This window comes from Anomaloglossus baeobatrachus, chromosome 2 (genome assembly GCF_048569485.1).
Source record: "Anomaloglossus baeobatrachus isolate aAnoBae1 chromosome 2, aAnoBae1.hap1, whole genome shotgun sequence".
Lineage (NCBI taxonomy): Eukaryota > Metazoa > Chordata > Amphibia > Anura > Aromobatidae > Anomaloglossus > Anomaloglossus baeobatrachus.
This window is the reverse complement of record NC_134354.1, coordinates 482,501,688-482,645,866: the sequence shown is the minus strand read 5'-3', so window position 1 is coordinate 482,645,866 and position 144,179 is coordinate 482,501,688. Positions and strand designations below refer to the sequence as shown.

Sequence of the window (144,179 nt, the reverse complement as noted above, 5' to 3'; positions counted from 1 at the left end):
CTATGCAGTTCGAGTTCGGTTCGTCGAACGTTCGACGAACCGAACTCGAACGGGAGCTCCGTTAGGCGAACCGACCTCGAGCCGAACCGCGACCGGTTCGCTCATCTCTACCGCAGACCCTTCCTGCGACCTTTCCTCTTCCCAAAACATTGTTGCAAAATAAGGGTCCTCTTCAAAAGACTTTGCTGCAGAACACAGGTCCTCTTCAAAAGACTGCTGCAGTATTACTCTGGTAGTGTGCACAACTGGTGCAACTATTTAGAATGGAAAGTTTTTACTACTACCATTCCAGTAGTTTTGGTCCATTTTTGCATCAACATTATATCAACATTAACAACTTCATGGCATTAATACACATAGTCACATTTCATAACCATTCCTATTACTCTATGGTTACACTACTATTTACATAAGGACACCATTTTACACATTTTTTTCTTTTGGCACCTATTCTCTGTACCAGAGTGGGATATGACCAAAATTGCTACGACTGGATCTACGTAACACTAGTGTCTCAGCTGGTCCTTGTTGTGCTCTGATGTCTGGTGCAAATGTCCCACTAATGTTTGTAGGTAGACTGGGTAATTGTCTGCGACTTCTTAGGCGGGATTTGCACGTTGCGACATAGCAAGCCGATGCTGCAATGTCGCACGTGATAGTCCCCGCACCCGTCGCAGGTACGATATCTTGTGATAGCTGGCGTAGCAAAAGTTATCGCTACGCCAGCTTCACATGCACTCACCTGCCCTGCGACCGTCACTCTGGCCGGCCTCCTTCCTAAGGGGGCGGGTTGTGCGGCGTCATAGCGACGTCACACGGCAGGCGGCCAATAGCGTCGGAGGGGCGGAGATGAGCAGGATGTAAACATCCCGCCCACCTCCTTCCTTCCGCATAGCCGACGGTGGCAGGTAAGCTAATGTTCCTCACTCCTGCGGCGTTATACACAGCGATGTGTGCAGCCACAGGAGCGAGGAACTACATCGTACCTGTCGCTGCAGCATAATTATGAAAAAGTCGGAGCCTGCAATGATGATACGATAACGACGCTTTTGCGCTCGTTAATCGTATCATCTAGCATTTACACACTACGATCTCGAAAGTGACGCATGTGCGATGTTGCAACGTGCAAAGCCGCCCTTAGTCTTCTTGTTAAACTGACGGATTCACTGTTTGTAGACTCTTCTAGTTCTGCGACAACAGGTGGTTCTTCTGGAGCTTGAACTGTTTCTTCCACTGATTGTTGGAAAGTAATTATTGGCACTATTATGGCTCCATTGTACTGAGGCCAGCTCTCAGGAAAGTCTCCAAGTATTGTATGTATCAACATCTCTTTCTTCTCTGGTACTTGAGGTGTACAGGGAACTTTTTCTTTGGGTTTCTATTGTTCTGGGCATTTCTTCAAACGATCCCTTAAGACTGTTGACTAGAGATGAGCGAACCGGTCGCGGTTCGGCTCGAGCTTGGTTTGCCGAACGGAGATCGGTTCAAGTTCGGTTCGGCGAACCACTCGAACTCCATAGGAAACATATGGAAGCAATCACAAACACATAAAAACACATTATAAATGTACACATACAGTTAATAAACATTGCCATAACATTTACCAGTGCCCACGATGCGTCCTGCACTCTGTCTCCCGACGCTTTTCCATCGGTAATCGCTGCGTCCTCTCGGTAACCAGCAGTGATGCAGGACCTATCGTGACGTCAAAATATCCATGTGACCAGTCACATGTCTATTATCTCATTGGCTACAGACTGGTCACATGGCTTTGACGTCATGTCCTGTCCTAGGTCCTGTCATTGCACTCTCCGGTACACGGTGCAAGTTTGTGTATTGCTGTGTATCGGCTAGATGCTCTGGCACACGGTCGACTCCCCGTTCTGCTTCCCCATTCCGTTAGGGACCGGCTGACACAGCCGGTCAATAATGGAGATCACCGTTGCCATAGCAACGCACATGTTAGCGGTGACGTCACCGCTAACAGCGGCACCGGGAATCACATGATCGGAGCACCGTTGCTATGGCAACCCGTCTGTCAGCGGTAACGTTACCGCTAACAGCCAGCAGCACTGATCACTCACGGAGTGAAGACTGCACGGGGAGCAGCAGCGTCTTTCTCCCATGCTGTGCTGCTCATGTAGTAGAGCTGCATGGGCTGAAGGAGAAAGACAGAAGAGCATGGATCGTGGAGGGGTGAGAGGGAGTAATAAACATGGAGTCTCTAAGTGTGTCTGTGTATTTATTTCTATTAAAATATTTTTTCTCTGTGTGGTGTCTTTTTTTAACCCTTTATTGGAGATTCTTAATGGCTGGGTCAAACTTGCCTGACATTAAGAATCTCTGGCTTAATACTAGCTAGTAAAACAAAGCTAGTATTAACTCATGATTACCCAGCAAGCCACCCGGTTTCAGGGCTGCTGGAAGAGTTGGATACAGCGCATGATAATACCGCTTCTATGAGAGCGCCATTTTCTGGGGCGGCTGTGGACTGCAATTCGCAGCAGAGGCGCCCAGAAACCTCGGGCTAACCTGTGCTGCGCATCCAATCCCCAGCTGCCTAGTTGTACCCAGCTGGACACATAAATGGGGTGAAGCCCACGTCATTTTTTTTTTTTAATTATTTCATGAAATTCATGAAATAATTAAAAAAAGGGCTTCCCTATATTTTTAGTTCTCAGCTGGGTACAAATAGGCAGCTGGCGGTTGGGGGCAGCCTGTACCTGCCTGCTGTACCTGGCTAGCATACAAAAATATGGCGAAGCTCACGTAATTTTTTTTGTAGGTTTTTGGCAAAAAAAAATAAAAAATGCTTCCCTGGATTTTCCATTGCCAGTGAAGGTAGCACCAAGCAGTGGGGGTTAACAGCCAGTAGCTGCTTGGATTACCCTTATCTAGCAATACAAAAAATGCAGCGGGAGCCCATATATTTTTTTTTTAATTATTTATTTAAATAACTAAAAACAAAAAGGGCTTCCCTGTATTTTGATTGCTGGACATCACAGTGCTGTAAAAATAAATCTTTAAAAAAAATGACGTATCGCTCCGCGGTATTTTTGATTCTCAGCGCAGATAAAGCAGACAGCTATGGGTTGCCACCCCCATCTGCCTGGCGTTACCTTGGCTAGCAATCAAAATACAGGGCAGCCCATTAATTTTTTTTATTTAAAAAAATAGTTAAAAAAAAAATGACGTTGGGTCCCCCCATTTTTGATAGCCAGCTAGGGTAAAGCAGAAGGCTGTAGCCTGAAAACCACAGCTGGCAGCTTTACCGTGGTTGGGGATCCAATGTGGAGGTCACCCCAGGCTCTTTTTTTATAATTATTTTATAAATATTAATGATAAAAAAAAAGTAGGGTCACCCCAAATTGGATCACCAGCCAAGGTAAAGCGGACAGCTGTGGTCTGGTATTCTCAGGGTGGGAAGGTCCATAGTTATTGGCCCTTCACAGCCTAAAAATAGCAGGCCGCAGGTGCACCACTAGATGCGCCAATCCTGGCGCTTCACCCCAGCTCATCCCGTGCCCTGGTGCAGTGGCAAACGGGGTAATAAATGGGGTTGATACTAGCTGTAAGGTCACCTGACATCAAGCCCAGCAGTTTGTGATGTCATGGCATCTATCAGATACCCTACATCACAAACTGTCAGTACTTACAAAAAAAATAGACAAAACAAATTTATTTGAAAAAACACTCCCCAAAACATTCCCTCTTTCACCAATTTATTGTAAGGAAAAGAAATAAGGTTGTCCCATGATGACTCTGGACCATCTAGAATATGGGGGGACACGCTCAAGGAACGTATCCCCCATTTTCTAGGAGTGCAGACCCTCCATTTGAGGAGTGTGGGTGCAATGAATCTGCACCCACTCTCCCCGGGTCCACAGCAGCAGAGTCCATGTCGTAATGGTTGCTACCGAAGCTGCAATGCCCTGCTCATGAGGTAAGGGCATGCCTAATCAGGAGAACTCTACATTTCCAAATATTGGTATTTGCTGATAATATTGCTATTCCACCTACTATATATTGGGGATAGGATCTTGGAGATGGAATACCCCTTTAAGTCCAGTTAACCAGCTGAATGAAAACTAAACAACAGAGCTCGCTATTTAGACATGTTTTTTTGTGGCGTATAATGGACTCTCATGTTTGGTAGTCCTTCACCATAAAACGAATTAGATATCAAGGTAAATATATTAATCCATAAACCAAAAAGACTAAATTACCTAAAAAAACATTTTATTCACATATATGCCACAAACAAGGTACACATATTAAAAATAGTGATGAGAAGAAAGGTGGGAATCAATATCCTCTAATCCTCACTCTTCCTGTCATACAGGGGTCGGCGTCCTAAAGTTTGCTGACGCCCCCGTTCCTCGTCGGCTTGAGTCCTATAATAGCCCTCCACTCACACTAGGAGAATACCGTGTGTCCTAAATTAGAAGTGGGTAAGGTGAAACACCCAAGGTCAGACCCACAGAGACAGTGTGTGACATTAGTTAATAAAGACATTACATTTCTGTCAGTAGATGTCATAGGATATCTATGGGGGAGGTTCTGACTCAGTCGACTGTCAATCAAGAGAAAATAATCATAAAAAACTGTTGCTGCATTTGTCCAGGATGTACCCTACGCGTTTCGCCCTCTTATCAAGTCAAAAGGGCTCATCAGGGGTATGGCAGCATAGATCCTTGACATTTATGTCACAGCTACAACCTAGAACATAAACATAATATAGAATAGAGACCACTGTTACCAATTCTGGAGGTCCATAGTTACATCATAATATGGATAAAAAAGAAGAAAGGACTGTACTGACCAGTAATAATGGATAGATACCAAGGAATTTATACTGTTAACAATTCCTCCTCCAGGGATTAGACCAGGACAATGCATCTAATAATTCAAACAATAGAGAGTATATATATATATATATATACGAGGTATATGTAGTTTTATCCCTCAAAGACATAGAATAAGCCCGCACGTTTATATACATATATATACCTGATAAGGAAGATCAGGGGTACATATATATCTCTCAACACGTCTGAGAACTATCCCAAGGTCCAAGCACAACCATATGTGCGACTGAAGGTCTAAAAAAATCAGAGTATACATATCAGAACTCCGTACCTGCTTTAGAAATGAAAAAGTGTATATAAATACACACACACATATACACGTAAATCCATATACCTGATGTAGATGCTTATGGACATATGTCAAGGCATCTATGAATTAGTCCAAAAGATCCATTCAGTTGTACCTGACAGTTTAAACAATCAAGATAAATATACGTAAACAATATACATGCATATATGTCTCCTTAAATAAAAAAAGACAGTACATACATAAACAGGTACCTGGTATGAGTAAAGATAAATGTCAGCACATCTGAGGACTCATCCCGTAGTGCAGGCTCATTCACATGTGTGACAGTAAATCTGTCCATAGGAAATAGTACCCCCTTAAAAAATATATGTATATATGGTATAAGAGTGTTGAATACCAACACCCCAAGGCAGGGGCAAACAATACAGTAAAGAGGACAGCCTTTCAAAGTGTCAAAGGTACCACACATACCTCAAGTAAATCCTGATCCTGGAAGGCCAGTTGATTAAGAAGCACAACACCTCTAAAATGCCAAAGAAAAGAGAGGTATATCCAGGCTCAGTCCCCTCATATCATCTATCAACGTGTATAACTAACAAAACGGCAAGTAAGCACTTTGGTATAAATATAGTAAACAAAAATACCTGATCGGTCAGTATCACCTGGGTAGCGGTGTGTATCCAGTGCGGGTGTCTGCTTAAACAATAGCAGCCCGAGCCAGCTTATAAACGTCACATTACGCGCCAAGAAGCAGCTATCCAGCCACTCCCCCACCATCATTTCCGGGAATCGCAGCAAGGAAAAAGGGTCCCACAAGGCACATGACTGAGAAGTATGGTTCCGTGTGGCAGAACGTTCCTAACCACTGCGCATGCGCGTCTCACAAAGTCCGCGCATGCGTCTAGTCCCAATCACATCTCTTAGAAAGATAAGGAAGGAAAAAAGCTTATAGCAATGCGCACGCGCGATCAAGTCACTATGCGCGTGTGCTAGAATCCCATTCCTACATAGATGATGTCGCATATTAAGTTTGGGCACCTGCCGTGTCAAACTGATATACAAGAGGCATACATGCACGTGCGTACGGTCCCGAGGCGGGAGGAGGCACAAAATACTTGACGCATATAAGACAGGCATAATTGCCCATAAAGCCATATGTGAACCCACCATATTGGTTAGGTGCTAATACATACTTTTATAGAGAGGGTACTGATAGTGCAGCCATGATTTTAGGGGCATTACAGGGAGAAAGTGTTATAAATTAATTAAGCTGTCCATTCAAGGCAATCACAGAGAACCAAAAAGGCAACAGTGTTCAGATCCCAGAAGCAACATATAGGCAGTCACAGTTAAACAACTGGCTACCTGATTGTGTCACATATTTATAAACATAGATAGTAATGTCCAATCCCCAGGATTATATTGGTGGACATTGAGTTCATTCAAGGCCTACTACGGGCCAAATGTATTTAAAGGTATAGTTGAATTTACTTATATCAAATTAAATGAAGCTAGTGTAGCTAATATGTTCATTCAGGCCATCCGGATACACGGACTCCATCCAAAAAATCCACCTAGCCTCCCTCTGTAACAAAATCTTGTCCCAATCCCCTTTCCTCTCCGGTTCTGGGACAGAATCAATGGACTTAAACCTCACATCATCATACCGGCCATTATGTTCCTCATTCATATGCCTGGCTATTGGCGTATCCCTTTTGTTACGGATATCCCCCAAATGCTCTCCTATTCTGACTCGCAGTTGTCGTTTCATTTTCCCAATATAATTTTTAGGGCAGCTGCAGGTAAAGAGGTAAATGACCCCTTGGGTACGGCAGTTCGCAAAAGTACGATTTTGTCACACTTTTGAAATCCTTCGATGGATCAATATAGTTACAGAATTTACAAGAACGGCACTTAAAGGTACTGTATTCTCTTTGTGTCAGCCAGCTAATCCCACTAATTTCTGGAGGAACATAATGGCTTTTTACCAGACGGTCCTGAATATTGCAGCCCCTCCTAAATGTTACCGAGGGAAATGGGTGAATTGTATCCTCTATATCTTTATCTTGTCTGAGGATACCCCAATGATTCCTCAAGATCTTCATCACTTGAGAGTGCTGGTCATCATACGTTGCAATGAGGCGAGTCTTACTCTCTACCTCCTTACTTTTAGTCATATTTAGTAGACTATGTCTCTCAGTCTGGGCTGCTTGGAAAAAAGCTATGTCAATAGTTTTTTTAGGGTACCCCCGGTCGGAAAATCACTTGCCAAGTTGCACTGCTTGTCTGTTGAATTCCTCCTCATTTGAACAATTTCTACGTATACGTAAAAATTGTCCCTTCGGGATCCCTTTTCTCAGATTTAGGGGATGATGGCTCTCCCATTTCAAAAAACTATTTGTGGCACTCGGTTTCCTAAAAAGTGTGATATCCAACAGGCCGTTCTCCCCTTTCTTGATGAAAATGTCCAGAAAGGATATTTTATCAATACCGACTTCACATGTAAATTTTAATCCCAGATCGTTTATATTAAGTTGTCTCACAAAATCTTCGAAGGATTGAGTACTTCCACACCAGATGATGAATACATCGTCGATGTATCTCCCCCGGAAAATTATCCGGGGGGACCAATCGGCTACCTCATCTCCAAAAACTACCGTACTCTCCCACCAGCCCAGGAGCAAGTTAGCGTAAGTGGGGGCACAGGGGTTCCCCATCGCTGTGCCCCTGAGCTGGTGGTAGAATTTGGAGTTGAAAAGGAAGATGTTCCTGGTGAGGCTGAATTCCATAAGTTCCAATATGAACTTATTATGGGCTTCAAACTGGTTCCCTTGTGTTTTCAGGAAGTACTCAATTGCATGTAATCCGGCATAGTGAGGAATGCTGGTGTATAAGGATTCAACGTCAATAGACGTAAGAATCATATCATCATCGAGTACAATCCCTTCCAGTTTAGTTAAGAGATCCAATGTATCCCTTATATACGAGGGGAGTGAGGTTACGAACGATCTTAGAACGCGGTCCACATATGTGCTGCAGTTCTGGGTAAGAGAGTCGATGCCCGATACAATTGGTCTACCCTTAATAGGGTTCGTCCCCTTGTGGACTTTAGGTAGGGCATAAAAGGTTGCTATCCTTGGGAATTTGGGATAGAGGAATTCAAATTCAGTTAAGGAAATTATTTTATTATCCTTGGCCCTAGACAAGATTTCTTTCAATTGTTTTTGATAACACACAGTTGGATTGTCCCTCAAACGTTCATAACTAGATCTATCCTTAATCAGGATCTCACACATTCCTGTGTACATGTCGTGGTCCATGAGCACCACATTCCCTCCTTTATCGGAGGGTTTAATTACCACCGATTTGTTTGATGCAAGGGACTGTAAGGCTTTTCTTTCTTGCTCAGTTAAATTTGGTAAGGAAGCATTTTTCTTGGGGTAGATGTTCCTAAATTTTTCCGTCACCATTTTACAAAAAATATCAATAGCTGTGTAACTCCAATAGGGGGAGTTTTTTTACTTCTACTCCTTAGGTCCGTGAAAGGACCTTCACCCTGGGTTCTTTTCCCCTCATTTTCAAGCTCCACTAATATGTCCAGATCTTCCAACATGTCCGGTGTAACCCCGAGTTCAGAACATCTCTTCTTATCAGATATAGCAAAATACTTCCTCCATTTTAACTTCCTTACAAATAAATTGATATCCTTAATCCAACTGAAAGCATCAAATTTTGTCGTAGGGACAAAGGACAGGCCTGTTCTTAATACCCTTTCCTCAATCTGAGATAGCTGATATTTTGATAAATTAATGATTTGCATATCATAGTCTAGTTTGTTGTTGACCTCTCTTTTGCTCGATGATCCCCCCCACTCCTCAGGTTGTACGTATTCATACTTGTTTGTTCTAAAAAAGAGGAAGAGGTAGATAAGGCCGAGGATGATGATGCTGAGGACTTTGGGGTATCTGTCACCACATGGGTTCTGTACCCTTGATTTTGGTACCCTTGGTACCTTCCCCTTCTCCAGTTGTTTTGACACCTCCATTTTTTCTTATAGTATTCTCTCTGTCTAGGAAATCTATTGTCTCTACCCTCTGTGTCAGAGGTCTCTCCGTCGGTAGACGAAATATCAACAGGTGCCTTTCTCAGGAACGCATACGCCTGCTTATCACGGAAGTCTGCTAGATCTCTTATGAACCTCTTGTGTTTTCTGTCCTTAATCGTGGTCCTAAACTTCTCTACAGAGGTCTTCAATGATAACTCCCTCGTTTTGAAGTCAGTTTCGTTTTTCGACTTCAGTGTCTCATTAATTAGTTCCTGTAGCTTCCCTGATGTTTTCTCCAACGTTACCTTTTCCTCGTCCCTGAGTATGGTCATGAACCGGACTGAGGAAGCAACAGATTCCTCTTCCCACTTTTGTAAGAGTTCTGGTGATCTACACCTACTGGCCGGGGTTATTTGTATACGTAAACCTCTGGGGACTACCCTCTGTTTTATATAATTCTCCAATGATTGGACCTCCCACCATGACTTAATGTTGTTTTTATAGGCTACATAAAGTTGTTCAAATCTGGTTTTAAGGGAGGGTTGCTGATTGCTACATTCGTCTGTGGATAATTCTGAGAAGGCTTCACGTGCATCGTCAAGCCAAGACTGATCATTAATAGGTCCTGATAAAAATCCAGCCATACCAGAGAAAGAGATTAACCATAAACCGAATTAGATATCAAGGTAAATATATTAATCCATAAACCAAAAAGACTAAATTACCTAAAAAAACATTTTATTCACATATATGCCACAAACAAGGTACACATATTAAAAATAGTGATGAGAAGAAAGGTGGGAATCAATATCCTCTAATCCTCACCCTTCCTGTCATACAGGGGTCGGCGTCCTAAAGTTTGCTGGCCTATAATAGCCCTCTACTCACACTAGGAGAATACCGTGTGTCCTAAATTAGAAGTGGGTAAGGCGAAACACCCAAGGTAAGACCCACAGAGACAGTGTGTGACATTAGTTAATAAAGACATTACATTTCTGTCAGTAGATGTCATAGGATATCTATGGGGGAGGTTCTGACTCAGTCGACTGTCAATCAAGAGAAAATAATCATAAAAAACTGTTGCTGCATTTGTCCAGGATGCACCCTACGCGTTTCGCCCTCTTATCAAGTCAATAGGGCTCATCAGGGGTATGGCAGCATAGATCCTTGACATTTATGTCACAGCTACAACCTAGAACATAAACATAATATAGAATAGAGACCACTGTTACCAATTCTGGAGGTCCATAGTTACATCATAATATGGATAAAAAAGAAGAAAGGACAGTACTGACCAGTAATAATGGATAGATACTAAGGAATTTATACTGTTAACAATTCCTCCTCCAGGGATTAGACCACGACAATGCATCTAATAATTATCTTATCAGTACCCTCTCTATAAAAGTATGTATTAGCACCTAACCAATATGGTGGGTTCACATATGGCTTTATGGACAATTATGCCTGTCTTATATGCGTCAAGTTTTTTGTGCCTCCTCCCGCCTCGGGACCGTACGCACGTGCATGTATGCCTCTTGTATATCAGTTTGACACGGCAGGTGCCCAAACTTACTATACGACATCATCTATGTAGGAATGGGATTCTAGCACACGCGCATAGTGACTTGATCGCGCGTGCGCATTGCTATTAGCTTTTTTCCTTCCTTATCGTTCTAAGAGATGTGATTGGGACTAGGCGCATGCGCGGACTTTGTGAGACGCGTATGCGCAGTGGTTAGGAACGTTCTGCCACACGGAACCATTCTTCTCAGTCATGTGCCTTGTGGGACATGTGCAGATCAGAATAAGGCTACATTCACACAACCGATCTGTTTTTGCGGTGTGTAAAAAACGGTCCTTTTTTTTCATGGGTGCATCCGTGTGGCATCCGTTTCTGTTCCGTATACGGTCCGTATGTCATCCGTTTGTCATCCATGCTCCTTCCATTTTTTTTGCGTACTGCAAAAAAACTGAAGGAGGGAAAATACATAAATTTACCCAGGATCCATAGCTTCAACTTACATGTTCACTCCAGTGCCATTTTCTACTGCTTTTCACAGCGTAGAGCGCTCTGGTGATTTTCCTGTGCTTGTACACTTCATATCAGTCTTTTCTGTCATTATAATGGCAGAAAGACACATCATGTCCCACTCTCCTGCATTTTGTAATTTTGCACCCTTTGGTGCCTTTCATGTGGCCCTAAGGGGTGCTTAGCCTTGTATTTACCAAAAAAAAAAATACATTTAAAAAAAAAAATGATGTGGGGTTCCCCCTATTTTTGTAGCCAGCTAGGGTAAAGCAGACGGCTGCAGCCTGCAGACCACAGCTGGCAGCTTCACCTTTGCTGGTAATCCAAAACTGAGGGCACCCCATGCTGTTATTTTAAATTAAATGAATAATTTAAAAAAAAAACACGTGGGGGTCCCCCCAAAATTGGATTACCAGCCAAGGTAAAGCGGACAGCTGGGGTCTGATATTCTCAGACTAGGGAGGTCCATGGTTATTGGACTCTCCCCAGCCTAAAAATAGCAGGCCGCAGCCACCCCAGAAGTGGCGCATCCATTAGATGCGCCAATCCTGGTGCTTCGCCCCAGCTCATCCTGTGCCCTGGTGCGGTGGCAAACGGGGTAATATATGGGGTTAATACCAGATGTGTAATGTCACCTGGCATCAAGCCCTGGGGTTTGTGAGGTCAGGCGTCTATCAGATACCCGACATCACCAACCCAGTCAGTAATAAAAAAAAAATAGACGACAAACACATTTTTATTAGAAAAAACACTCCCCAACACATTCCCTCTTTCACCAATTTATTAGAAAGAAAAACAAATCCAGGTCTGCTGTAATCCAAGCGGTTCCCATGACGAACGATACCATAGTCACTGTCCCAGTCAATGAAGAACGGAATGTTCCCCATTGGCTGGGAGAGCAATGCAGTGACCTGCCTAACATCAGTAGGTCAGCCCAGGTCACTGCAGGGCATGACAAGTGCTGCTGTCAGGAGTGAGGTACATTACCTGCGGAGACGATCTCCTGCACTGCTGATAGCAGACCTGTCACTGACTTCAATGACCGCCGCCTTCACAGCCAAGTATTGCGGGAGCCTGTGACGTCACCGCTAGTCACAGTCTTGCGGCGGCCATGGAGGACAGTCTCAGCGCTGAGGTCGGGAGGGTGGGACTTCATCACCGCAGGTAAGCCGAGCGGTGCCATGTGTGCCGAGTACGAGGTGGGTGGAGCTAAGCGGTGTAATGTGTGCAGAGTGCCAGGTGGGTGGAGCCAAGCAGGGTAATGTGTGGGGAGTGCCAGGTGGGTGGAGCCAAGTGGGGTAATGTGTACGGAGTGCCAGGTGGGTGGAGCCAAGTGGGGTAATGTGTACAGAGTGCCAGGTGGGTGGAGCCAAGCGGAGTAATGTGTGCTGAGTGCCAGGTGGGTGGAGCCAAGCTTGGTAATGTGTGCGGAGTGCCAGGTGGGTGGAGCCAAGCGTGGTAATGTGTGCAGAGTGTGAGGTGGGTGGCGCTAAGTGGGGTAATGTGTGCGGAGTGCCAGGTGGGTGGAGCCAAACGGGGTAATGTGTGCGGAGTGCAAGGTGGGTGGAGCTAAGCGGGGTAATGTGTGCTGGTTGTGAGGTGAGTTGAGCCTAGCGGGGCCATGTGTGCGGGCGGCAGAGTGCGAAGTGGGTGGAGCCTAGTGGGGCCATGTGGCGCTGAGGACGTCAGTGCCGGGGACTGCATGGCTGGGGACAGGTGAGTGTGAGTGTGTGTGTGTGTACATGCCGAGTACAGGAGGGGGCGGAGCCGAGCGGGAAGTGTCGGCTCCCTGCACACGTAACAAGGGTAAATATCGGGTTACTAACCAAAGCACTTTCCTTGGATACCCGATATTTATTTCGGTTACCAGCTTACTGCAGGCTGCCAGCGATGGCTCCCTGCACACTGTAGCTGTAAAAAGCCACGCTTTTGCTGGTAGAACTGTTCTCGAACATAACTCGAGCTGCCAAACTTTTAGCAAAAAGCTTGAGTTCTAGTTCTATTTAGAACACCCCCCAAAATCACTCGAACCGCGAACTGGAGAACCGCGAACCACGAATCGCGCTCAACTCTACTGTTGACAAAGTTTTTCCTTTATCTTTGCTGATAAAGTTTTCAACAAGTTGATGACTAAATTATTCATTTTCTCACACATTCAATTAGTCTGTGGATGGTAAGGTGTATGTCAGGCAGTTTGAACCCTGTCGGGTCGGGCCTCAGCTCCCGGTCATCTGGTTCTCCCGTCACTGTGCCCCGAACTCTATGGTTGGTGAGGTCCTGGATGGTCCGCTCACCGTGCAGATTTTATCAGGTTTTCCTGGACCATTTTCCTGACCTAGGGCTCTGTACCCCACCAGTGCTATGGTTCTGAGAGTACTCCACCGTACTCCATCGGCAACCACCCACCTGAGCCTGACAGGTTACTGTTACACTCTCTCATCAGTGTCGTTAATTCCATCTCCTTTCACTTCCACTTACTGACTGTCTGACCCCTCCTCCCTGGTTGTCGTCTAGTGGACTGGATCGGTTCCATCCCTAGGTGGCCATCCATTGGGTCCAACCCTAGCCCGTCACCAGTTTTGGGGGTGGGGAACAGGGATTATATGAATGTTTTGGTGTTACTGGCACTGGTCTTCTGGGTCCTTGGGGGTAGACCCTGCATTTTTGACAGGATGCAGTTCCCTGTAGCTCCCGATGGCTCAGGGGTGCTACATTTGCATGAAGTTGATAAGTAGGCCCCCAGAGTCAGTCTTACCTGCCTCCCTAGTATTAGAATGAAGAAGATGGACAATCACCACAAATAATAAGGAATACGTGCCTTCACCACAAAATATCAATATAGCATATAAGAAGAGCAGAGTTTGCAGTCCAACAATGACAGGCACGCTGCTATTACGTATTTTCTGGTTTCAGGGCGGTGCTGTCTATTATGACACGCACGCCATATACATCATGAAGTGGTGCGCCATTTCCTCGTGACTAGTGATGGGCAGACCTGTGCTGTAAAAGTCTCATTCTGCACGGTTTCAAAGGTGCCCAGGTGCCAGACCCAGGTCCAGGATTCTGGGTGTTTGATCCGGATCCAATACTCGAGAAAATGAACAAAAATAAACGAAAAATAAAGAAAATAAGAATGAAGCGAGCGATTCATACTTACCAAGGTTCCATTGCAGCTGTACACTGCTCCTGTGGCCTCTCTTTCATGTCCTGGGCCGCTCATACATATGCATTACTTTCCCCGTTTTTGTGCAAGGAGGTGCACATTTGGTGCTGAAATGGTCCGCACCAGATTTCAGTACCAAATTTGCACTTACTAGAAGAAAAACATTTTTTTTGTATTTTTGGGCCAAGAGATGCAAAGTTGGTGATGAAATTTTGACACTATATTCATGCACCCAATCTACACCTTCTGGCAAAAAACCCCCGCATCAAAACCACATGAGGTATGATGTGGTAGTGATGCGACTTTTTGCCAGGAGGTGTAGAATGGGTGCAGGAATATGGTTTAAAATTTCAGCACCAAATCTGCATCTCTTGGCAAAAAAAAATGCGGTTTTCTGCCAGGGGTTGCAGGTGAGTTTACTGAGTTAAGTCAGGTTATCAGAGGTCCTCTGAGGTCAGGTTACCTGCGGTCACAAGTGGGAACCTCTAGCTGTGACCGCAAATAACCAAAGTGACGTCACCGCTGACCGCTGATCGCTGTGGCTCATTCATTCTCTGGAGCTTAAAGCGGGAACTCATGGTCTATGGTGCACGCTGTGAGGTTCAGATGTAGCATAGCGGTGTTTTTTTGTATTTTATTCCAAATAAAGAATTTTTTCACTGTCAGTGTTTATTTACTTTCACTTACAGATTAGTGATGGGGTGTCATAGACGCTGCCATCACTAATCCAGGACTTAATGGCTGCTGTGGACTGCCATTAACTATTTATTATTACCCAAATTGCCACCGCACCATGGCAATTGGGAAGAGCGGGGTAAATTGCCGGGATTGTCGCATCTAATTGATGCGACAATTCCGGGCGGCTGGAGGCTGATATTTTTAGGCTGGATCTTCCCAACCTCAGAATACCAGCCCCAGGTGTTGGGCTTTATCTTAACTGGGTATCAAAATTGGGGAGAATCAAACATTGTTTTTTTTAAGTTATTTATTTAAATTGAAAAAAAGCTGCATGCGGTTCCTCTTAGGCTGGAGTCACACTTGCGAGAGACACTCAAAAATTTCACATCGCATAACCCGGCACATTCGCACACTCTCCTGACAGGAGCGAGTTGGTTGCATGTATTTCTATGTAGCTGCATGCTCGTGTCCTGAGAGCCTGCGGCCGTGCCGGGTGATGCAATGCGAGACCCTCGCGAGACCCTCGTAAGTGTTACTCCAGCCTTATTTTGATATACAGCCAAGATAAAGTCCAACAGCTGGCGGCTGCAGCCTGTAACCATTTTGCTTTATCTGTGCTGGTATCAGAATACAGGGGACCTACGACAATTGTTTTATTTATTTATTTATTTTTATACCACAATACTGACCCACAGACAGTTGCACTGCTTTCCCCGCCCACTGGCTGTCCTGGTGCCTGTGATTGGTTGCAGTCAGCTGCCACGTTGCCACTAAGAGTGGGGGTGCATCTAACTGCAGCCAATTACACGCACTGGTGGGTGGGAAAAGCAGTGAATATTCAATGAGGGTTAATTGTCGGCTCCAGAATGCGTGACCTGAAAGCAGCTTGCCGCCACGACAGATCTTCGGTGAGTACACCGTGTGCGCTCCTACCCTTCTACCAACATTTTTAATCTCTGGATTCTGGTCCCCATAGACTTATGTGGGTACCGGATTTTGAACTGGATCCAGATTTTTTTTTTTTTTTAATTTAGCAGGTTTTTAGTCTAGCTGCCCAGACATGGATGTTTTTAACCTAGATAGTGGCATTTTGGTTAGGGACCCGGAATATTGAAATTTACCTTGCCGTTGGTTTCCGGGCTTACATGCATTGGCCAATTCATAAACTAAAAATCTCATTTTTCATATAGCAGTAATGCAGTACCAGAGTTCCCTTATACATTGATGGCATTTAGTGTGCGGCTGTATCCATTTTGTATTTGCTAGGTTTTTTCAGCTGGCACCTATACACACTTGTAGGATGTGCAGGTCAGTTTTTTTAAATATTTGCAGTGGGTTTCTTTCTGACTGAGCGCTCTGCCCTATAAACCAGGCTGTGTTCATAATCCTTATACAAGGAGTCCTAGCTGCCCAGACATGGAGGTTAGTCCAGATAGTGGCATTTCAAGTTAGATTTTTAGTCTAGCTGCCCAGACATGGATGTTATTAACCTAGATAGTGGCATTTTGGTTAGGGACCCGGAATATTGAGATTTACCTTGCCATTAGTTTCCGGGCTTACATGCATTGGCCAATTCATAAACTAAAAATCTCATTTTTCATATAGCAGTAATGCAGTACCAGAGTTCTCTTATACATTGATTGCATTTGGTGTGCGGCTGTATCCATTTTGTATTGGCTCCAGAATGTGTGACCTGGAAGCACATTGGTGAGTGCACCGTGTGCGCTCCTACCCTTCTACCAACATTTTGAATCTCTGAATTCTGGTCCCCATAGACTTATGTGGGTACCGGATTTTGAACTGGATCCAGATTTATTTTTTTATATTTAGCAGGGACCTGATGATCCTGGTTTTCTGAGAATTCATCTAGCTCTAGTCATGACCAGCACATTTTCCATATCAAACATGCAATTCTCTGTTATTGTGTTATTTTATACACAATCTATTAACATACCAGCTGATAATCATCTAATTATTTAAGCGTCAATAAATATTCAACATTGTGAATTTTCCCTCCTATTTTTAGTGGCGTAACATATTGGCGCATTTACCTTTCTTATTTTGCACTTAGAGCTGCACCAATGGGTTACGTAGTTCTCAGGATCTGGTATTTATATGTCTATAGGGTATATTCCTTAAACTTGCTGTCCTTTTGTACTCCTCTTACTTACTCATGGGCTAATATTTTGAGAAGTTTAGCAATTTACATTGGTATTTCACTTTATCTGATATTATGCAATATATTATATCCTATTTTTGTTTCCTTATTTTGTATACTTATTTTGCATGGTATTTACTTTATGGTGCTGGGCAGCAATTACATACATCTGACCTCTATTTGATGTCTTTTTATCAGGCTGCTTTTTCTAAACTTGATTTATAGTTGTCTATATTATTTGTATTATATTGTATGAAAATGGAGTTTAGTAGGATCTTCATATATGTGATCTAGAGATACCTTTTTTTTTTTAATGTTTTTAATCTTGTTTGTTCATTCTGAGTTTAATAATTAAATAATGATTCTTTATTCATTGGTTTTCAGTATTGTTATAGGGACTTTATGGTGCCATTATATATACTCCTCTTTTCTATTCCTACATGCTGCCTCCCTATTCTGACACTCATACAGCATCAATTCAAAGCAACTAGTTTGGAAACTGGACATCACAATAATAGTCAATTCACAAAGGTCCAATCATTAAAACATAACGTCAAAATTTTCAATAAAGATATAAATACACATCCCCTCAAAATGTAATTTTGGCAAGTAGCAGTCCACTCCTTAGATAAAAAAAGTTTACATACCCAGATGAACAACTGCAGCAAGCTCTGGTTATAGGAATTTGATTAAAACTAGTGTTCCTGGCTTGTGACATTCTTCTCTATAAGCCCTACTACCCAGTTAGAAGTCTGAGGGGTAAATACACTGTTACCATAAGCTCGTGGTTAAAGCTTATGTCATGCTCTTAGGTGCAAGCAGGAAGAGGCCCACTGTGCCACTGTGTGGTGCCCCTGTGCCTTCAGGCGCCACAGGTTACTACACCTCAGCCGAGATGTAGTATTCATCCTGGGTAAGACGGGGGTCATTCACAGGTGTACACCACAATTCATACAACACACAGTTAGTTGCCCTCTCACTAGGACTGGGCTAGGGTCAGTGCTGGGGGTGGCCATCATGAGGTATGGGACCTCCTGCCCACTATTTCTGCAACCCGGGAGGCGGGGCACCGTTAGGGGAAGTGAGTGGTCACAACACACAAGAGTCGAGCCTGGACCTTTGAACAGGAACAGTACTGACAAGGGAAGAGGACATGGAAGAGTAAAGGGGCCCGTGGCTTGGAGCTGCAGCTGCTCGGCCTGGGTTTTTAGGAAGAAGGGGGATCCCAGGGCTCACGGGGAGCAAGACAGGCTTCTGTGACCCGTTCCACTGACCAGGTGCTGGGGTGGAGGGATTACCAATAGAAAGGACACACAGCAGGAACACTGGCCTTGACCTCCGAACTATCCGGGATCGGCTGGAGTCCATGAAAGCGGAGATCCTCACTACAAAGGCAGTGACATCTCAGTGAGTAAAGAACTTTGACTGCAATCCCTGTGTCATCTCATCACTGCCGGCATCGTTGCCCTCGTGCCCCACCGCCATCAGAGACTATCACTCTCATCATCCCCAGGGCCTGAGGTCTGCCTGGAGAGAACTGTACCATTTGAGAAGCGCTATCATCAGACCCAGGGGAATACTCCAGCAGTGACAGCTCCTATACTGACCGCAAACCACAGATGGTGTCACGAATATAAACACTATTCTCCCTTGTAATTAAACCCTCCACTCTTTATTGACACCGCCGGGGTCACGGAACCGGGCCTGGCCGCTGTGACATTCCACCCCCTACACCGGCCCGGTGACGAGTAAGCCCCCAGATCCTGTGGGCGCGTCAACTGCACACCAAGAGGGGCTTGACTATGGTGTCTCACCAGATTTCCTAAAGGTGAGGGTGTTGCGACAGCTTGCCCCACCGGTATAGACATGGATAGTCACTGATATGGTAGATGCAGCCAGGAAGACTGATGTGGCAGGCTCGGCCAATATGAAACAATGCAGCTGCATCTAGTATAGCAGGCTGGATTACTAGGGTATGATGCCGCAGCAGCTGGTATAACAGGCTTGGCCAATAGTGTACTATACCACAGTGGCCAGTATAGCAAACTTGGCTGACAGGATACGATGGAGCAGCGGCCAGTATAGCAGACTTGGCCGACCGGATATGATGCAGCAGCGGATGTGTCAGGGACTGAAACACAGAATGGTATTAACAATGCGGAACACAGTACTAAACAACAGCAACACTTAGGGACCTGAGAACTAATAATGTATAGACCACGTTGCCCAGGCATCTCCCTTAATGCCTCTCAGCCAATTTATAAATAAACAAATATATGTTTTTTCATTGATACTTACATCCAAAGATGCATTTACACTGCAAGATTATGGTAACTCAATGTTCCTATAAGTGGCAATAATCGAGCAGTGTATACAGACTGACGATATTTTTGGCTTGCATAAAAGATCATCGTTTCTGGCAGGACATCATCGAACCTGTACTGCCAAGACAATAAACAGTATATTACTAATCATTCTGTTAACATGTAACATGCAATCTGTCTGTGTAAACATGATATTAAATGAATATCGACTAGGGCTGGGTGGACCCGGACTGTAAACGTCTGGATCTGCACAGTTTCAAAGTTGCCCAGGTGCCAGACCCGGGCCCAGGATTACGGCTGTTTGATCCGGATCTCGAAAAATTTTAAAAAATAAAGAAAATAAGAATAGCTTCATACTTACTGAGGCTCTGGCCGGCTATAAGCCGCTCCCGCGCTGCTGTACTGCTTCTGCTGCCTCCCTGTGTTGCTCATTTCATATGCACGGCTTTCTCCGCCCACCGGCTGGCCTGGTGTCTGTGATTGGTTACAGTCAGACGCGCCCCCAGCCTGTGTGACACATCTCCCTGCATATCCAGTCACTACTCATCTTGACTCATTCATTCTGCACTCACAGCAGGCAGTCATGCTGCTCTATGGCCGCTCTGTGATATTCAGATGTAGCAGAGCTGAATCATCATGAGACCTCATGTAGATTACGTTGGACCTGCAGGGTGTGTTGGGGTTAATAAAGTGGTGAAAGAGGGTGGTTTTTGTACTTAATTCCAAAAAAAGTATTTTCTTGGTGTCTCTTTATTTACTGTCACTTACAGATTAGTGATGCAGGGGTCTCATAGACACCTGTGCCATCACTAATCTAGGGTTTAGTGACAGCTGTCAACTGTTATTACCCCTCATTATCCCAACTGCCACCGCACCATGGCAAAGGGAATAGTGAGGTAAAGCTCCAGGATTGTCACATCTAATGGATGCGACAATTCTGAGCAGATGAAAGCTGATATTATTACGCTAGACCTCCCCAGCTTGAGAATACCAGCCCCAGCTGTCCAGCTTTATCTTGGCTGAGTATCAAAATTGGGGGGACCGCACGTTGTTTTTTTAAATTATTTAAATTTAAAAAAAAAAAGCCGCATACGGTTCCTCTTAGGCCAGAGTCACACTTGCGGGGGACTTGCACGAGTCTCGTATAGAATCACCCAGCACGGCTGTACACACTCTCCTGCCAGGAGCGGGGTGGCTGAATGTAGTTCTATGCAGCTGCACGGTCCTGTCTGGAAAACGTCAGATCGTGTTGGGTGATACGAGACTCACACAATTGTGACTCCGACCTTACGGTGCGCTCACAGGAGCCATATGACTCACACGAGTCTCGCATCATATGACCTGGCAGCCGCATACTCTCTGGACATGAGCATGCAGCTGCATAGAAATACATGCAGATGCACGCTCCTGTCAGGAGAGTATGCAGCTGTCGGGTGATGCTATCCAATACTCGTGCAAATGTGTGACTCCGGCCTTACGATGTGCTCACATGACCCATATGACTCGCACGAGTCTTGCATCGCATCACCTGGCAGCGGCACACTCTCCGGACACGTGCTTGCAGCTGCATAGAAATACATTCAGATGCATGCTCTTGTGAGGAGAGTGTGCGGCTGCCGGGTGATGAGATGCGAGACTCGCGCAAGTGTGTGACTCCGGCCTTACGGTGGGCTCACAGGAGCCGTATGACTCACACGTGTCTTGCATTGCATCAGCTGGTAGCCGCATACTCTCCAGACACAAACGTGCAGCTGCATAGAAATACATGCAGATGCACACTCCTGTCAGGAGGGTGTGTGGCTGCTGGGTGATGCGATCCGATACTCGTGCGAGTCATACAGCTCATGTGAGCGCCTCATATGGCCGGAGTCACACACTTGCGCGAGTCTCGTATTGCGTCACCCGAAAGCCGCACACACTTCTGACAGGAGCGTGCATCTGCATGTATTTCTATGCAGCTGCACACTCCTGTAAGGAGAGTGTGCGGCTGCCAGGTGATGCGATAAGAGACTTGCACAAGTGTGTGACTCCGACCTTATTTTGATACACAGCCATGATAAAGCCAGACAGCTGTGGGCTGCAGCCGTGGGCTTTATCTGTGCTGGTATCAGAATAGGGGGACCCTGCACTGATATTTTAATTCATTAATTTATTTTTATACCACGATACTTACCTGCAGACAGTTGCACTGCTTTTCTTCACCCACTGGCCGTCCTAGCGCCTGTAATTGGTTGCAGTCAGCTGAAACGCTGACACTCAGGTTGGGGGCGCATCTATCTGCAACCAATTACACGCGCCGGTGGGCGGGGAAAGCAGTGAATATTCAATGAGGTTTAATTGTCGGCTTCGGAAGGGACAGCGTAAACTGGAAGCAACTTGCTGCCATGACGGAGGTTCGATGAGTATACCGCGTGCGCTCCTACCTCCCTACCCCTTCTACCAACATTTTTAGTCTCCGGATTCTGGTTCCCAAAGACTTACATGGGTACCAGATTCCAGACTGGATCTGTTTTTTTTTTTTTTTAAATTTAGCAGGGATCCGGCAGTGCCGGTTTTCTGTGAGTCCGCCTAGCTCTACCACTGATGAAGCTGGATGCTCAGTGATATTTTTATCTGCTTGCAGTTCATGGGATTGTATTAAGCTAAGGGAGTTATTTACTAGTTGCTATTTAATGATGCATTTGTATGTACTATTTATTAGCATTCATTACACAATCTCTACTATAAGAACTCCTTTTTACACTCTTTTTACATCAATTAAGAAATGTTCTCCTCAGACCATCTGGGGTCTTGTCCAGAGCTAGGATGCCCCCAATCAGAGGACAATAAAACTTTCACACTGCTTATCTATGAGCTGCTGCAATATTTATGGCCACAACAGTTTGTCCTCTTGCCATAGTGATAGTTCTGCTTCACATAACTTGTCTTATTTACTGCTCCATTCTATGTCCTGTTGTGTATAAATATTTGACTCTTCAGATTTTGTGTTATACTGAGCCTGAAGAAGAGACCTGTGTAGTCTCGAAAGCTTGCTATTATTACCATCTTTTCAGTTAGCCATTAAAAGGTATCAACCACTGAGGACTCTCAGTTCTTTTAAAAAACTATAAACTGCACATTATTTTTGCACTGGCATTTTACTATATATTAAAACTCCCTGAGAAACTGTACCTTTATGTATTATCTTTATGTTATTAATTGTAGCACTCTACTGTGATCATAAATGTATTATGTTGTCATTTCAATTATTACCTCAAAGGCTCTCTCTCAATTATGTATCATTATATATTCTATTATCTTCAAGGATTTGATTGAGCACCTGAAGTATTTCTGTTTTCTGTGGCCTATCCCAAAAATGTCAACATTTTTACTCATGTCTATTGAATAAAATGAATTATTACTTCAGTGTCTTGTTTATTTGTATAGGTTTATTTATCTGTTCTTTGGGAACTAATAATTTTTGGGGGCAATATTTGTAGGTTTATTAAATGACTATCATTCAGTAAACTTTTACCGATTGGTGGTCGTTTAACTCTGCTGATCAGGGAGTGTAAACCCACCTTTACAATTAAAACTATGAACCTGTTAATGTTCATGCTTTTTCTTGTAACTATCATGTTCCTGGTGTCCATTCACAAGAGATGGATTAATAAGAAAAACAATGACACAACTGTGACAAAGCACACCATATAATCCCATACATATACAGTGCCTTGCGAACGTATTTGGCTCCCTTGAATTTTTCAACCTTTTCCCACATTTCAGGCTTCAAACATAAAGATAAAATTTTAATGTTATGGTGAAGAATCAACAACAATTGGGACACAATTGTGAAGTTAAATGAGATTTATTGCTGATTTTACATTTTTGTAAGAAAGAAATAACTGAAAATTGGGGCGTGCAATATTATTCGTCCCCTTTAAGTTAATACTTTGTAGTGCCACCTTTTGCTGCGATTACAGCTGCAAGTCGCTTGGAGTATGTCTCTATCAGTTTTGCACATTGAGAGACTGAAATTCTTGCCCATTCTTCCTTTGCAAACAGCTCGAGCTGAGTGAGGTTGGATGGAGAGTGTTTGTGAACAGCAGTTTTCAGCACTTTCCACAGATTCTCGATTGGATTTGTTTATTTGTGAACAACTCCATTGTAGATTTTGCTTTAGGTTTGAAATCATTGAATTATTGGAAGACAAATCTCCGTCCCAGTCTTAGGTCTTTTGCAGACTCCAACAGGTTTTCTTCAAGAATGGTCCTGTATTTGGCTCCATCCATCTTTCCATCAATTTTAATCATCTTCCCTGTCCCTGCTGTAGAAAAGCAGTCCCAAACCATGATGCTGCCACCACCATGTTTGACAGTAGGGATATTGTGGCGCCCCTGAACACAGGAACATTGCACCCCAGCCAGAGGTGTGATATCCCATCCTGGGTAAGGACAGGAGTAAACGCCGGTCCACAGGCAAATCTGCATTACACCCATTGTTAGGTACACACAGGGACCGGGGATAGTGGCAGCTACCCTCCCATGCTGCATGCTGGGAGGGGCCGTAATACCCCTCTTCTAAAAAGAGTCACCCCTTGGCTGGGCCCTTCCCGGAGGGATATCTGGCTGATTTCTGTGTTGAGACTCCTAACAGAGGCTCCACGGAACTTTTTGATTTGCATATTTCCCAGGGGGCAATGTACCTAGGATTTCACTGTCTTGAGCGCCCTCGCTGGCTGCCGGCAGTGCTTTTCTCTGGCTGGTCTACCCCAGGATAAGTGATTGTTTTGTTTTGTTGGTCTACTAGGCATTGCTCCCACCCAGCCAGAATCCTACTTCACACTGATGAGGGGCAATACCCTGAAACGGCTGTCTGTGGATGGATACCTGGCCTTGGTATTTCCCTTGTCATATCTTTAAACTTGTCAAAAAGTTGGATATTGACTATAAGGGCCACTTAATATGGTGGTTATGGTGGTCTCCTAAAAAGAGTCACCCCTTGGCTGGGCCCTTCCCGGAGGGATATCTGGCTGGTTTCTGTGTTGAGACTCCTATCAGAGGCTCCACAGACCTTTTTGATTTGCATTCTCCCATAGGGTGGGAGCTTAGCAACTGGGTGGGTGGGAGGAGCCAGCCGAGAGTAGAGTAGTTACAGGAAGGTCAAGTATAGGCAGAGTGTGAAGAGAGAGTGGGAAGATAGAGTTTGAAGTAAGGGTGAGAAGTCAGTCTGCGGGAGGCAGAGGAGTCTGAAGTTGAAGTGAGAGCTGAGAGGAGTAAGAAGAGTAGTGCTCTAGTCAGTCAGGAGCAAAAAGGAGAAAGTGACGCTTTCTGGTGAAGACCCTGGGACCCAGATAGGTCCAGGTGACACCAAGCAGAACAGAGGGGATTCCAGGGCCACAGACGGCTTTCAGGCTAGTGGCCTGCTCCACAGAACAACCAGGTGGAGGGATCAAGCTGCACACAGGGGATGGTCCCTAGAAACTGGAGGAAGAGAAGTCAATTCCAAAGGTAAAAACCGAGGCCCAGGATAGTTGCAAGCATCCCGGGCCACAGCCCACAGCAGAACCTCTGGAAAGGGGGTAGAACACCAAGTAGGAAAGCCCCTGGCCCGGAGGCTGTAGTGGAGGCCAAGCCAGGTTCATCCAGTAAAGGCAAGGCTTAAAAGTCAGCTGAAGAAAGGAACACAATAGAGGGGTGCACCGGCTTTTGCCCCCAGATCTACCCAGGATCGGCGGAGATCCCTGACAGTGGGTTCCAGCAGTCCAACGGCACCAGTGTGCACCAGCCAGGAACTGTGAGTAAAGACCTTGAAACTGCACCCCCTGGTGTTGTCTCCGTTATTTCCCTGCATAGACTTCTATGACTACATCGACACTTACAAGCAACAACTGTTGCCCCGGGGCACCGCTCCACCTGTGGGGAGCAGGACCATCCAAGCTGCCATTACATCAGCCCCGGAGGCCCATACAGCAGCAGCGGCTTAATAGCCGCAAACCACAGGTGGCGTCACGAATATAACCTTTAATAATCACCCCCACTGAAGCCATATGAATTGACTCCCACCAGGGTCACGGAGTCGGGCCCTGCCACCACTGACTACCCCCCGGACTAGTCCGGCCCGGCACCGGGTGTCCCATAGCCCTGGGGTGGGCGAGTCAATATCATTTGGCATTGTGCCCAAATAGTTCGATTTTGGTTTCATCTGACCAGAGCACTTTCTTCCACGTTTTGTGTGTCTCCCATGTGGCTTGTGGCAAACTTTAAACGACACTCTGTATGGATATCTTTGAGAAATGGCTTTCTCCTTGCCACTCTTTCATAAAGGCCAGATTTGTGCAGTGTACAACCGATTGTTGTCCTATGGACAGACTCTACCATCTCAGCTGTAGATCTCTGCAGTTCATCCAGAGTAATCATGGGCCTCTTGGCTGCATCTCTGATCAGTCTTCTCTTTGTTTGAGATTAAATTTTTGAGGGACGGCCGGATCTTGGTATATTTGCAGTGTTATGATACTCCTTGAATTTCAATATGATCACTTGCACAGTGCTCCTTGGGATGTTTAAAGTTTTGGAAATCTTTTTGTAGCCAAATCCGGCTTTAAACTTCTCCACGACAGTATCACGGACCTGCCGGTTGTGTTCCTTGGTCTTCATGATGCTCTCTGTGCTTTACACAGAACACTGAGACTGTCACAGAGCAGGTGCATTTATACGGAGACTTGATTACACACAGGTGGCTTATATTTATCATCACCAGTCATTTAGGACAACATTGGATCATTCAGAGATCCTCAATAAACTGGAGTTAGTTTGCTGCACTGAAAGTAAAGGGGACGAATAATATTGCACGCTCCACTTTTCAGTTATTTATTTTTTAAACAAGTTTAAAATAAGCAATACATTTTGTTCAACTTCACAATTGTGTCCCACTTGTTGTTGATTCTTCACCATGACATTAACATTTTTATCTTTATGTTTGAAGCCTGAAATTTGGGAAAAGGTTGAAAGATTCAAGGGGGCCGAATACTTTCGCAAGCCACTGTATATCATTTTATGTGAAATCTACAGTCATAAATAATTCTACACTAACCCTAAGGGTATGTTTACACAGGGCATCTTTCACTGCATTTTTTATGCATTTTTGAGGTCACATAGATGCACCTACATGCATGCATTTCCTTCTCCCAGCAAAGTCTGAGATTTCTATTTTGCTGTCCACACGGGGCATCTTTTTTGGCTGCGTTTTTGAAGATGCAGCACGTCAATTCTTTTTGCATTTTTGAGCCCTTCTAGTCAATAGATTTTACTTAAAAAACGCATTGGGCAAAATACTTCAAAAACGTGTCACAAACACATGCATTTTCTGATGCATTTTTACTGCAGATGCGATTTTTGTGCGTTTTCTGGGGCCAAAAACGCTGCATTTTTGTGGTTAGAAAAGATGCAGTGTGTGCACATTGCCTAATTCTGACATACAGTCAGGGCCAGAAATATTTGGACAGTGACACAAGTTTTGTTATTTTAGCTGTTTACAAAAACATGTTCAGAAATACAATTATATATATAATATGGGCTGAAAGTGCACACTCCCAGCTGCAATATGAGAGTTTTCACATCCAAATCGGAGAAAGGGTTTAGGAATCATAGCTCTGTAATGCATAGCCTCCTCTTTTTCAAGGGACCAAAAGTAATTGGACAAGGGACTCTAAGGGCTGCAATTAACTCTGAAGGCATCTCCCTCGTTAACCTGTAATCAATGAAGTAGTTAAAAGGTCTGGGGTTGATTACAGGTGTGTGGTTTTGCATTTGGAAGCTGTTGTTGTGACCAGACAACATGCGGTCTAAGGAACTCTCAATTGAGGTGAAGCAGAACATCCTGAGGCTGAAAAAAAAGAAAAAATCCATCAGAGAGATGGCAGACATGCTTGGAGTGGCAAAATCAACAGTCGGGTACATTCTGAGAAAAAAGGAATTGACTGGTGAGCTTGGGAACTCAAAAAGGCCTGGGCGTCCACGGATGACAACAGTGGTGGATGATCGCCGCATACTTTCTTTGGTGAAGAAGAACCCGTTCACAACATCAACTGAAGTCCAGAACACTCTCAGTGAAGTAGGTGTATCTGTCTCTAAGTCAACAGTAAAGAGAAGACTCCATGAAAGTAAATACAAAGGGTTCCCATCTAGATGCAAACCATTCATCAATTCCAAAAATAGACAGGCCAGAGTTAAATTTGCTGAAAAACACCTCATGAAGCCAGATCAGTTCTGGAAAAGTATTCTATGGACAGATGAGACAAAGATCAACCTGTACCAGAATGATGGGAAGAAAAAAGTTTGGAGAAGAAAGGGAACGGCACATGATCCAAGGCACCCCACATCCGCTGTAAAACATGGTGGAGGCAACGTGATGGCATGGGCATGCATGGCTTTCAATGGCACTGGGTCACTTGTGTTTATTGATGACATAACAGCAGACAAGAGTAGCCGGATGAATTCTGAAGTGTACTGGGATATACTTTCAGCCCAGATTCAGCCAAATCCTGCAAAGTTAATCGGACGGCGCTTCATAGTACAGATGGACAATGACCCCAAGCATACAGCCAAAGCTACCCAGGAGTTCATGGGTGCAAAAAAGTGGAACATTCTGCAATGGCCAAGTCAATCACCAGATCTTAACCCAATTGAGCATGCATTTCACTTGCTCAAATCCAGACTTAAGACGGAAAGACCCACAAACAAGCAAGACCTGAAGGCTGCGGCTGTAAAGGCCTGGCAAAGCATTAAGAAGGAGGAAACCCAGCGTTTGGTGATGTCCATGGGTACCAGACTTAAGGCAGTGATTGCCTCCAAAGGATTCGCAACAAAATATTGAAAATAAAAATATTTTGTTTGGGTTTGGTTTATTTGTCCAATTACTTTTGACCTCCTAAAATGTGGAGTGTTTGTAAAGAAATGTGTACAATTCCTACAGTTTCTATCAGATATTTTTGTTCAAACCTTCAAATTAAACGTTACAATCTGCACTTGAATTCTGTTGTAGAGGTTTCATTTCAAATCCAATGTGGTGGCATGCAGAGCCCAACTCGCGAAAATTGTGTCACTGTCCAAATATTTCTGGACCTAACTGTAAATAAGTAGCATGCAGCAAAATGTTTAGTTTTATGTAGGGATATCTCTATGCAAAAAGTATAGGATTGGGGAAGTATAAGACTTGCAGACCACAAACATGGTTACTTCAGCCATGTGGCGACTAGGAAACTATATGGAAACTATAATGAAGTGCAAGACATTGCAAAAAGAGGAAACTTTCAGTTACATAACAAATGTCAGTAGAGTATGGAGTAAGTGTTGCTGTGTTCTTGCCTTTGATATCTGTCAGGAAGGCATTTGGCTGCTTTTCTCCAGGATGTCTATTGTTTATTAACAGCCTTACTGTGAGTGTACTGTTCAGCAAATGAAGGACTAATGGATGACATGTCATAGAGACCTGGCATATTGACAGTGCGTTAGGTATCTGCTATTTACTTGCTGGATTAACATTGATATTATTGGCAATATTAGTATTAAGTGTTTGTTCTGTTAGAACAAATATATTGTACTAAAGTTATAGTCTGATATTGTAACAATTTCATTAATTTATTTAAATAGTTATATATAAGGTGCCTGTGGCAATAAAGCACCAGCTAATATTTCTAAAACATATTGTTACTAGTGATGAGCAAGTACTAAAAAGCTCAGGTGTGTTAGATAACAGAACAATGGGGGACAGGCTATATGTAAATGTGAATCAGTAGGCTGAGAGGGGATTGCGGAGCCAGGAGCATCACAGAAAAAATGGAAGTGATGAGACGATTGATTGTAAAGGGGGGGACAGTTGAGGGGTTGTTAGTTGACAATAGATTTAGGTTGAATAGTTGGGTTCAGGGAAAGCAACGCTATAAGCACGCCGAAAGAAAACTGAGGGCAGTTGGGGGGGTAGCCACCAGGTTTATAGTTAATGCCAAGAAGGGGACACAAGGTTGCGCCCAGGCAATACATAGTTGTCAGTACGCAGCGGAGTTAAGGCAGGGAAAAGACCAGGGAAAGGCGCCAAGACACACACAAGTGAGAACATATAGCGACATAAATGTCCCGAGATGTTGGGATAATGGTTAAATTAGTCACTTGGAACGTAAAAGGTTTGAAGTCTCCACATAAGCGCATGATGATATTACGACACCTTAAAAGACTGAAGGTAGATATCGCACTACTGTAGGAGACCCACCTGCAAAAAGGGGATTTTTTTCGTATGCAAAAATTATGGGTGGGGGCGGTAGTCGGGTCAGGATACCAGGGAAGGAAGGCAGGGGTAATGATCTTAATAAACAAACACTTTACTCATGAAATAGTGTCCCAAGACAGTGATGATGGTGGGAGGTACATACATATCAAATTAACTAGCCCGCAGGGAGAGTTTAGTATACACAATATATACGCCCCTAATAACGAACAAAAAGCCTTCTTTGACTTTATCACCAACAAATTGGGAGTGGATGTAGACCCAAATAAGATAGTGGGGGGAGATTTTAATGCAGTAGTTTCGAAAGAGGAGGATAGGAGGTATGGCAAGGAACAAGGTAGGCAGAATAGGAATACAAAGGGTTTGATGGCCAAATTACTGGAAGACACAAATCTGCAGGACAGTTGGAGAACGCAACACCCATATGAACGTGAATTTACACACTACTCACACCCACACGAAGCATGGTCAAGGATTGACTTTATGTTAGTAGACCAAAGACTCTGGCACAGGGTCAAGGATGTAGACATAGAGAACATGGTTATATCCGACCACAGCCCGGTGACCTTAGACTTAAATGACAGAATACAGAGGGGCTCAGATTATATATGGAGATTTCCATCATTCTTACTCAAAGATAAAGATTTTATTAAAACATTAAAGGACTGGTGGGAGGAATATTGCGGCACTAACAGCGGCACGAGGAAGAGGCAATGCTATTCTGGGAAACAGCGAAAGTAGTATTAAGGGGGAGACTGATGGGGCATGTAGCCAAAATCAGGAAACAGACGCAAAAACATTACCAGGAGGCAAGCACTAGTTTGAGAGAGAAATACACAAGGTACCTAGAAAACAAATCCCAAAAAGCAAAAGAAGAGTGGAAGGAAGCAAAACAAGAGTTTGACATGTGGGTAGGAAAACGAGAAGAACTAGTAAGGTCTCAGCAGGAGGTTGACTTGCACCGATTTGGCAATAAGGCAGGTAAACTGCTAGCTAACCTGGCAAAGGGAAGACGACCGTTGACGTTAATAGCTAGTATGACAAGACAGGATGGGACCAAATCGACGAATCCGCAGGAGATCAACCAGATCTTGGGGGAATACTATACCAAACTATATAGTAAGGGGGATGAAAATGGAGAAGGAGGGAGGGAGTGGACTTACACAAATAACCGAGGACGAACTGACTAGACTGAACGCGGACATCACAATAGAGGAAGTGCAAACAACAATAGGAGAACTGAGTATACATAAAGCACCGGGGCCTGACGGGTTCAATGGGGAATTCTATAAAGTACTAAAGGAGGAAATATCATCAACGCTGACACGTATGTTTAATAAAATGTTAGGGGGTACGGGAATGTCTAGCCACCTTAACACTGCATATATAAACCTTTTACCCAAGGGAGATAAAAATTTGGACAATCCAACGAATTATAGACCAATCTCACTAATCAACCAAGACCTTAAACTAGTGGCCAAATTGATGGCCAATCGACTGGCAGAGGTATTACCAAGGCTAATTTCTCCCGCCCAATCGGGGTTTGTAAAGGGGAGAGCAGCCGTGACGAACATAAGAAAGGCCATGATAGTAATGGACGCCATCAGACACAGGGATCTACAAGCAGGGGAGTTGCCAGCCATGATCACGTTGGATGCTGAAAAAGCGTTTAATAATGTGCAGTGGCCATGGCTGGAAACAGTCCTAGATAATATGGGCTTCAGGGGAGCATTCAGAACATTTATAGGTATACTATATGCAAACCCTCAGGCAAGAGTGGCGACACCCGGATTTTTGTCACGACCCTTCTCTTTTACCAAAGGGACGAGACAGGGGTGCCCGCTGTCTCCTCTCTTGTTCAATCTAGCCATTGAGCCATTATCAAAAATGATCAATGGAGGAGATTGCTTTGAGGGCATTAACATCGGAACGGAAAAAGTACATTCAGCTCTATTCGCGGACGATATCATATTATTCATGAATAGACCACAGAATGACCTTTTAAAAACAATACAACAGATAGAGAGATTTGGGTCTATGGCAGGTTTTAAATTGAACAAGACAAAATGTGAAGTACGTTTTCTGAATGAGCGAACCATGTCATCCCTGAAAACCTATGGAATAGGGGATAACATATGTGGGATACTCATAGCAAAAACTCACCTTAAATACCTGGGGATCCAGATGGGACGCCAGCCTGCCTCCATTTATGAATTAAACTTCAAACCGCTGATACAGAAGATAGAACGAGAGCTAAAGATGTGGGAGGGGCTGCCGCTATCCCTGCTAGGTAGAAACCACCTCTTAAAAATGATGAGTTTCTCGAAGCTGCTATACCCGATGCAGACTATCCCTATATTATTAAAGCATGCGGATGTAAATAGACTGAATAAAGCATTTACAAGCTTCCTATGGAAGAGAAAAAGACCAAGAATTAGGGCGGAAAAACTAATGCTACCACTGGAAAAGGGAGGAATCAAGATGCCAAATGTGAGAGGCTACAAGCTTGCATGCTTGATGAGGCACGTAATAGACTGGCTGAGGAAGACAAATAGCTATTCTAACATAAAATTGGAAAGTGAGTACTGTAGACCATGGGACTTGGGGGCAATATTACACACGTCATTGGCCAATATTCCGAGGAAAATTAAGCACTCCCTGGTATGTAGAGATACGATAATGGCGTGGAAAGCAGTGAGGAAAAAGTTTAACCTGTCCCGGCGAATCTCCAAATACCTAAATATCTGGAATTTTCCAGAATTCCCAGCAGGGAGGGAAAACAAACTATTTCTAGAATGGAGAAATAAGGGGATCAGTGGGGTGAAGGATCTGCTCCATGAAACGGAACATAGGTGGTTGACCCTTGAGGAGTTGGTGAACAGGTACGGGCTTTCTCCATTCCAAATCATACAATACAAACAGGTGGAAAAGGGAATAATGGGACTATTGAGGGATGTTAGAAAAGAACAGGTAATGAATGAAATGGACCAATTTATAATGAAGGATAAACAGGAGATTACTATCTCCTCCCTGTACAAAGATCTGAGAACAGCACTGGTACCACTGCACTCGGACCAGGTCTGGGGAGCATGGGCACGACAACTAAAAGATACAGAGGCAGGGGAAAAGATACAGCAGGGATGGATGAGGATGAGGAAGGAGGTGATTAATGAGGGCTGGAAGGACACACAGTTTAGATTAATGCACAGAGCAATTTATGGTTTTAACATCCCTACCAAGCAGACGATGAATAAAAAAGAACATTGCCCCAAATGTAAGCAGCCGAAAACGGACTTATACCACGGGATTTGGCAGTGCTCAGAAAGTCAGAAATTTTGGGGAAAAATGAAGACACTTATAGAAAAAGTATGGGAAGTGGAAATGGAACTAGACCCATTGTTATGGATTTTCCACCACAGGACTAAAGAAAAGGAAGGAGGAGGAGATACACGGGGGACCACGATTCCAAGACTCTTTCATAATATTGCTATGATAGGGAAAAAGGCCCTACTACGCAGATGGCTCGAGGAATCTGTTCCATCAGAGGAAGAGGTGGTCAATCAGATTAAAAAGCTGCTCAATATTGAACAGTTGGAAGCCGAAAGAAATAAGGACGAACTAACGGGAAACTTTTTTAAAAAATGGAAGAGATTTATAGTACAACAGTATGGAGTTGCAGAAATACGGAAAGTGGTATCTCCTTTCACTAATACGGAATGGTACCTACTGGGAGACTTGCAAGGCACATTGGGAAAGCTGAAAATACACACGCAGTAGAGACACGACAGTAGGGCGAGACGAGGGTTTCAGAGAAATAGGGCTTCAAACGGGAATCAGAATATAGAGGAGCTGTGTATTCTTTCGCGACTTATACCTGGTGTTCTGTGTATTAAAAATGTTGGGGGGAATAAAGTGGGAATAAAAGAGGGTGGGTTAAGACAAGGGTGGGTAAATTGGTAAGGTGAATTTATTCTTGTTCAAATGTTAGATATATTGTAATGATTCTGAAAACTGCAATAAAATTTGTGTTTAAAAAAAAAAAGCTCGGGTGCTCGAGGCTCGGGCCGAGCATCCCAAGATACTCGTGTACTCGGCCCGAGCACCGAGCCCAATGTTATCCTATGGGAGACCCAAGTATTTTTATGAAATGACCCCCCGGCAGCATGTAGAAACCCTAAAAATGTCACAAAAGTCTCAGAAGAGTGCTCAAATGACATGGCAACAGCATGGGGAAGACCCCTTGAAGCATTTATCACTCAAAAGTCACAGCTGTGAACAATTTTGTCCGCGTTTTACGCCATTTTTACGGACTCACCAGAAAACCTTCAAAAATGACACCAAAATGAATTTTCATGGCGGAAATGTTAAGGGCACATACCCAATAGTGAGATAGAGCTGGTGTATGTTACTTTTGGAGATTACATGAAAGATTTTACGTGAAAACATTGTGTGGCACTCCGATGTCCCTGAGAAGAGACGTACATGAAGGCCTCTTGAGTCTAATGTGCCCATTTTGAGGAAGTGAGTCTTTGTAGTATTTTCCTTTGCCAGGGCAGTCCAAAATTGTGAGGTTCACCAATGTCCCTGCATACAGACGTGCATGAGGGCCTGTAAACCTGAAGTGCCCATTGTAAGGAAGTGGGTCTATTGTAGTATAGCCCTTAGGCAGGGCAGCCAAAAATTGGGAGGCTCCACATTGTCCCTGGATAGAGACGTGCATGATGGCCTGTAAACCTGAAGTGCCCATTGTAAGGAAGTGGGTCTATTGTAGTATAGCCCTTAGGCAGGGCAGCCAAAAATTGGGAGGCTCCACATTGTCCCTGGATAGAGACGTGCATGAGAGCCTGTAAACCTGAAGTGCCCATTGTAAGGAAGTGGGTCTATTGTAGTATAGCCCTTAGGCAGGGCAGCCAAAAATTGGGAGGCTCCACATTGTCCCTGGATAGAGACGTGCATGATGGCCTGTAAACCAGAAGTGCCCATTGTAAGGAAGTGGGTCTATTGTAGTATAGCCCTTTGGCAGGGCAGCCAAAAATTGGGAGGCTCCACATTGTCCTTGGATAGAGACCTGTTAGGTTCTTAGTGCGTCCGTGCTTGCATTTAAAAACCGCACGTGTGTGCCTGTTGGTGGCAGCGTTCAGGTGCACTTGTGTGCGTTTTGCACAAACTTGGATATAACGCACAAGTCTAGTGAATACACATCAGCACAGCATTGCAAAATGCGCAAGGGCGTTGGCAACGAACAAGGAAGTAGACGTGATGGTGGTGCAGGCAGACACCGAGGTCGTGTGCAAGCTCTAATTTCGCCACAACAAAGGGCCACATCTATTCGCTCGCACATCCTGTCCCAAATTCTTGGGGACCGCAGCAGTACACCGCTATTGAACCAAGACCAGTGTCAACAGGTTGTTAGTTGGATAGTGGATAATGCTTCCAGTCAGATTGGCACCACCACAAACACTCTGTCTTCCACACGGTCAAGTGTCAGTAGCCGTGATACTGCACCGCACATTTCAGAATCTGATCCTCCTTCCTACCACCAGGCCGAGTACACGTCCTCGGACACTCGGAAGAGCTGTTCACGTTTCCATTCACACATTCTGGCCTCTCGCCAGCTCCTGTTGAAGTGGGTCATGACGAGATTGTATGTACAGATGCCCAAATATTTGAGCAGCCACGTTCTCACGAAGTTGGCAATGTGTCTCAACAAGGGGTGGACGATGATGAGACACAATTGTCAGGAAGTCAGGAGGAGGAGCAGGGTGCGGAAGAGGAAGACAACATGGTGGATGATCCAGTAACTGACCCAACCTGGCAGGAGGATATGCAGAGCGAGGACAGCAGTGCACTGGGGGAAGGAGGCATAGCATCCCAACAGGCAGTAAGAAGCAGGGTGGTGGCCCTAGGCAGAAGTCAGGCAACCGTTCCCCGGAACAACAACACGACACAAGGTGCCTGTACAAATGTTAGGTCTTCCCGAGTCTGGCAGTTTTTTAAGTTGGCTCCAGATGATTCTAAAAAGGCCATTTGCAACACCTGCCGTGCCAGCATCAGCAGGGGTACCAAAACTAGCAGCCTGACCACCACCAGCATGATCAGGCACATGTCAGCCAAGCACCCGACTTTGTGGGATGTACAACAGAGTCGAGGAGCAGTGCTTGATGATGTCACTGCTGTGTCTTCGCTTGTTGTGCATGCGAGCCAATCCCCTGTCCATGCTGCCCGCGAACAAGCCTCCTCCGGCCCTGCACCTGCAGTTGCCCATGCAGAAATAACACCATCATCAAGCACGTCCTTGTCCCAGCGCAGCGTTCAGTTATCCATTCAGCAAACCTTTGAACGCAGGCGCAAATACACTGCCAACGCCCCACATGCCACACTTCTAAATGCTAACATTTCGCGACTGCTTGCGCTGGAAATGTTGCCTTTTAGGCTGGTGGAGACAGAAGCATTCCGCGACCTGATGGTGGCAGCTGTCCCACGTTACTCGGTCCCCAGCCGCCACTATTTATCCCGGTGTGCCGTCCCCGCATTGCATAACCACGTGTCACAAAACATCACACGTGCCCTGAACAATGCTGTTTCAGCCAAAGTCCACCTAACCACAGACACGTGGACAAGTGCTTGTGGGCAAGGTCGCTACATCTCGTTGACGGCACACTGGGTTAATATTGTGGAAACTGGGACCCAGTCTGAGCGAGGGACGGAACACATCCTTCCCACACCAAGGTTTGCAGGCCCTACCTCAGTCAGGGTTTCACCTACACTCTACAGCTCCGGAATGTCATGCTCCTCAGCCTCCTCCTCCTCCTGCTCATCCTCATGCACTTTACCCTCCACACCAGTCCCAAGCTGGAAGCACTGCAGCACTGCCTCGGCGAAGTGGCAACAGGCTGTGCTGAAGCTAATCTGCATAGGTGACAAACCCCACAATGCAGAAGAGGTGTGGACAGCTCTGAAACAGCAGGCAGATCACTGGCTCACACCTCTGAACCTAAAGCCAGGAAAGGTCGTGTGTGACAATGGCCGGAACCTGGTGGCGGCTTTGAGGCGAGGCCAGCTGACACATGTTCCATGCGTGGCCCATGTGCTCAACCTCGTGGTTCAGCGGTTTCTAAAGTCATACCCAGAGCTGTCTGATCTGCTGGTAAAAGTTCGCCACCTGTCTGCACATTTTCGAAAGTCACCTACTGCTTCAGCCGGCCTTGCCGGCTTTCAGCGCCATTTGCATCTTCCGGCTCACAGACTGGTGTGTGATGTCCCCACGCGTTGGAATTCAATTCTGCACATTTTGGTCAGGATATGTGAGCAGAAGAGGGCAGTTGTTGTGTACCTGCATCATCTAAGCCGTCGGGAAATGGGTCAAACTCCACACATAACACCTGAGGAGTGGAGATGGATGTCCGACCTATGTACCATCCGCCAAAACTTTGAGGACTCCACCAAGATGGTGAGCGGCGATGACGACATTATTAGCGTCACCATACCGCTTCTCTGCCTTCTAAAATGGTCTCTGCTCAAAAACAAACATGATGCATTGCAGGCGGAGCGCGATGAGTTGGAGCAAGAAACAGTAGTGGGTGTGGGTGATAACACACAGCCCAGCCTCGTCTCATCACAACGTGCAGTGGAGGACTATGACAAGGAGGAGGATGAAGACATGGAGCAACTCTCCGGCCAAATTGAGGATATGACATGCAGTCATATCCTCGGTTCAGCGTGGCTGGCCAGAGGACAGGGTAGATGATGAGGAGGAGGAGGAGGACAGCATGTTCAGTCATCGTGTTGGTCAGGATACTGAAGTGATAGCTGTTAAGAGTCTGGCGCACATGGCTGACTTTATGGTAAGCTGCCTGTCTCGTGACCCTCGCGTTAAGAACATCTTGGCCGACAATCATTACTGGTTGGTAACACTGTTAGACCCACGCTAAAAGGAGAACTTTATGTCTCTTATTCCCGAGGCGGAGAGGTCAGGCAAAATGCAGCAGTTCCAAAAGGCCATAGTCACGGAAGTAGGCAAAGCATTCCCCTCACAAAATGCTAGCGGCATAGGTCAGGAATCAGTGAACAACCAAGGCGTACAGCCGAGAGGGGCACAAGTCCAATCCGCCAGAGGTAGGGGAACAGTCTTTAAGATGTGGGACAGTTTTCTCAGCCCCTCACATACCACAGCCCCTGAGGTGCGGGGTAGTGCCACAAGAAATTCTAAGTTTGCCCAGATGCTCAAGGAGTACCTTGCAGATCGAACAACTGTACTCCCACATTCCTCTGTGCCTTACATTTATTGGGTATCCAAGCTGGACACGTGGCATGAATTGGCTCTCTACGCCTTGGAAGTCCTGGCCTGCCCTTCCGCTAGCGTTTTGTCAGAGCGTGTTTTTAGTGCCGCAGGTGGAATCATTACAGATAAACGCACCCGCCTGTCAACTGAAAATGCTGACAGGCTGACTCTGATCAAGATGAACAAGGCTTGGATTGGGCCAGACTTCACCAGCAAATGACAGCGGAATTTAAAGTTTGTAACGGGAATTTGCCATGTACCTCCACTCACCCATGGGTACACACTTCTGGACTTTGGCTAATTGCTGGACTGCTCCTCCTTCTCCTCATGCGCCACCATGATGACCGTTACAATAGTTAGGCCGTTGTTTCAGGTATACCCCCAGTGGTAAATTTTTTCGAACATTCTTTCAGAATGGGCATTACAACGACAGGAGACCTGCTCCTTTGCAATGGGAACAATGTTTTGAGGCCCTCATGCACGTCTCTATCCAGGGACAATGTAGAGCCTCCAAATTTTTGGCTGCCCTGCCTAAGGGCTATACTACAATAGACCCACTTCCTTACAATGGGCACTTCAGGTTTACAGGCCATCATGCACGTCTCTATCCAGGGACAATGTGGAGCCTGACGCTGCCACCGACTGCCACACACGTGCGGTTTTTAAATGCAAGCACGGACGCAATAAGAACCTAACAGGTTTTTAGGAGCGACAATTACTGAGAAGTTTGACACTATCAGACACTGCTGACGTGTATTATTCACTAGACTTGTGCGTTATATACTAGTTTGTGAAAAACGCACACAAGTGCACCTGTACACTGCCACCGACAGCCACACACGTGCGGTTTTTAAATGCAAGCACGGACGCACTAAGAACCTAACAGGTTTTTAGGAGCGACAATTACTGAGAAGTTTGACACTATCAGACACTGCTGACGTGTATTATTCACTAGACTTGTGCGTTATATACTAGTTTGTGAAAAACGCACACAAGTGCACCTGTACGCTGCCACCGACTGCCACACACGTGCGGTTTTTAAATGCAAGCACGGATGCAATAAGAACCTAACAGGTTTTTAGGAGCGACAATTACTGAGAGGTTTGACACTATCAGACACTGCTGACGTGTGTTATTCACTAGACTTGTGCGTTATATACTAGTTTGTGCAAAACGCACACAAGTGCACCTGTACGCTGCCACCGACAGGCACACACGTGCGGTTTTTAAATGCACTCACGGACGCACTAAGAACCTAATAGCTTTTTAGGAGCGACAATTACTGAGAAGTCTGACACTATCAGGACTGTTTTAGGCCTCTGCCACACTCACGTGTAAAAAACGTACGTTTGGTGTAGTCCGTTTTTTGTGTCCGTGTTCCGTATTTGCAGTCCGTTTTTCCCCTCCGTGTGGTGTCCGTATGCATATCGTGTGTCATACGTGTGTACGTGTGTGCGTTTTCCTGTGCGTGAAATACGTCAGTGTGTGTTCCGTGTGCAGTCCGTTTTTTGTGCGTGTTTCACATGTTTCACACATTGAGATAATGGTGATTACTTGGAATTAAATGACACATAGGTGTATGTGATTAGGACATAAATATAAGTTAACTATAAACTGTTTCCTGCTTGTATTATGCCTTGGAGCACCTATGTGTTGAGACAAAATTGTCGCAATGCCATTATCCACGGAGGCCTTAGTGTTTTTATGTTGGATTATATCTCGTCGTTTTGGCGTTCGACGCCACATGTTGCAATATGATAATGTAAGAAGAACCAGATTGTGGGTGCATCCACTAATGATGATGCGGCCTATGCATGGTCATTTCCATACTTTATTTTTTGAGTTACGGAATTTCCCAGATAAGTTTTTTTCATACTGCCGGTTGTCAGTTGAGAGTTTTGATTACTTACTAAATATTTTACGACCTCATTTGCAACATCAGGACACTTGGATGCGGCTTTCCATTTCCCCAGAGGAGAGATTTATGGTGACTCTGAGGTATTATATTTGTTATTTTTGTAATTTGTGTAAATGTGTTATTTTTCACATTGAAATGTGTAATTGATCTTTATTGATCTAATCTCATTTTTGATTCAATGTTTCTGTTTTCTTATGATTGTTTTAATTTAAAAAAACATAGTGTTAATTGTAAATCATTGTTTGTCTTGTTTTCATAGATTCTTGGCGACTGGTCAATCTTTTAGTGCTTTACATTTTGATTTTTTGTTGGGTCGATCAACCATTGCCGTTATAGTACGTCACACATGCGACATGATATGGCAACATTTAAAAGAAGAAATGATGCCTCAGCCAAACAGAGAAGATTGGTTGAAAATCTCTAAGGGCTTCAAGGACTCTGTTGACTTTCCTAACTGCATAGGAGCTTTGGATGGCAAGCATTTCAGAGTTAAAAAGCCACCAAACTCTGGGTCACGTTATTTCAATTTTCATAAGTTTTTTTCCGTTGTTATTTTGGCATTGGTTGACACAGAATACCGTTTTATTTATGCAGACATTGGGGCCTATGGTAGTGCCTCAGATGCCCGTATTTTCCGTTCATCAAGATTAGCCCAACGCCTGCAAGAAAATTCATTATTGATCCCCCCTCCAGTTGCCCTACCTGGTACATCTGGACCGTTGGCACCATATGTGATGGTAGCAGATGCAGGATTTGCATTATCCAAACATGTTATGCGACCATATCCAAGGAGATCCATTGATGACAGGAAACAGTACTTTAATAATCGGCTAACTAAAGCAAGACGTTATGTGGAGTGTGCATTTGGTATTTTAGCTAACAAATGGCGCATTTATCAGACAACGATTCAGTTGCAGCCAACCTTTGTCACATCTGTACTCAAGGCTACCATAGTGCTTCACAATTACTGTCGGATACATGAAGGAGGAACTTATGTGGATGATGAATTTCAGATAAACCATGTTGTTAATCCCACAGGTGAACCTATGTCTCATAATTCCGTGACATCTGGTTTACAAATTAGAAATTTATTTACTGATTACTTTAATTGTTTTGATGATACTAATAATAGTGATGATTGTTAAGATTGTGATGGTTTTTTGTTGATAAAAATATAAATTTTTTTTATTATAGGAACTTGGTTAAATTTTCTCAACATCTAAGAGCTTAAATCGAACTAGTATTAAAGGGCAAATGCGTTAATCATAAACTGACATTTCTGTTAGCAACATGGTTTTCTGAATGTTGTATGTATGTGTATGTACATTTCTGTGTTACTATCACGTTTTAGGAAACTTATTTTAAACTTACAACATTAATAATGTTAATCGTCTATTGAAAAAATGCAATATTATTAATAAATATCAATAATAAACATGTTTCTTTTCTTCAAAAACAGAATCTTTTATTAAGAATAAGCATATTAATCCATAAAGTAAGGATGTTATTTTTTCACATCCACATTAAAAATGTACATATTGTTCATCTTGTGTTAAATTTTTCTAAATGTAAATTTTGATGGTATTCTTCATAACATACAAAATATACTTTACATACAAGAGTAATAGTAAAGAAAATGTGTGCATTGCTTACAATGTTGAAAAATGTCGGGCAATTAAGTTGCTATCATGTTGGACATTGACATAGACCAAAAAATTGTAAACTGTGTTTTCAGAATATTAGAACTAATCTAACCATCAAATTGGTTGGGTAAAAATGTGTTCATAAAATTACAAAAATAAAGGCCATAAAACATATATGTGATCCGTCACTAAGTATAATCACACATGTTTTTTAAATCTTTTCAACTCTGAGTTTGCACATTTTTGGAAATCCCTCTTTTTTAACATTTTGACACATTCATCAGATTTGTTGTTTGATTGTTAAGATTAACAAAAATGTGCATCACAAGTCAACAAGATCTTCTAGTGAAGTAACCTGAGTGTTGCTGAGTATGTTGTTTTGTGTGGCCTCAGAAATGGTATTTTCAGGAATGGAAGCAGTTGTTTGCTGAACAACATTCCTATTACTAGCTACAGTAGTGTGTGGAACAGTCTGTTGCATGCTGGTTTGTCCCAACACATTGCCTGTGGTTGAGTACACCTGTGGATCTACATGGGTAATTGGGTATTGTGTGTGTGTATGTTGTTGACCTTGAGGATAGTTGACTGATGTTTGTAAGTGTGGTGTAGGTAACATAGTTGAGATTGGATAATGAGGCATCATGAATGATTGTGGGTATGTTGAACCTGGAAACAAATTAGGTAAACCACCAATATTTGTGGGTTGAGTAAAGTAACTAGTAGTTTGAGTTGGTTGTAAATTCATATAGTTCATGGGTTGCTGTGAGGTAGCACTTTGTACAGTGCTTAAGGCACCAGTATTGGTTGCAACATACCCTTGTCTAATTGGTGTTGGGAATAACGTACTTGAAGCAATTGAAGGTTGTCCAGATTGTTGTAATAGTGGATTATTGACTATTACAGTTGCCATTGTTGTTTGTGTTGAAATTGTATTTTGATTGTCTGTTGTGTTTGGGACTGTATGTTGTTGCATAATGGTACGCCAATTTTCTATGGCCTCATACACTCTCACTGGTTCCTGTTCTGCCTGACTAGCTGACAGTAGGGTAAGCATAGCAGCTCTTACACGTTCCTGCCTATCTGAAGGAATTTTGGTTAAGCTAGTAGATAAAGACCGACAAAAACGCTCGGCATCTGTTTCTGGAATTAAAGTGTTCATTATGTGAATAATGCGTGTGTCAATTATTTCCGGTAAGGATCTCATTTCCTCAGGTCTGCGGATTCTTCTTGCACGTAGAGGTTGTGGTGCAAAACGTGGAAGTACATTTGTTTGTGTTGATTGTGTAGCTGGTGTGGTTGTTTGTTGCGTTGATGAGCCTTGGGTGTTGGTTTGTGCACTCTCTGTCCCACCCTCATGTGATTCATTTGCTGCATCTTGTTGAGTCTCAGGAATTTCAATGTCTTCTCTGGCAGGTTCTTGTTCTGATGCTGAGGTGGCTGTAGCAGAGGGACCTGCTGTTGGTTCATCATCTGATTCGTCAAGATTATCCTCCGTTCTATAAGAAATGAAAAAACATATTACAATCTTAACATTTATCTTTGTCCAATTATCTTCAGGGGTTTTTTTTTTTTTTAAAAAAAAAAAAAAAACTTACTGTGTAACTTCTAAGATGGGTGCTAGGAAGCTTATTTGTTCATAATAAATATATCTGCGTTTGCGGCCTTGGCTGGATGAGGATGGTATAGGGTTGTACTCCCTTCGGTACTGATCACGGGCTGAACGCCAACGCCTTTTTACCAAGTCAACTGTGGAAAATAAAATAATATGTCACTTGCAACATTCTCCATAAATCTGCACACATTAATTTAAATAATGTTTGCGAAATGTAATATACAATTTAACACAATTATGTTGGTCAAATACTTTGGATTAAATATAATTTATTTAGATATTCTTCATTCAAAAACATGTTTAGACATTCACACATAACCAAATAATATTTCTGAATAATTATATTTTAAGTAATTGTCATCTATATTTAAATTATAATTTGGTGTTTTTGCAATGACATTTGGCTATCAATTACTAGAAATATTATTTGATACATGTAGGTAATGATATTGACATGTCATTTTAAACAATTTTATTTTAAAAAAAAAAAAATACAAGATTTTCAATTGTGATACTAAATTTAGACTAATACAACAGGGAATTTAAAAACACATGACAGTTTAATCAGTTAATTAAGTAAATTCTTGAAGAATTCCAAGTCAGATTACAAATTTAAGTATACTTTGATTTTTGACACTTATGAAAGTTTGGTGATACTATGAAAAAATTGTACAGGAACTCAATATATTGAGTAGTACATATACCAATTCTTCTCATAGGATTTTACACTAAAAGACAACATAACTATGCCAAAACAATCACAGTTTGAAAGTATGAAAAAATCCAAATATAGATATTAAATAAATAACTATAAAAAAATACAACAACTTACCATATTTAGCACGCTTTGCAGGAGAACATCTAGACCATGCATTATTGGGGTACACTTCCTCAGCTACTTGATTCCAATGGCGCTCAACTGTCAGTCGGTCATGGTAACCATCTACACGTGTATCCCATAATGGTGGGTGAGTCTCGACAGCTGTTATAAGTTTCTCCGTGTCCACCCGTGGTGCCATTATTATATTTCGAAGACGAAAGTTTGCTCAAAATAGATCTTGCAATACACAGAACTACAACTTATTGCTTGCTCACTCCTTCTGCAAATGCACAGTTAGTTTTGTGCAAAAAAATATGTTAGCTACGCCACCTGAAAGTATTTCAGAGTGTAACAAACTTTCTAATTAAAACACGGACACGGACCACACGGATAGCATACGGAGGCCATCCGTATCACGTACGTGTAAACACGGACCCATAGGATTTAATGGATCCGTGAGGACGTGATGCCGGTGGAAAACGGACATGTCAGCGCTTTTTCGACACGCTCAAACGTACGCACGGAACGGACACACGCTCCGTGCGCAAACACTGACGTGAGGCTTTTTAGATTAAAAATAGTATGTCAACATCAGCACGTGTCTCCGGTACGTGCAAAAAATGCCAAAAACGTACCGGAGGCACGGATGTGTGGCGCAGGCCTTAGACTGTGTACACCAGCCCCAGATATGATGAAGGCTGGTATACGGTCACCACTAGGAATGGCTATATACCCTGCCTGCCTGCCTGTATACAGCTACAATAGTCCTGAGAAGGACTCTTCTGGTCACTAGCCTGTATTCCGACCTGGCTATACCCTGCCTGCCCTGCCTGTATACAGCAACAATAGTCCTGAGAAGGACTCTGCTCCTGTACTCCGACCTGGCTATACCCTGCCTGCCTGTATGCAACTACAATAGTCCTGAGAAGGACTTCTGGTCACACTGTTTGCAGCCCTGCTACGGAAATAACTATAAAGGGCCGCAAACCTTTCCCTGAAGCAGCAACACTCTCCCTGCACTGACTGTCTGGATGGCTGTGTGCAGAGCACAGCGCGCCCCCGGTATAAAGGCTCGATCACGCTGTGCAGGCCGGCCAATCACTGCAATTCCACAACTAACAGGGCTGTGGCATTGCAGTGGTCTGCCAGCCAATCCCTGCATGAGAGCTGGCTCTCAAAAGAGCGCCAACATGCAGGGATGAAGACCACGAGTACAGCACGAGTATCGCGAGATTACTCGATCCCCGCCGAGTAGACCGAGTACAGTGATACTCGTGCGAGTACCGAGTAGTGACAAGCATACTCGCTCATCACTAATTGTTACACCTACAGTACACTGTATCATTCTGCCTTTTGGAGACACCACTCATATACAGTAGGTCTACCACACATTAGAAAGCATTTAAACCTTTAAATGGGGTTTACAGTCTAGAATGACAAGTCCGCAGTCACTCTATGGGTCACTTTTTGTGACTGCAGACTTGTGAATGCTCACAACGCGTACACTGTGCGCTATGAGGATTCTCCGGTGTCATTGCCATGAACGGCAGTCATATGACCACAAGTGTGCGAAATGCGTATACTCGGACAGAATTCAACCATACTGTTTACGGCCTCCCATAATACACTTGCATTGAGCAAGCCTGGAAACAGTATAGTCATATTCTAGCCAAGAACATACACTTCGCAGACTTGTGAGCAAGTGACTGTTGTTCATTGTGCTGACACCGGAGAATCTTCACAGCACCCAGTACGCATGATATAAGCTTTCACAAGTCTGCAGTCACATAGAGTGACTGCAGACTTGTTATTTTAGACCGGGCAACCCCTTTAAGGTTAAACAGTCCATGAACTGACATTATATACTTGTTTCTTTCTTCAGTTTTATAAATTTGACACCTGGGAATGACTACCTTTTAGTTAGGAAATTCCGGTTAGTAATCCAGGTGTATAGGTGTTCATTATTATTATTATTATTATTATTATAGCGCCATTTATTCCATGGCGTTTTACATGTGAAAAAGGGGGGCATACATAGACAAGTACAATAAGCATGAACAATACTAGGTTAGACTGGTACAGGAGGAGAAGACCAAGCCTGCGAGGGCTCACAGTCTACAAGGGATGGGCGAGGATACAGTAGGTGTGGGTATAGCTAGTCGGGCAGCGGTATAGTGAACTAAGAGTTACTGCAGGTTGTAGGCTTGATGGAACAGTTGGGTCTTTAGGTTCCTTTTGAAGGTTTCCACGATAGGCGAGTGTCTGATATGCTGGGGTAGAGCGTTTCAGTGTGGGGGAGGCACGGGAAAAATTTTGTATACGATTGTGGGCAGAGGAGATAAGAGGGGAGTAGAGAAGGAGATCTTCCAAAGATCGGAGGTTACATGCAGGTAGGTACCAGGAAACTAGGTCACATATGTATGGAGGAGAGTGAGCAGCCATTGACTTTGATGGATAGGTTAGGTGGGTTGGTACAGTGGGGGAAATATGATGAATTCTGTTTTGTCCATATTTAGTTTTAGAAATCGAGCAAGAAAAGAAGGATGAAATGGCAGACAGACTTTGTGGGATTTTGGTTAGTAAGGAGGTGATATCAGGCCCAGAAAGGTAGATCTGGAAGCCATGAGGTGATACTGGAAACCATGGGACTCTATAACCTGTCCCAGGCCGAAGGTGTAAATGGAGAACAGCAGGAGTCATTGAACTGAACTCAGGTGGACACCGACAGATGGGGGGTGGGATGAGGAGGCAGTGTGAGAGTGGGAGACGCTGAAAGTCCGGTCTGTTAGATATGAAGTGATCCAGGATAGCGCCCAGCCTGTGATACCAAGAGATGAGAAAATATGCAGCAAGAGGGAATGGTCTACTGTGTCAAAGGCAGAAGACAGGTCTAGGAGGAGGACAGAGTAGTGTCGCTTGGCTTTGGCAGTTAGTAGTGGAATGGTGGGGTCAGAAGCGAGACTGTAACCGGTCAAAGAGGGAGCAGGAAGAGAGGTGGGAGGACAGTTCAAGATGGACATGTTGTCCCAGTAGTTTTGAGGTATAGGGGAGAAATGATAAGGGCCAATAGACACAGAGGCTGGGTTAAGGGGGGGCTTTTTGAGGATGGATGTCATTGAGGCATGTTTAAAGCATTAGGGGAAAACACCAGTTGTTAGAGACAGGTTGAATAGATGGGTTAAGGGCGAGATGAAGACTGCAGTGAGATTGGGGATGAGATGGGATGGGAGCGGGTCAAGTGCGCAGGTATTGAGATGTGATCTGGAGAAAAGAAAGGAGAGTTGATCTTCTGTCATGGGTGAAAAACTAGTTATGGAGGAGGAGGGCTCAGTGGTTATGGGGCGGGGCTGTGGGGATTGTAGGCCAAAGCTACCTCTGATATTTTCGATCTTTTGCTTAAAGAATGAGGCAAAGTTTTCAGCTGAGCTGAAAGGAGAGGGAGGATGTGCCGGGGGATGCAGGAGAGAATTGAACATGTTGAACAGCTGTTTAGGGATGTGAGAGAGGAAGGATATGAGGGATGAGAAGTAGGTTTGTAGTTGCAGCAGTGAATGTGGACTTGAAATTGGTGAGGCACTGTTTTTATGCGATGAAGTGCTCTGTGGAATGGAATCTCTTCTATCTCTGTTCAGCAACCCTGGAGGCCTGTCTCAGTTCTTTACTCAGGCTGGTATGCCAGGTTTGTCTGTTGATTGTGCAGGTTTTGGTATGCATGAGGGGGGCGGCCAAATCAAGAGCTGTAGTTATTGTGGTGTTCTATAGAGTGGCAGCAGAATCTGCATCATATTATGAAGCAATGTCAGCAAAAGGGAGTAGGGACTAAGAGAGTGAATGTAAGTCAAGGTGTTTGAGATTTCTGAGAGGGAGTGAAAGTTTGTGGAGTGGGGGTTGAGTACTAGGTGAGAAGAGGGACGAGAATGTAAGTAGGTTGTGATCAGACAGGGGTGAGCTTTAGAGGTTACATAGGGAACAAAGGCGAGGGAAGATGAGGTCCCTCATGTGGCTATCTTTATGGGTAGCTATGGAGGACCATTGAGTGAGGCCAAGGGAGGAAGTTAGTGTTAAGACGAGCCAGCTGAGTGGAAGGTGTCAATGGGGATGTTAAAGTCGTCCATGATGATGGTGGGGATGTCAGTGGAAAGGAAATGAAGTAGCCAGGTGGTGAAGTGATTGAGTGAAGTTAAGAGAAAACAGTGATTGTATCAAAATGACAGCAAACAGCTCACTAAGTGACACATCACTGGAATCGGGTTCACAGCCTCTACATCATGCTGTTCTCACATTTTTAGCAAAAACCTAGTGACATATTCCCTTTAGTAAATGATAAAACAGGGGCTGAAAAGTTGGTTTCAGGCAATTAACACTTAAAAATAAAATCAAACTGATATAAATTAACTAATGATTATTCATGTAGCAACAAGAAACTTTCATACAAACCAAATGATAAGTCTGTGGGGGTTGGAAGATTCTGAGGTCATACTGTTAAACTCTGCGGCACATCAGACTACACCTACATTTTAAAGCAAGCTTGGGAGCAAGAGGCCCCGAGGCTTCTCCCCGCCCCGCTCCCTTGAGTGACAGGTCTTTCCCTACATGTGTGTACAGATATCAGGTTGACTTTAAACTCAGAAACCCAAATGTGTTATGTTTAAAATGCAATAGAAAAAAAACAACAAAAAAACTACATTATCAAATATTCTTTATTTTTAATATAAGCATTTTTGCACAATAATTAAGCAGCAAGGAAAATTATATTTGAGACATGAACATAAGAAATGTTATACTTGTATACTTAAGAATCTTCAACTGTAAAGCATTCATTGTGGAATAATACCTTCCATCTTATTGATGACAATTTACATTTTCAGACATCTTATCAAAGAAATAACTTTGGCTGCCAAGCAGATAAGAAGCAATTCAGTAAAAATTAACTATTCTACGGTAGGTTTTAGAATATTGTACAAGCATGTGCTCCAAAGTAGTCTACATAAACCAAAGTAAAGGTATTCAATGCAAAGGATATCGACATACTGACTTATGTAGAAACTAGTATAGAGATCTCAATTGACCGAGTAGTCTAATTTATTATTCATGCAATAGAGGAAGTCTAACAGCCACGTTCTCAAAATACTGACGAAGAGGGGATAGGTAACAAGTCTTCAGGCAAGGAACTTCAAAGTAACAGAAAACAACAGGTATTTAATCTTTAGAGTTGTGAAATCAAAGGATTTTTTTAATGAGTTAATATATGGAAAATTTCTGCTGAATTAGAAGTTTTCTTTGTTGAAAATAAAGTGCACCCCTCTAGGATCCACACTGGAGTTGGCAATGGACAATTTGCTGAGGGTCTCTGCAAGGCTTTCCGGTCCACATAAGAAAACGCCAACTCTGGAGCTTAAAAGGACATTGAAAAATAAATTTAAAAAAAATGTGCTTGACTGTAATAAAAAAACAATTTCTTAAAGAGATTATCCTGCCAGGAAAGATATATTTGAAAACAGCTTGGCAAAATCTAAAATAAGAATTATTTGACAACCTGTTTACAAAATAATTCTTCTATGCTATATAGCTCTTTACTTCAGGGTAGGTTTTAAAAAATATGGTAAAAACTAGTAACTACCATGCTCGGGTGCTCAGTACTTTTAACAAGCAGTTGGATGCTTGAATAGGCACGACGCAAGTACCCCAGTATAATGGAAGTCAATGAGTAACTTCTGGAAAAATGCTTGCATTCCCCATTGAGTTCCATTATAATCGGGTTACTCGAGTCCCGCCCATCTGAGCACTCAACTGCTTGTTACAAGTACAGAACACTTGAGCATGGTAATTCTCGCTATCACTTATAAATACCACTGTAAAGCCCAAGGATAACTTTGATCTATGGGGTACTTCTCATATAGCGAGATCACTAGCAAGATCGCTGCTGAGTCACAGGTTTTGTGACGTACCAGTGACCTCATCAGTGATCTCGCTGTGTGTGACACTAAGCAGCGACCTGGCCCCTGCTGTGAAATCGCTGATTGTTACACACTGTATTGGTTCATTTTTTGGCTTTGGTCTCCCGCTGTGCAGCACACATCGGCATGTTTGACGGCAGGAGACCAACAAGCACCGACTAAGCAAGCAGCGTACGCTGGTAACCAGGGTAAATATCGGGTAACTAAGCAAAGCGCTTTGCTTGGTTACCCGATATTTACCCTGGTTACCAGCGTACACCGCTCAGCGCTGGCTCACTGCACACGTATCCAGGATAAATATTAGTAACCCGATGTGTACCCTAGCTACGTATACAGGGAGCCAGCGTGGCAGCCTATAAGTGGTGTACGCTGGTAACCAAGGTAAATATCGGGTAACCAAGCAAAGCGCTTTGCTTAGTTACCCGATATTTACCCTGGTTACCAAGCGTAGCATCGTTACACGAGTCGCTGGTGGCTGGTCGCTGGTGAGATCTGCCTGATTGACAGCTCACCAGCGACCATGTAGCGACGCACCAGCGATCCTGACCAGGTGGCATCGTGGTCGGAATCGCTGGTACGTGATGTAGTGAGACAGTACCCTAAGTGTTTGTTATCTATGTGTTAACAGTATGTACATGTATATATATATATATATATATATATATATATATATATATATATATATACACACACACATTTGTATACTGATATAGAAGGGTTAATAGTTTCTGTATTTCTTAATTTTAAATAATTTATTATTCCATTAGTGCATCTTGTGTAAGTTCATAGCCTCTGTTTAGCTTACTAAAAACTCAAGGATTATTATTGTCTGGAATATTTTTCTTATCTCATATGCAAGACTCTACATTTTTTTTTATTTCTCAAACTTAAAGGTCATATGATCAACTGGTAAATTTCCACTCTAAGCCGTTTTTCAATATCACGCTGTAAATGGTATAAATTATCTGTGTATTGGCTAAATAAACAAAAAACTGATCATGCTTACATGAATACAGGTTTTTTCTCCGAGCGCTCGATATTGATGAGGCCTAATTCAACAGGACCTCACTGGTGATTCCATAAGATGACTTTTTAGTCAGAACAGAACAGCTACATCAACACACACATATATCTATCTATGCAGTGGTGTGAAAAAGTGTTTGCCCCCTCCCTCATTTCTTATTCTTTTGCATGTTTGTCACACTTGGATATTTCAGATCATCAAACAAATGTAAATATTAGACAAAGATGTCACAAGTAAACACAAAATACAGTTTATAAATTAAGGTATTTATTATTTAGAGAAAAACAAATTCAAACCTACAGGACCCTGAATGAAAAAGGATTGCCTGCCCCCCCCCCACCTTTAAAACATAAATTAAATGTGGTTTATCAGATGTTTGTGAAGCTGAGATCAATTTTCCCTAGCCACATCCAGGCCTGATTACTGCCTTACCTGTTCACCATAAATAAATCACTTAAATAGGACCTGCCTGGCAAAGTAAAGTAGACCAAAAGATCCTCAAGAGCTAGACATTATGCCCCAATCCGAACAAATGAGAAAAAGTAATTGAGCTCTATCAGTCTGTAAAAGGTTATAAAGCTGTTTCTAAAATGAACAGTGGGCCAGACAAATTTGCAAAATGTATTATATATTATTGCTATGAACAAATTTATTTATTTAGTGTAACTGTTGGCTGGAATGGTAATAATGTTTGGTGGCATACTACGCTGTGCCCTACAGACACCAAGAAAAATTTGGATCCTACCCACCAGACACAGACTGGTATAAAGACATGACATACCTTGCATGTGCATGTGCAATATTTTTAAATTCATTCTCCCAGTTTGGTCTTCCATACAACGTCTTCTGCTTCAGGCCAGTGATCACATCTTTTTCTTGGTCGTGGTGTAAAGAGAAAGCTGTGGCCTAAAAAGTACATTACAAGTATGTAACAGCTTGTAAAAAATACCTCAAATAATAAAGTCTACTCATCTGGCCAAAAATTAGTGATTTGGGATTAAATTAAAGCTGCAATGTGTATAACTTTTAGTCTATATGATTTGCACCTACTTATTGGGACAGAATTGCATTTAGAAAGGGCATATTAACTAAATTTCATGTTTATCACATGAGCTCAGAAAAGTGACCATGTGGTCTGATAGGTAATATCATATCATAGGACAAAGGAAGCTGTGCATACCCAGTAGTTGTGGAGACATGACATGAACCCACCGTGTGGATGAATGTCATATATGTGATATTGAAAATGAATACAGGAGGTCTCCATAGCTACATGTTCTAGAATATGCCATTGATTTATATTTAGTGATTGTCTGAATAATGAAGGGAATTCCACTTTATCACACAATGATTCACAATCAATACAGTTGCAAAGGTTGGACACTGAACTAAGCAGAAAATTAAAGGGATTTTCCGGAAATCAAAAGACATCAGATTGTTTTCAGAATCACTCTTCTTGGGTATAGTGTTGTGTGTCCACCTCTGCTCCCAGTGTCTGTTATTGTCTGCAGCGCTGACATCACATTTGACATGCGGAAGCCAATAATTAACTTCAGTTGCTCTGCCCGAGTTGATGTCAGGAGCTTTAACCACTGAGCTCACTGATTGGCTGTCATGCTGTCAACGTGATGTCAGCATCACAGACATTACAGTCATTGGGAGCAGCGGCAGAGACTGCTGAACCCAGAAAGGGTCAGTAATTCAGTTTGTTATGAAATAACCAACTGAAACAAGGAGATTTTTCAAATCTCCAAATCTACTTTATAGGAGTTATCCAAGACCAAGAATGAGATATGTCTGCTGTTGCATAATTCAAAAAGCAGACAGTCCTAGTTATGTGTCAGGAAGGGCTGTACTCTGAAAAAACACAGCTCAAGAGACCTGTGTCTCAACTGACAGAAGACCAGTATTGTAAGCACACTTAAGGTGGTGTCACACACAGCGACGACGACAATGACGTCGCTGCTACGTCACCATTTTCTGTGACGTTGCAGCGACGTCCCGTCGCTGTCGCTGTGTGTGACATCCGGCAACGAGCTGGCCCCTGCTGTGAGGTCATTGCTCGTTGCTGAATGTCCTGCTTCATTTTTTCGTCGTCGCTCTCCCGCTGTGAAGCCCACATCGCTGTGTGTGACAGCGAGAGATCGACGAAATGAAGCAAGCAGGGAGCAGGAGCCGGCGTCTGGCAGCTGCGGAAAGCTGTAACCACTGTAAACATCAGGTAACCAAGGGAAGACCTTTCCCTGGTTACCCAATATTTACCTTCGTTACCAGCCTCCGCCGCTCTTGCTGCTAGTGCCGGCTCCTGCTCTGTGCACATGTAGCTGCAGTACACATCGGGTTAATTAACCTGATGTGTACTGTAGCAAGGAGAGCAAGGAGCCAGCGCTAAGCAGTGTGCGCGGCTCCCTGCTCTCTGCACTGTGACATGTAGCTGCAGTACACATCGGGTTAATTAACCCGATGTGTACTGTAGCTAGGAGAGCAAGGAGCCAGCGCTAAGCAGTGTGCGCGGCTCCCTGCTCTCTTCACATGTAGCGACGTTATGATCGCTGCTGCGTCGCTGTGTTTGACAGCTAAGCAGCGATCATAACAGCGACTTACAAGGTCGCTGTTACGTCACAGAAAATGGTGACGTAACAGCGATGTCGTTGTCGCTGTCGCTATGTGTGACACCAGCTTTACCTTAGTGAGTCAAGAAGAATGGCTCTGATATCAGAAGAAATAAATCTTTTTTTTGGATGACTGAGTACAAAGGATTTGTTCTCCATCCTCAGTCCTCCATGTGCAGTCAGCTGAAGAGAAGACTTATTTCTCCTCCTGTTCAGCCCTTCTGCAGCAGCTTACCAGTATGCCAACCTACAACCTAGATCTTATGTCATTTGAAACACAGGTCTAGCGACCTGTGTTTCTTCAGACTGCAGCCCATTCTGACACATGACTAAGATGGATTGCTGTTTCACATTCACGGTAGCAGTACAATTTCTTTGTGAAACCACCAGGCAGTTTTTCTTTCTTCAAACCTGTTTTAATGTTCCTATTAGTCCACTTTTTAATTGAAATACCCATTGGCAAACATTGACTTTACTTTGTCTTCTAGTAAATATCTACAAAAAGTAGATCCCATACTGAAAAGGCTTGGTACATGTTCTAAGTGCAGATAAAACTGTTATGGATTTCATTTTTTTCATTCAAATTGTAGAATTATTTTTTTCTTTCTAAGAACTAGAATAGGAGAAGATAGAAGTATATTCCTTGCCTGACTTTCATCCCAGCCCGTGAGATAAATGTTGTAGCTGAGGAAATCCGCATTATTCCGTTCTAGCATTTGATTCTCCAATGATTGGAGCAAATCTGCAAACCACTCAAATGCTTGTGTGTCGCGGCACAGCCAGTAGAAATAGATCTGAAATAATTAATAGAAACAAGGTAAGAATTTCCCTCTGTTTGAACATACAACATTGCTGGAGAAATAAAACTGCAAAATAAAGTATTTTTGCTAATTAAAAAAAATGTGCCCTGCAACAATTTCCCATAAAAATAACAGTTTTGTCCTATAGGGACTTAAATTTATATAAATTTTACATTGTTATGTTCACCTACCAATCACAAACATAAATTATTAAACATAATAGCTCCTGTGCTTTTCGGTAATAATAGTATTACGTAGCACATCCTAGTGTATTTTACTTTGCCACTAAATATTTATGCCGGTCCACTAATGGAAAGGGTGGAACAGTGAATTGCCTTCATATAATATCCAGTTCGGAGTCCTTGTGCAGCCAATTAAGACCAACACAGAAGGGAACCACTGGAAACAAATGTCCCCAACAGTAATTCATGGCACAGACATGAAGATGAATAGCGTTAAAAGACAGAAAGTGCTTTTACCAGAAATATTTATGATGGAGAGTAATAAATAATAGGACAGGTTTTGATGTAAATGTCCATTAAGAGACCACATGTTTTATTGCCATTTTTTCCATCTAATCAATGGAAGCCATATCACCTGGTAGCAGTAGATATTTCTGTAGACTGCTCTGTGCTTTAGGACTATTTTAACAATAGTAATCACCTTTCTTAAGCTAACTGTTGAAAGCTATTATCTGTTAACTAAAGTAACACCAAAATCTGGTATACAACGAAACTATGTAAGAGGGGGAACGTAGAGTTGTGTACTCCCCTGACAACATCAATGGTTTTAGTATAATAATGTAATGTGTATGCAATGTAGTATTGTATAAGGTGTAATGTAGTGCAATATATAGTATTGTTGTTAAAGTACAGTATGTAAAATGGATAAGGTTAAGTGGGCCACAGCAGTACAACTGGCCACAAGAGGTCATTGGTTTCCTTCGGTTATAGTTAGATTTCCCTGTGTTTAGATGTTATAGGGTTAAACTCCTAGCCAGCCAGGAAAGTGAGAAGTGTTAGATTATATAGGAAGAAGGAATTTCCTGGTTCTAAGAGTTGAAAAGTGGAACTGAAATTGAAAGAGGAGGAATAGCTGTTTAGAAAAATACAAAGCAAAAGAGGAACATATAGCGATATAGAGGTAGCAAATGACATCAGACAGTGGGGGACCCCCTAGAAAGCAAGCTTGTGAAAAGTGCAAACACAGTGTTGGCCAGCAAAAAATGGCGACCTTGAGAGAAGGAGATGTCCGGCTGAAGGACACCGGTACAGGGGTATCAATTCCAGGAGCAGCTCTGGGAAAAGTTACAAATTAGTGCTTGAGGTATAGTAACATAGTGATACACCTGGACCCGTGTGGGTTTATATCAGGGAAGAGTGCATACACTACAACTGTAACCCCAAACTTGATTGTTGCCCTTGGTCCCCAAATTAAGAGCTAGTTTGTAAGATGGTGACTGTATTCCAAGTTGTGTGTGTGTGTGTGTGTGTGTGTGTGTGTGTGAATTTACACAAACATAAATGAAACATTATTTTTAAGACATGGATTATATTGCAGGTATGAAGAGAGAAGGTACAGTCAATATGGAATCCTGGAGAAGGTGAAGACCCAGGACCCAGAGGTGCCTATGCAGCATCACCCCCCCCCCCCCACTGACTTAAAACTATTTTCTGTAGTGTAGTGGGGCGAGCGAAATGAAGCTGTTGTCCATAACTCATGCCCTGGACATGTTTACAACTACACAGACATATTCTATTAACAGCAAAATATAATTTTGACAAGCTAGTAAAAGGGTAGCCCCAATACCTTTACTACCCTTTATAAATATCCATCTTTAAACCCTAAACCCTCTTGTAATTAGCTTTATTATTGAATTCATTACCATTCTCCCTATTGTGTTAATCCCTCTGTCAGGGGTTTATTATTTCCTCTAATGCTTTGTTTCAGGGGGTCTCAAGTGGGGCATCACATGAGGATAGCCCTGCAGTTACTTCCCCAAAGCTTCTATAGTTTCCCTGAAACAGGACGTCATCAGAAGGAGGCATTGAGCTTACCTACGACAGCTTCTGAAATGCCGTTGTCTGATGAGGTCCTGTTTCAGAAGAGCCATTGAAAATGACTGTAGATTCAGCAGAGACTGCAACACTTCATATGGGCCCCAACCTCCATCTTCAGTGGCTTCCATGGCATTTCTGTCTCAGCCACCTGCATTTTCAATGGCTGCCATCACAATCCCTGCTTCTTACACCACCATCTCTTTCCCTGTAATGAGAGGTCATCAGGGGGCAGTGATAGAACCAGGCTGAGTGACTTCAGTGCCACCCCACAGGTTGTATCATGACATTCAAACAAAACGTTATCAAGGGGCAGTGCTGGTGTCACTCAGTCTAATTTTGTCACCACACCCGGGTGACTAGTTTTTTGTGAATTTTGATAGAAGCAATGGAGCAGCACTGTTATCACTCATCTTGCTTATATCCCCATCTCCTGATGATGTCTCTTTTCAGCAGAAGAGACAGTGGTATCAAAAGCAGGGACTGTGGCGGTGGCCATTGAAAATGAAGGTGATAAAACAGATGAAGTGATGCGGTGGATTCTGCAGTTGCAGTCACTTCTCAGTCACCCCCTTTGAAACACGACATCATCAGGGGACAGCAGTGTCAAAGCTGATGTATGTGACCTTTAATGGAAAGTGCTAGTATAATATCAAGTAGAAAGGCTGCAACTGACAGTGAAAATTGAATATCTTAAATATGGTCAAATATTCCAAAGAAAAACATAACCACAATGAAAACATCAACCTATCCCGCAAAACATAAACCCTCACATGTCTCTGTTGGCAGAAATCTGGAAAAATAATAGCTCTCAAAAATTGGTGATGCAAAAACTTATTTTTGTAAAAAAAAAAGCTTGTTTAATATACAGGATGCAAATCTCCAAAAGCACAAGGTGGCAACAATGTACTGGACAACACAATATATGGGCACTACAATGTACTGGGCACTACAGTGGCAGATTTGAAATTTTCACTCAGCGACATCCATTGCTGCTTGTTTCTGGAAAACACCCATGGAGTCAAAATCATCACTACACCTGTAGATAAATTCCAAGAGTGATGTAATTTCAAAAATGGGGTCACGAGGGAGGATTTCTGCTTTTCTGGCACTTAGAGGATCTGTATATGGAGTCTGTGCCTATTCTAGGAAAATCTGTGCTCCAAGAGTCAATTAACGCTCCTTCTCTCCTGAGTCTCGGCGTGTGGCTAAGCAGTACTGTACAGCCACATGTTTATTCCCACGTTTAGCAGAAATTGTGTGACAAATTTTTGGTGCCAATTTTACCAATTTCCCCATGTGAAAATGTAAAATCTGAGGATAAAACAAATTTTTGTAAAAATGTAATTATTTCTTCTTCACTGTCCAATTGTATAAAATTCTGTTTTGGCACCTCAGGGGCTTTGCCAATGTGATATGGCACCCTCAAACCATATCATCAAAACCTCCATTATAATATGGAGCTCCTTCCTTTCTGAGCCCTCTAGTATACCTGAAAAGTAGTTCCTTTTTACTTGTAGGGTATTCGAGAAATTGCACAACAAACCGTGCATTCCATTTTTTTCTATTAGCCCTTATAAAAATTAAAAACTTGAAGCTAAGACAACATTTTAGTGGTAAAAATGAGCTATTCTTTCTTTACCACTCAATGTTATAACATTCTGTGAGGCACATGTGTCAACATGCTCACAGCACCCCTATATGAATGCATTGGGTGGTGTCATTTGTAAAGTATGTCAGGCGCTCAGTCAGTGTGACATGGCACCTGCAAACCATTCCAGCAAAATCTGCACTCTAATAAGGCGTTCCTTACCTTCTGTGTCCAGCTGGTGCTTCTCATGCAAGATGCCAGTAAATTAAGAAGGCACTCATCGCTACAGTAGTGCCAAATATATGGACCCTCACTGCAATTTAGGTACACAGTAAAGCTCAGAGGAGAGGGGGAATTTGAATTTGGAAGGGCAGGGATAGCTAGATTTTTTTTTTGGTGTGAGCCATATTGTTTTGCATAGGCTTTGTGCTATCAGTAACACAGTATGTACTGTAATTCTGTTAACAGATGAGGGATAGGAGTGGGGATCTTTTGTGGGTTGAGATAAAGCTTTTATTGATAGCATTTTGGATCAGTTCACATTTATCCTGTGCTCTACACTGAGCACTTACATCGGGTTTTCCATCTAAATCTCTGAAATACATAATTCAGATGAAACTACAGATGGATCCATTCACCAAAATGAGGCAGCAGAGTTACTGTGGACTCTCTCTGGCTTCTCTTCAGCAGTGTCCTTCTTTACAGAGGTACAGAAAACTGTGGCTGAGTGCGCCTTTGTGCTAGCCTAAATAGATGCATAAAAAGACAGACATCACCAGATAATAGACCAGACAGAGTCCAAAATGGCTCCATCTGACTCACTATAGGGCATGTTCCTTTAGAGTTTTTGTGTGAATCACGTATTTCAGAGATTTACACTGAAACACCGATATATGTGCTCAGGGTAGTGCACAGGTTAAATGTGAGGCACATCTAAAGGCCGCTTTACATGCAACGACATTGCTAACACGATATCGTTGGGGTCACGGAATTCATGACGCACATCTGGCCTCGTTAGCGACGTTGTTGTGTGTGACACCTATGAGCATCCGCTAACGATCAAAAATACTCACCTAATCTTTGATCGTTGACACGTCGTTCATTTCCCAAATATCATTGCTGGTGCTGGACGCAGGTTGTTCGTCGTTCCTGAGGCAGCACACATCGCTATGTATGATACCCCGGGAACGACGAACAACAGCGTTCCTGCATCCTCCGGCAATGAGGTGGGCGTGACGTGAATGCGGCTGGTCTCCGCCCCTCCGCTTCTATTGGCGGGCCGCTGTGTGACGTCGCTGTGACAGCGCACAAACCTCCCCCTTAAAAAAGAGGTTGTTCGCCGCCCACAGCGACGTCACTAGGATGGTAAGTATGTGTGACGCGTTCCTCTGATATTGTTCGACATGGTTTTGTTGCAATTGGTTTTGTTTCTTTATTTTTTTTCTAACGCCACTCCTCATGTGGTATAAGTGATAATATGGATTTACTCTACAGATCATTACAATTACAGTAATAGCCAGATCTATATAGTTTTTTAGGTTTATCACACACGAAAAAATGCTTTTTTGCAAAAAAAAACAAAACAAAAAAAAAACAAAAACGTTTTTTTGCGTCACTATATTTTGAGAACTATAATTTTTCTATTTTTTTGCAGGATGAGAATGAGCTTTTATGAGTATCATTCCTGGGCACACAATAATTTTTGATCTCTTTCTATTCTGATTTTTAGGAGGCTGAATTAGCAAACAACGGAAGAAACATTATAACTGGCCACATTTTAACTGGTAACAGGTCTTCTTTGAAGGTTTTTTTTTAGTTTTAAGAATTAAAGCTTATTTCTACAATATTCTTAGATATTTTGTTTTCATTACTTGCCTTTATCAATATTAATTTGCAGTAAGTATTTGAGAGCACTTTTGTGGACTTGCAAGTGTAAAAAGCTGTATATACAGTAGCAAAGTGGCTATAATTGTATCCAATATATCTGGAGCATTTGTTAGACTGGATACAATTGTTTTCACTTCTCGGGTAAGAGCTGACCTTGCAATGTATGATGCCTTCACATAAACACAACACATGTCCTCATTCACTCATAAAATGAATTAAAAAGGTTAAAATAAAAATATAAGGTGTTAGGACTTTTCATTTTACAGTAAAAAGAAATTATTAACCTAAAACTTTAAAAAACAAAATTTGAAATATGATGGCGTACAGTTTGGATAAGTCATCACTGTTTGATTGGGGGGGTTACCAAAATATCCAATAGTATATCTCCATATTAAGTAGTTAAAGGTAATCTGTCAGCAGGATTTCATACCCCAAACTATTTATATGTGCATATACCTATTCAAAGACAAGTCTAGCAATACCTTTACATGGCCAGTCTTTTCCTCTATTATTGAAAAATCATCTAAACCAATCGGCATTTGAATTTTTATGTAAATGAGTATGAAGAGCTATTTGTAGATATCATGCCTCCGTCACTCTAGCTCTCTTTTCCCATCTAGCGCCACCTCCTACTTTATGACTGCAGCCTCTATGTTGTAATTCAGTGAAGCAGGATAAAGGGGTTGCAATGATGTGCTGCCGGATAGATTTAGAGGAAGCTTCAATAAAATCAGCAGGTTTTATTGCTCATAGTTCTTCGCATTCCGGAGAATGCTCCTTCTTCAGGAACCAACAGCAATATACTTATATTGTTGGATCTGAGTCTATCCGGCAGCAAAGTATTACAACCCCTCTCTGCTGCTTCACTGAATTACTTCTCCCCGTGGAGCTTCAGCAGTCGGTTTTCCAGGCTAACAAGCAATCTACAGTAGTTGTGACTTGCACAACTTACCCAGATGAGGGATTTCCTGCACTCTCTTACACTGGATAAGACGCCATGTTTGCGCCTTTTTGTCTTTTTAGCTCCTTTGTTCTGAGCCTTTGTGTTGTATAATAGGCAAAGGAGTGGGCAGTCAAGAAGAAGGAAGTGACGCTGTGTGGAGAATAGAGCTGGAGTGACACAGACTTCAGATCTATAAATAGTTATTCAGCCTCATATGCATATCAATTGAAATGCCGTTTGCTATATAAGGAAGGTATGAACTGGCCATGTAAAGCTACTGCTGGAGGTGTTTTTAAAGAGCTACTTGTGCATATAAAGGGTTTGAGGGGTGACATCTTGCTAACAGATTCCCTTTAACCTCATGAGGACATAGCAATTTAAAAAAAAATAAATAAATAAATATATATATATATATATATATATATATATAGTTGAACATAAACATAGTTGAACATTTTTCTAAGGCTGAGTTGGTTTTTGTTGTTTTTTTTTGTTTTTTTTTTCTGAGAAAAAAAAAATGAGAAAAAAGTCCAACTATGTTTTTGGAAAAAATTGAACATTATTGCTCTTGGTACATAATGATGAAAAAAATTAAAGAAAATTACTGCTTTCTCATGGGCTTAAAGGGAATCTGTTAGCAATTGTTGGTAGTACATGTAATGTATTGCAAAAATTGTATATATTTTTTTCGGCAGAGAAAAGGAAAAACAGCAATTCCAAAATTATTGCTTGAGGTTTGTGCTTACAGCATTCAAGCTGCAGTTTCATGTTCCCACAATGAGTATTTGATGCATTTTTTGATGCTGAATATTTTTAGCATACTATAGTAGTATAGCATCCAACAAAGTGGATGGAATTTATATAAATCTCATGACCACTCGCGGTGAGTTTCTGAACACTGTAATATGTCAATTTCTCTTATAAATATGCGTTTTATTTGCATATTTTTCTTAGATTAGATAAATATGCAGAAACGCACTAAAAATACATGACTATTGGTGTATGAAGGATTGTAAAAAATAAATAAAATTAGATAATGAAAATTTGTTTAATTATTTTAGATTATATAAAAATTTTTTTTAGAATTTCTTATTTTTTTATAGTGAATTTATGCAGCCATTATATTACATTGTCTTATAAGAGTTGTCAAGTTTTAGTAAAAAAATGAAACAAGGATTCTAATAGTTTTAAGCAAAAATGTTCATCTTTATACCATTCTCACTTCTTTCCAAAAAAGGTGGATTGGCTTAAAAGAAAGTGGTGTAACCTTCTACAGCCCAACAATTGCTATTCCGCAAACTACTGTAAAACATTTAACAAATCTACACCAGCATATTTCTGGTGTATATATTTTTGGCTTATGGACCAAAAAGTCGCATGTGTCTCTTAATAGATTTTATTGCAGTGCCTTTTTTTTCTTAAGAACAGCGTACAAATGGCAGCATTATGAAAATGCGCCTTCAAATGTGACAAAAATGGAAAATACAGTCATATGAAAAAGTTTGGGCACCCCTATTAATGTTAACCTTTTTTCTTTATAACAATTTGGGTTTTTGCAACAGCTATTTCAATTTCATATATCTAATAACTGATGGACTGAGTAATATTTCTGGATTGAAATGAGGTTTATTGTACTAACAGAAAATGGGCAATCCGCATTTAACACTACTGGACTACTGGACTCGTGACACCTATATAGAAATACATAGTGCAAAGTAGTCAAAATGACTAACTCAGTAGTTCTAGTGTTAAACAAAATTTGACCGGTGCAAAAGTATGGGCACCCTTATCAATTTCTTGATTTGAACACTCCTAACTACTTTTTACTGACTTACTAAAGCACTAAATTAGTTTTGTAACCTCATTGAGCTTTGAACTTCATAGGCAGGTGTATCCAATCATGAGAAAAGGTATTTAAGGTGGCCACTTGCAAGTTGTTCTTCTATTTGAATCTCCTATGAAGAGTGGCATCATGGGCTCCCCAAAACAACTCTCAAATAAACTGAAAACAAAGATTATTCAACATAGTTGTTCAGGGGAAGGATACAAAAAGTTTTCTCAGAGATTTAAACTGTCAGTTTCCACTGTGAGGAACATAGTAAGGAAATGGAAGAACACAGATACAGTTCTTGTTAAGCCCAGAAGTGGCAGGCCAAGAAAAATATCAGAAAGGCAGAGAAGAAGAATGGTGAGAACAGTCAAGGACAATCCACAGACCACCTCCAAAGACCTGCAGCTTTATCTTGCTGCAGATAGTGTCAATGTGCATCGGTCAACAATACAGCGCACTTAGCACAAGGAGAAGCTGTATGGGAGAGTGATGCAAAAGAAGCCGTTTCTGCAAGCACGCCACAAACAGAGTCACCTGAGGTATGCAAAAGCACATTTAGACAAGCCAGTTACATTTTGGAAGAAGGTCCTGTGGACTGATAAAACAAAGATTGAGTTGTTTGGTCATACAAAAAGGCGTTATGCATGGAGGCAAAAAAAATACGGCATTCCAAGAAAAGCACTTGCTATCCACAGTAAAATTTGGTGGAGGTTCCTTCATGCTTTGGGGCTGTGTGGCCAATGCCGGCCCCAGGAATCTTGTTAAAGTTGAGGGTCGCATGGATTCAACTCAGTATCAGCAGATTCTTGACAATAATGTGCAAGAATCAGTGACGAAGTTGAAGTTATGCAGGGGATGGATATTTCAGCAAGACAAATATCCAAATATCCAAGACAATCCAAAACACCGCTCCAAATCTACTCAGGCATTCATGCAGAGGAACAATTACAGTACAATGTTCTGGAATGGCCATCCCAGTCCCCAGAACTGAATATCATTGAACATCTGTGGGATGATTTGAAGCGTGCTGTCCATGCTCGGTGACCATCAAACTTAACTGAACTGGAATTGTTTTTTAACCAGGAATGGTCAAATATACCTTCATCCAGGATCCAGGAACTCATTAAGAGCTACAGGAAGCGACTAGAGGCTGTTATTTTTGCAAAAGGAGGATCTACAAAATATTAATGTCACTTTTATGTTGAGGTGCCCATACTTTTTCACTGGTCAAATTTTGTTTAAATGCGGATTGCACATTTTCTGTTAGTACAATAAACCTCATTTCAATCCAGAAATATTACTCAGTCCATCAGTTATTAGATATATGAAACTGAAATAGCTGTTGCAAAAACCCAAATTGTTATAAAGAAAAAAGCTTAACATTAATAGGGGTGCCCAAACATTTTCATATGACTGTATATAAATACTTTTTCAGAGCACTATACAACTTAGCCGCAGATGGATTACATACCTTTTTTAGCCTTAACGTCGATGCATTATTCAAATATTTGTACCAGACAGATTTCAGGACAGAAGCAAATGGAGTAACTCCAATGCCGGCTCCTACCAGCATGGCCACTTCATAGCTAAAAACGTCCTCACTCGCTGTTCCAAAGGGACCATCTATCGAAATTCTTGCAAAACAGAACAGAATAAAACCCATTAATACAACAGTACACGATAAGATAACAACATTGAAAATATAAGCTATAGCCTATATATTTATTCAAAGTAATATCCTAAACTCATATTTTTCTACGCTAACCCTCTGTTCACTGCTCTCAAGACAAATAAGGATTGACTGTGTTAGATTTTCATAAAGACCAGCCATAACCATATGCTATATTATAGAAAATGTATTTTCTTGGAAAAGGAATTGACTTTATGACTGTCATCTACGATCAGACTATCATCACTTACTTTCTATTTCATACAAGAACATAAATCCTGGCACGTTCCATATATTGGAAGTAATCTCATCTAGATGTCCTGCCCCTAGTAGTGCTTAAGGGAGGCACCGTATGGAGGCACAATGCCTGGGGCTCGGTTGTATAATGCCATAAAGACTCTATGTGGTTTTATGTAGGCTACAAAAGCCTTATGTTTTCATCAAATAAAGAGAATTTTGTGTGTATCAATTTTCTAACAAATTCCCAGCATCTATTTTTCACACATTTTATGGAAACGTTCTTAATTTACTTCCAGGGCATAAAAATCTGTCCAGGTCAAGTAACAACCTGTGTTTAAAGGATTTCTAAACTGATTTGTGTGTTAAGCATCAGCAGGGAATACAGTAGTCTCAGTTGGGGAAGTAAAGTGAGATAAATAAAGGCAAAAATTACATTTATGGGATAAACGAAATAAAAATTGCCTTGTGCATATGTATTAAATACTTTTGCTATGAAGCTCCTAAAATTTCTGGTGTACGCAATTACCTTCATAAGTTCCATGCTTAGTGGAAGGAAGTACACCTGTATGCACTCTAAGTGTCCCGGGGTCTGTCAGTATACACACACCTTTTCTGAAATGCCACAGAGGTTGAAACACCATTAAGCAAGAGGCACCACTAACTAAAGAACACCATATGAAGACCAAGGAGAGCTCCAAACAAGTCAGAGACAAAGTAGTTGAGAAGTACAAGTCAGTTGAGTTCTAAAAAAATATCACAATCTCCGATGATCCCCCGACGCACCATCAAATAAATGAAAGGAACATGGTACCACAAAAAACCTGCCAAGAGAGGGTTGCCTCCAAAATATCAGACTGAGCAAAGAGGGCTTTAATTAGAGATGCAGCACAGAGACCAAAGGTAACTCTGAAGGAGCTGCAGAGTTCCCCAGTAGAGACTGGAGTATCTGTCAATATGACCACAATAAGCCTTACAATTCATGGAGCTCTCCAGAAAAAAAGCATTTATTTACAGCTAAAAATTAGATGGCTCAATTTGGGTTTGCCAAAATACATGTGGTAGAACCCCCAAATATATAGAGGAAGGTACTGTGGTCAGATGAGACCAAAATTTAACTTTTTGACCACCAAGGTAAACACTACGTTTGGCGCCAAACTATCACAGCTAATCACCTTAAGAACACCATACCCACTGGTGAGGCAGCATCATGCAATAGGAATGTTTTTCAGCAGCAGGGATATGGAAAATGGTCCGAGTCCAGGGAAAGATGAATGGTATGAAATACAGTGATATTCATGAGCACAGCTTGTTTCAGTCTGTCAGTCATTTGAGACTGGAATAGAGATTCACCTTCCAACTGCTAAAGCAACACTCGAGTGGTTTAAGGGGAAACGTGTAACTGTCTTGGAGAGGCCTAGTCAAAGCCCAGACCTTAATCCAATTGAGACTCCGTGGTCAGACTTGAAGATTGATGTTCACCAGAAGAAACCATCTAACTTGAAGGAGCTGGAGCAGTTTTGCCTTGAGTAATGAGCAAAAATCCCAGTGACAAAATGTGGAAAGCTCATAGAGACTTATCCAAAGTGAGTTACAGCTGTAATTGCTGCAAAAGGAGGCTCTACAAAGTACTGACTTTAGGGGGTGAATAGTTACACACACTTAAGTTTTCAGTTATTTTGTCCTATTTGTTATATGTTTCGCAATAAAAACAAAATCAAATGTGCACAGTTGTAGGCATGTTCTTTGCATGAACTGATGCAAACCCCCCAAAAAACAGTGAAATTCCAGGTTGCGAAGTAGCAAAATATGAAAAATGCCAAGAGGGTGAATACTTTCACAAGGCACTGTAGCTGCATGCATGATATTTTTACTGTACACTTTTCCCAGATGTGTCTTCTACAAAGCCCAGCGCCAATGTGAACATTATGTAATGAGGACCTCATATTCCCCTGGGTAACCTAGAGGCAACCAAAATAATTTAACTCTAAGGCCTCATTCAGACATCGTTTTTTCAGGTGTGTGTTCGTTCTGTGGGTTTCACTGGTAGAAAAAGTACCTATTTAAGTCTTTGATGCTGTCCACATGTCTATGGTTTTTTAGCAGGTTGTGTAGGCAAAAAAATCACGGAGACATTTCCATTTTTAATCCATCTCACAAATCAAAATCATTCATTGAAGTTCTTGATTCAAGAAGATCGTGCACAACACATTGATGACATCCATGTGTAATACATGTGCTCTCTGTTTTATAATTGCAAGGATTAGGAGAAGCTTTGCAATTTTTACTTTTTGCCATATTACAAAATGATGGTAACAACTGACCAAACATTGATGAAAATGTAATCCAACACACTAAAGAAAACTGGTCCACATTTTTCCACATATAAGAATAAATAACGGACATCTGGAGAAGACCTAAGGCTGTGAAGGGAATCTGGACCTTTGCAACTGAAAAATACATAGCTCTAATCCCTTAAAAGAAACATTATGAAATTAATGGAATTATTCTTTTAATCTACTTAGTCGATATATTTGGTACATATTTTATGAAATGTAATCTAAATAAATATGTATTACATGTAAAGATACTAGGTTTTTGTATAATAATTACTTTGGTAATGTCCATGCATCCTGAAATTCGGTCTTATCACAGCCACAAACTTTAGCTAAACCCTCTGTCCAATCTCCAACGATACGAATATGAATACTGAAGAAGTCTTCCTCTGGAGCAGAAGTCAGAGTGAATGGATGCCACTCGAAGTTAGACACTGCAGGACACTGCACAAAGACATATTGTCCAACTTCCATTTTGAAACCTTTCATCTTCATTTGCAGCTCAAATGTTTTGAAAGGATGTGTAACAACCTGATAGTAGAAAGAATCAAGATGGTAAGTAACCTCTACATTATTCATATCCTAAATTGTAATGCTAGATAGATAAGATAGATAGATACATACATACAGTGGGGAAAATTAAAGTATTTAGTCAGCCACCAATTGTGCAAGTTCTCCCACTTAAGAGATGAGAGAGGCCTGTAATTGACATTATAGGTAGACCACAACTATGAGAGACAAAATCAAGAAAATCACATTGTCTGATTTAGCAAGATTTTGTTTGCAAATTATGGTGGAAAATAAGTGTTTAGTCACCTAAAACATAACATGCAAGATTTCTGGCTCTCACAGACCTGCAACATCTTTAAGAGGTTCCTCCGCCCTCTACTCATTACCTGTAGTAATGGCACCTGTTTGAACTTGTTATCAGTATAAAAGACAACTGTCCACAACCTCAAACAGTCACACTCCAAACTCCACTATGGTGAAAACCAAAGAGCTGTCAAAGGACACCAGAAACAAAATTGTAGTCCTGCACCAGACTGGGAAGACTGAATTTGCAATAGGCAAGCAGCTTGGTGTGATGAAATCAACTGTGGGAGCAATAATAGGAAAATGGAAAACATACAAGACCACTGATAATCTCCCTCGATCTGGGACTCCACACAAGATCTCACCCCATGGGGTCAAAATGATCACAATAACAGTGAGCAAAAATCCCAGAACCACACAGGGGAACCTAGTGAATGACCTGCATAGAGCTGGGACCACCGTAACAAAGGGTACCATCAGTAACACACTACACTGCCAGGACTCAGTTCCTATAGTGCAAGACATGTTCGCCTGCTTAAGCCAGTACATGTCCAGGCCCATCTGAAGTTTGCTAGAGAGCATTTGGATTTTCCAGAAGAGTATTGGGAGAATGTCATCTGGTCTGATAAAACTAAAGTAGGACTGTTTGGTAGAAACACAACTCGTTGTGTTTGGAGGAGACAGAATGCTGAGTTGCATCCAAAGAACACCCTATTTACTGTGAAGCATGGGGGTGGCAACATCATGCTTTGGGGCTGTTTCTCTGCATAGGGACCAGGACGACTGATTTGTGTACATGAAAGAATGAATGGGGCCCGGTATCATGAGATTTTGAGTGAAAACCTCCTTCCATCAGCAAGTGCACAGAAGATGAAACGTGGCTGGATCTTTCAGCATGATAATGATCCCAAGCACACCACCAGGGAAAAGAAGGAGTGGCTTCATAAGAAGAATATGAAGATCCTGGAGTGGCCTAGCCAGTCTCCAGATCTCAACCCCATTGAAAACCTTTGAGGGAGTTGAATGTCTGTGTTACCCAGCGACAGCCCCAAAACATCACTGCTCTAGAGGAGATCTGCATGGAGGAATGGGCCAACATACTACCAACAGTGTGTGCCAACCTTATGAAGATTTACAGAAAATGTTTGACCTCTGTCATTGCCAACAAAGGATATATAACAAAATATTGAGTTGAACTTTTGTTATTGACCAAATACTTATTTTCCACCATAATTTGCAAAAAATAAAACTTGCCAAATCAGACAAGATGATTTTCTGGATTTGTTTTCTCATTTTGTCTTTTATACTTGTGGTCTACCTATGATGTCAATCATAGGCCTCTCATCTTTTTCAGTGGGAGAACGTGCACAATTGGTGGCTGACTAAATACTTTTTTTCCCCACTTTAGATAGGATAGATAGATAGACAGATAGATAGTATTTTACTGATGCAGGGTGTGTTATATTGACAGTCATATGTGTAATAACTTTACCTTCGTGATAACAACTTTTTGTTGAGATCTCCAAAATCTGATGAGTCTTTCAATGACATATAGGGCCATAGGTGCTACAACCCACTTCCATGTCTGAAAGAGAATAAAATATTCAGCTTGTTTAAATTTAAAGTTAAAAATACTACACTGCATATTACCAAATCATATTATATTCCAAATCTCATTAGTAGTATAATCAATGTTAGTAGTTATTTATAGCATTATCCCAAATTCCAAATATACTCCACAACATTTAACATTGCAAGAAGAAGGAAAAGTTGTGGAATTCTGGAAATCACAGGACTGATAAACATGTTAATGATATGCAACTGATGAAAAGATGGAAACAAAATTTTCAAAGCATCTCGATTTATTAAGTATGTAGTACGAATGCCACATGCTATGCTTAAGGATGATTTTGAATTTTTTTTGCAGTTCATCTGATCGCTTGTCATAACAATCTAGAATTAATGCATGTTGACTATACAAAATAAAGCAGCAACATTTCTGAAAGCCCAAAAGCATAAGTTTCTAAAGGGGGTGTTACACGCAGCGATATAGCTGGTGAAAGCACCCACCCCCTTCGTTTGTGCATCACGGGCAAATCGCTGCCCGTGGCGCACAATATCGTTAGGAGCCGTCACACGGACTTACCTGCCTAGCGACGTCACTGTTGCCGACGAACCGCCTCCTTTCTAAGGGGCCGGTCTGTGCGGCGTCACAGCGGCATCACTAAGCGGCCACCCAATAGAAGCGGAGGTGTGGAGATGAGCGGGACGTAACATCCCACCCACCTCCTTCCTTTCGCATTGCCGGCGGCCACAGGTAAGCTGCAGGTTGTCGTTCCCGAGGTGTCACACGTAGCGATTTGTGCTGCCTCAGGATGAACAACCTGCGTCCTCCACAATCAACGATTTTTTAAAAAGGAATGACGTGTCAACGATGGACGATAAGGTGAGTACTTTCCATCGTTAACGGTCATTCCCTGCTGTCACACGCAACGATGTCGCTAACGTCAGCGGGTCCGGCCAGACTTAAATGAAAAGACTTGAAACCGAACATGAGCCCAGACACCGAACCACATATAAGTCTATGGGAACCCGAAGATTGTGCTGTAAAATGGTGCTAATAAGGGCTGGGGGGATTAGAGCAGGACAGTTATACCTAACCAGTCTCCCATGTGGCTGATACACTGCTTCCGGGTCTGCTCATTAACCCTCATGTATATTCAATGCTTTCTCTACCCACCCAATTTGAGTGACAGTGTCTGTGATTGGTTGCAGTAAGATTGCCGACGCGCCGGCATCTGTTATTGGTTGTGGAGAGTAAAAATAAATAACTGGAAAAATGGAGTAGGTTCCCCAGTTTATTGATAAACTGCAGATGGCTGCAGCTATTTCAATGCTAAGCTGATGAGCAATACCCAGCTGCAGCTGCTATAAGTTGACGGGACAGCTCCAGAACTGAGCATTTCTGACTGCTTGGTGTTGCTGCTGCCGATACCAATAATACCTGATTGCCAGGGGTGTGGGGTGTTGAACCTCGGCTGATCAAACATTGATAACCTATCCTAAGGATAAGCCATCAATGTAAAAGTACTGGACAATCTCTTTCATGACTAGGCCAAATTTGTAAAATCTGACCAGTTTGAATCAAAAGCAAAATAAATTTAAATTTTTCTTCTAAAATGTTGTTTTAGTCCCAAATTTTCAGCAAGGAGTGATTTTTGGCTTTTAGTGCACAAATTTGGCTAGAATAGTTTGCTGCCAGCAGGGCCGGCCTTAGCCTGAATGGTGCCCTGTGCAAAACTGCCCTTTGATGCCCCCACCCTACTAATTTTTTTACCTAGTTTCCCAGGACACAAACGAGGACAGGAAGTAATTTTTTTTATATCCTAAGAAAATTAATTTCTTGAAATGTACAATAAACTCCTCCAGATTTGTGCTGGAGAATCTGCATTTCAAATCCACATTAATGTCACCACGTCTGATTTTGTTATTATAGGGGTCTTCTGATTTCAACCATTTATGCTGTATTCCTGGATATTACATTATGGACGGTACATGCGGATCTCACCAATGGGGCGCACATGTATCTGGAGAATGAGCGCTGCCGCTCTTCATGGAGAGATTGTATAAATCTATGTACACTTGGATGGGAGTTCTGCATCTCTGGATAAAGAGCGGCGCACGCCGTGGCCCCATTGGTGGGATCAGCATCTACTATACAAATCCTGTGCATAAATGTACCAGATGATACCAGACAAGGCACCATGGAGACTGCGGCCGATGCTGCGAGTACTCCGGATCAAAAACTCTGAAATACAGATGTTAAAGGGAAATATAAGAAATTAGAAAAAAATCTCTGCTTTCTACATAATAAAGAGTCCTGAGGTTATATGTGTCGCTGCCTCTCAGCTCTATTGACCGTAACAGACTGAGGTGCAGTACCACATACACACCATAAGGATGGGGGGTGCTGTGTATGTGTCGCTGCCTCTCAGCTCCAATGACCTAAACAGACTGAGATGCAGTACCACATACATACCATGTGGGAGGGGCACTATGTATGGAAGAACTATGGCATATATACTGTAATCCCTTTATTAATCAGTGAATGTGGAAAGAAAAAGAGAGAGGGCGATCCGGCACAAATCCTCCTTTTGTTAAAACAATCAAGTCTTTATTTGGACATCTTTAAAAACATTGTGAAGACCAAAAACCACTTAGATGGTACAGGTAAGGGTCATGATGGCTTAACGCGTTTCGGACTATTTAATAAAAACAAACAAGTCCTTAATCATAAGTTTTATTAAATAGTCCGAAACGCGTTAAGCCATCATGACCCTTACCTGTACCATCTAAGTGGTTTTTGGTCTTCACAATGTTTTTAAAGATGTCCAAATAAAGACTTGATTGTTTTAACAAAAGGAGGATTTGTGCCGGATCGCCCTCTCTCTTTTGCTTTCCACATTCACTGTTACCGGTCAGGATAGACCGAAGGATTCCTGGCACCCGCAAGGCTGAGCAGTCCGGGCAGCAGGTGAGCTGAAGAAACCATTTTTTTATACCTTTATTAATCAGTCTGGGCTCACACCAGCTGGCAATGCAGAAAATAATTTTGTTGGAAAAGTTGTAAGATAAATTCATGTGATATTCTGCTTCTCCCTGCTCTGCTGCCCTAGACGATCAGTGTTTCCCTTGGGTTTGACATTCTGCACATTGACCGGCCGGATCTCCAAAGTGTGTAATATACGCTGTCAGGATGTCATTTGCCAATTTGAGTGGTCATGTGATCGCTCACAAGTGATTTGCAGACTCTGTGTCATCTGCAGAATGACATCTCCTCCTGCTTCTCTCATTGTTATAATTTTCAATTTGAGAGAAACAGGAGGAGAAGTCATTCGGTGGATGACCACACATTGCAAATCACATGTGAGCGATCAGATCACAACTACTCGAATTGGCAAGTGAAATCCTAACAGAGCGCATATTACACAGCTTTAGGATATGGCACACAGCCTCCTATGCACAGCAGGAGGCCCCACACAGCTTCCTATGCATGGCAGGAGCCCCCACACAGGCTCTTATACACAGCAGGAGCCCCCACACAGCCTCCTATGCACAGCAGGAGCCCCAACACAACCTCCTATGCACAGCAGGAACCCCCACACATCCTCCTATGCACAGCAGGAGCTCCCACACAGCCTCCTATGCACAGCAGGAATCCTTACACAGCCTCCTATGCACAGCAGGAGCCCCCACAGCCTCCTATGCACAGCAAGAGCCCCCACACAGCCTCCTATGCACAGCAGGAGCCCCCACACAGCCTCCTATGCACAGCAGGAGCCCCCACATAGCCTCCTATGCATAGCAGGAGCCCCCACACAGCCTTCTATGCACAGCAGGAGCCCACAAACAGACAGATAGAAAGACATATATATATACTGTAATAAAGATATAGATGGATAGACAGATATATATTTGAGAAATAGATTGATAAGACAGATAGATTAGACAGATAATAGATTGATACAGATAGATATATAAGAGATACATAGATAGATATAGACAGATATATAATAGATAGATAGACAGATAGATAGATAATAGACAGAGGGATAGATAATAGATAGACAATAGATAGATATACATAGACAGACAGCCAGAATGGATGTAAAGACACACAGCTAGATATTGCACAGTATACAGGACACACATCTTACACATAACACATACAGACAGCACATAATACATTACAGATATGACACACCACACGTTTTACTCACATACAATTACTTCCTGGGCTCGAGGATTTCAGTGGGGCTTTAGCAGCATCTCTGGTAGTGCAGAAAACCCTCTCCCCTCTCTCTCTGGTAAAGTCGGAAGAAGAGAGGAAACCGAGCTGAGAGGAGGGGAGGGCGCCCTCCGCTGGAGCCTGTGCACCAAAGGGCAGTGAAGTGAATGTGAATTGCTACTCCCTGGGCGCCCCCTCTGCTATCTGCCGGCCAGCGCCCTGTGCGACCGCACCACTCGCATATAGTAAAGTATAGTAAAGCCATTATGGAACCCCAATGGAGACTGGATGTGGGACTGCAGTAAAAGAAGGTGATGTCACCCTGTACTGGGTTGCACTGGGACTCAGAAACAGTTTGATCGGAAGCAACCCAGAGAGAAATTAAACTGTGTCAGATAATGCTGTGTAAAACTGTAACATTGAGGAAAATATGTGACCGGTTTCTGGAACGTGAAGTTGTGACAGAGAATGAACCATACAGTAAAGAGTTGTGGGTTAAAGTGATCTGTTGGTTTCCTTGTGAGTGTGAGTCATCAGCTGGTCCTGGCAAGCCAACACTAAAGGCAGTTTGGGGCCTACATTGGTTCCCAGCCCGCATGGCAAAAGTCCACACACCCAGCTAGGACCAAGTATTTCATATAGAGTCATGTGTGATGTTTGCGTTTTTTATATACACTACAGACCAAAAGTTTGGACACACCTTCTCATTCATGACTCTGAAAATTGTTGATTTACATTGAAGGCATCAAAACTATGACTTAACACATGTGGAATGAAATACTTAACAAAAAAGTGTGAAGCACCTGAAAATATGAAAATATGTCTTATATTCTAGGTTTTTCAAAGTATCCACCTTTTGCGTTGATTACTGCTTTGCACACTCTTGGCATTCTCTTGATGAGCTTCAAAAAGTAGTCACAGGAAATGGTTTTCCAACAGTCTTGAAGGAGTTCCCAGAGATGCTTAGCACTTGTTGGCCCTTTTGCCTTCACTCTGCGGTCCAGCTCACCCCAAACCATCTCGATTGGGTTCAGGTCTGGTAACTGTTGAAGCCAAGTCATCTGGTGTAGCACCCCATCACTCTCCTTCTTAGTCAAATAGCCCTTACACAGCCTGGAGGAGTGTTTGGGGTCATTGTCCTGTTGAAAAATAATAAAAACACAAACCGGATGGAAAAGCATGCTGCTGCAAGATACTGTGGTAGCCATACTGGTTCAGTATGACTTCAACTTTGAATAAATCCCCAACAGTGTCACCAGCAAAGCACCCCCACACCATCACACCTCCTCCTCCATGCTTCACGGTCGGAACCAGGCATGTAGAGTCCATCCGTTCACCTTTTCTGCGTCGCACAAAGACACGGTGGTGGGATCCAAAGATCTAAAATTTGGACTCATCAGACCAAAGCACAGATTTCCACTAGTCTAATGTCCATTCCTTGTGTTCTTTAGCCCAAACAGGTCTCTTCTGCTTGTTGCCTGTCCTTAGCAGTGGTTTCATAGCAGCTATTTTACCATGAAGGCCTGCTGCACAAAGTCTCCTCTTAACAGTTGTTCTAGAGATGTGTCTGCTGCTAGAACTCTGTGTGGCATTGACCTGGTCTCTAATCTGAGCTGCTGTTAACCTGCAATTTCTGAGGCTGATGACTCAGATAAACTTATCCTCCGCAGCAGAGGTCACTCTTGGTCTTCCTTTCCTGGGACAGTCCTCATGTGAGCCAGTTTCTTTGTAGCGTTTGATGGTTTTTGCCACTGCGCTTGGGGACACTTTCAAAGTTTTCCCAATTTTTTGGACTGACTGACCTTCATTTCTTAAAGTAATGATGGCCACTCGTTTTTCTTTACTTAGCTGCTTTTTTCTTGCCATAATACAAATTCTAACAGTCTATTCAGTAGGACTATCAGCTGTGTATCCACCAGACTTCTGCACAACACAACTGATGGCCCCAACTCCGTTTATAAGGCAAGAAATCCCACTTATTAAAGTTGACAGGGCACACCTGAGAAGTGAAAACCATTTCCGGTGACTACTTCTTGAAGCTCATCAAGAGAATGCCAAGAGTGTGCAAAGTAGTAATCAAAGCAAAAGGTGGCTACTTTGAAGGACCTATAATATAAGACATATTTTCAGTTGTTTCACACTTTTTTGTTAAGTATTTCATTCCACATGTGTTAATTCATAATCTTCATTCCTTCAATGTGAATCTACAATTTTCAGAGTCATGAAAATAAAGAAAACTCTTTGAATGAGAAGGTGTCTCCAAACTTTTGGTCTGTACTGTATATATACAGTATATATATATCTATGTATAAATATACATATATATATATATATATATATATATACACTGTATATACACTACAGTTCAAAACGTTGGGGTCACCCACACAATTTTGTCTTTTCCATGAAGAATCATACTTTTGTTTATCAAATGAGTTGCATAATGAATAGAGAATATAGTCCAGACATTAACTAGGTTAGAAATAATGATTTTTACTTGAAACAATAATTTTCTCCTTCAAACTTTGCTTTCGTCAGAGAATGCTCCCTTTGCAGCAATTCCAGATTTGCAGACCTTTGGCATTCTAGGTGTTAATTTGATGAGAAAACAGGAGACATTTCACCCCATGCTTCCAGAAGCCCCTCCCACAAGTTGGATTGGCTTGATGGGCACTTTTTGTGTACCATACGGTTAAGCTGCTCCCACAACAGCTCAATAGGGTTGAGATCTGGTGACTAGGCTGGCCACTCCAGTACAGATAGAATACCAGCTGCCTGCTTCTTCCCTAAATAGTTCATGCATAATTTGGAGGTGTGTTTTGGGTCATTGTCCTGTTGTAGGATGAAATTGGCTCCAATCAAGCGCTGTCCACAGGGTATGGCATGGTGTTGCAAAATGGAGTTACAGCCTTCCTTAATTAAAATCCCTTTTACATTGTACAAATCTCCCACTTTACCAGCACCAAAGCAAACCCAGACCATTACATTACCTCCACCATGCTTGACAGATGGTGTTAGGTACTCTTCCAGCATCTTTTCAGTAGTTCTGCATCTCACAAATGTTCTTCTGTGTGATCCAAACACCTCAAACTTCGATTCGTCTGTCTATAACACTTTTTCCAATCTACCTCCGTCCAATGTCTGTGTTCTTTTGCCCATATTAATATTTCCCTTTTATTAGCGTCTCAGATATGACTTTTTCTTTGCCACTCTGCCCTGAAGGCCAGCATCTCGGAGTTGCTTCTTCACTGTAGACGTTGACACTGGCGTATGGTGGGTACTATTTAAAGAAGCTGCCAGTTGAGGACCAGTGAGGCATCGATTTCTCAAACTAGAGACTCTAATGTACTTGTCTTGTTGCTCAGTTGTGCAGCGGGGCTTCCCACTTCTCTTTCTACTCTGGTTACACCATGTTTGTGCTCTCCTCTGAAGAGAGTAGTATACACCGTTGTAGGAAATCTTCAGTTTCTTGGCAATTTCTCGCATTGGAATATCCTTTATTTCTAAGAACAAGAATAAACTGTCGAGTTTCACATGAAAGTTCTCTTTTTCTGGCCATTGTGAGAGTTTAATGGAACCAACAAATGTAATGCTCCAGATTCTCAAGTAGCTCAAAGGAAGGTCAGTTTTATAGCTTCTCTAATCAGCAAAACTGTCTTCAGCTGTGATAACATACTTTCACAAGGGTTTTCAAGGGATTTCTAAGCATTCATTAGTCTTCTAACACAGTTAGCAAACACAATGTACCATTAGAACACTGGAGTGGTGGTTGTTGGAAATGGGCCTCTACACACCTATGTAGATATTGCATTAAAAACCAGACGCTTGCAGCTAGAATCGTCAGTTACCACATTAACAATGTATAAAGTGTATTTCTGATTACTCTAATGTTAGCTTCATTGAAAATAAATGTGCTTTTCTTTCAAAAAAAGGAAATAACTAAGTGAACCTAAACTTTTGAACTGTAGAGTGTGTGTGTGTGTGTATATATATATATCTGTATACAGTATATATATATAGATAGATATCTCTCTCTCTCTCTCTCTATATATATATATATATATATATATATATATATATATATATATATATATATATATATATATATATATATATATATATATATATATATATATATATATATATATATATATATATATAGATATATACATATATATAGATATATACATATATATATAGGTATATATATACATATACACATGAAAAGCCAAGAGTTTCACCCATATTTGTTTGCTGAAAATGCCCCCCTCGGCTTATACTCGAGTGATGGTCCCATAAAAAATTATTCTCACCTGTCCTCTGTTCCCGTAGTGTCCTGTTACCTGCTTGTTGCAGACCACAAGCATGTAAGACCCCTGGGTGATCATAGCCAGTGCAGGGGCTGCTGTTGTTGTCATCAGCACTTTACTTCACTTGAATGATTGGTAGCGCTGCAAAGCATTCAACTGAAGTACAGCACTGACGACAATAGCGGCAGTGCCGTGTACCAGCCGTGACCACCAAGGGGTCTATGTGCCTGTGGTCCACAAGAAGCAAGTAACAGGACACCACAATAATGAAGCACAGGTGAGAATAATGTGTGTGTGTGTGTGTGTGTGTGTGTGTGTGTGTGTGTGTGTGTGTGTGTGTGTGTGATCAACAGCCTAATAGGGGACAAGAAGGGGACTGAAATGAGGATATAACTAAAGGATGGGCACATTACTATAGGGGACAATATGGGCACATTACTACAGGGGACAATATGGGCATATTACTACATATGACAATATGGGCACATTACTACAGGGAACAATATGAGCACAATACTACAGGGAATAATATGGGCACATTACTACAGTGCACAATATGGGCACATTACTACAGAGCACAATATGGGCACATCACTACAGGGGACAAGATGGGCACATTACTACAGATGACATTATGGGCACATTACTACAGAAGACAATATGGGCACATATAATGTAGTAATGTACCAATCCTTGTCCCTATCCTATAGTAAAGTGCCCCATACTTGTGCCCATTGTATAGTAATGTGCCGATCCTGTAGGATTGTGCCATCCTATAGTAATGTGCTCCATACTTGGGCCCATCCTGTAATAATGTGCCCATCCTGTAGTATTGTGCCCATCCTTCTGCTCATCCTGTAGTAATGTCCACTTTCCTGGTCCTCTTCTTGTAGCATAGAACCATCCTGTAGAATTGTCCCCTATTATGCCATTCTTCACACACACAAAAACAACAAAGACAAATTCTTCTCACCTGTCCTCCGTTACCTTAGTGTCCTGTTTCCTGCTTCATGCGGCCCACAGCCCCCTTGATGAACACTGCTGGTGCAGGGGGCCGCCGATGACAGAGCTTTGTATCAGAGAACTGATTTCCGAGCGCCACGCAGATGCGAGCTCTCTATGCAGCTACTCCAATGATCAGCTGCTGGTCTCTGATTGGCCAGCGGCTGTCATAGCAGTAGCTGTATAGAGAGCTCACATCTACGCAGCACCCAGAAATCTGCCACCGAAAATAAAGCTCTGACTGCGTAGGCCCCCAGCACAGGCAACGATCATCAATGTGGCTGCTAGCGGGCCGCGACTTTGAGAGCACTGCACTACAGAATGTGTGGGAGGCTGCAGGGGACAGGGGCGGGGACTCCAATGCACTATAACTGCCCCACTAAGCAGCAGGGCGGCAACATGACATCAGCTGTGATGCCCGTCAACAAAGACAGGGCATAAGCTCCTGCCCCTGTAAACGTGACATCACAGGAAGTTTCAAGATCCCGGCAGGAGCGGTCACATGACCGCTCTGAGCCTGGGGAAAGGGGCTGACAGCAGGGCAGGTAGGTAGTTGGTATCTACCTACATGCCCCTATGTAGCCAAATAGAGAAATAAGAAAAAAAAGCAAAATAAGCCAGATAATCTCTTTAAAGAAACCTGAAGGTGGAAAATTTTCCAAAAGGTTTTAGAAATTGTATGCAGAAGGAAAGAAAAGGCCTTAGATGTCAAATTCTTAAACCATACCATCTTTTATGCAGACAGACAGATTGACAGACAGACAAACAGATAGATAGATAGATATATAGATAGATAGATACATAGATAGATACAGTACATAGATACATACAGTACATAGATATACATACTGTAGATAGATATTCAATAGATAGTCTAGATCAGGGGTGGGGAACCTCCGGCCCGCGGGCCGCATGCGGCCCGCCATGACCTTTTATGCGGCCCCCGGGCACATTCCCGGGGGCTGCAGTGCTGGGGCCGCCAGCCCTTTAAATGACCACATGCACTGTTTGGGAGAACCAATGGGCTCTCCCGCTGTCAGGTAGCGTAATCAGCGGTGTGTGCCCGCCCCTCTGTCCCCTCGTGCTGTGTGTGCCTGCCCCTCTGCCCTCCGGAGCGATGTGCCCGCCCCTCTTTCCCCTCGTGCGGTGTGCCCTCCTTTCTGCCCTCCGGAGTGATCTGCCCGCCCCTCTTTCCCCTCGTGCGGTCTGCCCGCCCCTCTGCCCTCCGGAGCAGTCTGCCCGCCCCTCTTTTCCCTCGTGCGGTCTGCCCGCCCCTCTGCCCTCCGGAGCGATGTGCCCCCTCTGCCCTCGGAGCGATGTGCCCGCACCTATGTCCTGTCGTGTGGTGTGACCGCACCTTTCAACTTCAGAGCGATCTGCCCGCCCCTCTGCCCTCCGGCCTGCACTGTCTCCGGCGCTGTGTGCGCGCGCCTGCATCCGGCTCCCCGTCCAGTACTTTGTGTACCCTCCCCCCAGAGTTGTGTGCAACAATCAGTGCTGTGTCCCTCACCCCATGCTGTCTATCACCTCAGGTTTGTGGCTCCCCAGTAATGTCAGGGCTCTGCAGGTGCTGTGTGCAGAGCCCTGACATTACTGGGGGGCAGTGCTGTGTGCCCTCCCAATGCTGTGCATCACCCCCAGTGTTGTGTTCCCCCAGTGATGTCTGTGCCCCCCTCAGTGATGGCTTTGCCCCCAGCTCCTCTTGTGATGTGTATGTCCCCCAGCCCCTCTTGCGTTCTGTATGCCCCCCAGCCCCTCTTGCGTTGTGTATGCCCCCCAGCCCCTCTTGTGTTGTGTATGCCCCCCAGTGTCTCCTGTTATGTGTATGCCCCCCAGCATCTCTTGCGTTGTGTATGCCCCCCAGCACCTCTTGCGTTGTGTATGCCCCCCAGCACCTCTTGCGTTGTGTATGCCCCCCAGCGTCTCCTGTTATGTGTATGCCCCCCCAGCCCCTCTTGTGTTGTTTTCCTTCAGCGTCTCCTGTGACTTATACATCACATTGGAAATGCTGGGGGCATATACATCACAGGAGACACTGGGGACATACACAACACAGGAGGGGCTGTGGGCATTTACATCACAGGAGGGGCTGGGAGCATATATAGCTCCTCATGAGATGTATGTGCCTCCAGTGTCTCCTGTGATGTGTATATACAGCAGTCCCAGCGTTTCCTTTCTGTTGTGTATACGTCAGTCCCAGCGTTTTCAATGTGATGTATATGCCCCCAGCCCCTCCAGTGATGTATGTGCCTTCAGTGACTCCTGTAATGTATATAGAGCAGTTCCAGTGTCTCCTATGTGTTGTGTGTGCCTCCAGCGTCTCCTATTTGTTGTGTGTGCCTCCAGCATCTCCTATGTGTTGTGTGTGCCTGCAGTGTCTCCTATGTGTTGTGTGTGCCTCCAGCATCTCCTATGTGTTGTGTGTGCCTCCAGCGTCTCCTATGTGTTGTGTGTGCCTCCAGCGTCTCCTATGTGTTGTGTGTGCCTCCAGCGTCTCCTATGTGTTGTGTGTGCCTCCAGCGTCTCCTATGTGTTGTGTGTGCCTCCAGCGTCTCCTATGTGTTGTGTGTGCCTCCTGCGCTTCAGACAGAGACAGAAAAGCAGTTGTGAGAAGAAACATGATTAGTATCATCCAACATCACAGCCGCACCAAAGAGAAGCCGCTCCGGCCGCCACAGTAGGGGTGAGTTAATTGACCAAATATAGCCGGGTAATTTTCACATTGATAATTTTGTGCGGCCCCCGAAGGTTGGCAGAAATTTCCAAATGGCCCCCGGCTGAAAAAAGGTTCCCCACCCCTGGTCTAGATAATCAATACATTGTACAGAAGAATTGTTAAGAATATACTAAATTATATGCGGGTGAAAATCTGTATTTGGGATTATTAGTTAGCATCTGTAATTATGTATTTTAAATGTTCCAGAATATTTAGAGATATCATAAGAGAAAAAAAAACATACCATTGGTTCATTTCCTTCAAATTGTGGAATTGGACATGGCTCAGGCCCCCATTCTGTAAAATTTTCACATATTTCTGGCTTAGAAGAAACATTTTGATGAAGATTGGTTTGCCCTCGTACAATGCGCCTAAAATACAAAAGAACATTTGGATCTAATAAATCACCAGTAATTCATAAATAAGATTTACCTTGCATTGTTAGACTTGCTGATATAACGTATTAATGTTTTGATATTCAAGGGAAATCTGTCATATGTTTCATGTTTCCTTAACCACAGGAAGAATGATATATCATTAAAATACATCATTACAAAAAACAATATCCCTAATCCATACTAATTAATTTGTACGCCAGTCTTAATGAATGATATGCAGAATAAGAGGCACTTGCCATTTAATGAAGTACGGCTTCTCATCAGTAGCATCAGTATGGGTACCAGAATCTGGCGCTTAAATATAGTGGTAGAAGGGATAGAAGGATTTGGCGAATTATAGCGCATTATACTTACCGAGTCTCTGGCGCAGCTGTAACTGCTTCCGAGCCGCTCACACTACTTCCAGGTCTGCTCATTAGCTTCATACATATTCACTGCTTTTCCTTCCCACCGGCAGTCCTGGCATCACTGATTGGTTGCAGTTAGACGCGCCTCCACCCTGTGTGACAGTATGTCTGACTGCTTGCAATCACAGATTCTGTCTGCGTTATTGTAGATTAGTGTAAAAATAAATAAATCAAAACGTGGGGTGGGGTCCCCCATATTATGATACCAGCACAGATAAAGCATACGGTTACAGGCTGCAGCCCTCAGCCATTTATTTTAGCTGTATATCAAAATAAGAGGAACCATATGTATCTTTTTTTTAATTATTTAAATAAAAGAAATAGTTTTAAAAAAGCGGCTTGATGCCCCCCCCTCCAGTTTTGATACCCAGCCATGATAAAGCATAACAGCTGTGGGCTGGTATTCTCAGGCTGGTGAGTTTCATGCTTATTGGGCCTCCCCAGCCTAAAAATAGCAACCTGCAGCCACCCAGGATTGTCGCATCCATTATATGTGACAATCCCGACACTTTACCCGGCTCAATTAATGTAATAAGGGGTTAATAACAGCTCATATCTGTCGCTAAGCCCTAGATTAGTGATGGGAGACATTTAGGAGACCTCTCCATTACTTATCTGGAAGTTAAAAGAAATAAATACAAACACCGAAAAAAATCCTTTATTTGAAATAAAATGCAAAAAACACCCTCTTTCACTGCTTTATTAACCCCAAAACCACCAGTTCTGATGTAGTCCACACAAGGTCACTCAATGATTCCAGCTCTGCTACATCTGAAGTGACAGCGTGCGGCCCTAAAACATGACTGCCAGCTGTGGGCTTCAGGTAGAGACAGATTGAGCTACTCAATGAGCGGTGATGTCACTCAGGTTATTTGCGGTCACAGCTGGAGGTTCCAAAAGCCCTCCACCTGTGATTGCAAATAACCTGACCTCAAGTGACCTCATTGAACTGAGTGACTTCACCTTAGCTGAGGCCACTGAGTTCACAAACCTGCATCTCCTGGCAGAAAAATGCATATTTTTTGCCAAGAGATGCAGATTTGGTGCTGAAATTTCTACAGCATATTTCTGCATCCAATCTACACCTCCTGGCAAAAAAAAATCATACCACTACCGCATCATACTACATGTGGTTTTGATGCATTTTTTTCCCCAAGAGGTGTAGATTGGGTGTAAGAATATGGTGTAAAAATGTCAGCACCAAATTTGCACCTTCTGGCAGAAAACCGCACTGAAACAGCGTCACAACCATTTTTGTGCATTTTTTTTGCCAAGAGATGCAGATTTGGTGCTGAAATTTATACACTATATTCCTGCACCAAATCTGAATCTCCTGACAAAAAAAAAAATCGCATCATACCGCATGCTGGTTTGCTGTGGTTTTTTTTCCCAGGAAGTGTAGATTGGGTGCAGGAATATGCTGTCAAAATTTCAGCACCAAATCTGCATCTCTTGGCAAAAAAATGCAGTTTTCTGCCAGGAGATGCAGGTCTGTGAACTCAGTTCGATGAGGTCACATGAATCTACAATCAAAGGTGGAGGACCGTGGGAACCTCCAGCGCTGACCGCAAATAACCTGACTGATGTCATGGCTCATCACATAGCTTAGTCAGTCTCTGAATGAAGCCCACTATGGCCGCTCGCTGTCACTTCAGATGTACCAGAGCTGGAAATGTCATGGGGCATTGTGTGGATAACATCGGACCTGGGTGTTTTGGGGGTTAATAAAGAGGTGAAAGAGGGTTTCTTGTATTATATTTCAAATAAAGTATTTTTGCGGTTTTGCATTTATGTATTTTCACTTACAGATTAGTAATGGGGGAGTCTCATAGATGCCTCCCATTACTAATCTATGGCTTATTGGCAGCTGTGAGCTGTTAATAACACCTTATTACCCAGACTATCACTGCACCAGGGCACTCAGGATGAGCCGGGTAAAGTTCCAGGATTGTCGCACCTAATGGATGGAACAATCCTGGGTGGCTGCAGGCTGCTATTTTTAGGCTGGGGAGCCTGATAAGCTGTCGGCTTTATCATGGCTGGGTATCAAAATTGGGGGGGGACCCCGCACGTCAGCTTTTTTTTAATTACTTATTTAAATAATTAAAAAAGCAGCATGTGGTTCCTCTTATTTTGATACACAGCCGAGATAACGTGCACAGCTGGGGGCTGCAGCCTGTAGCCGTATACTTTATCTGTACTGGGTATCAAAATATGGGGGGACTCTATGACAATATTTTATTTAGTTATTTTTACACCAATATAGAAGCAGACAAGGTCTGTGATTGCAAGCAGTCAAAAACACTGCCACAGAGGCTGGGGAAACCAATCAGACACACCGAGACTGTCGGTGGGCCGGAAAAGCAGTGCATATCCATGATGGATAATGAGCGTCCCCGAAAGTAGAATGAACGGCCTCAAAAGCAGTTACAGCCGCACCAGAGACTTGGTAAGTATAATGCGCTTGCTTTATTCTAATTTTCTTTCATTTTCCTTTCTTTATTTTATTACCCAAATTGCCGGATCATTACCCAGAGGTCCCTGAAAACACTGGGCCCAGCACTTGGGTTCTTTTGAACCTGCGCGGATTCGTACTTTTACAGTCTGGGTCCACCTATTACTAGTAGGGAATGCAACCACTTTTATTAAATTTGTTGGACCCAACCCAGCTCCTCCCTAGCTCTTCCGATGTTGACTGAACAGCCCGAAACAGGCATGAAAAGGGCAAACGTTGCATCTTTTTTGCAACTTCTTGTGGGCTAAAATTTGAAGGTGTATGAAATGTCTTACTTTTTGGCAAAGATGTATGTGACTAACTTCTTCCTGGTTCCAATTCATTGATAGGTTTTAGCCACAAATATAGAAAGATTTGTCAATCATGCCAAGCCTGAAGAATTTATTGACAGGTCTATTTCTCTATTCAGTCAATCTCTCTATTTCTCTATTCTTTCATACCTCCATAAAAGCATAAATATTGCATGTACTATATAACATAAATGTATGTGTAAAATGGTGCATTCAAGGTTTTGGTTTTTATAACAAACTAGATTGTATACAGCAAAAGAAAGTTCACCTTCATAATTTGTTTTCCATGTTACATTTTTTTACATTTGAATAATTCCCAGAGGGGCATCGCAGCTATAAGTCCCCTCAATGGCAGCTGGTTTGTCAGGTCTCCATAAGGAGAATAGTCTTCCCTGTGGTCCCTACATTTTTTAGGACTGTCTACATCTTAAATTCAGCATTATGTACTTCCTTCTTCTGTAGCGCTGCCTCTGTTACTTTTTGTCATTGCTGGGCTCAGCAGTTGTGCAGAAGTGATATATCCAAAAATTGTGACCACAAAGCAACATATACTTCAATAAAATCCTTTATTTAATTAACAAGATATTAAAAACAAAATTATTCTCTTGAAAGGAGAATTAAGTAAACTCACCAGGATCAGGGAATAACAATAGTACAAAACAGCCTATACATTGTTTTAGGGTTCATACAAAATTTCCTATGATATGATTATCCACATTAAATGTCAAAGGAGATACTTCAAAAACTTTTGATGTTGGATACCAAAAAATTCATAACTATCACAAATATGTACCAATTATATAGTGATAAATAAGTATAAAGTGTGTGTCGCCCCAGGGCTATGGGGTACTCGGTCCCGGGCGATGTATTGCTGGGGAAATGTCACTGGGTGGCCGATGCCCAGTTCGATGACCCTAGCGGTTGTTTTTGTAAGAGGTATATTTACAGGGGAGATGAAATAAAAATTTTTGTCGTGACGTCACTTGAGGGCTGCGGCTATTTAAGGGAGCCGCCGCTGCACAGTTCTCACTACTGGGGCTGGTGTTGGTGGCAACCTGAATGTTGGGCCCTCTGCAAGTAGGGCCAGGCCCCATGGGATTGATGATGTTTTTGGGTGCGGAAAGATGGTAGACCACACAAGGGATTGCAGTGTAACTGGTTTCTTTTACTCACTCAGTTGTTGTGCTGGTAACCTGAGGAGTGCTGGTCCTCACCACAGGTCCCCTTAGTTCCAGTGCTGGTTTGGTAACATGGTGGTTTCTTTCCCCTGCACCGTTCACTAGTTGGTGGGTCCCCGTGGCTTGGAGCGTCTGGGGTCCCCTCCTGGTTCTCTTTCAGTCTTAGTCCATATAACAGGTAGCTTGAAACCTGTGGGGTCGGTTTCTCTGGTCCTGTTCACAGGTTCTCCTGTTGCTACTGTGTCCCAAACTTTACGGTCAGTAAGGTCCTGGATGGTTCCCTCACTGTGCAGATTTTATCAGGTCGGCCTGGAGCGTTTGCCTGACTTAAGATTCTGTACCCCGTTGGTGCTATGGTTCCGGAAGTACTTCATCGTACTCCACCGGCAACCACACGCCTGGGCCCTCAGGTCACCGTTACACTCTCCTGTCAGTGTGGTTATGTCTGTCTCCTCTCACTTCCACTCTCTCACTGTCTGACTGTCTGAGCCCTCCCACCTGATTGTCTAGTGGACTGGATCGGCTCCAACCCTAGGTGGCCATCCATTGGGTCCAACCCTAGTCTGTCACCAGTCTCTGGAATGGGGAAAAACAGGGATTAAATTGTGTTTTGCTGTAACCGACACTGGTCTTCCGGGTACGTGGGGGTAGGCCCTGCATCTTTGAAAGGATGCAGTACCTTGTAGCTCCTGATGGCTTCAGGGGTGCTACAAGTGCTAATGAATTCACATGAACCACCAAATAATAAATAACTTCTGAAGAAGTATGTCTTAACAAAACGCACATTAATGGGCCTCCAGGGATTACAAGCACTGTGGTAATTTTTGTGATACACTGCCCTGTTGAATTGCTAGAGAACATTCTGTTCTTCATTGACTGGGACAGCGACTATGGTATGGATCGCCGTGGGCCCCCCCCCTATTGGATTACGCCGGACGTGGATTGATTGTTCTTTTCAATAAATTGGTTAAAGAGGCTATGTGGGGAGTGTTTTTTCAAATAAAACTTTTTTTGTTGTCTATTTTTTAATTACTACTGACTGGGTTGGTGATGTCGGGTATCTGATAGACGCCTGACCTCACCAACCCCAGGGCTTGATGCCAGGTGACATTACACATCTGGCATCAACCCCATATATTACCCCGTTTGCCAACGCACCAGGGCGCGGGATGAGCTGGGGCAAAGCGCCAGGATTGGCACGTCTAATGGATGCGCCACTTCTGGGGCGGCTGCGGCCTGCTATTTTTAGGCTGGGGAGTGTCCAATAACAGTGGACCTCCCTAGTCTGAGAATATCAGACCCCAGCTGTCCGCTTTACCTTGGCTGGTGATCCAATATGGGGGGGACCGCACGTTTTTTGTTTTAAATTATTTATATAATTTAAAATAACAGCGTGGGGTGCCCACTGTTTTGGATTATCAGCCAAGGTGAAGCTGCCAGCGGTGGTGTGCAGGCTGCAGCCGTCTGCTTTACCCAAGCTGGCTACAAAATATGGGGGGACCTCACGTCGTTTTTTTTTAATTATTTATTTATTTTATGGCTAAATACAAGGCTAAGCACCCTTTAGTGCCACATGAAAGTCACTAAAGGGTGCCAGCTTAGAAAATGCAGGGAGGTGGAACATTATATAGGTTTTTCTCATCTATCTATCTATCTATCCCTCTATCTATCTATCTATCTATCCATCTATCCCTCTATCTATCTATCTATCTATCCATCTATCTATCTATCTATCTATCCATCTATCCCTCTATCTATCTATCTATCCATCTATCCCTCTATCTATCTATCTATTCATCTATCCATCTATCCCTCTATCTATCTATCTATTCATCTATTCATCTATCTATCTATCCCTCTATCTATCTATCTATTCATCTATCCATCTTTCCCTCTATCCATTATCTGTCTATCGATTATCTTTATTATTTATTGCAGGGACAAACCTGCGGTAAATCCGCGGTAAATCCGCGGTAAATCCGCGGTAAATCCGCGGCAAATCCGCGGCAAATCCGCATGCGTTTTTGCCGCGGATTTTTCCGCAGGTGCGGAAATCTTCCACTCCCAGAAGTTTCTCAAGAAATTTTCTTGAGAAAATTCACATTTCTAGTGCGCACATAGAATTGTATATGAGCAATAATATAATATAATTGCTAATGAGCAATTGATATAATATAATATAACTGAACAATGTTACTCTGTGGTGGCAGGCCAACAGCTGCACTTGATGTATTAAATATACAGGATTATAATGAGCTTTAACATGTTTGAACATCATGAATTGTTGAAATCCATTGGTCTTTGAGATCTTCAAATGATGATATGTAATAATTTATATAGAAGCATTGGCACTTTATATTTATTATGTGGTGGTTTATGTAAATGCATTAGCAGTGCACTTTATACTTATTTATCACTATATAACTGGTACATATTTGTGATAGTTATGAATTTTTTGGTATCCAACATCAAAAGTTTTTGAAGTTTCTCATTTGACATGTAATGTGGATAATCATATAGGAAATTTTGTATGAGCCCTAAAACAATTTATAGGCTGTTTTGTACTATTGTTATTCCCTGATCCTGGTCAGTTTACTTAATTCTCTTTTCAAGAGAATAATTTTGTTTTTAATATCTTTTTAATTAAATAAAGGATTTCATTGAAGTACGGTGTATGTTGCTTTGTGGTCACAATTTTTGGATATATCCTGTATAGTGACACAATCTAAATAAGAGGTGTTTGGATTCATGTTGTGCAGAAGTGGACGGCACACAGCTAATCAGCCTTGGTTACTGGATGCAATGGTCACCTGCAGGAAGTCACTACTGCAACTTTGACAGTAAGACCACATGCAGCAGTGGAGAATCAGCGTTATAGAAGCAGGCTAACTAAGGCTGATTTTCTTTACAGAGAACAAGCCGGTTCCCTAAAAAAGTAAACCTGGAAAGTGTCTTTAATATAAAACTACAACACATTGAGTGACTATATTTATATACTGTACTATTGATTTACTATTCTGAAAAGTAATCTGAGTTAGATAAGTATACAGTAAAATACAGACCCTGCTCCATGGATGACAAGACCAATGAAGAAGACGACAAAAAGATGATGAGTGTACCAAAACACTTCAAAGTATGACCTCCGAATAAGTTTTGTGGATGAAGTTATTATTAGGATCAACGCAAGAGTGATCACTACTCCTGTAAGTCCGGCCAGAAATGTGAACGCCACATTAATTCCCCCTATTGGATTCTGTTGGAAAACAAAAATGCATAATATATAAAATCCAATCATTTGTCATGCAAAATAAAAACGTACTATGTGAACAGTATTTCGACACTTTTATAACAAGTTAGAGGATTTTTAGAGGAAACTAAGGACATCTAAGAAGTAAAAAGTGTGCTTTAGGCCCTGTGCGCACGCTGCAGATTTACCGCGGATTTACCCATGGATTTGCTGCAGAAAATGTGTTTAACATTGCTGCAGTCATTGCCCAGCAAATCCTATGAGTTTTAAAAAATGGTGTGCGCACACTGCGTTTTTTTATACCCATGGATTTACCCACAGATTTTCCGCTGCAGAATTAATGAGCATGTCCCGTCTTTTCACCAGGTACCTGTGATTTTGTCATAGATAATGGTAAAAAAACACGGGTACCAACTTGCGGTAAATCCGCGGCAAACAGCGGTAAAACCGTGGCAAATCGCGGCAAAAACGTGGGTGCGGTTATGCCGCGGTTTTTATCACGGGTGCGGGATTCTTTTAGATGGTCCGGATTTTTCTTAAGAAAAAGGCACTTTTTAGTGCGCACATAGCCTAAGAATACTTTCTTTTTTACGTTATCACTCAGAAGAATCCTCTTTGTTATACACAGATACGTTGCCTCTTATTTCTCCATAACCAGACAATTATTTTGTATTTTTGTTCTGTCATTTAGAATTATATGACAAATACAATAAATAAAACAAAGAAATCACTTAAAAAGAGTAAATTAAAATAAATCTGTCCCGATCACACATAATCAAACCCTTGTCTCTCGGTGACTAGCTGTACAATATGTGGATATATATATATATATATATATGAGACTGGTTTTCCCCTGGATTTAATTCACTGTTTCCCCTTTACAATGCCAACTTTTGGTTGGATTATTTAATCATGTTATCTTTCGTTCTCTCAGTTTACTTCTGCTTTGCTGCTAAATTATATACTTTATTGTATGCATACGAAAAAGGGATGGTACAACATCTTTAGGAAGACTACTTGAAATAATTACCTATTGAAAAACCTTTTAAAAAATGATTTTTCCAAATCACTATTTTTATTAAAAACTAACTGTAGTACCCGGGCGTTGCCCGGGATAGTAACTGTCTCTCTGTCTCTCTCCCAGTCTCTGTCTGTGTGTCGCTGTCTGTCTGTCTCTCTGTCTGTCTCTTTATTTGTCTGTCTGTGTCTATGTCTCTGTCTGTCTGTTTCTATCTCTCTATCTGTATTTGTATCAGTCTGTCTACATCTCTGTGTCTGTCTGTCTCTATCACTGTGTCTGTCTCTATGTGTGTTTCTGTCTGTCTCTCTCTTTCCCCGTCTGTCTCATTCCTGTCTGTCTCTTTCCAGGTCTGTCTCTTTCCAGGTCTGTCTCTTTGCCCGGCTGTCTCTTTGCCCGGCTGTCTCTTTCCCCGACTGTTTCTTTCCCCGACTGTCTCTTTCCCCGACTGTCTCTTTCCAGGGCTGTCTCTTTCTCCGTCTGTCACTTTGCCCGGCTGTCTCTTTCTAGGGCTGAGTCTTTGCCCATCTGTCTCTTTCCAGGTCTGTCTCTTTGTCCATCTGTCTCTTTGTCCATCTGTCTCTTTGCAGGGCTGTCTCTTTCCAGGGCTGTCTCTTTCCATGTCTGTATCTTTCCCCGTCTGTCTCTTTCCAGGTCTGTCTCTTTCTAGCTCTGTCTCTTTCCCTGTCTGTGTCTCTGTCTGTCTGTCTTTTTCTGTCTCTCTCTATCCATCTCCCCACCGACATTTTATTACCTCACACATAAGCTTCTTTTACTAACAGTTTATTTTGTTCCTATAGCAACCACTGACAGTTGCTATTAATAGCCTGTAGCTCTCACCTTTATTCAGTTTAATGGAGGTAGGATTTTGGAGAGTAACTATAAAGTGCAGGGTTACATTTTCCCGTCAAAACATAGTCTATAACGTTCCCTGAGTCACATGAGGCGTCTGTGCAAAATTTCGTGATTGTAAATGCGACGGTGCGGATTCCTTTAGCGGACATACACACACATACATACTTACACACATACATACATACATACACACATACATACATACATACATATACACATACATACACTTAGCTTTATATATTAGACTATGGCCATTAAGCATAATATTAGGCTGCTACCGAACGGTGAGGGACCTGATAGTGACACAGATCTCTGTGTGAGAGCCCATCCACCAGCAGCACTTGCCAACTGTAAGGGGTACTTTGCACGTTGCGACATTGCTACTGCGATATCGTCGGGGTCAGATCGAAAGTGACGCACATCTGGCGCTAGTAACGACGTCACAACGTGTAAAGCCTAGATACGCTGATAAACGATCGCAAAAGTGTCGAAAATCGGTGATCTGTGTAGCGTCGGTCATTTTCATAATGTCGCACCAATAGGAGATACGATGTTGTTCCTCGTTCCTGCGGCAGCACACATCGCTGTGTGTGACGCCACAGGAGCGAGGAACATCTCCTTACCTGCCTCCACTGGCTATGCGGAAGGAAGGAGTTCACATCCCGCTCATCTCCGCCCCTCTGCTTCTATTGGCCGCCTGCCGTGTGATGTCGCTGTGACGCCGCACGATCCCACCCCTTAGGAAGGAGGCGGGTCGCCGGCCAGAGCAGGGCAGGTAAGTGCATGTGAAGCTGCCGTAGCGATAATGCTCGCTACGGCAGCTATCACAAGATATCACATGTGCGACGGGGCGGGTACTATCGCGCTCGGCATCGCTAGCAATGTCGCAGCGTGCAAAGTACCCCTAACTGTTTGTGATCCAGTGAGTTCAGGTTTTTTTGGAGGTGGGGGTTTCTCCTTTTTTTGGTGGTGTCTGCTTTCTTTTGGGGATCTATACTTCCTTTGATGAAGAGTCCAGCCATATTCGTTAACTTTTTTTAGCTGCTTGGACACTTCCTTATGTAACTGCAACTAGGGCTTATTTTTGGAGTAAGGCTTATGTTTTAAGCATACTAAAAAAAGCACCAAAACTCCTACTAGGGCTTATTTATTGCTCTGATCAGGAGAAGCGATCTGATAGTGTAGCCATAACGTCTAGTAAAAATCAATAAAACATTTAAAAAATAAATTTTAAAAAATATGAAAAAATAAAATAAAAATTCAAATCACCCCTCCTTTTTTCTGCATTGAAAATAAAAAAAATACACATATTTGGTATTGCCATGATCAGAAATGGTCTTTCTATCAACATATATAATATCAACATTAAAATGCAATAACAGGTCATCAAAACAGTGCATCTAAAAAAAACATTAGCTCAAGAAGCAAAAAATAAGCCATTACTGAACTCCAGAGTCGGAAACATGAGAATGCTACAGGTTTCAGAAAATGGCGACAAAATCGCTATTCTTTTTTTGGAAAAACTTCAGAATTTTTTTCTCCACTTAGATAAAAGTAAAAGTATACATGTTGGGCATCTACAAACTTGTAACGACCAGAGGCATCAAACTGACTTGTCAATTTTACTATATAGTGAGAATGGAGAATAAAAATAACTCAAAGCCTTTATTTCCTGTTTTCCAGTGCACTTTATGGTAAAATGAATGGTGTCATTGAAAAGTACAACTTGTCCCGCAAAAAAGAAGCCCTCATATGATATTGACAGAAAAATAAAAAAGTTATGGCTCTCGGAAAAAGGGGAGGAAAAAACGTAAATGAAAAACGGAAAATCGCCCGGGGTTGAAGGAGTTAAACATTTAATCACCGAAAAAATAAAGAGGTTGCGGGTCTCAAAAAAAAAAACTTTACAAGTATGGCATTGCCATAATCATATTGACCTGAAGAATCATCTGACAAGGTCATTTTTAGCACACAAGAAATGATGTAATAACAAAACCCATAAAATAATTTTGAACTTGTAGTTCTTTTGCGATTTCACCGCACTTGGAACTTTTTTTGCTGTCCTGTACATTGCATGGTAAAATTAATAAAATCACTTCATTATTACAACTTGGTCCACAAATAATAAGCCGTCAAGCAGCAAATGCATTGGATAAATAAAAAGGTTAATGGCTCATGCAAAAAAAGGGAAGGTAAAATCTATAGTGCAAAAAAGAAAAGTTGCCTGCTGAAGAAAGGGGTTACAGTTTTAAGAAAAGAGAATTAGGCTTTCTTACCGGGTCTCTTTTACGAACAAAGTTGACATATGATTCATTGTCTCTGTCTCCGAGGTCAGAAAGGATAGCTTGTATTGTACCGTTTACTGACTCAACTCGAGCATCTACCAGCCATTCCACATTAAATAAATGTGCCACGGTGTGAATAGCTGCAGCAAAATATTAGAAGGCAAAAAATAATAATTATTACTGCAGAAGACTGCCCTTCATTGTAGTGCAACTATGAGCATTCCCATAGAGTGGAATCAATGTGATAAATCTGGTCTATCAGCCATGTTAGTAATTTATAGCTGCTGGATGAGAGCCCTAAAAACTTTTCTCTACCTCTAGGCTGCTCTTTTTTTCATTAACCATTGCAACGTGACACATATATGATGTTGCAACAGGCCAGCTAATCAACAGTAGAGCCATGGTGGCCACCAGAGTAGAGATGATTCTCAGGGCTCCCTTCCAGTGATCATAGATTGTCAATAGTGATGAGTGAGCGAGCTCGTCACTGCTTGTTACTCGATCAAGTATCAGGGTGGTCCAATGCTATTCGAATACTGAGCATAATGTACTGTAAGTCAATGGGAAACTCAAGAATTTTCAAACTCAGGTGCTCGAGGCTCGATTGAGTAACAAGCTGTGGCAATCACGCTCGCTCATCACTAATTGCCAACACAACAGCTGGACCAGGTCCTACAAACCGATTTGCACTACTTTCTGCTATATTTGATATTACTTATGATCTTGCACAAATAAAAACTAAAGTTAACAAAATATCAGACATTTAGGTTTGGTCATAGAACGTATTCTATAGAATAAGCATTTTTACTTCCAAGAAAGTACATTTTGGTTTCAGAAAAAAAGCAGGTATAAAAATTTTTTTACACTGTGTAAATCTACAACAAAACCACAAAATATAGGATATATTGTGGTTTTCTAAAGACTCTAGTATGTACTGAAAACTATATGACTGTTGCCCAATGCCCACATTCAGTGGATCAGATTTTTTAAAATCTTATTTTTTACACAAGAGGAAGTACCTAACAAAACTCAAAGGCTTTCCAAAGTATAGTGTCTCGTTTTATGCTTAGATTTATATATAACATACTTAAGCGCATACACAATGCTAATTTCTGGCATAGAAGTGCTTGAAATGTGGCAGCAATATTTACACACCTCATATTTGCACAAAAATATTGCGACCCTGGACAGGTCCGCAAACCCTTTGAAAATGAGGGAGCTTATCCACACCAAAAACATGCCCTCATGCACCTATAGTAATTAAAAAAGTTAGGATTCTTAGAAAATAGGGACACAAAACAAACTATTTTTTATTTTGCAAGTTTTGGTGTTTTTACAGCCAGGTTCACAAACTGTTTGAAAAATGAGGGGCTTAGCCACTGAAAAAGTAAGCTAAGTTGTGGCTGACAAATTCATTATACAGTATTTTAAGACAAAAATTGGTGTAAGTTACGTCTTAAATAGGTTGTCCACTACTTTAATATTGATGGATAGGATAGGTTATCAATGTCTGATTGGCCAGAGTCCAACACTCGGCACTCCCAACAATCAGCCATTCTTGGTGCCGTCAGCAGCAACAGAAGGCCGGGAATGCTCATTTCTGAAGCTGCAAAGGACATAAATTGAAAGAGAAAAAAACAACTCACCAGAAAAAAGCCACCAGCAAACTCAGATCAAAATGCATAGTGTTCGGGTTAATAGGCTGTGAGCCGGACACTGTGCATTGCACATATCTGTGTGACTGGTGTGTGGCGCCCCTGAGGCTTCAGTCGCCACAGATTACTGCACCTCACTTAAGGTGTAGTACTCATCCCGGGTAAGGAAGAGGTTAATCGCTGGTGTTTCTCACATTCACAATCACACACAGTTAAGTGCTTTCCCACCGGGGGGTTGGCCTGGGGTTGATAGGGGGTGGCCATCACGAGGATGGGACTTTCCCGGTCACTGGGACAGCCACCTGGGGGTGGGTACCACTTGGGGAAAAGGAAGGAGCATCTCCACACATAGTCAGTTAGACCCGGGCACAGCTTGGGGGGAGAAGCACAGTCGAGACTTCGGTCCAGGCATATTCTCTCTACCTTGACACTTCTGGGAGCACCACAGGACCCACAGCGTGAAGCAGATAGCTCATCTCGGGTTCTCCACAGCTACCGGGGATTACAGGGCCTGCGGCGAGTGCAGAAAACACCCGCAGCCCATTCCACATTCCAGCCAAGGGATTGGAGGGACCTCGACCAGAAAGGACACACAGTGGGAACACCGGCGGTGACCTCCGAATTATCCGGGATCAGCTGGGGCCCATCACGGCGGACAACGGTACCCTGAGGCTGCACTTGAACTGTGAGTAAAAAGACCTGGACCCACAGCAGCTGACTTATCCTCTTATTGCTGGCGCCCTGCGCTTCGGTACCAACGGTAATTACAGTCCCTCATCATCCTCCCCGATGCCCGCTCCACCTGTGGGGAGCAGAACCACCCTTGCTGCGACACCATCAGCCCCGGAGGACATCACCCGCAGCGGCTGCTAATCCCTAGCTGCGTACCACAGGTGACATCACAAAATAAACAACTATCCCCAATATCCCATCCTCCATTCATCATCTCATTTTATTGTACACATCGGGGCCATGAAGTTGGGCAGGGCCACTCGTGACATCCCCAGACCCGACATCACTAGCCCGGCAACGAGTATAATTAACCCCTTGCACGGTCGGTGCTACTGGTGCCCTATGTTAAACCTCATTAGTGTGCATATTCAATATCAGCAGCCATCCCGTCCATCAGTTGGTAGGTTGAGAGTGGCTGTCTCATCGGTATTCTGCACCTGTGTTGCCTATACCTTTATCATGGGGGGCCGGCTGCATCCTGCAAATGCATTTGCCATTTTGGCTATTTTCACACTGCGTTATGCCTTACGATCAGTGGTCCCATCGGGGCATTTGTCCGAAATGCTCCTCCCCCACTGTAATGGTGCACAATATGTTAGTGTGTGCTCTGTTTTGTACCATTTTTGTACATATACGTTTTATGCAGGCGGACACCCGAATGTAGTCGACTACATTCGGGTGTCCGCCTGCAGAAAACGTATATGCACAAAAATGGTACAAAACAGAGCACACGCTAACATAGTGTGCTCCATTACAGTCAATGGCCCTGTCAGCGCATGCGTACGAAACACATTTTGCAGGGTGGGGGAAGGGCAGTTTGTATGGATGCCCCGACGGGACCACTGAATATAAGGCAAAACGCAGTGTGAAAGGGGCTCTTGACCTGAGTTGGCTGGTGGCTTTTTTCTAGTGAGTTTTTTTTTCATTTCTGGAACTGTCCCATCCTCTGATAGCAGCCACTGCTGGGTACTGAACTTCTGCCTCTTATTGATTTGAATAGGAGGTGGATGTGCAGTACCCGGCCGTGGCTGCTATCAGAAGATGGGACAGATCCAAAACTGAGCATTTCTGGCTGCCTGCCGCTACCACCAACAAAGAACAGCTAATCGGCAGTGCCGATCAGATATTGATAATTTCTCCTAAGGATAGGCCATCAATTTTAAAGTAGTGAACAACCTCTTTAAATGCACTTAAGTGCCCAACTGAAATGTAATAAGTTGTATGGTTTATTATATATTATGTGTTAAATAATTATTTAATTCTGAATACAAAATTAGAATTTTTCCTCATACTAACCTGTATGCAAAGCAATCATCCAAGCAACCATTTTGTGAAAAGTGAGATTTCTATCAAGCTGTCTTCTTACAGTTCTTCCACAACACTAGAAAAAAAAGAGCAGAAAAAAAGGTAATATTACGCTACAATTATCTAAAATATTTTATTGATCCTCATTCGGTTTCAAGATCTCTTTAGTCTCATAAATCAACAATGTAACATAAAAGAAGGGAAACAAAATGTTATATTTTACAAACTAAAATATGGTAAAATAGAATAAAACACATTGACATTTTTGTAGGCATATATTACATAATTCAATTAAAATTATATAGAAAATAGAGAATAAAGAGTAACTAAAATGATGCTTTAGCATTATTTTTTTTTTTCATTTTTACATAATAATAATTTTTATTTATATAGCGCCAACATATTCCACAGTTCTTTACAATTCAATTTACAAAGGCATAATGAGAAAATGGACCATCCATGTTGTAGTGCAATTTCTCCTGATACCCCATATGCGAGGGAAAACTACTGTTTAGGCACTTGGAAAGGCTCAGAAGGGAAGGAATGCTGTTTAACCTTCTGAGCCCAGATTTGGCTGGAATAGACTTCAGATGCCATGTCAAATTTGAAGAGCCTCAAAAAAAGCAAAAAGCAAAAAAACCTCCCACAACTGACACCATTTTGGAAACTACACCCCTCAAGGAATTTACCTAGGGGTGTGCTGAGCAATTTGAATCAAGAGGACCATGAGAATGAAAAATTAAGCAATTTCCCCAAAAATTTTATTTTAGCCCAAAATTTTTAATTTTCACAAGGAATATTAGGAGGAAATAGACTATAGATTTATAAAGCTATTTCTTCTGAATGCAGAAATATCCAATATGTGGTTGGAGACTACTATTTGTGCACCTGGCAAGGTTCATGAGTGAAGAGAGTTTGTGGGCACCACTTATAGACATCCTCAGATGCCAGAACAGGAGAACCCCCCCCCCCATAACTAACCCCATTTTGGAAACTACACCCCCTCAAGGAATTCATCTGGGGGTGTAATTAATATTTTTACCTATAAGTGAATTACCAATCTCTTTACCTTTGGAATGTAAGAAAATAAAACATGATATTTGTTACAGTAATAGACTAAAGCGGGCTTTACACGCTGCGACATCGCTAATGCGAACTCGTTGGGGTCACGGAATTCGTGACGCACATCCGGCCGCATTAGCGATGCCGTTGCGTGTAACACCGATAAGCGATTTTGCATCGTTGCAAAAACGTGCAAAATCGCTAATCGGCGACACGGGGGTCCATTCTCAAATATCGTTACTGCAGCAGTAACGAGGTTGTTCCTCGTTCCTGCGGCAGCACACATCGCTCCGTGTGACGCCGCAGGAACGAGGAAGCTCCCCTTACCTGCCTCCCGGCCGCTATGAGGAAGGAAGGAGGTGGGCGGGATGTTACGTCCCGCTCATCTCCGCCCCTCCGCTGCTATTGGGCGGCGGTTCAGTGACGCCGCACGGACCGCCCCCTTAGAAAGGAGGCGGTTCGCCCGTCACAGCGACGTTGCCGGACAGGTATGTATGTGTGACTGGTCTGGGCGATGTTGTGCGGCACGGGCAGCGATTTGCCCGTGTCGCGCAACAGATGGGGGCGGCTACCCACACTAGCGATATCGGGACCGATATCGCAGTGTGTAAAGTAGCCTTTAGATTAAAATATTTCATCCTTACCATACCATAGCTGTAAAGAAAAAAATGTACCAAATAAATTATTACGCTATTTCTCCTAAGTACAGAAACACCCTTATACATTCTCTTCTGTTTCCCATACGGCATGGCTCGGAAAAGACTGAGTGCCATTTGGCTTTTAAGGAGCAGAGTTTCCTGGAGTAAATTGTGGGCAGTAGTGATGAGCGAGCACTAAACTGCTCAAGTGCTCGTCACTTGAATTGAGCAGATCCAAAGCTTTGATGGGCTCGATGCGGTAACGAGTATAATGGACATTAATGGGAAACGAGTGTTTTTCTAGTCGACCCCCCATAAGAGGGCTGTAGAGGTTGGAAAATCACTGAAACTAATGGAAACGGCACTCAAATGTAATGGAACAGCATGGGGAAGATGCCTGGAAGTATCTGTGACACCAAGGTCGGTGCTCAGAAGTAAATCAATAAATAATAGGGATGATCGAATACTTTGATTATCCAGCTTCGCGAATATTTTCCGAATACCTCGCCGCTATTCGACTATTCAATGCGTAATGTTAGTCTATGGGAAGCCCGAATAGTTCCGAATAGTTGTTATTCGGGTTTCCCGTAGACTTAAATTGCACATTGAATATTCGCGAATAGTCGAATAGCAGCGAGGTAGTCGGAAATTATTTGCGAAGCCAGACAATTGAAATATTCGATCATCCCTAATAAATAACTAAAAAAACAAGGCACAGCTTGCAGCTGTGTGCTTTACCTTGGTTAGTTATCAAAAAAAGAGGCAACCCCATAACATTTTTCAAAAATATTTATTCATAAATAAATAATTTTAAAAACAGCATGAAGTACTCTCTATTTTTAATAACCAGACAACATAAAGCAGACAGCTGAAGGCTGGTATTATCAGGCTTGGAAGATCCATGGTAAGTGGCCCTTTGCAGCCTAAAAATAGCAGCCCTCAGCTGCTCTAGAATTGGTGCATCAATTAGACCCACCAATTCTGGCACTTCGCTCCAGCTCTTCCAGATTGCCCTGGTGCAGTGGCAAACGGGGTAATATTTTGGGAGGTCGAAGTCAGCTGTGAATTGTCAGCTAGCATCAAGCACAGAATTTAATAATGGAGAGGCGTCTATCAGACACCCCCATTACTAACCCAGTAACCCAGTAAGGGCAAAGTAAAAAAAACACATACACACAGGAAAAAATTGTTTATTTGATTAAAGACTTCCCCACACTATCCCTTGTTCACCAATTTATTATTTTTTAAAAATCCACGAAGCTCCAACAGAATCCATGGTGTACTTGTCCCATGACGTTCCCGAACTGGTACTCCATTCTACTGTATGGAGCCTTGTTCAAAGAATGGGGCTCCATAAGTCACTACCAATCAGCATCAGACCCAGAATTTAACAAGTGCTATGACATGGGATCAGTACACCATGGATTACGTCGAAGCTTTGTGGATTTTTTTTAAAATAATAAAATGGTGAACAAGGGCGTCTTTATAAAAATATATTTTTATTCTAGTGGGTGTGTGAGTCTGTGTGTGTTTTTCACTTTACACTTACTGGATTAGTAATCGAGGTGTCTGATCGATGCCCTGGGCTTGATGCCAGTTGAAAATTCACAGCTGACATCAACCCAATAAAATATTACTCTGATTCCACTGCACCAGAGCAATTGGGAAGAGCCAGAATTGGCCACCAATTAATCGATGTGCCAATTCTGGGATGGCTGGATGCTGCTATTTTAAGGCTGGGAAGGGCCAAATAACCATGGGCCTTTCCAGCTCGGTAATACCAGCCACAGCTGTCTGCTTTACTTTGGTTATCAAAAATAGGGGGACCCTACCCCAATTTTTTAAATTATTTATTAAAATAAACAAGTATAAAAATACCCTTTAGTACCACATGAAAGGCACTAAATAGTGCAAGTATACAACACTGTCTATATGCCTGCTCTAATCGAATCTCTCCCTTCTACACCAACTCTCACTGAACTGCTTCTAGAGGAGAGTGTTCCAAGCATTACCCCCTTTGGTCTCATATAAGACCGATGACACGATGCGGCCAGCCAATCATAATCACAGTAATGTTAGTAACCAGCATTACCGTGTATGACAGGCAATTCCTGCATGTTTATTGGCTATCTAACAGCCGCAAAACATTGGGGCTGAGGACGCATGCTCGAGAACACCGATGCTCGATTATCGAGTAGTGGCGGGCATACTTGATCATCACGAGTGGGTATCATTGACTAAGCCCCTAAGCTTTCAAAACAGCAGAAATCCCCAAAAAGTTACCAAATTTTGCAAATTACTCTCAGGTAAATCATCAACGGGTGTAGTGATAATTTTGACCCTACTGACATATTCCAGAAATTAGTGCGCCATGGATGTCGCAAAGTGAAAATTGCAAATATACCATTTTAGTGCCCAACACATAGATCCCGGCTTGACACATGTGCTGCATAGATTGTTAAAAGGGTTGTCCAGGACCTAAAAATTGAGCAATCATCTTAAGATAAGATTGGTGGGGGTCTGACACTCTCACAATCAGCTGAAATTGCTCTGGCAGTGGACCAATTTGAGGCTAGGTCCACACTTCACTTGTAGACATTGTTGGGTGGACAATCTCAGGAAGTATGCGCCCATCCACCATAGGGAACCACTGTTATAAAAAGTATACGGCATGGTATACTGTAAATCTCATTACATTCTCCTCGTCTATATATATATATATATATATCTATATATATATATATATATATATATATATATAGATATATATATATATCTATATATACTAGCTGTACTACCCGGCTTCGCCAGGGTTAATAACTGCTGTTAACAAAATAGTCTATCTCTGTCATTTTCCCTGTCTGTCTCTTTCCCTCTCTTTCCCTGTCTGTCTCTTTCCCTCTCTTTCCCTGTCTGTCTCTTTCCCTCTCTTTCCCTGTCTGTCTCTTTCCCTCTTTCCCTCTGTCTCTTTTCCTGTGTCTGTCTCTTTGTCTGTCCCTTTACCTGACTTTGTCTGTCTCTTTCCCTCTCTTTCCCTGTCTGACTGTTTCTCTGTGTCTGTCTCTGTCTCTTTGTCTGTTTCTGTCTCTTAACCTGTCTCTCTCTTTCCCTCTCTTTCCCTGTCTGTCTCTTTCCCTGTCAGTCTGTCTCTTTGTCTGTGTCTGACTCTTCGTGTCTGTCTCTCACCCTGTCTATGTCTGTTTCTTACCCTGTCTGTGTCTGCCTCTTTCCCTGTCTGCATCTGTCTCTTTCCCTGGCTGCATTGTGACACGCCAACATTCCATATAAGGGGCGTGGCTGCACATGCTTCTGAAGTTCTGGCTGCACTGTGGCTCCCAGCTCCATTCGCTTTAATGGAGGCAGATTTTTTGGCGAATAACTGTAAAGAGCGGGGTTAAAATTTCCCCTCAAAACATAGACTATGACGCTCTCGGGGTCCAGACGTGTAAGTGTGCAAAATTTTGTGGCTGTAGCTGCAACGGTGCAGATGCCAATCCTGGACATACACACACACACACACACACACACACACACACATACACACACACACACACATACACACACATACACACACACACACATACACATTCAGCTTTATATATTAGATATTTATTTAATATAGGGTCTTTTATTATCTTTTGCTCTGAGAGATACGCCAGGGCTTATTTTCAGGGGATGTCTTATATTTTCCCGTGAACAACAATCCACGTTTATTTTTGAATAGAGAAATCAACATTTATTCAAATATAATTAATAATAATAATAATTATAATAATAATAAATATGTCATTACATTCTGAAACATCAACATTTTAAATTAATCCGATTACTGGTTCAGATACACATTTTCTAATCTGATTTGCTATTCTCATGGTGCAGAACCAGTCCTATAGTGGTGGGTACATACCATATTTACAAAGGTTTAAATTACATGCTCAAATTTATTAATCTCTGTGTACTGCTAGGTTTAGCCTGAAAAGAGAGCAAACACTCTCAAAAAGAATCTCACTTACCAGACCCCAAACAATCAGAGTTGGCAAATGAATGGACTCTCACATACAAATCTGCGTTGCTCTCAGGTCCCCTTACATTCTAAAGCTGTTGGCTCCCCCTGGTAACTGGAAGCAGTGATACTGGTACCCGTTCTGTTTGTGAGAGCTGCAGTGCAATGCAGCTGGATTGGTGAGGGATCTGACAGCGATACAGATCTCTGTGTTCTGAGCCCATCCACCATCAGCACTTGCCAACTGTATTTGTTTGGGGTCTGATGAGTGCAATTTCTTTTTTTTGGGGGGGAGGGGAGGTGTCTGCTTTCTTTTGGGGTTGTCTGCTTTCTTTGATGAAGAGTCCTGCTGTATTCTTTAACTTTTTAGCTGCTTGGATACTTCCTTATGGATCTGCAACTATGGCTTATTTTCGGAGTGCGGCTTATATTTTAAGCATACTCAAAAATATGGATAGCCAAAAAACTTCAGAGGTCTCAGCTCAGCCATAGTAATAGAGAGTGAAAGCCATAAAAATGGGAAGAAACTGTGCAGATAGTGTGTGACAGCACAGCAATGAAATTTGGTATGTGAAGAAAACAGAATAATACACATTTACTTGTTAGAAATAGGAGTGTTTGCAGTCACCATGTTTGATATACAGTGAGGCAATGACAAGGAGGGAGTGGAACAGCCGATCCCACCGCCTACTTCAGCTGGATATGCGTCCATCTGGCTGAAATGTATTCCAGCACTGAGACCTGTTGGGTCCCAGGGCTACAATACCCGCAATTGGCCAAACAGTGGCAGGCAGCCGATGTTTGCGATACCGTGACTGGGGGTGCATTACACGCTGGCTACAGAGGATGCTGAGCAACGTCGGAGAGAAGAGAAGGTGAGTAGAATGTTTTGTGGGGGGTGTTATGCATTAGAGACAGAACGGGGACCGTATATACCAGAAAGGGGCCTAACATAAGGACATATATACCAGGATGGGGACATATATATCAGGATGGGCCCAGGTTGGGGACATATACACCAGAGTGGGGCCCAGGAAGTGGACCATTTACCAGGATGGGTCTAGGATAAGGACCATATATACCAGGATGGATCCCAAAATGAGGACCATATATAGCAGGATTTGGCCCAGAATGAGGATCATGTATACCAGACTGGGCCCAGGATGGGGATCATGTATACCAGGATGGAGCCAAAAATGAAAACATTCATATCAAAATCAGCCATGGATGGGGACATACATACCAGGATGGGGACATATACACTAGGATGGGGGCATATATAAGAGGATAGGAACATATATACTGGGATAAGGACCATATATACCAATGTCACACAAATTTCTAATTTCTTGCATACACAATTTATTGGTCAAATTTCACATACTTATGCCATTACAATGCTATTGCTTGAAACTTATTGCCATCACTACTTTTGGGGCATTTGCCTTGCTTTTTTCTTGTTGACTCTTTTTAGGAAGAGGAAAATTGTGTTAAAAGAAAGAAGTAAAAATAGTAATTTAACACTGCCCTCAAAAAGGGGATATTTTACAAAAGTCTGATAGTGATTTGTGCAATTATACAGTCTGGTTTTTACATCTCTTTATTCATGGCCATATATGTTGAGTCAAATTTGCATAGCTAAGACTGCTTTTGTGTTAAAATGTTTGAAAAAGGTTGAGCACAATCCTAGTAGAACTATATGTCTTTGCAGTGCAGTTGACGTTTTTGGAGTATTTTTGATCGAAGGTCAATCAATTCACTGCAAATCAAATCTTGAGACCAAATCAGCTAATCAAATGCAAATTGAATTTTGGAAACTTCACTCATCACTAACCTCATAACTATATCCCCAAGAAATGATGTTGGGTGAAATACGGTTGGGATGGTTGGAATTCATTTTCCATATCCTTTTGTCCAGCAAGGAGAAAATCCACTGCTAGACAATTCTGTTAGCGGCTCCCACATAGAGAACACAATAGCGCTCAGCTAATTTTCCTGTGTATCGGGGTATTGAGAAAGATTAGTATGGCCAATTTAAGAATAGTAAAGCAACTAAGTGTAATCCCAAACTACTTACAGCCTGCTCCATTGAAACTAAATACTCTACTCCTCTCTTGATCAGCTCCTCAGTTGGCAGTGCAGACAACAAAAATGCTGTCATTTAGAGACACAGTGTGCGGTATTGTAGCTCATCTTAATTTATGTATATGGTGCAATGCTGTAAATTCACAAAACTAAATAGGATCTATTGTTACAGAAACAGCATTTAGTACTAATTTTCCAAACTTGTAGAAAATCCCTTTAATTCTAAACACCATACTAAGAAGTGACTGACAAGGACTGGAAGGAGGCAATGAGACTGTACATGAAGGTGCAGGTAGGGTAAGAAGAGGAAAGCATCTTTACTTTTAGTTACCGTTATTTGTATTTTGTGGCTAGGGACAGGGCATAAAAATGGACACAGCTAGCAAAATGGGTGTGAAATTCAAATGGGTGTGATTTTTTAAATGGACATAGTTTAAATGGGCATGGTTTTTAAATGGGTGTGGTTTAAGTGGGTGTGGTTTAAATGGGTGTGGTTTCCTATCATAAGCAGGGAACCTGCTAAATAATTGAATCCTACCCCTACCTATAAGACCTGATCCATGCATTACTGTCTGTACTCAGACTGTGAAACAAAGATGTATGAATCCACCCTTATCACAGTTAGCACAGTTGTTGTCATAGACCACATTCACCTTTAAGCTGGAAATGGTACAGCTAAATAATACTAGACTCTGCAGAGAAGTAATTCTTTCATTGAGCTCATGCAGGGTGTCTTAACTATTTCTGGATGGGAATACTATATTGATGCCCTTTCTTTAGGATAAGTTAGTCATATCAGATTGGGTAGGGTGTCTAATGCACACTACACCCACTGATCATCTCTTAGCAGGTTCCATATACATTGTAAGCACAAAGCGTAGGGATCGAGAACTCCAAAGCTCAGAACACTATGAAGTGGCCATTGTTGGGTACTGGGTACTCAGATCACATTCTCTTCAAAATAAACTGAGCTGCAGTACCATATAATAAACATTAAACACAATAATAACTAGAGGTACCCTAAGTCAAAACATTTTAAAATTTAACATTTATTACTTAAGTATATTCATTGTGATGCCTAACATGAACATTAAACTATTGCATTGGGGAGACATTATCCATATTGTCTCTTAGAGAATAACAGGCCGCGGATCTGAGTCTCCTATATTAAACTTTTAAGTGTTTCTCCCTAATGCTCAGTTCATAGGTTTGGGGACGCTATGAGCTGATAGGTTTTAGCATCAGCATTAGGGAGAGACCGTTAAAAGGTTTAATATATGAGACTCAGGTCCGCGGCCTGTTATTCTCTAAGAGACAATATGGATAATGTCTCCCCAATGCAACAGTTTTAATGTTAGTGTTAGGCATCACAATGAATATACTTATAAATGTTAAGTTTTAAAAGGTTTTGAGTTACGGTACCTCTAGTTGCCGATGGCAAATCGTGTTTAATTTAAATTAACTCTACGCTATCCGGGTAGCAGTGGAGGTTAGTAGTTCAGCAGTACCATATAATGGGCAATATACCATGCACAGAGCTGTGGCATTCTGTTTCCATTTATTATGTACTTCTGTAGCGCCCCTGAAGCCATCAGGGAGCTACAAGGTACTGCATCCGCACAAGGATGCAGGGCCTACCCCCTAGGGACCCGGAAAACCAGTGCCAGTAACAACCAAACACTCCAGATAATCCCTGTTTTTCCCCAATAATCCTCCATAGAATGGTGCCAGGCTGAGGTCAGACCAATAGATGGCCACCTAGAGGTGGATACAATCCAGTCCACTAGACGACCAGGTGGGAAGGGCAGATGGTGGAGAGTGGACAGTGAGACAGAGTAGTGTGTCGGGGACAGTGAAAGAGAAAGGAAGGACTGTCGGGAGTGTAACAGTGACCTGAGGGCCCTGGCGGTTAGTTGCCAGTGGATTACGGTGGAGTACTCCCAGAACTATGCCCAACGGGGTACAGAAACCTAGGTCAGCAAAACGCTCCAGGCAGACCTGATAAAATCTGCACAATGAGGAGACCATCAAAGACCTCACTGACCTTGAAGGTCGGGACACAGTAGCAATGGAAGAACTGGGGACAGGACCAGAGACTCTAACCCCACAGGGTTCACGCTACCGTCATACAGACTGCTGGAAGAGACTACCAGGAGGGAACCCCCAGCCGCTCCAAGCCACGGGGACCCACCAACCAAAGACAGGTGCAGGAGAAAGAAGCCACCAGGTCACTAAACAGGAACTGGGACTAAGGGGACCTGCGGTTAAGACTAGTCAGTCTCGGGTGACCAGTTACCAGCTTACTGTGAGTAAAGGATCCAGTTACACTGCAATCCCTTGTGGCCTATCTTCTTTTAACACCCGTCTACTTCACCTATCCTCTGGGGCCTGCACTGCTTGCAGAGGGCCTAACATCACCACTGGGGCTGCCACTTTCACCAGCCCCAGTAGTGAACATTGTGCAGTGGTGGCTCCATCCACATAGCCGCAAACTGCAAGTGGCATCAGGTGTGAACTTTATTCAACAGTCCCTCGTACATAATCCCCTTTTCAAAAAGCACTCAGGGCACGGAACCGGGCAACGGCCACCAGAGTGACATTCCCCAGTTATACACCACCCGGGACTGAGTACCCCATAACCCTGCACGACACACTTCCATAGATGCAGAACCTGGTAACATGTTATAGCTGAAAGTGTTCACTGTTGAATCCACACTGATCCACTATTGACGATGATCAATCCTATAGATAGGTCATACATGTATCAGTCCTGAAAAAACGCTCTCAATTGACGTAAGAATTGTTTCCATTGTTAGAAATACCTTTTTGTGTATGCCTTTTTCCTGATGAGCATTTCAACTTGAAAAAATTACACAAAATGTTTTATACATTAAAATAAGAAATAAACTTAACCATTCTGACAGGTGGTACATATTCTGTGCAAAATCATTATTATATATAGACAGATAAAATAATTTTATATTTACTTAAAATAGACTAACTAATTCTATAGCTATGTAAGTTACGAAACATGAGAATAACCACTGACTTATGGAAGTTCAAGGGGAAACAAGAAATGTTGGTCTTTTTTCTGCACTAAAAACACCAATATTGCTATGGTCTTACCGCACTGGATCCACGCAGAAATGAAAGTAGATTGCGACATACTGGAAGAAGGATGAGGAGGCAGTTGAAGTTCAAGCAGGCAGCTGGAGCTCTGGCCCAAGCTAAAGCAGACTGCAAGAAAAGGATAAAAATATATATGTGAAAATAATATAAAAACGTGATTTGGTTTTTCAGTGTCCTCTCAATAACAATGAGGCCCTCAAAACTTCAAGGGTTCACTTTTTAATCAATTGAGGTTTGGAACATGGGTGAACTGAGAATTGAGAAAATATACCATGGTTCATCAGATGACATTGCAATACTCTAGGTCTAGGAGGAAGTATCTGTCAGGGCAGGGAGGACTGGTAGGCCCAGGAGGTGGATCCACTGGACCATGCACCCCACCGGAGGGCAGGGTACACAGCAGCCGGAGCACTGGCATGGCAGGGACAGGTATAACCAGGTCACCAGGGTCACGGAGTTCTTTAAGACGGTACAGAATGCTGGTACAGGTAACAGGACACGGTACAAGGGGACCTGAGGACCTAGCTCAAAAGACAAGGCTTCAAGACACGTTGATCAGGCCCCGCCCACATGGAAAGGCAAGTCTTATATACCCAGCACAGCCCTATGTCATTTCCTGCTTCAGGTGTGCTGGGCCTATAAGACCGGGAGAATGGGCGCGGCCTGGTCCTATACAGAGGCACTAGTCAGAGTCAAACTCCTGAGACCAGGAATAGAACACAGGAGAGCACGAGCGGGGGCGGTAGCCGTGACCGGAGGACACGTGGACCGGATCAGTGGTCACGGAGCGGTGCCGAGATGGTGCGACCGGGTCAATGGGTAAGGAGCGGTGCTGTGGCATCGGGAGCGTGACAGTATCTCCAAAATTTATTGCATCAGTATCAAACTTTGGGCACATGGCATCTTTTAGCTGTTGGTGCAGCCGCCAAGTTTTACCAGATGAAGCCACTTCAGGAAAATGCCAGCAGTCGTTTTCCTATTGCCATTATTCCTGTGACGGCTCCACCAACGGAGTCTTTCACTCTATACTGTGAAGTATACACTGTGTGCAGAATTATTAGGCAAATTGTATTTTAAAGGATTTTTTTTTATTATTGAACAACGACTATGTTCTTAACCCCTTCAGCCCCGGGGCACTTTCCGTTTTTGCGTTTTTGTTTTTTGCTCCCCTTCTTCCGAGAGCCGTAACTTTTTTATTTTTCCGTCAATCTTGCCATATGAGGGCTTGTTTTTTGCGGGACAAGTTGTACTTTTAAATGAAATCATAAGTTTTACCATATGGTGTACTGGAAAGCAGCAAAAAAATTCCAAGTGTGGAAAAATTGCAAAAAAAGTGTGATGGCACAATAGTTTTTGGGATGTTTTATTCACGGTGTTCACTATATGGTAAAACTGATGTGTGGGTATGATACCTGAGGTCGGTGCGAGTTTGTAGACACCAAACATGTATAGGTTTACTTGTATCTAAGGGGTTAAAAAAAATTCACAAGTTTGTCCAATAAAAGTGGCGCACGTTTTGCGCCATTTTCCGAAACACGTAGCGTTCTTATTTTTTGGGATCTATGGCTCAGTGACGGCTTATTTTTTGCGTCTCGAGCTGATGTTTCTAAAGGTAGCATTTTTGCGCAGATGCTACGTTTTGATCGTCTGTTATTGCATTTTGCGTAAAACTTGCGGCGACCAAAAAACGTAATTTTGGCGTTTGGAATTTTTTTGCCACTACGCCGTTTACCAATCAGATTAATTGATTTTATATTTTGATAGATCGGGCATTTCTGAACGCGGCGATACCAAATATGTGTATATTTATTTATTTTTTAACCCTTTAATTTTCAATGGGGGGAAAGGGGGGTGATTTGAACTTTTAGGTTTTTTGTTTTTTTTTTAATTTTTTTTTACTTTTTTTTTACTTTTTTTATTTTATTTTACTAGTCCCCCTAGGGGGCTATAGCAATCAGCAATCCGATTGCTGATCGCTATCTGCTGATCACAGCTATACCGCTGTAATCAGCAGATTCAGTCACTTTCTTTCTTCCTCTGCTCCGTGCCGAGGAAGAATGAAAGTGAAACTTCGTAGCACCAGGCGTCATCACATGACCCTGTGCTACGATGGCAACCACCGAACGTCACGTGATCACTCACGTGACGTCCGGAGGGGGCGGCGGTAAGTAAAAAAGATGGCCGCGCGCATGTAGATCTCGCTGCCAGACTTTGGCAGCGAGATCTAAGGGGTTAATGTTCCGGGTGGAATGCGATTCCACTCGGAACATGTAGGCACACATGTCAGCTGTTGAAAACAGCTGATATGTGTGCCGATCCACGCCGCCTGCCCGCGGCAGGGGGCGGGGCTTACCGGGACACGATCCATGACGGAAAGATCCGTCCATGGTCGTGAAGGGGTTAATGAACCCAAAAGACTCATTTGATAAATATCAAAGCTTAATATTTTTGGAAGTTGGAGTGGAGTTTTTTTAGATTTGGCTATCTTAGGAGGACATCTGTTTGTGCAGATAACTATTACTGTGCAGAATTATTATGCAATTTAATAAAAACCAAAAATATTCCCATCTCACTTGTTTATTTTCACCAGGTAAACCAATACAACTGCACAAAATTTAGAAATAAACATTTCTGACATGCAAAAATAAAACCCAAAAAATTGGTGACCAATATAGCCACCTTTCTTTATGATGACCCTCAACAGCCTACCATCCATAGATTCTGTCAGTTGCTTGATCTGTTTATGATCAACATTGCGTGCAGCAGCCACCACAGCCTCCCAGACACTGTTCCGAGAGGTGTACTGTTTTACCTCCCTGTAGATCTTACATTTTATGAGGGACCACAGGTTGTCTATGGGGTTCATATTAGGTGAACAAGGGGGCCATGTCATTCATTTTTCATCTTTTAGACCTTTACTGGCCAGCCACGCTGTGGAGTACTTGGATGCATGTGATGGAGAATTGTCCTGCATGAAATTCATGTTTTTCTTGAACAATACCGACTTCTTCCTGTACCACTGCTTCAAGAAGTTGTCTTCCAGAAACTGGCAGTAGATCTAGGAGTTGAGCTTCACTCCATCCTCAACCTGAAAAGGTCCCATAAGTTCATCTTTGATGATACCAGCCCATACCAGCAGGGTCGTTGTCAGTACCCGGCATACCCGGGCAAATGCCAGGGCCCTGGAGAGCTGGGGGGCCCACTCGGCCTCGTCAGTTCTGCTGCCCCCGGGCCAAGTTCCGGGGACCGCAGTCCTCGGCAGGAATCTGCGGCTGCCATTCCTTTAAGGCACGCAGACCACAGCGTCCTCCTGGATTGAGCTTTATCTGTGGGCGGAGCTACCGCCCGGCATCCTGCTCGGTCCCACAGATGAAGGGGGCACAGTGCCAGCCAGCGACCCCATCCCTCCGGCGCTGTGTCAGCCCTCTCCATCGTGACCTGAGCGGTATGTGGGACACCCCTCCCCCCTAGATCTGTATGTGCCCCCCGATTTATGGGCCTCGGTGAACTGTATGGGCTTCTCCCCCACACGATGTATGCCCTTCCCCCTCCTCCCGTCCCTGAAGCCGTATGTGCTGGCCCCGGAGCTGTGTGTGTGGGCCCCACAGAGCAAGGTGTGTGGGCCCTGCAGAGCCGCATGTGTGGGCCCCGCAGAGTCGCGTGTGTGGGCCCTGCAGAGCAAGGTGTGTGTGTGTGTGTGTCTGTCTGTCTGTATGTATGTATGTATGCAGCAGTGTGTGTCTGTCTGTCTGTCTGTCTGTCTGTCTGTATGTATGTACGTACGCAGCAATGTGTGTCTGTCTGTCTGTATGTATGTATGCAGCAGTGTCTGTCTGTATGTATGTATGCAGCAGAGCAGTATGTGTGTTTCTGTCTGTTGGTAATGCAGCTGATGTGATTTTTTTTGGACTTTGCAAAGGCATTTGATACTGTACCACACAATAGCCTTATATTAAAGCTCCAGAAGCAAGGACTAGGGGAAACTATATGCAACTGGGTAAGGAATTGGCTAAAAGATAGGAAATAAAGAGTAGTCATAAATGGTACATTCTCTAAATGGGCTGCAGTCAGCAGTGGGGATGCTGGGATCTGTGCTAGGACCAATTCTTTTTAATCTCTTTATTAATGACCTTGTGGATGAGATTGATAGTAAAGTGTCAGTCTTTGCTGATGACACCAAACTATGTAGGATATTAAAAACTGACCATGATAGTACAATATTACAAAAAGATCTGGATAAGATGTCAGAATAGGCAGATACTTGGCAAATTAGATTTAATGTTGATAAATGTAAAGTAATGCACCTAGGACGGAGTAATCCTATAGCTGCATATACATTAAATGGAAGTAAACTCGGAACTACAGAACAGGAGGAAGACTTGGGTATTCTCATTACAAATAAGCTGAGCAGCAGCACTCAATGTGAAGCAGCAGCTGCTAAAGCAAACAAGATTTTAGGGTGTATAAAAAGAGAGATTAGATCCCGTGATCCCAACGTATTGTTACCCCTCTATAAATCACTTGTAAGGCCACATCTGGAATATGGGAACCTGTTTTGGGCTCCACATTTTAAAAAGGACATTCAGAAGTTAGAGGCAGTTCAAAGGCGGGCAACTAGACTATTACAAGGAATGGAAGGCCTCACATATGATGAGAGGTCGGAAAAGTATGATATGTTTAGCTTAGAAAAAAGACGTCTCAGAGGAGACCTCATTTATATGTATAACTACATGTGTGGTCAATATAAAGGACTGGCACATGACTTATTTCTTCCAAAGACAATACTAAGGACCATGGAGCACTCACTGCGAGTGGAAGAAAAGTGATTCCGACAACTAAATAGGAAAGGGTTATTTACAGTTAGAGCAGTCAGACTGTGGAATGCCCTACCAGAAGAGGTAGTAATGGCTGATACTATAACAGCTTTTAAAAAAGGGCTGGATGATTTCCTCAGGACACACAACATTGTTGATTATAAATGACTTAGTGACCAAATGTAGAACTGGTGGAGGAAGGTTGAACTAGATGGACGTAGGTCTTTTTTCAACCTAAGTAACTATGTAACTATGTCTGTATGTATGTATGCAGCATAGCAGTATGTGTGTGTCTGTATGTATGTATGTATGCAGCAGAGCAGTATGTGTGTGTCTGTATGTATGTATGCAGCAGAGCAGTATGTGGGTGTCTGTCTGTATGTATTCAGCAGAGCAGTATGTGTGTGTCTGTATGTATATATGTATGCAGCAGAGCAGTATGTGTGTGTCTGTATCTATGTATGCAGCAGAGCAGTGTGTGTCTGTATGTATGCAGCAGTTTCTGTCTGTCTGTATGTATGCAGCAGTGTGTCTGTCTGTCTGTATGCAGCAGTGTGTCTGTCTGTCTGTATGTATGTATGTATGCAGTAGAGCAGTATGTGTGTCTGTCTGTATGTATGTATCCAGCAGAGAAGTATGTGTGTGTCTGTCGTATGTATGCAGCAGAGCAGTATGTGTGTGTCTGTATGTATGTATGCAGCAGAGCAGTATGTGGGTGTCTGTATGTATGTATGCAGCAGAGCAGTATGTGTGTCTGTCTGTATGTATTTATGTATGCAGCAGAGCAGTATGTGTGTGTCTGTCTGTATGTATGCAGCAGAGCAGTGTGTGTCTGTCTGTATGTGTGCAGCAGAGCTGTGTGTCTGTATGTATGTATGCAGCAGCAGTGTGTGTGTGTCTGTCCGTATGTATGGATGCAGCAGAGCAGTGTGTGTATGTCTGTGTGTGTGTGTCTGTATGTATGCAACAGAGCAGTGTGTGTGTGTATGTATGCAGCAGAGCTGTGTGTGTCTGTCTGTATGCACGTATGATGTGTATCTATGTATGTCAGTGTATATGACTGCATAGATTTGTCTGTTTATATGTATTTTTGTGAGTTTGTCTTTAAATATGTATATGTACGTGTATGTATCTGTGTATGTGTGTGTGTCCGCGTGTTTATGGGGCCCACTGGGACTCTTCCGCCCGGGGCCCACAAAAACCTGGAGCCTGACCTGCATACCAGTACCCCACCTCCACCTTGCTGGCATCTGAGTCGGAGTGGAGCTCTCTGCCCTCTACTGATCCACCCTCTGGCCCATCCATCTGGCCCATCAAGAGTCACTCCCATTTCATCAGTCCATAAAACCTTTGAAAAATCAGTCTTAAGATATTTCTTGGTCCAGTCTTGACGTTTTATCTTATGTTTTTTGTTCAAAGGTGGTCTTTTTTCAGCCTTTCTTACCTTGGCCATGTCCCTGAGTATGGCACACCTTGTGCTTTTTGATTCTCCAGTAACGTTGCAGCTCTGAAATATGGCCAAACTTGTGGCAAATGGCATCTTGGCAGCTTCACGCTTGATTTTCCTCAATTCATGGGCAGTTATTTTGCCCCTTTTTTGCCCAACACGCTTCTTGCAACCCTTTGGCTATTTGCCATGAAACGCTTGATTGTTCGGTGATTACGCTTCAAAAGTTTGGCAATTTCAAGACTGCTGCATCCCTATGGAAGACATCTCACAATTGTGGACTTTTCAGAGCCCGTCAAATCTCTCTTCTGACCCATTTTGCCAAAGGAAAGGAAGTTGCCTAATAATTGAGCACACCTTATATAGGGTGTTGATGTCATTACACCCCACCCCTCCTCATTACAGAGATGCACATCACCTGATTTACTTAATTGGTAGTTGGCTCTCAAGCCTATACAGCTTGGAGTAGGACAACATGTATAAAAATTATCATGTGATCAAAATACTCATTTGCATAATAATTCTGCACACGGTGTAGAGACCGCACTGCCTCCATGAACATGTACACAGCAATGTTGTTTTTGCATTGCTGGGCATTGTTTATCTATGGGGCACTTTTACAGAGCTTTTTAGCGGATATTAGGAGACATGGTGAGCACCTAGCTTTGGGCCAGTTTCACAAACCAGTTTTTTTATAATAAGAGAAAAACGATCTGTGGGTGTTTTTTTAAGTGTATTAGACCTATATATGGTCTCTGAGTCAATTTTTACATTCCTTATTGTATCAGCTTATGAAGAATAACATTTATTTAAGGAGTTGTACCACAAACAAAATACATTTGAATCAATACATCTTGGAATAATAACAAGCTCCACAACTGGATGTGATAAAAAGTAATGTCCCTGTGCTGACGTAATCTTATATATGTGTCTCTTCTGTGTACGGTGTCTGACCGTACAGGGACATGGTCTAATCATATCCCATCTCCTGGGCAGGGGAGGAAATTTAAGAGAGTATACAGATATTATAGCATGAGTTTGCAGATGCTGCTTTCTGTGAGGTAAAACACTTCCCTGCCTGTTTAAAAACATGTTTTACTTCACAAAAAAGAATCAGATACAATCCTACGCTGTAATGTCTGAATACTTTTTTGCGTCATTACCTGCCCAGGAGCTGTAGTATGTTCAGACCATGTTCCTACACATACAGACAGAGCTATTACACAGTACATAGCAGAGGCACATTTATAAGATTACTACCTACAGTACCCGGCATTGCCCAGGATAGTAACTAAGTGTCTCTCCCACTCTCTCACTCTCCCTTGCTCGCTCTGTCTCCCTCCCTATCTGTCTGTCTCCCTCCCTCTCTGTTTGTCTCCCTCACTGTCTGTCTGTCTCCATCCCTCCCTCTCTTTCCCCCTCCCTCCTCTGTCTGTCTACCTCTCTGTCTGTCTCCCTCTCTGTTTGTCTGTCTGTCTCCCTCTCTGTTTGTCTGTCTGTCTCCCACACTGTTTTACTGTCTGTCTCCCACACTGTATTACTGTCTGTCTCCCTCTCTATCTTTCTGTCTGTCTCCCTCTGTTTGACTGTCTGTCTCCCTCTATGTCTGTCTCTCTCTCTCTCGCTCTGTCTGTGTGTCTCTGTGTCTGTGTCTCTGTGTCTCTGTTCTGCGTGTCTGTGTCTCTGCATGGCTGTCTCAGCGTGTCTGTGTGTGTGTCTCTATCTCTGTGTGTGTCTCTGTGTCTCTGTCTCTGCATGTCTGTGTTTCTGCGTGTCTGTGTCTCTGCGTGTCTGTGTCTCTGTGTGTGTCTCTGTCGCTATCAGTTTCTGTGTGTGTGTGTCTGTCTCTGTGTGTGTGTGTCTGTGTGTGAGTGTCTCTGTATCAGTCTCTGTGTATCTCTGAGTGTGTCTTTGTGTTTCTCTGTGTGTGTGGGTCTCTGTGTGTGTCTCTGTCTCTATGTGTGTCTCTGTATATCTGTCTCTGTCTCTGTGTCTGTCTTAATGTGTGTCTGTTTTTGTGTGTTGGTCTCTGTGTGTGTCTGTCTCTGTGTCTCTGTGTTGATGTCTGTCTCTACCTGTGTTGGTGTCTGTCTGTATCTATCATATCACCTCACTTATACTAAGAATGTCCTTCATTGCCTATAGCAACCAATCACAGTTCCTATTAATGACCTGTAGCTCCCAGCTCCATTGACCTTAATGCAAGCAGGTTTTGGCAAATAACTGTAAAGCGCAGAGTTACATTTTCTCCTCAAAACATAGTCTATGACGTTCCCTGAGTCAAGTGAGGTGTCTGTGCAAAATATCGCGATTGTAAATGTGACGGTGCGGATTCCTTTCACGGACACACACACACACACACACACACACACACACAATATACTGTACACACACACACACACACACACACACACACAGCTTTATATATTAGATCTCGGCACAGGAACATTTTTTTTAACACATCTAATTGTGGAACTTATTACTGCTCCAAAGATCTAATAATTTAACAGGACTTTGTTTATGGGACAACCCCTTGCAATATTCCTTCACAGTAAAACTAAGAAAGAGGAAGCTGAACAAAAAGACCATGACTCATATTGATATTACACAGATTTATACTTCAGGAAAGATCAACAAATGGTGGAGGGTGAGTCTACAAAAGAAAAGGAAACACACTCAAGAATAGTATGGTAAATTAGAGTAAGGGATGGTCTCTATAAAAAATGTGTATGGATTCCATGATCCCAACCGAAGGAGTTACATCACCATAAATATGTAAAAAGACAGGCAATTGCTGTCATCCCTAGTAAGGAGCAAGATGTACTTAACTTATGATTGCCAGGAAATAAACTAGAAAACGCAGGATACATATACTTATAGTTCTTCCCCAGAGAGTTGCGTCCACCCCAACATGAGTTTCGACATTGCCATTTTCAGTAGAAATTGACTATACTGCTCTCCCTATGTCTGCATTTATACCCACATGTCATATGCCTGTGTCACTTTTGTATTGATGTCTATGCATTGATACTTTCACTTTTCCCTTACTCTGTATTACACTTTGTATGTATTTTTTTTCTTTTTACTTACATATCCCACAATTGAGCGTGCATCCTTTTTTTTTCTTTTGTTGCCCACCCGCCAATATATTTTTGATCTTTAATAAAGTTTAAATCTTTTTAACCCCTTCATGGCTGCAATTTTCCATTTTTTTGCGTTTTCATTTTTCCTCCTTTTCTTCCAAGGCTCATAACTTTTTTCTTTTTACATCCACATAGCCATATATGGCCCTGTGCATACGCTGCGGATTTACCCCCGGAATTGCTGTGGATTTCGCTGCAGAAATGCTGCAGAAAATGTTTGTAACATTTCTGCAGTCCTTCTCCAGCAAAATCTATGGGGATTAGACAAAGCTGTGTGCACACTGCAATTTTTTGTCCCTGTGGATTTACCTGCAGAAATTCCGCTGCGGAATTAATGTGCATGTCACTTCTTTTCTGCAGGTCCCTGCGGTTTATCCATTAATTATTGGTAAAAACCCACAGGGACCAACATGCGGCAAAACCGCAGAAATTCTGCACCGAAACCGCACCAAAACGCGGTAAAACCGCATGCGGATTTTGTTGCGGTTTTGGTGCATTTTGTTTTTACCGCAGGTGCGGTATTCTTTCACAGGGTCCAGTTTTTCCTTAAGAAAAAGTCAGTTTCTATCGCGCACATAGCCTAAAGGCCCCGTTACACGCTACGATTTATCTGACGATATGTTGTCGGGGTCACGGATTTCGTGACACACTTTCGTCGTCGTTAGCGACGTCGTTGTGTGTGACACCTACGAGTGACTCCTAACGATCGTAAAAATAACGAAAATCGTTGATCGTTGACACGTCGTTCATTTTCAAAATATTGTTTATCGTTTCGAACGCAGCAGACATATTGCTACGTTTGACACCCTGCCAACGACGAACAACATCATTAGTGCGTCCGTCATCAGCGACGCAGGCGTGTCGTTACGAAAAATGCTCCACGCCTCCTCTGCTCTGATTGGTGTCATGCCAGGGTGTATGCTATGGACAATTATACACCTCTGTTGTTGCCGGAATCGTTGGGAGGAATGCTGTGTGATGGTGTCCACACGACCGCCTTGATCAAACAATATATCGCTGAACGATGTTGCGTCGTTTGTGAGATGCGTACGTGTGACCACTACAAAATGACCTATGAGCGATCTCAGCAAATCGTAGCAACGATCTGGGCGTGTCACATTGCTAACGAGATCGCTAGCAATATCGTTGTGTGTAAAGCGTCCTTTAGACCTTGTTTTTTGCAGGATGAGTTGTACTTTTGAATGACATCATTCACTTTATCATGTGTTGCACTGGAAAGCAGGAAATATATTTGAAGTGTATTGAAATAGCAAAAAAAGCGTAATTCCACAAGTTTTTGTATTTTTTAATGAATATGTTCACTGTATGATAAAACTGACCTGGCAATATGATTTCATAGGATACCAAACATGTATAGGTCTGTTTTATTTAAGTGGTAGAAAATTATTTGTAAATTTGTAATGTATGAGGCCTTAATTTATGCACCCTGAGCACATATTTTCAATAAGAGCATTTTTTGGTAGGTACAATGTTTTGATCGCTTCTTATTGCATTTCACTGGAAAATTATGGCGTTCAAAGTAATATGCCGTATTTTTCGCTTTATAAGATGCACTTTTGCTCCCCCAAATTTTGGGGGAAAGTAGGGGGTGCGTCTTATAAACCGAATATACGGGGGGGTGTACATATATATATATATATATATATATATATATATATATATACACTGCAGGGTCCGCTCTGGAGCGGTGCTGGGGGCTGGTGGGGGCAGGGAAAGCTGGGAGCGGCAGCGTTTGATCTCCTGCTCCCGCTCATATAATATGCACAGCCACTGTCCATCAGCAGCGTGGTGCTGAAACTGCATCACGCTGAGAGGCTGGGGCAGCGGGGCATATTATATCTGCCTGCGCCCTCCTTTGATCGCACATGATCCCCCCTATGTTAGATATGGCCCCCGTGCTGCTGCCCATAGTAAAATAAAAAAGCTTTACTTACCTCCAGCGCTGATCTTCGGCCTCCTGCTGCTGTTGTCTGTGATAAGGCACGCAGAGATGATATCACTCTGCCATGCCGATCACATGACCGGCAGCAAGAACCAGGAAGTGTAGGAGGGAGGACTCGGAGCTCAACTGCAAGGAGGGAGACACAGGGATTACAGCGCTGAGAAGGTAAGGAAAGTGTTTTATTTTATTATGGGCAGCAGCATGGGGGCATATCTAACACAGGGGAGATGTGCCATCTATACTGGCCATGGGCAGCACACATGGGGGGCATATCTAACACAGGGGAGATGTGCCATCTATAGTGGCCATGGGCAGCACACATGGGGGGCATATCTAACACAGGGGAGATGTGCCATCTATAGTGGCCATGGGCAGCAGCATGGGGGCATATCTAACACAGGGGAGGTGTGCCATCTATAGTGGCCATGGGCAGCACACATGGGGACATATCTTACAGGGGAGGTGTGACATCTATAGTGGTCATGGGCAGCACACATGGGGGCCATATCTAACACAGGGGAGGTGTGTCATCTATAGGGGCCATGGGCAGCACACATGGGGGCCATATCAAACACAGGGGTGGTGTGCCATCTATAGGGGCCATGGGCAGCACACATGGGGGCCATATCAAACACAGGGGAGGTGTGCCATCTATAGGGGCCATGGGCAGCACAGGGGGACGTGTCCCAGTACAAGGGGGCTATATTCAATATAAGGGGGCCATATCCAGATTAAGGGGGGCTAATTTTAGGATAGGGGCTATGAGGGACATATACCCTATATGATTTGTTAGACGGACACTGGCATTATAAGATGGACCCCATTTAACATTAAAAAAAAAAATTCTCTTTTCCTTCACCAAATTTGGGAATGCGTCTTATAATCAGGTGCGTCTTATAAAGCGAAAAATACGGTTATTCATTTTTTCCCCTTTATGCAGTTTAACGATAGGATTATGTTTTTTTGTTAGATCAGACTAAGAACACAGGATTACAACATATGTGTATTTTTTCTTTGTCTAATTGTTTTATTTTTAATGAAGAAAAAGGGTGAATTGAACTTTAATGTTTTTTTCATATTTTTAAAAACTTTTTTTCTCACTTTTTACTGTATTTCTTTGTCCCTTTAGGGTACTAGAAGCTGTGATCATCTGATCGCTTGTGCTATACAGAACAAAAAATTCCTATTCACAAGAGATTTAAAATGACAGGCATGCGGGTCATAAGCAGACCCCTGGCTGTCATGGCAACTCATCAGCATCCCGCCATCGTGTCACAGGCACACCAATCTCAGGAACGATGCGTCCCCCTTCTAGCGCATGCTAAATGCAACTGTCAGATTGACAGTGGTATTTAATTGGTCAACAGACATGGGCGCAGGTGATTAAATCAGCCGTCATGTGCGGTGAAAAATGCAGGCTCGATGTGTGAGTCCACATCAAAGACACAAGTTTTGATGTACCATTGGGTCAAAGGTCTTGAAGGGGTTAATATCAACATGAGTCATGGACTTTTTGGTCCTCTTCCTTAGTTTCTATACATTATAGTATGACTTGAATATAAATACATATGTGGTATTGTCCATTGTGCAGTACACACCACCCAGTATACAGGATAAGGCCACGTGCACACATTGAGTATTTGGTGAGTTTTTTACATCAGTATTTGTTGCCAAAACCAGGAATGGGTGATAAATACAGAAGTGCTGCCTGTGTCTCTCTTATACTGTACATTTCCTCTGATTGTTCCTCTCCTGGTTTTGACTATAAATGCTGAGGTAAAAAAACCTCACTAAATACTCAATGTGTGCACGTGGTCTCATACAGACAACACAAAGATGGCGTCTGTGCGCTGCCTGTTAATTTTCATAAGGCCTTTGACTTGCATTGGGGAGTTTGACCTGCAACACGGATCAAAAGAAAACTTCTCCATTTTACGTTTTACAAACAATCAGTTGACAATAAATAGGACATATGTAAAGGCATATCAATTATATCAATTGCAATCCATTAGCTATCCATAAAAATAATAGATAGTTCACAAACTAAAAATTCTTATATGTGAAACAGCTCTTATTCCTAGAGGTCACTGCTGGGTTTCTGTATACCTTTACATTTGAGAACCAATCAGAATACTGTGTATTAATACATGATTTCAGAGGCTAAAATGGCTTAATTTTGATGAGAAATATTGACAATCTTCATAGCAGCCTTGTGGTGCTTTCAATTAATTTTAGATGGAAAAAGGTAAATTGCTATAAATTACACCACATTTTTTTTATTTAGTTAACTGTGGAACCTTTTTCACAAATGTATCTGTCTGGAGTCCACCCAAAACATATGTGGGCACTTTGAAACTAAAGATGATGTCCAATAATAGGAAAACCCCTTCTTAAATGCTTTATACCTCCTTGTAAAATAAATACACCTTATACTCATTTCTTGTGGCTGCTCATGTGCCATGTGACCCCTTCAGTCAATCAGTGGCCAGTATTGAACCGCTGTGCTCTCTTCATTCAGACAAAGCTCATAAGTCTGGAGGAGGGGTGAGCACAGCTATCCATTAGCGGACGCTGATTGACTGCAGGTCTCACATTGTATAACAAAGTCATGAGAGCCTCTGGGAGACAGGGCACCAACATCGCTGGAACAATGCCAGTATAGAAGATGACTCTAAGATGACTTAAAAAAATCCGGATCCGCGCGGTTTCAGCGGTAGATCCGGGTCCGACCCGGACGCGGGATTCCGGGTGCACGATCCAGATTCGCCATTTTTTTTTTCTGTCTCTCTCTCTCTATCTATCGATCTAAAGATGACTATAAGGTGTTATTTTTAATTTAAAAGCGTGCCTATAGTATTTAACGGACTTTTTGAACAAGATAAAGATACTTACACCATAAAGCTTTCTAGAGAAGAAATATCTTGGGCCTGCATCATAGACAAGGTAGAAATTCCAGAAAAGAAATGCGTTTATTCCTAACCAAGCCAGCTGAAAAATAAAAATAATTGATGATAATTATGTGTTAGATCAAGGTCAGGAATGGAAACCTTATACCTATAAGGAAGATGTTCAATGGTCAGCTGTTTTTTTTTATTATTTTTTTTTTCAAATTGTTATTTATTAAAGTGAACCAATCACCAGGATTTTCTTATATAAACTAAAGCCAGTGCTATACTGTCACTATCATGCTTATTCTATACATACTTTTAGTTGTCAGATTGGATGTATAGTTTTTAAACACAAGCAAGTAAAGTTACAGAAATGTACAGCTTTTTGATTGGCAGCAGCTACCGAATAGCTAATATGTGGGAGCGGTTTTGCTATCTATTCCTGCCTTTGTCTGCTGTTTGGCCTCTGTAAATGCTAGACTGTATGGGTTCCTTCCAGGTATGAGTCATTTCTGTCACATGATAGTGACATGTAGAAATGCAGCCCATACAGTCTAGCATTTACACGGGCCAGGCAGCAGACAGGGCGTTAATAGATAGCAAAACCCCACACACATATTAGCTATTCGGTAGCTGCTGACAATCAACATGTTGTACATTTCTGTAACTTTACTTGCCTTTATTTCAAAAACTATACATCCAATCTGACAACTAAATGTATGTAGAGAATCAGCATGATAGAGCCAGTATAGCATTGACTTTAAATTATATAGGAAAATCCTGCTGACAGGCTCACTTTAAACTTTTGCACATTCTAAAAGTAAAAACACACATACTGTGTCCATAAAAGGGATATATGGGATGTTAGCGAACAAGGAAATGCTCGGTGAGAGATCACATAACCTTAATGCAAAAAAAAAATAGAATCTGAATATAATAAAAACAGAGCCTGTCAAATATTAATTGCGTCAAAAGTTCCCAACAGTGGGATCATCATTAGAAAGGTTGATCTTTTGAGAGGGGTTGATACTATGTCATAAAAAGAAAAAAATATAAAGCAATAAGGATAAAGGGGACAAGAAAAGAACAAGGATAAAGGAAAAAAGGGGAGAGGGTGTTGTCCATGGGTTCCTGCAAGCTACAGTTCTTAAAGGTGGAAGACATGTAGCCCAGAACTCTCTCCTTCAGAAGGACGCAAAGTCCAAGGCCAAGGAACCCAATGGAAACAATTAACATGTAAGAATGACAGAGAACGTCCAAAACAGGCGATAGCTGAACAAAGCGAGGTTTATTCTGCCATATACAGAGAACGTGTGCCTCTTAAAGAGCTAGAAGCATGTTCCAAGTCCTGTGTGCCACTAGCAGAAATGTTATAACATTTTTGTGCAATTTTGAGTTGCACAAAAATTTTGTGTACAATTCTGGTAAAAACACCTTCAAGAATCGGGCACACATTATAAAACAATTGTCATTCCTTGCTATAATTGTAGCATGACATACAGTTAAAAACTCACAACATTGTAAAAAGTCACAATGGAAATTAGCCATTAGAAATTATGTATTTTGCAAGTAAAAGATCTGGTATTGTTCCTGTCCTTCTTAAAAGCAGATACCCTGGGTAATTTTCTGACACCTATACAATGTGTTTGATAAAACATTTAGGATTAAACGAGGATTGTTGTAATTTACAGTCTATTGTCTTATTACATCTTAATTAAAAACTTCTATTTTTTTATATCAATAAGACCCCATGTAATTCATAGAGATAGAAGCAATATTTTTACAATCACAAAATGTTCAGCCACAGAAGACTTCAATGTAAAGCACAGATAGGAAACATGTTACCATAAAAATAGATACTTGGGAACTGTAAGCATATTTTATTCACAAGTTTCTTAGACGTTATTAGAAGTATTGATTTTATTCTAATATTTAGTTTGGCTATTGCTAACAGCATATTTTGTACAAATCAATTATTCTTAATAACCTATCTATAACCTGATTCATGCTGTCCAAAGCTTGGGCAGCATGAATCTCAGCCAGGCTGCACAATTGCAGCGAGGTGTAGTATTCTTTTAATCACTCTAGTGTGTTAGAAAAAAAATATAGTCAAAGAGGTTTCCACTACTTTTACATTGATGGTCTATCGTTAGGATAACTCATCAATGTCTGATCGGCCAGGGTCCAACACCCCGCACCGCCACCGATCAGCTGATCTCAGTGACGGCGGATGCGGCAGCAGGAAATGCTCAGTTCTGGAGCTGCCCCATCAACTGATAGTGGCTGGGACTGGGTACTACACATCCACCTCTTATTGATTTAACAGGAAGTGGATGTGCAGTACCTGGCTGCGGCCACTATCACAAGACAGGGCAACTCTGAACCTGAGCATTTCTGGCCACCTGCTGCTGCCGGCACCGAGAACAGCTGATTGATGGGGGCGCGGGGTGTTGGACCCTGACCAAGCAGACATTGACGACCTATCCTAAGGATAGGCCATCAATGTAAAAGTAGTGCATAACCTTTTTAAATATGTCTGGAAACCAAATGGAGAGATGGAACTAGACCAGCCTATGAGCAGCTTTTCCCAGCACTGTTGCAGGTAATTAATGGGTATCTCACTATGAAAAAAACTTGTCTACTGATTCAATCACCTCTGCCAGCACTGTGAAAATCTAACCAGGAGTGGCACCAGACTAGTCTCCAGCTATGATCCCTGTCCGGATATCAAAAAAATATTTGACTAATATACCTGCATGCAATTCTGCAGCCAGGCTCTGATTCATGCTGCCCTAGATTGGACACCATGAATTAGGGTACTGGTTCCCTTTAAGTATTCTTAGGCTATGTTCATATGTATAGGAATTAGTGCATTTGGATCCATATTGGGATCATAAACACAGAAATAAAAAGTTCTAGTATAGAACCCATTTTTGAATGAGAATAGACATGTCATAAAGTGTCTTCTGTTTGCTTCATTTCCAGCTGTAATACGGTTTTTAGCTGGATCCAAAAACATAGTTTGCACAACTTTATTGTCTGCTAAAAAAAAGAAAAAGCAATAATAGCAATAAAATCCATCTTGTTTTTACATTGAAGTCTGTGGGAGATGGATCTTAATGGATAGCAGATCACGATCACTTTTTTAAGACTGCTCATGCCCACTACAATATAGGTGTTCAGAAACCCCTCTAGTTCAAACAAATCCATTAAAAATGGAACAAAAATGGATGCAAAGTAGAAACCAAAATTTCTGCTTTTAAACTGATCAAATTTTTTAAAATCCATTCAAAAACAGAAACTTTGTCTCCCATTTTGCCTCCGGTAATACTGAGATTCTTTCAACTGGATGTTAACTGGATAAGTGAACAAAACCTGAGATTTAAAAGTGATAAATGTAATGGTACAAAAAGTATAAAAACTGATGTAAGAGATTAAAGTAGCTAGGCTATTTGTATTTGATCCGTCTCTAAAAAGATTACATTCTAACAAATGAATTTCTCATCTTTGTTGCAATGCATTCTAACTGACGTTACCCATTCTCTTTTGTAGCAATCTAATAAACTGCTAAGAGTAGATTTTACTCAAGGTTACAATGTGTCTACTTACAATTACAATGATGGAAAGCCCCTCGTTCACCACCCAGTTGCTCATCTTTGCTGAGAGTCTCACCACTTCCTCAAGCTGTAAAGAGTAAAGACGTCTACTGTGTAGGTACGGTGTGAAGCATCTGTTAGGAAATATATCTAAGAGGAAGTGAAAATACAGTTTCCTTTTTTTCATCCATGACCAGCCTCTGTGATTACAATGTAGAACAAATGAAGATCAAAATGTAAAATACCTATACTAAGCAGGCTTTTCTATAATATTTAGATGACAATATATTTTGCAACACATTACTAGACGATATGAATTGAAGTATGCTGACCAATATTATACTAAATACTTTTCAGAATGTACATAATTTAAGGTGTGCATGTCATGTTTTTGCTATAGGGTTTCAAGCCCTTGTTCCATCAGAAATGCATTTTGTAAAACTCATCAATTTCTGGTCTTGATTCCTCAACAAAAAGAGATTCTGAGTGCAATGTGTTAAGTGCACTAAAATGCACATGTGGTATATAATGTCTTACTTAAAACTACTACACCTGACCCTCCTGGTTCATCTACAGACTAGAGGTCCCAGCTATGTAGTACCTTAAGGCCCCTGCACAGAGTGAAAGAACACTAACTGAATGTAATGCCTGATTGGAGCCACAGACTCAGGGGCACTTTGCACACTACGACATAGCAGGTGCGATGTCGGTGGGGTCAAATTGAAAGTGACGCACATACGGCGTCGCAGGCGATATCATAGTGTGTAAAGCCTTTTTGATATGATTAACGAGCGCAAAAGTGTCGTAATCGTATCATCGGTGTAGCGTCGGTCATTTCCATGATTTGGAAATGACCGATGTTACGATGTTGTTCCTCGTTCCAGCGGCAGCACACATCGCTGTGTGTGAAGCCGCAGGAGCGAGGAACATCTCCTACCTGTGTCACGGCCGCCAATGCGGAAGGAAGGAGGTGGGCGGGATGTTTACGTCTCGCTCACCTCCGCCCCTCCGCTTCTATTGGCCGCCTGCCATGTGACGTCGCTATGACGATGCACGACCCGCCCCCTTAATAAGGAGGCGGGTCGCCGGCCAGAGCGACGTCGCAGGGCAGGTGAGTTCATGTGAAGCTGCCGTAGCGATAATGTTCACTACGCCAGTTATCACCATGATATCGCAGCTGCGACGGGGGTGGGGACTATCGCGCACGGCATCGCAGCATCGGCTTGTGATGTCGTAGTGTGCAAAGTGCCCCTTAGACTGGCTGTAAGGGGAGTCTAGAGAAAAAGCCGCTCACAAAGCAAGACCCCAAGAACTCTGCAACCCTTTAACCCCTATACAGGGATTTGGAATTACACAGAGCCCCAGAGATCACTACCTGTGGTAACCTGTAGTGCGTGGTCATCAGGCAGGGTCAAAAACCAGGAGATGCTAAACAGGAACAGAATCGGCAGGCAAGGGCGTAGTGAGGAGACAAAGCAGAGGTCAAATCCGGAACTGGCAGCAAGGTACAAAAACGACAAGCATTAGGGTGGTCAAACAGCAAGCAAAGGTCAGCGCACAGAAATCAAAATAAAAACAGTATATGAACCAGGAGTACAGAACTATCTCTGGTGGTGGTCATGTAACAGGAGGGGGAATAAGAAGGGTGTGGTGTCTTCCCATTGGCTGCAGGTGAATGTTGGCAATTTCAGCTGGAAGACACACGCCACCCACAGTCAGCCAGTGGTACTGCAGGTTCCAGGGAAACCCAGCCTAGTGGATGAGCGGAGCCTGTGCTCCGCAGAGCCACAGGCACCGACTCCTCTCCCATCACCAGCACTATCCATGGTGGGAACATGGCGTCGTCTGGCGATCGGAGCAGAAGTCGCAGGAGCGGACTACGGTGGGGACGTGACACTGGATGACTCAAGTGACCACTTGGACCTTGGCTTCCTGAACGGTCATCAAGGATTCCATGTAACTCCTTAAGAATCCAGGGGAAGGTGCAGAGTAAAATAAGGTAAACCAAAACCTATAATCTGCCAGGAGAAACACAAGACAAACCGTCTGCACTTCCAAGCAAAGTTCACTGCATAAGTATCACCAGCTGGAAATGGAAGCCTGGGGAAGCTTTAAATAGTTACATCTGCCAGGTGATAGGGCAGACTAAATTACAGCATAGGAAACACTTGTTTTCAGAACACAGAAAATGTCCACATGGAGACAAAGTGTTTAGAAACAAGAAAAGCGACTGTACCTTTCTATAGCTCGGTGGAGAGGGAAATGAACCACACCACAGGAGGCTGAAAGTGACCGAACCTTACTATGGCTCAGTGGTGAGGGAAATGGACCATACCACAGAAGGCTGCTAGATCAAATCTGATCCATGACACAATGCCTCAGAATATTAATTGAGAACATGTCTTGAAGGAATTTTCCAGTATTCCTCATTGCTTTGAGGAGGGGTGATGTATTTTTAATATCACAAAAAAGTCATACTTATTGACACAAGGGCAGGTGAAGCTGAACAGGGGTCAACTGAGCTCTGATGCTATATAAAAAGTCCCAAATGGGCAATACAAGGGGATGCTATTAGTGGACTACCTTCAAAAGGGTTCCATCATCAATGCCAGGTATTACATTGAACTTTTGGACCAATTGAAGGCAACTCTGAAGGCCAAAAGGCATGGCAAGCTGTCCAAAGAAATCTTATTCCTGCAAGACAATGCCTCCGCTCACACTACACAAGTGACCATGGCAAAACTGGGAGAGCTGGGCTTCCAGCTGGTTGACCACCCACCTTATTCCGCAGATCTAGCTCCTTACGACTATCATCTGTTTCCAAACCTGAAGAAACACCTTGAAGTGAGAGGCCAGGGGCGCCTCTGGCTGTGTAGTCGTGGCAGCAGTGAATTCAAGGCACACCCCTGGCTCCATCACTCCTTCAATGTTGGGGACTAGCTTGGTGGGGCAGAGTGTGGTCGTGTTGTCGTCGATAGCGGCACAAATAGTCTTCAGGCCAGATGTGATGCAAATAAAAGACATATTTATTCACTCTTGGCACACGCAGTTCCGGCTGTTGCAAACAAGTAAAACTTCCTGGGCTGGGGGACAACCTGCCCTGACAAATCCTCCCGTGGGGCTGTGCCCTGGTTACTCCGCTTCACCGGGCTCCCACTGTCGGTTACACACACCCCGGACCCACACCGGTTGCTTCACTCACGAGGATCCGTCACCTCCTTTCTCTCCGGCGTCCCCTCTTCATTCAGCCCCCGCATTCTGCCCCTAGATCTTCACCCTCTCACGTCCCGGATCCAACAACCTCTCTCCCACACATACACACTCTTCCCCCCCTGGTTTCTGCCGGCTCCTCCTTTCCCTGTGGTGACAGCCGTCCCACCCGGCCACTAGGGGGTGCCCTAACACTAGACATCAATATCAACAGACATTTTTATTAACAACATTTCCGGTCCTTTAGTAGGGGTTATGAGCACCCACTACAACCTCACAGATACAAAAATTCACACTATTTCTGTTGCCATGCCTGCTACGGATGCCTGGTTTGAGGCACAACCAAAATCCTTCTTTTTGCTAGTCTTACAGAACTTGGAATACCAATGTAAGAAGCGTGTTGACATCAGTGGAGAGTATGTAGAATAAATGAAAAGTTTCATCATCCTATCTATCTCGTTTCTTTCTGGGTAAAGTCAAAGACCTATCAGCAGCCCCTTGTATACTGGAAAACACTTACTCAAAGGTTGAAATGGGCCACTTAATTTCATATACTGCACCATGTTGACTGATAGCCTATTAATCCTGCGCAGGGGCGTAACTACCACGGTCGCAGCGGTCGCAATTGCGACCGGACCGGGAGGTTAGGGGCCCGTGGCCGTCCGGCAGATCAGCAGCCAGCTCCTTTCTGTGAGAGGAGCTGCACTGTTCTGCCGCAGACTACGCAGCGCGGCGGCTGCTATATGACCCAGTCGCCGCCGCTGACACCGGGTCCCCCTGCCTGGTGTCAGTGGAAGCGTCACCGCGCTTCCGTCACTCACCGCTCTCCCATCACTCACCGCGCTCCTGTCATTCACCGCACTCTGCTTGATATTGCATAGAGCGGCCAGCGCCGCTTTCTGCATCATCAGTCTTCCCCCGTGCCTGCGCGGTGACGTCACTCCTGTGCGACTGCTGTGTGTGGTGAGATCACAGAGCGCAGGAGGATGCCGACCGGCGCCACGGGGGAACAAGGACAGAAGTGAGGACAGGCAGCGGTGAAACAAGTAGAGGTGAGGACAGAACGGCGGTGGAAGAAGAAGAGAGGTGGGTACTTGTTTTTTTATTTTTTTTATTATAAATCAGTGAATACACGGGGAGGCTGGCTGCAGGACACATGGAGTCCTTGGGGGGGGGCTGGCTGCAGGACACATGGAGTCCCTGGGGGGGGCTGGCTGCAGGACACATGGAGGCCCTGGGGGGCTGGCTGCAGGACACATGGAGTCCTTGGGGGGGCTGGCTGCATGATACATGGAGGTCTATGGGGCTGCATGATACATGGCGGTCTATGGGGCTGCATAATAATTATGAAGGACACCTTATACATAGACTATATGGGTGCATTATACATGGAGGAGTATGGGGCTGCATAATACAATATGAAAGTTTATGGGGCTGCATTGTAATACATATAGGACTATGGGGGCTACATTATAATATATGGAGGACTATGGAGGCTACTTTAACATGGAGGACTATGGGGGTGCATTATAAAATATGGAGGACTGTGATGCAGTATAATATATGGAGAACTATGGGTGAATTACACAGTAATACATGGAGGACTATGGGAAATGCATTATACATGGAGGATTCTGGAGGTGAATTCTAATATATGAAGGGTTATATGGGACCCTTTATACTATATGAAAGGCTATGTGAGGGCCATTATAGCATTTGGAGAACTATATACGAGGGGGGACAAAGATACAAGCATGGGATGGGAATGTTTTGTGCTGAGGGAAAAAGGCTCTTTCCCTCAGCACCCAGCTTTCCCATGCTCTGCTGTACATCTCTCAGCACCCAGCTTTCCCATGCTCTGATATGCGAAAGCTAGGTGCTGAGGGAATGATGTATAGCAGAGCATGGGAAAGCTGGGTGCCGAGTACAAGATGGATATCAGAACATGGGAAAGCTGTGTTCTGATAGAGGGATTTCAGATCATGGGAAACCTGGGTGCTGAGGGTAAGAGCCAAGTGTCTGCGTCATTATCTCATACCCCGAGTGTCAGTGTCATTATCCCGTACCCTAAGTGTCGGTGTAAGTGGAGGGGGGGCCGCGGTCCAAATTTTGCACCAGGGCCCATCAAACTCTAGTTACGCCACTGGTCCTGCGCATTCTATTAGATCTATTAATGCACCTTCTAAATACATCACACAAAGTAGTGACAGCAGATCTCCTTCAAGGCCAGATTGCATCTTATAAAATGCTAAACATATAGTACTTATAGATCCAGCACAAACTGCTCCGGTGGTTTGTACCGAGTTCGGAATCAGTAACGTTCTATTCTTTGGTCATCTGACATAAAAAGGCACAGAATCTGAGAAACATCTGAAGAATGAGACATCATAGCTGTCAGTTCCAGAGTGGACTGAACTGGATCCACCGGGATAACAGTGAATGAGTATCACCCTCTTTATTATATTAAAATCATCCATGTGACTAGCCGGTTTTGTTAACATGTCAGCTAAACCCTTAAACTAAAAATGAATGACAATGAATCATGACAGCCACGATATTTTACCTTCAAAGACTAAGGAGTGCTTTGCACGCTGCGACATCGCTAGCTGATTGTAGCGATGCCGAGCGCGATAGTCCCTGCCCCCGACGCAGATACGATCTCTTGTTATAGCTGCCGTAGCGAAGATTATCTCTACGACAGCTTCACATGCACTTACCTGCCCTGCGACGTCGCTCTGGCCGGCGACCCGCCTCCTTCCTAAGGGGGTGGGTCATGCGGCGTCACAGCGACGTCACACGGCAGGCGGCCAATAGAAGCAGAGGGGCGGAGATGAGCGGGACGCTAACATCCCGCCCACCTCCTTTCTTCCTCATTGCAGGCGGGACGCAGGTAAGGAGATGTTCCTCGCTCCTGCGGCTTCATACACAGCGATGTGTGCTGCCGCAGGAATGAGGAACAACATCGTACCTGTCGCTGCAGCGAAATTATGGAAATGACCGACACTACACAGATCACCGATTTTCAACGCTTTTGCGATCGTTTATCGGCGCTTCTAGGCTTTACACGTTGCGACGTCGTTACTGGCGCCGTATGTCCGTCACTTTCGATTTGACCCCGACGATATCACAGTAGCGAAGTCGCAACGTGCAAAGTACCCCTTAGTTTAACAGAGATTTACCTGTGCATTTCCGGATAATTGGAGATTTGACTTTCTAGTATATATTTATCATGAATAATCAAAATATTCCATATAATGCCACTATAATAAATTCATACAAGTCAAAAACCCTCCAATGAGAACCCTCAAAGATTCAAATAAAAGGGATAGTGACAGATTTATAATATAAAATATACATTTTTATTCATTTTTAACATTAAAAATATCATCTGCAGAATAAATATAAAACATAAATGCTGGACAGGATGAATTTCCCAAATGTTAGGTTTTATAAAGTGCCTAGAGCAGTGACCATATTCTACTAGTAAAAATTGTATATAACCTAGATATTTATATCAGTAAAGGTAATCCACAGGCTTTAAAAAATTCCAAAAAGGTATAAATAAATCCAAAGTGTATTATTATCGGGGCACAATACCTTAAGATGGTCACGAGTCCTGTATAACATTGAACCCCAATGCGCGTTTCAAGCGATGTTTTCCTCAGGGGGCGCTAAAGGGGATTGTAATGTGTAGCCTTTTTATATCTGATCTAATTTGAAGTTGCCGCCTGTAATTGTGTTCATTTCTGGTTTCAGAGTTCTTGGCGCATTTATCACATGACTACCTTCACATCATGTGACTTCTGGCCATCAGTCACGGGACGTACAACAAACCAAGTCGTCATGGTAACAGACGGCATGATATGTCAGCGTACCATTTTGCCGACGGCAGTCGGAAGTCAGCGAATGGGACATGCTGATAATGTGCTCCTCCGATATGTTAGAAAAAAATGTGCATTTGTGGTTCGTATTCCATGTAGATCCTTGTAAATATTATAAATAATGATACAAGTAAAATATATCTTTGTACCGTGTTAGCCAGTAGAGATAAAAAAAATTGTTTAAAAGAACTGAGAGTCCTCAGTGGTTGATACCTTCTAATGGCTAAAGCGGGCTTTACACACTGCGATATCGCCCGAATTTTGTCGTTGGGGTCACGGTTTTGGTGACGCACTTCCGCAATCGTTAGCGATATAGCTTTGTGTAACAGCATTCAGCAATGTAAAATCGTCGCAAAAGCGTGATTTATCGCTAATCGGCTACACGGGTCCTAATTCCCAAAAATCGTTACTTCAGCAGTAACGAGGTTGTTCCTCGTTCCTGCGGCATCACACATCGCTGCGTGTGACGCCGCAGGAGCGAGGAACGTCTCCCTACCTGCCTCCCGGCCGCTATGCGGAAGGAAGGAGGTGGGCGGGATGTTACGTCCCGCTCATCTCCGCCCCTCCGCTGCGATTGGGCGGCGGTTCAGTGACGTCGCTGTGACGCCGCACGGACCGCCCCCTTAGAAAGGAGGCGGTTCGCCGGTCACAGCGACGTCGCCGGACAGGTAAGTATGTGTGACGGCTCTGGGCGATGTTGTGCGGCACGGGCAGCGATATGCCCATGTCGCGCAACAGATGGGGGCGGGTACGCACACTAGCGATATCGGGACCGATATCGCAGTGTGTAAAGTAACCTTAACTGAAAAGATGGTAATAATTGCAAGCTTTCGAGACTACTCAGGTCTCTTCATCAGGCATGGTATAACACAAAATCTGAAGAGTTACATATTTATACACAACAGGACTTAGAATAGTGCAGTAAAAAAAAAACAAAAAAAAAAACCAAGTTATATAAAACAGAACTATCACTATGGCAGGGGGACAAACTGTTGTGGCCATAAATTTTGCTGCAGTTCAGTGTGAAAGTTTTATTGTCCTCTGATAAGGGTCTGGTCCGGGCTGTGACACGCTCGGATGGTCAGAGGAGCACATCTTTTAACTGATGTAAAAAGACATGAATCCATGAGACACATTCATTCCTGCTCTGAATGTGCCAAAGGTCATCATAGGTTTGTACTCCCATAGTCTCCTATCTCTCTGGGACTTGAAGTTTCCTTTCAATACCAGCAATTTCATGTCCATGATGCTGTGGTCTGAGTTACAAAAATGTTTGGCCACAGGTAGATCCATCCTTTTTTCTCTAATTGTGTGTCGGTGAGAATTCATCCTTGTCCTGAGCTTTTGTCCGGTCTCCCCTACATACAGATCCCCAGTTGGACATTTGGTACATATAATTAAGTACACCACATTGGTTGTGGTGCAGCTGAAGGTATCTGGGATCTTGTAGTCCTGATGTGATCTGGGAATCTTTATCTTGTCCGTTGTCAATATTAATGGACAGGTCTTACATTTTTTCTGGTTGCAGGGAAATGTTCCTGTTACAGATCGAAAGGAAACCAGAATCCAAGGCGTAGGCAATCAAATCAACAAGGTAAGTCAGATCTATAAATAAATAAAAATAAATAATTACTATACATTATGAGATGGCTTTAAAAAACATTATATTAAAAACCGTAAACTAAATAAACCAAAAACAAACTAACCCCCCCTAAAAAATGTCTCATCACAAGGAGATATATAAATACAATTGTAAAATAATTTTTCTTTTAATTTATCTTATGATAATGAAATCCTAGATAAATGTATACTATATGTATGCATAATGATGCCAATTAAAGATACATATATATCCATGAAAAATCATGTTACCATATATAATATGACGAAATTACTGGCAAAGTAAATCCAAAGTTTTTGTTCAAACCCAAAGGGGCTATACTGCCAAGTCTATATATCCACTTGCTCTCTGTACGTGCCAGAATTCTTTTTAAACAACCCCCTATAGTTCCCACACTGACCTGATCAATTCCTCTTGCTTTAGGCTAGAATCCGAGTTATGATGGTAAAAAAAAGTGCTTAGCAATTGTTTTGAGTTGGGAGGGGTCTTCTGATGTTTTACCTTTCTCTATGTCACGTATATGTTCTCGTATATGGATTCGAAGTTCCTTAGAGGTGAGACCGATATAGATTTTTTGACATGGACATTCCGCCATGTAAATCACCCTTTTGGAGGAGCAGTTAAGGAAATGTCTGATCTGGAAAGTCTTGGAATGGTCAGCACTAAAAAATTCCTTACTTTTTACCATGTTCGGACAAGCCATACAATGGCCGCATGGGTAGAACCCTTTCATTGTCATCCAGTTATCCTGCTTCTTATTTTTATCGGGATCAAAATGGCTGTGAATCAAAATATCACTCAGATTTTTAGATCTGCGTGCTGTAATCTGTGGATGGGCGGGAAGGTATTTTTTCAAAGTTGGGTCACTAAGTAATATAGGCCAATGTTTCTTAATCATTGAGTAGAAATCCCCCCATGGTTTATTGTAATCCACTATCAGCCTTACGTCACCCCCCATCATTTTCTCATTGTGAGTTTGCCCATATATAAGATCATTCCTATTTGTCCTTTTAGCTCTAGAATATGCATCCGTAATACAATTCTTTCCATACCCCCCTCCTCAAATCTCTGTTGCAATATCCGTGAGTGCTGTTCAAATGGTTGGTCACTAGAGCAAATTCTCCTGGCCCGTAAAAACTGGCCCATGGGTATTCCCCTGATGGTGGCTAGGGGATGTGAGGAATCCGCTTTCAGAAAGGAATTTGTAGCCATAGGTTTGCGATAAATCTCAGTAGAGATATCTCCATTTTCCATTTATTTGAATCTTTGAGGGTTCTCATTGGGTTTTTTTTGACCTGTATATATTTACCATATCTAAAAATTAGGATTCATGAGCGTGTCCCTAAGTTTTGGGTTATATAACTTAGTTCACAATTCCTACTGAATTTAAAATGACAAAATAAAAAAGTACCTGTTATTCCTAATTCTAAACAAGAGCAAACAACAGACAAAAACTCCATTTACATTGGAAATACATATATATGAAATGTGATGTGCAAGTTTCATACACACATGCCGTATATAGCCCACTAAGGAAATGCAGCAATCGTGCTTGTGTAAACTGGAAAGGACAGTACATTTTTTTCTAAACAAAAACCCTCATAAGGATAGGAGATTGCATTATCTGCAGTAATGTACTTCACATTTAATTAACAGCTTTTTTCCAGTGAAATTACAATGGTCAATGAAGTAATTTATGAGACATCACCAACAGTAAAAATCTTTCCAGTTTAATAACACAAGATATAGAAACTTGAAGCTTTCTCTATTTGCAAAGATGTATCAAGGATCCTGCTGAATGACAGTAACAGGGGGCTAAACAATCATGGTTGTAGTAAGTGACAAGGCTGGGGTGAAGAACCAGTAAACATGCAATTGTTCAACAAAGGCTGGGGCGACTTTTGCCGTGACATAGGTCGTAGGGCCAAAGATCGCTAAGAGTTGGTGCTAGATCGCATCAGAATACAAGTGAAGGGTACTACGACCATGACAACCAACTCGTGAAAAATAGTACCTGGCTTAAGATTTTACAACTTGCTTGATAGTGTAAGTTTACTAAGAGGTCACAATCTTACCCCACTCACTTGTTTTTTACTTCAATTTAGCAGTGATATCTAGTGAATTTTGGATGCAAGACCTGTGTCATGGCCAAAGGCGCAGTGAACCCCCTGCCTAACAGTGGAATAAGACAGGCCTCACCGCCAGCCAAAGACATGTTTAACTGACAGCTACCTCTCCTGATTCCCCCATACATACTGTATAAACACTTGGTTAGCATTTAATAGGGGAGGGAAAAAGCCGCTGTCAGACACCTCTCACAGTGTCTTATCCCACTTAAAGGGAATCTGTCAGTACGATCAACTCTCCTAGACCATCTATATAGGCTTGAAGGTCATAGGAAGCTGAATAAAATTATACTTTGATATCTGCGATCCAATATTTCATTTACAAGTAACCCATATATTTGAATATGTAAATGAGCTGCTAAGCTCTGAGGGCCAGTAAGTCACCAAGAATCTGGATCACATCTTAAAAGGGGCTTTATCTTTATGAGACAAGTGGAGCAGACTGTCAATCATTACATGCCTCCCACTGGTAACACCCTTTTTCATTTAAAATAATCCCTGGAGGCAGATTCTCAGGAAGATCTTTGTTCAGCCCATAGATCTTAACAGTTTATTTACATAGTTAGGTCGAAAACACACATCCGTTAAAACCACGTCCGTGTAAAACGGGCCGTTTTTCGGGTCCGTTTTCCGTTTTTTAGGTCCGTTTTTATGGTATGTGTGGCCTGCATGTGTATCCCATATGCTAGCCGTATGTGCGTGTGGAATGTCCGTGTGTGCGTGAGTGAAATAACTGACATGTGTGTGTTGTCCGTGTGAAATGTTCCGTGTGTGTGTGTGATGCGCAATGTCGTTGATACATGTCGATGAGAAACTGTGGAAAGAAAAGCGCAATAAGGTCTTACCCCAAAAAGGGAGGAAGATATGTAATAAAAACACACTCACCTATAATGGTGGTGCCAGTCACAACCACTATACAGGCATATATAAGATCCAGGTCCAGGCAGCAGTCCCAAAGTTGGCTGATAACAGAGAGTGATAGAAGAAGGGTCTTAATTCCGCGCCAAGGACTCAATGGATCCAGGAAGAGATTAATGCTTCTTTAATAACATGCACAAGTCTACGCGTTTCTGGAGACACAGCTCCCTTCATCAGGACATTGGCAGGAGAACATCAAAATTTGATCAAAAAAAGATTTGATATTCTCCTGCCAATGTCCTGATGAAGGGAGCTGTGTCTCCAGAAACGCGTAGACTTGTGCATGTTATTAAAGAAGCATTAATCTCTTCCTGGATCCATTGAGTCCTTGGCGCGGAATTAAGACCCTTCTTCTATCACTCTCTGTTGATCCATGTCGGCAGACAGCAGACAGAGTTGCACGATGAGAATGAACTCAGGTGAACTTCACCCGACTTCATTGTCATGCCGCGGCCTGTCTGTGTGCCGCGTACTGATTAGCGGTCACCCGTGAAGGCCTCACCGGTGACCGCTAATCCCCTGAGTGACTGAATTAAGCAGCCCTCTCTCATACTCACCATTCCCCGATCTCCAGCGCGGCTCTGCACTGCTGTTATAAAAGCTCCGGCGGCTTTTACTATTTTGAAAAAGCCGGCCTCCACGGCTGTGATTGGTTGCAGTCACATACGCCCACCACGCTGAGTGACAGCTGTGTCACTGCACCCAATCACAGCAGCCAGTGGGTGTGTCTATACTGTGCAGTAAAATAAATAAATAAATAATTTAAAAAAACGGCGTGCGGTCCCCCCCCTATTTTAATACCAGCCAGATAAAGCCATACGGCTGAAGGCTGGTATTCTCAGGATGGGGAGCCCCACGTTATTGGGAGCCCCCCAGCCTAACAATATCAGTCAGCAGCCGCCCAGAATTGCCGCATACATTATATGCCACAGTTCTGGGACTGTACCCAGGTTTTCCCGATTTGCCCTGGTGCATTGGCAAATCGGGGTAATAAGGAGTTAATGGCAGCCCATAGCTGCCACTAAATCCTAGATTAATCCTGTCAGGCGTCTCCCCGAGATACCTTCCATGATTAATCTGTAAATTACAGTTAAAAAACACACACACCCGAAAAATCCTTTATTAGAAATAAAAAACACTAACAAAGTTCCTCATCGCCAATTTATTAACCCCGACAAAGCCCTCCATGTCCGGCGTAATCCATGGACCTCCAGTGTCGCATTCAGCTCTGCTGCATGCAGGTGACAGGAGCAGCAGAAGACACCGCCGATCAGCTGCTGTCAGTCAGGTAACTCACGGCCACCGCTGGATCCAGCGGTGGCCGCGATTAACCTCAGTCACAGCTCAGCTGATCGCGATACTCACCTCATTAGCTGCGTGGAGGTGACAGGAATGGCGGTGTCTTCTGCTGCTCCTCTCACCTGCATGCAGCAGAGCTGGATGCAACGCTGGAGGTCCGTGGATTACGCCGGACATGGAGGGCTTTGTCGGGGTTAATAAATTGGTGATGAGGAACTTTGTTAGTGTTTTTTATTTCTAATTTAATCTAATGTAATTTATTTCAAACATTAAATAATATTGGTGCAAGTTTGGCCGTGTCTCCGGTATATACGGAAACGGACCAAAAACGCACATTTTCTACGGATGTGTGTTGAAGGCCTTATATAGTTACATAGTTACTTAGGTTGAAAAAAGACCTAGGTCCATCTAGTTCAATTTTCCTCCACCAGTTCTACATTTTGTCACTAAGTCATTTATAACCAACAATGTTTTGTGTACTGAGGAAATCATCCAGCCCTTTTTTAAAAGCCGTTATAGTATCTGCCATTACTACCTCTTGTGGTAGGGCATTCCACAGTCTGACTGCTCTAACTGTAAAAAATCCTTTCCTATTGAGCTGCCGGAATCGCTTTTCTTCCACTCGCAGTGTATGCCCCCTGGTCCTTAGTATTGCCTTTGGAAGGAATAAGTTATGTGCCAGTCCTTTATATGGACCACACATGTATTTATACATATAAATGAGATCTCCTCTGAGACGTCTTTTTTCTAAGCTAAACATATCTAACTTTTTCAACCTGTCATCATATGGGAGGCCTTCCATTCCTTGTAATAGTCTAGTTGCCTGCCTTTGAACTGACTCTAACTTCTGAATGTTCTTTTTAAAATGTGGAGCCCAAAACTGAATCCCATATTCCAGATGTGGCCTTACAAATGATTTATAGAAAAGTGTGGCTTTCTCTGGAATAAGATATTGTATCACAGATATCAATTTATCATTGTATTTACCTTTTTAGGACCTGCATGCCCATATAGATAGCTCAGATTCCCTTTAAAACAAAGTATCAGGCTTATAAAATATAACTACCCACTGCTCATATGTTGGAATGGGAGAGTCAGGAAGCTCTATTTCAGGTGGATAGGCAGTCCTACCAATATCAGCAGGTTTGACCTACTTGTATGGAGGCTAAGAAGGCAGTTTTTCAAGAGTGTTTCTCCTGAGGCCAAAGTGTAATGGAAGTTTCTTAGGACTACAATGCACCAATATTCCAATATTATCAGTGACACATCATAAACAATCATAAATGATTTTGTCAAAGTCTCTGTAGCTACAACAAAAGTTTAACAAGTGCATCACAACTCTGAATTTTGGTGGTGTATATCTGTGGGCATGTGATATTTTGTTTAGTTGATAGTAAAATAAATTGTGATAAGTATATGTCTTTAGATACCTGCATTCAGTACAAACTAATTGTAGCATACCATGGTTAATTTGTATCACTCTTCTAGAGCACTCTTGGGCAAAAGCGAAACCACAAACCACCCATTAGCAGGCAGGGTTAAGTAAAGTTTAATTTCTTAATTGCAAGCTGTTGTAATTATTTCTCAAACTTCCTCTTCTGGATGTGGATATTATGTTACTTCCACACTGTCCCTAAACCACGCAATAGTCAGTTAAGTCAGCTGTCTGTGTTGCTTTACAGATCTGTTGTCTGTGGGCACGCCTCACTTCTACAGCTTTTTCTGCAATATACTTATATCACTTATATTAAAGCTTTTATAACACTAACGGCCATCAAAACATAAATTTTAAGCAACATGATCTTACAATAGATCTAGCAAGTAAGTGTCTACATACAGGCCATACAAAAAAAAAGTTAGAAGTATTCCTCCATATATGAAAAATATACCAGAAAGGCAACATAGCAACGATACAACCCTTCATCTCAACTAATCCAAGCAGAGCTAGATGACTGACCACTCTTTCATACTAAGGTCCCGAACCTGTGGCTCAGGAATCACGTATGGCTCACTGGTCCATAATGTGTGTCTTGAGTGTTTTTCCAGCTTGGTGCATTAGCACTAGGTCTATCAGAGAGCTATGATGAGCAGGTCTCCTGATGGTGACTTTTCAGAGTATGCCCACAGAGAAGAGTTAATCTGCATGCTTATATTCTGGCAAGGAGGGATAAATATGGTTAGTTTGAGACAAAATGAGACTGCCAGATAGAGGGGTGCTTCAAGTTAGATGCAATAGTGTGGTGGGAATCCTTGAGAATACCAGAGGGGGCAAGTGAAAACCCATGTATGTAAACTGCATGTAAAAGGGGGCACAAGGTTTCGGTTTGCTTTCTGTGGGAAAGCTTTGGCTGTCATAATAACAGTAATAGGGCCTCTATGTGTGGGTGGGAGACGATAGAGCTGGATATCACTTACTTATTGGGGTTAGGCACTAGATGTGGCTCTCAAGGTATGAGTCTCACTGCATTAATAACTTCAATAGTAAATCTAGAAAACACTGAACAGGTAATTGCAGAAGTGAAGGCGATCAGCAGCACTTGCTACAAAAGGTAAAACATCCACTTTATTGAAAGCTTCTTACAACAAGTCTCATGTTCGAGACAGCAGCTGGGGGGAGAGAGAAAGTGTGCCAGGTGCAAGGTCTCAGTTTAAATTTTGAAGTGAGTGCCGCTGATTGTGTTCATGTCTGGATTTATGGTTCTCCCCTTCTCCTGGGATTGTTCAGCACAAAACAAAGATCACAATAATCATTTAAAGGAGTGGTGAGTGAGTCAGTTCCATTTTTCCTAGAGATAGAGCCAGATAGAGCCAAGCTGGCATCTTTTTACATGTTATGTTGTCATGCCCTTGGTCATGGCGTCGGTCTCCCCTGGGCAGGGAGATCGATGTTCTCCCCGCACCTCCATTCCTGCCTCTGGCTCGGATCCTGTTGCTGGCCTCACCGCTACTATGCGGTTTGTTACTCTGTGTTCATAAGGCACTCTTTCCCTATGGGTGGTACCTGGACAATGTGTTCATTCCTTAGGAACGTTGCTAGGGTTCAGGCCCTCTGCTGCAATGCTCTGCACCTATCTGATGACACGGATCAAGCTGTAGAAGGGATCCGGAAAGCTCTGCACCAATCTGATGAAGAGGATCCAGCCGTTGAAGGAGTCCGGAAGGTTCACAATGACCACGAAAAGTTAAACAGCAAAAGAGGGATCCAAGGCATGCAGTTGTGCCACCCCTGGACTATTGGGTCGTCATAGGGTATTGCACAATCTGTCCTCCTGTGCAGTATCCACCTCCTTCTTGGGTTTGGGTCCTTAACCATATGGTATTGCCTACATCAGCTAATCAAATCCTAGATACACCCTGCACCACACCCACCAAACACATCAGTGGACGGCTTGAGTGGAATAGAGTTGCCCACCTGTGGGGTTGAGGAGGGGAGGTGAGGAGTGTCAAGAGAGAGAAAGTAGTCTGGAAGTGTAAGGGAGAGGAGGTCGGGAGCGGGGCTCCTGGGAAACAATCTAGGTGGCAGACGGTGGTTTATGCCTAGAGTTTGGAGAGGAGTGTGGGCTGGAGCTAAGTGTAGCTCCAGCAGGAAAAGTTCAAGTTGAACGGTACCAGGGTAGGAGCCCTGGTGCCTTTGGCTAGGAGGCAGAGGGTGGTCTTCGTCAGCAGGAGACGGGAAGATGGCTCGGAAGAACCGAGATGGACTGGGACAGGGTTGTAGCTCGCCGGTTCCGACACAGGGAACAGACCCAGAAACCGGAGCATAAAGGGGGTAATCGGACCCTGAAGCCAGGACTGGAAACCAGCGGCCTGGTTAATTAACCGATTGAAGCCAGGATTATAGGTCCTGTCCCACCCAAAGTCCCTCATAGAAGACAACAGCCCACTGATAGGGATAAGAGGTCACCGCCAGGGTCCATAGATCCCACGGGCCAACGTCTGTGGGCACGGCTCCTTAGGCCACATCCAGCCGGGAGCGGACTCCTGAGTTCCAGACTGGGAAGTCCATCTTACACAAAGTCAGTGCAGAGGAAAGGATAGAGACCACCAGCCCGGGTGGGGGACCCGAATGCAACCGGCCGCGGCGGCACCGGCCACCAGCACCTTGGTTTACCAGAGACTTGTGTGACTTATTGACTGTGAGTAATCAAGCATCCCCCTTGCCGTCGCTACACCCTGCACCAGACACTGGGTCCCGGGGAAACCATCCCTACCCACGGAGGGGTTAACATCCAGCTGCCACTACATCTCCCCCGGGTGCCCCATAGCAGAAGCGGTGGTGTCCCAACTCATCACACACCGTGGGTGGCGTCACGAACGTAATACGGCCTAGCGTCCGAAGACCCTCAAGCGACTACCCCAGCAGACCCGGATCCGAGCAGCGCCGGCTGCTGGCACGGGGGTGGCACATAAATTCTATACTTATTTTTTTCTGGAAAGGTTCTTTCTTATTAGATAAGCCATTCAGCGAATATTCAATATGTGCCTTCTGCGCATGCCCGGTAGGGAGGCTCTGGTAGCAGGATGTGTGAAGTATCTGCCTGCATCGGTGCGTTATCGGGTGCGTTCCAGATTGAGACGCATGATGTGCGCATGCCCGGAATAACGTCATCGGAGGTTCCCCGATCACATGACTGTAGTGAACCGAAAGTAAGGAAGTGATGTTTGCTGGCGTGTGTGTCACGCTAGAACGCATGGTACACAGACGGATAGGTATCGAGGGGGTTAATCAAGTTTGTTTCAGGTGAGATTAGTCATGGTACTGCTTTATAAACCCTTGGATCATAAGGGGGCGTGTCCTTTGCCCTTGTGAAACTTACACATCTACTGTTTGGCCGCATCTGGGCTG

General features: G+C 42.9%; 2 protein-coding genes across 2 annotated transcripts; both read right to left on the bottom strand.

Moving 5' to 3' along the window:
- Positions 1–41,662: 41,662 nt before the first annotated feature.
- LOC142290300 (uncharacterized) lies at positions 41,663–44,257 on the bottom strand. The gene is made up of 3 exons (XM_075334260.1): positions 44,065–44,257; positions 43,216–43,366; positions 41,663–43,116 (listed from the first exon to the last, which is right to left on the bottom strand). The coding sequence occupies exons 1-3, from the start codon at positions 44,249–44,251 to the stop codon at positions 41,943–41,945; spliced, it is 1,512 nt and encodes a 503-aa protein (XP_075190375.1). The 5' UTR covers positions 44,252–44,257; the 3' UTR covers positions 41,663–41,942.
- Positions 44,258–48,773: 4,516 nt separating this feature from the next.
- CYBB (cytochrome b-245 beta chain) lies at positions 48,774–126,375 on the bottom strand. The gene is made up of 13 exons (XM_075334259.1): positions 126,292–126,375; positions 122,687–122,782; positions 108,425–108,535; positions 97,502–97,586; positions 93,810–93,958; positions 89,476–89,666; positions 81,870–81,996; positions 69,302–69,394; positions 67,274–67,527; positions 64,226–64,388; positions 54,293–54,439; positions 51,815–51,939; positions 48,774–49,446 (listed from the first exon to the last, which is right to left on the bottom strand). The coding sequence occupies exons 1-13, from the start codon at positions 126,334–126,336 to the stop codon at positions 49,320–49,322; spliced, it is 1,713 nt and encodes a 570-aa protein (XP_075190374.1). The 5' UTR covers positions 126,337–126,375; the 3' UTR covers positions 48,774–49,319.
- Positions 126,376–144,179: the final 17,804 nt, after the last annotated feature.

What these genes read in the sequence shown, in the direction of transcription:
- LOC142290300 (XM_075334260.1), bottom strand. Translation starts at nt 44,251, where the DNA reads ATGGCACCACGGGTGGACACGGAGAAACTTATAACAGCTGTCGAGACT. An exon ending in TGCAAAGCGTGCTAAATATG is followed by an intron (nt 43,367 to 44,064) that starts GTAAGTTGTTGT and finishes TATTTTCCACAG; the next exon opens with TTGACTTGGTAAAAAGGCGT. An exon ending in CCCATCTTAGAAGTTACACA is followed by an intron (nt 43,117 to 43,215) that starts GTAAGTTTTTTT and finishes CATTTCTTATAG; the next exon opens with AACGGAGGATAATCTTGACG.
- CYBB (XM_075334259.1), bottom strand. Translation starts at nt 126,336, where the DNA reads ATGAGCAACTGGGTGGTGAACGAGGGGCTTTCCATCATTGTAATT. An exon ending in TCTCTAGAAAGCTTTATGGT is followed by an intron (nt 108,536 to 122,686) that starts GTAAGTATCTTT and finishes CTTTTCTTGCAG; the next exon opens with TCTGCTTTAGCTTGGGCCAG. An exon ending in TTGAAGGAAATGAACCAATG is followed by an intron (nt 69,395 to 81,869) that starts GTATGTTTTTTT and finishes ATTCTCTTTCAG; the next exon opens with ACATGGAAGTGGGTTGTAGC.